Here is a 115,816-nt window from a genome sequence, read left to right as displayed (position 1 = left end):
AGTTGAAGTCACATCCACATTCCTATAGTACCCCACCGTGAATCCCTGGAGTGATATTCGGCTGTTATGGAATGCTAAAACTGCCTGGAGATTTGGCACCTAATAGGTGCAATGATGTAAGCAAGGTCGCAGGTTAGATATCAGATATCGGTGCTGCATCCTCAACATTGAAGCTTTGGCATGGAGTCAACTGCCAAGATCATGCTGCGATCAGATCACCAGGGAGGAATTCAAATTGACAAAGGAGAAGCAGAATCTCCGCATGCTAGGAATAGTGCACTATGCAGCAGAAGCTTTCAGGACAATACACTGGTAAGCTAATTTCCAAAACAGAGAAATGCAGCAGAAGCCATATGCACAATGAGGTTAATTCTGCCCAGAATGCAAAGGAACAAAGAAGCTTCAGGACTTATGTACTGTACTAGGTCTGGGCCAGACCAGGGGGACTCATTAAGACCAGACTTGCATCTTGGGAACAGATCATTTACTCAGGCCATTAAGAGGATGATGCTCGCCCCATACATCACAAGTGACATTAATGCTCTCCGGAGTCGCGTGCTAGTCATCTGGGAAGAAGCAGACCAATGCCTATCTAAGCCACCTTCAAAACTTCACATAAGAAGGCACTGCTGAATGTGCTACAATGGTACACCTTGAAAAAGGGTAAAAGTGGTGCAAGGTACTTAGAACAGACGTGTCAAGCACAAACTGGCTGATATGATGACCATCCTAAATCAAAACATGGAAAACAGGAGAGTTAGGTACAGTAACTGGATAAAATGGAAGCAATTATGATGGTGGGAGCTGTGTGGATATGCATACTCTGTAGGCTGCTTGCTGTCCCGCACTGGGATGGGCTGGGATCTGGGTGGTCCAGAATGTTTCATCTAGAGAGACCAGCAGTGAGTTGAGACTTCCTTACCTTGCACCTCAGTCTTTCCTCATTATCTTAAGCACACGTGAATGAAAAGGGAGGGGTGATGTCTGAGTTCTTTGTTCATGATCAGATAACCGTAAGAGAAAATTCTTTCCCCACAAAAATGCAGACTGTAAGGTAGATCTCCCCCAGATGACAGAAACATGATGGAACATGCCTGTGTCAGAAACAAGATCAGGAAGTGACTTAAATATGTTAGGTCCCAGTGACGCATTATACACAGCCTCAAACCACCTGGCTAAGGTCAAGCTCTCTTTGCTGTAAAGTGGAGCACCATTGGATGTGTAGAAACTGTGCAGTAAAAAGACAAAAGGAATGTATTTCAACTGAAACTGTATTAAAATGTCAGAAGGAGGGAGGGGAAAGATAGGAAATAACTGAAGAACATGCACTGTGAAAGCACAGCTCCAGAATAATGTGCATATGCATGCAGAAAATGAAGGAAAGTTATGAAGGATGAGAACTTAATAAACAAATATGAAAGCGGAATAAAGTAGCAGCAGCCACACAAGACTTAAGGTGGTTATATAATATAACAATGAAAATGTCATAAAAAAGGCATTAAACTGACAGAAGGACAATAGTAGTGCAAAAAATATTGCAGGAGAAACCACTCAGCAGATGGCATAGCAACTTGAGGGGACGCTGAATAAACAAATACTATTAAATTCCCCTGAGATTCTTACACCACATTCATACCTCTGTGTAAACCACCAGGCTAGGAAGGAAGAATTTGAGAGAAACTCCACGTAACAAAAAAATTGAAAGGATACAGATTACATGGAATACAAGGTAAAGCTATCAAACTGGTGCCAAGACCTCTACTAAATTGCTAATAAATTGATATGTGACTTATTTGGAAGGATATGGGATGAGGAAGTCAGACAGAAGGACTAACAGATTGGACAGAGAGATACCTCCAAAGACTTCAATAAGGGATGTGAGGAGCCATAATTATTCTATCAATGTCAGAAATAGCACTGAATAGAGTACTTGAAAATACTGAAATCAGCCATGGATGACATTCAGAGACCTGTGGGCAGAATTTTGATGGGATAAAAGGAAAGATGGTGAGTGTAATAATGGAATTCTTGATTCTCAAAGTATGCCAAAGACTTGTATTTCACTTTCTATACTGTGGGATTGCAGGACAGATATTTTAGCTGTGGCCTATCCACTTGGAGGTTTGATACCTTGTGTGTTCTGCATACCACTGTTGTAATGCATGGTTATTTGTGTTACTGTCACCTTCCTGTCAGCTTCAACCAGTCAGCTTCCTGTCAGCCCTTCTTCTCTGAACTCTCTCATTAACAACAGGACTGCTGCTCTCAGAACTGCTGCTCACTGGATGAATTGTGTTTTGCACCATTCTCTGCAAATCCCAGGAGATTCATTTCTGAGATACTCAACCCACACCCTGCCTGGCATCAACAATCATTCCACGGTCAAAGTCAGATCACCTTTCTTCCCCATTATCACATTTGGTCTGAAAAACAGCTGAACCTCTTAGCCATGTCTGCATGCTTTTATGCATTTAGTTGCTGCCACATGATTGATGATTGGCTGACTAAATATTTGCATTAACAAGCTGGTGTACAGGCCTACCTAATAAAGTGGTCACCGAGTGTATCTTGATATCATCTTCACATGAAACAATATTGATTTATCATTATAAAACGAATTAGGGTGAGCTGTGCATGCATGTACATTAATGTTCCTTGAGTTCTCATTTATCAGCATTTGATGCCAAGTATTGGAGGTAAAAGGTAAGAGGTAAAATTAGTCTTTTCAGCTCTATGCAGTAATAAGGATTTCAACTCTAAAGATGAATACTAGGAAAAAGAGAAATATCAATTAACTATGGGTATTATTCCAACACATTTTACCATTATAGAATGATGGTACTCCCCCAGATGGGCCAAATTAGATGGGCCAAATGGATTCAACACATTTCTAAAGTGTTTCATGTTTTGGAATGTTTTGTATTTATTTCTGTTTAAGTAAAATTAAGTCATGAAACGAAAACCAATATGAAGAGATCCATAAATCTGTCATTTCTGAAGATAAAAAAAAGAAAAAAAGGTAAATCATGGCATGGCACAACACAGGAGTTCATCAGACAGAAAATGTGGAAAGGGTTAAACTGATCAAGTCAGTAATCAGATCTAAGTCCTATTGAGCATGCATTACTGAAGACAGAAAGCCTGACTAACAAATGATAACTGAAAGAGGATGCAGTTAAATCCTGGCATAGTATCACAGCATCAGTGGAAAAACAAAGAGTTTGATGGAGGGATTCAATTATTGCAAGGAAGGGGTTACAATAAAAGACAAAATTTTTCCAATTACTGTATGATTTACTTTAAGCTCATTGTCCCAGTTTGGTCACCTGAACGGTGGGGTTATGTTTAGAAAATCGAAACAAAAACAAGCAAAAGAATATATACCTGGAGGTGACCTTCTGAAATGCCTTAATTTGTTTTATCTGAAATTAAATTTTTTGTGTACACAACAGATAAACATCAATTTGAGGTTGTTGTTTCAATACTTTTGGAGGGCACTCTATATCAAGTGTAATGCATCACATTATATCTTGAAATCTCCTAATTAGTGTAATGAAAATTTTAATGAAAACTCTGCGGACATAGCTTGAAAGGTCACAAACCATGTTTCCTGTTAATTCCTGGCGCATCAAAATGAAGGATATTTATGGCATTAAGGAATACACAATGTCAAGCTGTACATGCTGTAATATATAACTCTTTAGAGTCTGGGAATTTTTGGATAAATCATTTAGAAACGTTGGCTAAATGGAAAAAATGTCACCGAAGCCAGAAGGCAGTGACTTATTATGATAAAACAGAACTATGGTATATAATATGTGTATATCTGCCCATGAAACCACACCATTGCTGAACGAGTTACAAGACGTGTTTATCTCTGTTTACAAGGGCAAAAACTAATTCAGGAATGCTTTTCAGACTGATCTATATTTTGTGTGGTTGAAATTAGTTAGCTAGCATTCCTTATTATTGAAATGATAATATATATTCTGAATACCATTAAACCTTGGAATGTTGATATGACTAAACCTCAGTTCTGGAAAAGGCAAATTAAGAGAACATTTATAGAGAGTCTGTAGTCACACTGATGGCTCTTTAAAGTGTATCTCAATTTATATACGTAATTATTTTTTATACATAAGGACCTTTTAAGAGATGGCTTCAGGGTTTATATTTATTGGGACAACCAGCCTAAGTCTGTCTGTTTAGCTGGGTCTATGCTTTTCATTTCAACTCACCAATTGTCAAATTAACAATCCAACATCCAACAATTATTATACATTCCATTGAGTAATAATTAGCAACATGATAGAATAACAGACCACAGAATAGCAAGGGAATTGGATTATGAACATTAGTGCCTGTTTAAAAAAGCTCTGTACTAGACACACATTGAAAATGAAGCAGAGGAAGTCATCTCCACCCCACGTCCGTCCTTTCGGACTGCTTGTCACCTGGATAGTTTTTGCTGGAGTGAAAATGCCCATCAATTCCCCTTGCTTAGAACAGTTTGACTTTGTAGGATCAACACTGCCTTTATTGTGGTTGTCAAAAGCCCTTATTTTGGATGTGTTAATAGGATCTGAAATTATTTTTATTTTAATTGAATCAGAGCTCTCGATAGGCCTCTCCTTGATGCTTTTATGAAAGGAAGGCGGGGGATTCACAGGATATGTCTCCCTAAGATGACACGCAGTCTACTTCATTTACATTAGCCATGCAGAACTTAGCCACTGCTGGACATGTCAAGGGCTTCCCAAAGGATGTCCACATTCACTGTGGAGACAACCCCGGGGCTGCTGGGCTTCAAGCTCACAAATCATTCTGCATTTTATTGAAGATTACACATGAATCTGTACTCTCTGTTAATTATCATCTACTGTCTATAACATTAACATTTAAACAATGATAAGAAACATGTTATAATTTCTATATTTTGATGGAATACACTGGTTAGGATTGGCTTATGGAACTTTTTAGGAGTGGAACTGCATGCATTGTTTGGGTTAGGTGACACAAAGTGAGTCGAGACGCTTTTGCTCAATATTTACATTGTAAATTGGGATCTGCAATGCAATCTGGAATAAAAGTGGCATTGTGCAGTCAATATGAGTATCGCATGCATTATAGAATTTTATTATGGAGTGTGCACAATGTTTAAGCATATCACTTTGAGAGATACTCTGAGCTAAAATAATTTGAGGGATGGCTGATTGAAATTATTATTGCAGCACTCTGAAACTAAATTTGACAAGGGAAATGAGTAGACTTGTTTTCTGGAAAATGTTCTACGTGACTAAAAAAAATGTCCCTGGTCTGTGTCATGCAGTAAATGAGGTTCATAGACAAAAAAATAATCCATTCAGACTTGAGAGCCTTAAGTATGGAAGTATCCACATTTTCTGCAGCATTCATTTAGATTAATTATGGTCTCTATTGGCAGAAAATGAAAAATGTTTGCTGAAAAACTAGAACCAATTTGAAAGGCTGTGTTTGTGAATGTTTAGAGGTATCTATCCATTGCAATCCACACCTATAGAACATGAATAAGAAGAAAGCAATAAAAATGTAAAATGATGCAGTTTGATTCCCTAAGCCTTAGGGAAATTGCATGGTTTATGGTACGGTAAGAAGACACCTTTGAATAGGACATATGCCACTTTACTGTAGAATGGTAACAGCCAGCATTATTTTGGTTTACTTAATAAATCAATAATCTTTTGTTAGGTTCCAGGAATCTATAATAGGTTCTCAGCCCTGTGCTCAGCATATCCTATCCAGTTGGGATGGGGTGCTGAAGCCCCCTTGCTCATGCCCTGTTTACATTCACCTACGTGTGGTTGAAGTGAACATTTTTCATGAAAAATGCCCATAAGTCAGGAGACACCACAAAAGTGAAACAGCGGTGCCAAGTGCGTACATGCTGCTCATTTCAACCAATGTGCCTAGGGAATTGTAAGGATAGTCTGGAGTGGGCCTTTTCTTTAGAGCCATACGCCACAGAATATTGAAGGGAAAATGGCTGATTTTTAAAAGTCTCTCCCTAGCGTTAATATTTCATAAAGCCTTTCACAGTTTCCAGGAAGGCCGAGAACCTTTTTACGTGCGAGGAGTCACAAACATGCATTGAAAGAAAGGCCTATTATGGTGATCTCTCCCAACAAATTTAAATGCTGTGGAGGGCCATATATTTTTCAAGACCCACCAGATTTAATACGTTTATTCTGAATATATTATTTATAATGTGTTCTGAAAATGATGAGAACAGATCAACAGTAAAAAATATCACCTTTCTCTTGACTAAAGTATCGCTCATTGAACAGTTTAAACAGTAAGTGCCTGATTGAGCAAAGCAGATTATGGTTTGTGAAATAGTAAATGTATGTTGCTATTATTATTGAAGACTAGCTAATTAACAGAGAATTCTGTTCTTTTTCGTAGATGGCAATGACAGTAAGACAATGCCAATAGGAGAATTGAAACAGATGAGAAAATGGACAGATGAGACTGATGAGGCAAAGACTTTAAATTAAAATCCTTGATTTTAATACAAAAGTGCTACAAGGAAGGTACTACCTCATTACAGTAACTAACTAACTGAGGTCAACCTTGCTTAACCTTTTTGTCATTCAAACGTGAAGATGATGATGATGATGATGATGATGATGACACAAGTGCACATGAGGTCTGCAGTGGTATAAACCAGCAGTAACAACATCCAATCATGTCAGATTTGGGTTACTATATTATAAAACCTATTGTGTCTACACCTTTTGGGACAGAAGCTGAAATGCACAGTGCCATGCTGCAGTATAGTCTTTTATTGCACGTGATTTTCTGTTCTACAGTAAATCCTAAAGTTTATCCTGTGAAGAAAATAGCTTTTAAGATTTCAGGCATAGTTCAGTTATTACCAAGTAGACCACATATGTCAGCACAATGTTCTTTCTTGGATTCCAGGGTGCAGTACAGTACATCACAGCCAGATCCTTTTCACCATATTTTATGCATTTGTTAAATTTAATTTCTTTATTATTAAAAGTGCAGTGATTGACATGGTTTGACTGTTCTTATTTTTCCTGCCAGCTGAATTACAATATGCCAGGAACGAGATATTGCCAGCCTGCAGAAGAATATTACTTTCCAGACATATGATCGCTTCTGGCCTCTTATCCTTAATTGAACTCTCACAGTTTTGATGGCTGTGATTCTTTTGCCCTCTGATTGGCAGGGAAGACTGAGAAAAGAGCTGTGTGCTTGTGTGTGTGTACGCGTGTGTCTGTGTGTGAGGAGTGTCTTTGCAGAAAGCAGTGCAGGAGGACCTTTTGGTTTTGCCTGGAGTCCAGTTCATCAAGGATCTAAGGCCATGTTCAGATTACAGTCTGAATAACAGTCTGTTATTTTTGCCTATATGACACAGATATGATTATTTTCTTTTCATATCAGATTTGGGCCATATGTGGTCCAAGACCATGTGGTCATGAGATCACACAAAATGAGGAATTGGAATTGAGCACTAGTGTGAACTGAGTGATATTAACCAGAGCTGCTAGCCTCCCCTACCATCCATATCTTCTGAAAAATAGGAGCAGGCTTAGGGTTTGGCAGAGGATTGTCGAATCCTAGATGCTGTTGTGGTGGAGTGCCTTCAATTTAGAGACTGCCTTCAAAGGGGCAACCAGAAACTTTTTATAAAAAATGGGACAGGTCAAGTACTTCACTTGTTTTGTGAGATATTGCATTTGTTGTTGATTGAAAGGCTTGTTTAGATGTGCCATCAATGTCCATTATGATTCATTGCTGATAATGGTGGTGGTACTCATTAAATGTGGCTTACAAACAAGATCCTACTGGCTCCCCTGTACCACTGAGAATGTGTTTCTCTGGCATGAGGTAGTCTGAGACAAACAATGTTTTATTGTTTTATTAGATCAATGCACAGCAACAAGGCAGACAGCACCATCACTCTGTAGGGAAATTAAGTCTGTACTCATAGTCCCATGAAGATCACCTTCCACTAAATCACATTCCCTTATATGAACTCTCCTTCAGATTAAACAACTGCGTATAAGATCTTATAATTATTACTGAAATAAGCAGTACTGATCATGTTTAACCCTTTCCACTTTGGCCCCCTAGAATGCAATTTCAGCCTATTTTATACTAATCCAATAAAAGTGTTAATATCTCGAAACCTATTTACTGCCCACACATGGTTGAAGACTTAAATTAAACAAGAGGCTTGTACTTTTCAGAAATTTCAGACAGAACAAATTTATGTCAGAGCATGTACATACAGTGTACATAGAAGTTACATAAAAATACAAAAATGTTTTCATAGTTTAGTGTTGAACATCTCAATTTACAAGTCAACAACTCAGAACTACTTTATATTTGTGGACATGCTTATCCTCAATGAGTGTACAAGATATGGTAAAGATATCTACAGGCATTCAAAGTTTTCCTAAAACTGCACCCAGATGTCCTCAAGCGTCTCCAAATCTCTCCAAATACAAAACATCTGCATATCTCTTTGTCCACACACAAAGGATCAGAAAAGCTTACTTTTCTATTAAACCCGATTTAAATACAAAATGTATAGAAAGCATGCCCAAGGTATACATAAAGCTCTCGAAAAAAGGATTATTCACTCTAATGCTTTCTAACATCACATTTAAAATTTAACTATTTCGAAATTAGGTTAACCAGAGCCCCGTTAGCCAGTAAAATTACAAGTTTATTGATAGCAAGTCCAATGCAAATGCTCACTTGACGTTTTACGCATGTCTGAATATTCATTCTGCTATGCAAATGCAACGATATTCCTAAACTATCCACTACCTGAATATGACACATTATACGTTGTTGGAAAGGGTTGGAAACCCTGTACAATAATATCGGCATGTTTTAAATTTGTTTGGAACCTAACAACGCTTTTACACAACAAAAACAAGTAGTTCAAGACGATATTTGTCCCAGGAAAAAAAGAAAATCTCGAAAAGATTGAACAGATTACGAAATAAACTTCAATGTTAGTCGGAAAACAGCCGTATTGTCTGAGTCTGTAAATAGGTAAGGGTTGTAAACCGTTGGCGTGGCTTGGGGAATCCCACTGTTTTTATGTCCTGCATTGCAAATAAGAGGCAGATGAGGATATTAACTGCTGTTCTCGCTAGCGGAGAGCCTTTTTAACAATCTGGCATCAGCATTTTGCGGTTTTATAACGTCACAGTTTTTATTATCTTAGCAATATGAACGCAACAATAATTTGGGACGCTGACAAGTCAACCAAAAGAGGGCAGTGTGGATGGAGTTAAACAGTTAAAGCATATTGCCAGGCCTGCTCTTTTTGATTATTTCTTATATATGAATTGAGTATTAGCAAAAAAAAAATATATCATCTTCTGGAGGGGCCTACTATTTGTCTCTTCAGTTGTGCAAAGAGAGATTGCACTCCCCATGTCCCCTGTTTGGCAGATTCTCTTGACCAAAGCTGTGTTCTGCAAGTAATTATAATGAATTAACTTGTCTGCCATGCTGCAAGGACCAATTACCCAAGTACACACTTGCTTGTCAACAAAGTCCTTTTCATGTGAAAAATATATAGCTTGTTAAAATGTAATGCCATTGGCCTCCGCTGCAGACTTTCAGAGATGATCGATTATTAGCTTTACAGTGGCAGCTGCCTCATAATGTGTATATTTAATGAGCTAGTGGTGTATTATTATTATTATTATTATTTGTTACTCATGCCATACTATTATTCATATCAACAGTATTACTGTTAGCACTGGCCATTTTTCAATAACATCACATGGAACACAGAAGTTTATTTCTGTAGTTTATTTTTCTCTCTTGGTCAGAAGCAAATTTGTTTTTAAAGCCACGAAGCACCAGATCATGACTAGCATGGATATTCCCAGTTTTGTGTATGTTTATGCTAAGAGGCGTAACAGCTTTATCACTTGCAAAGTGTAATCTCAGTACCTGAAGTTTATGTGATTACATCTCGATATATAGGTTGTTCTTCCAGAGTGGCCGCACACTGTGGGTGAATAGAATTATACTAATAAAGTGTTATTTGTGCAGAGAACCGCAGAATGTGAAATTGCATGCTGAGTGAGTTAGCAAAGTTGGTGGCATATAATTTGTTTGACAGAAAAAGTAATAAACACAACATATATTTTCCAAATACTCTCATGTGTCGATATATACTCTTTCATCACAACCTAAGACTAATCAAGGGTCTGATGCTACAACATCCATCTAGTAAAACCTCTCAGAAGGCATTGTTCAATAAATAATATATTTATGCACTCTGGCTATTGCTAATTATATTGATGACCTGTTCCTCCCCTCCTATGTGCGTGGTGTCATAATCCACCTCAATGCAGTCTGGCACGATCAATGCTCCTTCCTCTCCTGAAGTTCACACTTACCTTGTCGAGTACAAATTACCCATTAAGACTCTATCAAGATAGGAGCGCTGAGCTTCAAACAGGAACACAAATTACGGCCAAACAGATCCGGAGTGTCCTAGCACACAGTATCTCTGTGGGGGACCTGACATGGGACAGGAATGAGGTTGGCAGAATTAACTGGTAATGCTCAAATCCCTGTCTGACTGCTGTTTGTCAAGGGGAGCCATGAAAGTTCTCCAGTCAAAAGGGCTGCCTCCAGACTTGAATAGCAATATGGGAAGGTTTTTCACATTTGTACTTTAAAACATGAATGCATACGAATGTTGTCCCCTTTTAGCAACACAATTCAACACATTGTAATTCAAATAATATTTTTGCTCACGTTTTTTGTTGAAGACTTTTTTCATGTACAAAAGTATTCACCCCCCACAGTCAACATCATGATTTTTGCCTTTCTGCCTTTTGCAGCAATTATAGCTCTGAGCCTTCTTGTGTATGCCTGTTTTAGGTTTGCACATTTACATTTTTCCTCATTTCTCCATGCAAGGTTGCTCTAACTCGGCAAAGTTAGACAGAGAAATTATGAACAGCTTTTCAATCAGATTGAAGTCAGTGGGCTTTGACTGGTCCATTTCATAATACCAATTTTGAAGCCACTCCTTTGTAGTTTTTGTTGTTTGCTTTGTCATTGTCCTGTTGGAATACACATGTTCACACTGAACATAGATCTCTTGCGGACTTCTTTTGCATACAGGTTCTCCTCAAAGATTTGCCTGTATTTGGCCTGACCCAATGTGCCCTTCATGGAAACAACCCCCTAGTCCTTCCTGCTGAAAACAAACCCATGCATCCTGGGTAATGCTATGTGGGTTATGGGCTGTGTTTGCTTGCATCAAACATAGCACTTTGCTTTCAGGCCAATGAGCCCAGTCTTCTTCAAGAAGGTCTCAGGTCAGTCACATAGCTTCTGCCAATCTCCAATTGGGAAATGTTGGCATTTCTCTGAAAGAGGCTAAATCTGTGAAATGGTGAAGAGATTTATAATCTCCAGGCAGTTTCAGTCAATGTGCTCAGCAGCTCAATCAGTGTTGCAGCAGGTTTCTTTGTCTGTTTGCTCAGTTTCGTAGGATGTCCCGATCTTGGTAGAGCCTGGGTTGTATCATATTATTTAACTCACTGAGCACTTTATAAACTTTATGCTCTTTAGGAACACTTGTACACCTACTTATTCATGCGATTATTTAATCAGCCAATCATGTGGCGACAGTGTAATGCATAAAATCATGCAGATATGGGTCAGGAGCTTCAGTTAATGTTCACATCAACCAACACAATGGGGAAAAAAGTTAAATGTAAGTGACCGTGGAATGATTGTTGGTGCCAAACAGGGTGGTTTCAGTATCTCAGAAACTGCTAATATCCTGGGATTTTCATGCAAAACTGTCTCTAGAGTTTGCAGAGAATGGTGTGAAAAGCAAAAAATAACATCCAGTGAGCAGCAGTTCTGTGGGCAGAAACATCTTGTTAATGAGAGAGCTCAGAGGAGAATGGCCGGACTGATGAAAGCTAACAGTGACAGCAATGCAAATAACCACACTTTAAAATACAGTGATATACAGAAGAGCATCTCTGAAAACACAATGGATTAAACCTCTAAGTGGATAGACTACAGCAGCAGAAGGCTTAATAAGTCTAAAAAATAAGTTTCATAGATACCTAATAAAGTGCTTGCTGTGTGTATATACTGAATATGCAGTATATTTTTACAATAGGCGTAATGGTATAGGTTAAATGAAGCTAACGTAATACAGAATCTAAATCTGTTCAACTTTGATTTTTCTGTCTGCTGAATGCCCCCATTCTAATGCACTGAAGAGTTCCCATTTATCTAAACGACAGATTTCAAGACAACTGAAAACATTCCGAATTTTTCTCTTTCCTCTGCTAATATTAGCGTACATGTTGAAACTGAGAAATTGATTTATTCTGGTAAAACATTAACGCAAATCAGAAATATATGCCAGTAATATGAGGACATATGATTGACTAAACTCTTATTTTGACACGTCGCAGGTCCTGTCACAGCATCTCTATTGGGTTAAATAATTGTAATTCGATCCAGGTCCTGAGGTCCATCGCATCTTTCCCCAGTTTTTCATGAGCAAGGTCATGAGTACTGACCTTAGCTGAGGCTCGAGTGGACTGCAGTTCTTTGGATGTTCTTCTGGGATCTTTTGTGACTTCCGGGATGAGTTGTTGCGACGCCCTTGGAGAAATGTTGGCAGGCCAGCCTCTCCTGCTAGATTTACCACTGTTACCCATGTTCTCCATTATGACGGTGTAGATAACGGCTCTCACTGTGTTTTGCTGGAGTCCCAGGGCCTTTGAAATGGCTTTGTAACCCTTTCCAGACTAATATAACCAACTTTCCCCCCTTTCTGGAAATATATCTGTGGCATAGTGTGCTTATCGAAACTTTGTGGTGACTACTTTACTCTGATGGTAAGGTTCAATATGAGTGAAGTTCTGATTCAACAGGACTGGTTTCAATCAAGCCTGGCTGTGTTCAATTAGCTTAATCAATTAAATTTGGTTAAATTGGTTGATTGAGTAGCTAAGGAGACACTTACTTTTTAACATGTGTGATATTGGTGTTGGATAGCTTTTAATTTTTAAAATGTGATTTGAGTTTACTCAGTTTCAGTTTGTCTAATATTACATGTTGCCTAAAGATCTAAAACAATTGAGTGTGACAATATGCAATAATACAGGACATCAAGAAGGGCACTGGGAAGAAGAATACTTTTCACGGCACTGTCTATAATATTTCCATACTTCATCTAAACTTGTTTCAGTTGTGATGCTTAATATTGTGATTATTATTATTAATTGTTATTTTATAATTATAGAGAATAATCTGAGCATCTAAACTCTTGAAAGTGAAAAATACATTTGTTTATATTCCAAATTAGTGATAGTATTAATATGTGTACTGAAAAGGCAACTCGTATTAGTAAAACATGGTATACACCTTTATTTAAACCTTTGGTATACACCTTTATGGTATACACCTATTTAATTTTAGCACATTTAGTAACACACTTCATTAAAATTTATGTGCATTTATTTATTTATTTTGGCATGTGAACTCTTTTTCAAATTATAAATATTTTGTCTGGTATAAAAAGCAAGATGACATATTATTTGACATGAACAGGTGAAAAAATGACAAATATGGCAATAAAACATTACTTGCAAACAGAAAAAGATAACCTGACTCTTAAGTGCATTTCACGATTGAACCATCCATTCTCATACTACAGTGGTGCTGAATGACTCACTCCATCACTTTCATTGGTTTACAGAGAAAAGCACAAGGTCTTTTCAGTCCAACAGGTCATTTCTGGGCAGCCTTCATTTTCCACCACACAAGCATCAAACCTGGGTAAGCTTGGGCAATACTCTAGCACACACACAACATAGCACAGGTCACTAGAGCCGGCCCTGCACAGGGATGCAGGAATGACAATGCTGTGTGTACTCCAACCGGACAGGGGCCACATCTGTCCCTTCTTGGACCCCACCGTATGCCCCATTAACAACCCCAAGGCCTGCTGTCAGACTTGAATGAATGGCTTTTAGAACCGTTGTAAACCCTGCACCTCTTGTTTGCTTTAAGACTCCCCGTGGCTGACTTTGGCTGACTTGGAATACGGCTACACCTGACGGATGGGCGTGCTAGAATTGACAGGGCGATAGTGTTGCCTGCATTCCCTGTGCCAGAGGCTCCGGGTGTCACAGGGGCACTGGATATGCTGACTGGCAAGGGATCAGGCCGGCAACTCATCACATCGAGCCTGGTCTCACACAAATTCAATGACAGGTCACCGAATGTTCTGACCACTCAAATTGGCCTCTGTGCTCCGAAATATGAACATCCGCCCCTAGCGGTTGAAGTTAATAGTATGTTTACCAAAACTGAGGCACTCCAACGCTTGCGTTTTTGTTCCTCTTTGCTCAGTTAATATTGTTAATGGTTATATTGCAACCCTAACCCTAACCTGAATCATAACCTCTGTTGCTACACTTGTTTTTGCCCACGGATTATATGTAAATACATCTATTATTTATATTTTATCATCTATTATATTTCTCCTTGCAATTGCAGAATGTCGTTGTGGGGTGGTGCTTATCTTGGATTCGGTATATATGAACTGATTTCCAAAAATCGGTGCAAGATTATGTTGGGGCCACATTCAGCAGAGGCCAGGTGGAGAGGTCACATCCTGCTTTCTTTTTTGGAGCCAGTTGCCAGGCAACGGCACTGGATTAGGCACACATGAGGGTGCCAATAGGTAGGTTGTGAGTCAACACAAGCAGAGGAGTCAGAAGACCCTTGCTTCTGGATCTGATTCAATGCATCTGTAAAGTAGTTCTGCTTGAACTGTTAATGTTGACCCTCTGGTAATGTTACTTTTAGCTAAATTGGATATAAACAATATTGTGGCTTAAAAGCATTTTTGATACATACATTTCTGATTAAAATTTGCAGTAAAAGCTGAGGAGAATAAAATGGGCTCCATGGCCTTGATGTATGAAAGATAAATAAGATAAATTCTCAGAATTCAAACCTAGTGACATAGAAAATGTTAAATATATCCAAAGTGATTGTATAGCAGTTGATTCTTGTTCATAATCATCTGCAGATTGAATGTTTGTTGAACAGAGAAGAGGACGTGATATCACATTAATGCTGGTTAGCAGGTTGTTTTTCCTTCTGAATCTTTTTCAGCAGTGTTTGCTCAGCAGCATGCTGGCATTGGAGCATTAACTAGCCATAAATCTCAGACCATCTGTTTTTTGTTTATTCTCTGGCTGCATATTTGCTAACATTTTGTGACAAGTGTGGCATTTTACATTCGTTCTCTCTGGTCTTATGAAGCAGGTCTGCTCCCAAGAGCATTTCATCATAAAGAAGGAAAGGTTACATACACACTTTGCAGATGAGTCTCAAAATTGTTCGAGGGAAGCCACATGAAACCGTGTATGCCAGATATATTTCTCATGTTGTGGGAGGTCTGCGTTTTAACATGAGTTTCTGAATTTTAATGTAAAGGGATAGAAACATGCCTTAACTTACTAAAATAGTAAGAACAGAATTCAATAAAAGCAGAGAGTGAAACAATATTTGGGATGAATAAATCCTGTCACAGTAGTTGCTTGCTAGTTTACCATGTCTTCTAAGGGTGCAGCTTTGGAACATAATATTGATCTCCATGCCTATCTTGTGTAGGAAACATATTTTGCAGACTCTGAGTCTCAGCCTTGAGGTGTAATCTTGTTTATGTGTGACGTTTTTCAAAATCCAACGATAAATATATTTTGTATTTCCATGTTTTAAATATGTATCTATATGTTTGCTTGTTCCTAGCTGCACTACCTGCTCCCACATGTTGTGTGATGTTTGCTAACTGATTCAGTTCCCGAGAGTCACTTCATAGTCATGTGTGGTAAATAGTGGTAAATAGTGTCCCCTTTAACCCTGGTATTTCAAGTTAATTAGTAAAAGGAGTGCTGTCATAATTTCCTTATGCTTCCTACAGTTTATTTCAGTTCATTGTTTGTCTTTACACAACAGCCCAGTAGCTGTATTCCAGTCAGTGAACAAGGCTACTTAGCTATCCTTATGTTCTACATTACATTACTGTCCATGCCATTTATTGGGCAGTATGTATAATAAGTGTATCCTGAAAAAAGCCCGATCATAATGACAGAGAAGGACACGCATTCTTAGGGAACCTAAAATCTCATCTTGTGGAAAGATTAGCCTGCCTGTGAACAATTGGATGCAATGTCAGCTGTTTTTGCTCAGTCAAATGCATTTGGAACTTGATGCCCACAACATTGTCATTTAAACAAGAGTTTGATACTGTCTGGAGTAGAACACTTTAAAAATATTAAAAATTAAAATGTTCTGAGATGAGATGCCAGTACTAACACATCCAAAGTAACCCCACCGCATATCCAAACTAATCCCCCCACACATCACAAACTGAGGTAATAGTGTGTATTATGTAGACCCTGGGTTTTCAGCAGGGGGTCTATGGACTCCTGGGGGTCCATCCAATGATGTAATTTTGCCACTTGGAGGATGCTCTCATATTTATCTCTGGGCTCATCCCAATATCCTGATTAAAAGTAGATTTATGATGTGTGTTTGTGTGTGCTTGTGTGTATGTATGCAGGTTTGTGTATGTGTGTGTGTGAGGACAGTCCGATTTTTTATAAGGACATGACTATGCAATTTTATACTGCTTACAATTTGTTTCATCTTCAATGACAAGTGTGAGGTGTGCAATACCTAAAATAAGGCTGGGAGATAAAATATATGAAATAAGATTTTGAATCACCCCTCTGTTACTGAGTGACTCCTTCCATGACTTTTCAGTGTGGTTCCGAGAGAAAATGTTATAACAAATACAGCAGAAGAACAGTTTATTTCCACTGGAGTACGTAGCCATTGGCTGTATTTCCCATGAGAGGATAAGGATGTGGTATGTGGAATGGGTTTTATTGGTCACCAAAGCATTGAGCTTTTCACAGTGGGCCAGTAGAATCTGTAAACAGGTCAGTGGCATTTCACATGATATATGACTGCTCCTATAACCTATAATTCTTATGCCAAATGGCAGCGACTTAGTTGTTTGTGCCAAAAATACATTTTAGTTTTTCATCAGGAACTGTGCCACTTTAACTTCACACTTGAATTTGTTTGTTCTGCACTATTGGAGTATACTATTCAAGATGGAGTCAGTTGTAGTGGTCCAAATGCTTCCTCTGTGCTGAGAAGCCCACCAGGGCATAGCACTGCTCCTGTTAGCTCTGCTCTTTCACTGTTAAGCCTGTACACCATGCCAGAATTTCTGTTCAAAATGGATACAATCTACCTCAGCACTTTCCTTTTCCCAGTGGAATATTTTTTTGCTACAGCTTTACAAAGAGACCCAACTAAAACATAATTTCTATTTGTGCTCATTACACAAGTCAAAAATATACATGTCATTTCAAAACTGGGAGAAAATTTATATAAGCTGTTGTTTCAAGGGGCTAACGGTAAATGCCATAATAATATTGCATTGCTTGAAAATAACAATAATAACTTATAGCAATCCTTAAATTGAGTTATAGACATATGCATTTTCAGCTTGGTAATTTGTGTTTTTCAGTTTTAAAAATGTCAACAGAAAAAATAATGTTTTTCAAAAAACCCAGAGCTTAATGTATTTGCCCATTAGAGCTAATGGGAATATATTATGTTCACAACAAATACAATAAATCATAATCTTAAGACATTAACAGATCCATGCAATACATTCTGTGCATCACAAAAAATTCAGCAGAATTAAATGTCTAATAGATTAAATATATCCCCATTTGGTTGTCACGTCTGCAAAAGGGATTATAGCCTAATATAAGGGTACAGTGGGTATTAAGGAGAAATTGGTTGACAAAATATGCCAATACCAGTCATCAGTAAACAATTATTTTTTCTCTCAAGCCACCTGCTATTTACTTTGTGAATATCAATAAGATATACTTTGGAATTCATTTGAACAATTCACCTCTAATGAGGAAGCGATGTTGATTAGCTATAAACTATTTACCCAGTGATCAACTGTTTCATCGTTTTCAAAGAAACTGAAAAACAAATCTGGAGTTGCATTCGCGTGCAAAAACAGGACATTTAAATCATCTCGACTTTGTTTGATCTTCCCGACCATGCCCCATGCCACGTCTTGTGCAGCGGTTATGTTGGAATGGACCATTTAAGGTCCGAGTTTACGAACGCTTAAGAGGGACGCGCTTTCCTTACCCACGCTGAAGGCTGTGATAAAAAAAAACAACATCAGTATTTGTTTGCGCCAGCAATAATATTTTCAAACAGTTACGTTGATTGCAACATCCCGAGTTCAGTTTAAAATATAAAGTTTGCCGAGTTCAATGACGTTTACCTCCCCTTCGGGTTGGCCGCATCCATTGTTTATAGTAAAGTGGGTGTCTGGTTTCTTATTACGAACAGTGAAGGCGAAACGGGAAAAAATAGATACTGTATCCTGAGTCCAGAGGGAGGCACAGAATTATAGTTGAGACAGATACAGTCATTTGACTGTCGCTGAGGATAACTCGCTGATACTGGGATTACTGCAACTTTACATTGAGCTCATCGTACTGTCTGAGCAATCCCTTAAACTGGTTGACTTGCTGCAACGTCCCAACTAGATGAACTGGAATAGCGGGATACCTTACTTCGTAAGTCATATGAAAATGTCATTATTTTAGTAATAGACTGAGATTCTTTGAAGTAGTTGATTGAGAGGCGCGATTGCTGTATACGAAATGTGACATTATCTGCTACCTTTCACTTCAGGAATGTTGTTAATAATTAGTGTATTGATTAATGACTTAAACGTCTGCATTCTGCAATTATTTTCCCAACGCACTTTGAAGAATGGCAGTGAATTATGTTACTCTCCTATATATGTGACGTATTTTACAGGATCTGCAATGTCAATAGTTTTTACCTCCATTTTCAACAGAAGGTATTACTTATATAGTTAGAAGTTAGTTGATTTTAGCTTATTACAGAGGTAACGGGTAACGTGAGACTTATGCTATATGAGCAGACAAACAAAAAAAATCGCTGATATGTCGTTTGTATAACCTATAATCGACATTTTAGTAGAAATAATATAATTTTGAAACAATATCTTATAGCAGTATTTGCCCAGAGAGTATTGTATTTTCATATGTGTATTGTTATCAGTTAGTATTTTACACTTTCACCGCAAGGTGGTGGTAACAGAGAGAATATTTTCTGCCCCGTCAAACGGTTGCTCAGAATAATAATAATAATTAAAATTCGCTGTGGAATTTCACTAGCATAGTCTAATTGCATGCATTTGGCCAAACTTTATATTTCAGTATTGCGTAAACACCGTTGGGATTTGTCTTTGCCATAGGCTTGAACTGTTCTGTTTGAAGTGTTTTATGATCATTGTAAAAAACAAACTTGTTTGCTACAAAGATACAATTTATAGAATACCAAGATGTTCACTGTACCAAGAATATCCTCGATTCCACATCCATTTAATCATTCTTTTAAAATCCATGGTCAGGTCAATCTAGGAAAATCTCCAGGCAGTTTATATTGACTGTTAGGTGAGGGGTCATTCTCCAAGTTGTAAACTGTTATTGTTTAAACAGTAAACCAGAGTTTAGCAGATGTGCATTGTTTGTATCTGTAGTAGCCTATCATTACTAAACTTGAATGTTCTTATACAAATCGCATCTTAACAGTTCTGCTTTCATAATTTAAACACTCCAGTACACTATTATTTTATCATATAATTTGTTGAACACTTACACAAAATGCTCTTGGGTTTGATCATAAAGAGCATCCTTTTGGAGAGTGAGTTTTTGGGATGATGCACCTTCCCTGGTCGCAGAGTGGCATGGAATTAACTAAGACAATAGACAGAATCACTACCTAGGGAAGGAAAACTTCACTTGGGTGCCAGATTACAATTGATTCAGGTAAACTGACAAACTTCTCTTTGATTGTTAGGCTGTATTTGTTTTGAAATCTTGATTTGTCATTACTTTGACACTGACTGTAGCTTTGACAAAGTTTATCATAGTTTCTCCTGTATTTGCAATGCTTTTTTAAAATTATTTGTAGATGTTCTCATGAAGCAATTCCAGTTTCTAGCAGTACGTATTTATTAGGGGATGCTGTGATAGACTTGTTTATTTCATGTTCAGACCACCTGCCATGCTTTAAATGTTGCTCCACAGAGTTAGTGGAAAAAGTGTGACCCTGAACCAGATGGTGAAATTACTTTCCAATCTTAGGAGAAGGGGGTTCACAGTGTTCACCGTTTCATAGGGACCTGATCACGAAACTCCCTGAAGATATTAGAATGGAGAAAAAGGGAAAGTGCTGAATTGCAAAATTATCTCCTAAAATACCTTTAGGCAATGTTACTGGTGTATATTACTGTACCTCGCTGGGATACATTTAGTTGATGAAACTGAGCACTGTCTGTAGAAAACAAAGTGCAGAAAATGTCCGTCCTTCTAGAAATGCACACATTTGAGATGAGGGAACCATTACCAAGATTGATGCCTTTGGTGTTATAGTGAGAATATTTTTAGTAAACACAATGACAGTAAACACAGCTGCACTTACAGAATTGCGGTATTATGCTGACCTGACAGTCATTACAGGGAAAAACAGGAGTTTGTCTTTTTTCTCTTGAATTACCAGATCTTCAAGACATGATATGCAACAGTTTAAAATAGCATGCATTTACTGTATATTGTTGGATATCATGCTTACGGTTTCGATTTCCTTGCAATTGCCCATGAACTACAGAATTATGGCAGTACTCTAGAAAAAAATAAACATCATTTGGAATATAGATGGTCTACAAAAGGATTTGTGGACTGCAATTTGTGTTTTTACAATCATGCTACACAGTATGATGACATGTTTAATAAAGTCACATTTCCAAGTCAACACTACTAATCCAGCCACCAATTGTGGGATTTATTGCCCTGTCTGGGAGCTTCATGGCTTCTGCAATTTACCAACACCTTGATTTGCCAAATAAAATATAAAACATAAGAAGGCTACTTAAACAGAAAGCTACAGAAGGTAACACACAATGTATGTAGTTACCAAGCTATGCGAATTAGGCTTTACATATACTTAAGTTTGGGAAAGTTGCAATGACATTATTTGTATGGTGTTAATTGCTCTTAATATTCATGCAGTCTTATTTTAAATGTGGTTGGTTTGGTTGGAGTAAATACAAATTATTTTAATATTTCATTTGTATGTACTGAATATTGTCAATAGCCTTATACAAAGGGGCAGAAATAATTTGTATTTAGAAATACAAATTATAAAAAATCTTAGAATCTTGAAATTCTAACAGTTCAAATACATTGCATTAAAAGATAAACTTCGGAAGAAAACAGGCATTACTGAGAAGTTGTTGAGTGTTTTGTGAAGGGGTTTCTTGTTTATGTACCTTGATATTGAATTATGTTGATTATTAAAAAGACATTTCGTCTAAAAAATAAATGTGTATGGGTACGAGTTGGTGATATCAAATACTTCAAACCCTCTCCAACATTTGTACAGAAGAAACTATAAACTGATGTATACACTGCAAACTGATGTATACTCCAAGTAGTGTATACATCAGTTTGTATAGGCTGTAATATAGAAACAAAAACTGGCACCAGTAAAAAAAGCACCAGTTGTGATTTTTTTTTTTTTTTTGCTGATATATTTTTCCTGCACACTACTGTCTCAGTTGATAATAGAATCATGATTGTCAAAGTGAGGCAGTCTATGGCAGGTTATTTCAACAGTCTGCCCTGGCCTGCAGGGACACTTTTCTCTACAATCAGGTTTGTGCTTTGGCTATAATTTAGACAGCTTCCTTGCTTCTTCTTTTTTTTGTATAATAAAAAAGTTCTGTTGGTTGTAAATAAGCCTTTTCTTTTTCCCTTCATCCAGTTCTTGAGATATGGCAATGTTACTATGGTTACTTCTTTGCCCCTGGGAGGGAGCTGAAGTGCCCACGATGCACCATGGAGATTGCAGGAGAAAGTGTTTGCAAAATGAAAGTTTATTGCCTGCTGACTTTAAAGGTTCAAATTATTCATGTTTTATGGGGTTCCCATGGTGACTAAAGAAGGCTGCAAAAATGTTTCATTGTGTACTATGCTATACACTCAGTGACCACTTTATTAGGTATTTATTAGACTTACAGTATTGGTCCACTTAGAGGTTTGACAGGTTGTGTGTTCAGAGTGTGATTATTTGTGTTACTGTCACCTTCCTGACAGCTTTGACCAGTCTGGCCCTTCTCCACTGACCTCTCTCATTAACAAGGCGTTTTTTCATGCAGAACTGCTGCTCACTAGATGTTTTCTGGTTTTTCTGTAGAACTCTAGAGTCTGTTGTGCATGAAAATCCCAGGAGATCAGCAAGAGATATTCAAACCACCCTGTCTGGCACCAACAATGGTCAAAGTCACTTAGATCACGTCTTCCCCATGCTGACATTCGGTCTAAAAAACTGCTGAACCTCTTGACCATGCCTGCATGCTTTTATGTATTTAGTTGCTGCCCCATGATTGGCTTGATTAAATATTTGCATGAACAAACTGGTGTACAGGTCTATGCAGTAAGACCTTGCACAATCCTAAAAGTAACAGGAGCACAAGCTTTACCTATATGACTTCAGCGTATAAGTCAGCGTACTACGAGCAGTTTACATGAATTAATCAATCACCTTCAAACACGCATTTCTGCATCTTGTTTATCTCCATCTGAAGTGGCGGAACAGCAGATGCAGATGGGAGACATGATTAACAGTAACATGTTGGAGCCTTGGGTGTGCATCACCATTCAATATTTTTAAGTGGCCTTTCTTCTAAACACAAGCCTATTAACATGTTGACTGACTGTGAAACTGTCTGTTGATTTCAACCATATATCTGGGAGTCTCTGGAGTATGAGCCAAGAGATTAAATGGCATATAGCCTGCATAAAAATATAATAATAGGTCTCTGATAAGAGGTTTAGCTCTACTACTATATTGCATAGATGTTGCTGTGCTATTTTTGTGCTATTAGTTTAGTGATATGGTGTTGCTGTTACAGGACTTATAAGTAAGTCATGGTGTGTCATAGCCTCTATTGGCACTTGCCCCTCTGTGTTTATTTTTAATAACATCACATTTTTTCAGTTACATTTTAGCAACTTAGACTTAACATAATTTGTGAACTTTTTCTGGATCATTTGTTAGATCTGTTTTAGAAATAGCAGGTTCTTGCCACAAAGTGATTCAATGCAAGGTCATGTCTAGCACCCTTTTTAAATATACTCCCAAAGTTCACACGACCTTAATGACCTATGACAGGGAACAGTTTTGACCCCTGCAGAAACTCTTTGGGGAATGCATTCATTGTGCTGTAACTGGACTCTGTCTGTGACCAAAAGAGCAAACCCATAAAACTGCTTTGCCGTTAAGTTGTTAAGATTCCAGCCAGGTGCTCAGCTGACCCCGATCTGCATTGTGCTGGCCTGTGGGAGTGATGGCTTAATATGTGTTTTCCTGGACTGGGGTGAAATTGAGTTGTTGGTAGTTCTCTCAGTGGTCTCTGATGCTGACTCCATCCATCATCACTGCCAGTGCTCCAGGATATGTGCAAATCTGGCACAGGGGGCAGGGCCTCAGAGGGTCTCGAGATTGATTCAGAGAGCCATGAGTCTGCTCCCTGGCCGGCAGAGACTGAGTCCACAGAAACTCCTTAATGAGTGGGACAGGCAGGTGGTCTGCCAGCAGGCTGCACACGTCTCGTTTTGACATGGCTGGCTGTTCTCATGGCAGAACCGGGGGGCCACATCTCGCAAGGCCCACACTTGCTTTGGCCTGCACAGCGGAGGGATAACATGCAGAGTTTTCTTCATCCTCAACGGTGGTCTGAATGGAATGCCAAGGATCAGTTGATTTTAACCCACTTCACTTCAAGCACAGACTTGCATAGCGTTTCCCTGAGCCAGCCCGAGTGGCTGTATGGCACAGGATGGTGTAACATTAATAGGAAACCCTAATGAGAATGTCTGCACATCCTCAAAGGGAACATGGGAATTATTGATGATATACTATTAAGTAAGCAGGTGTTTGAAAGGTGTGGCCATGCCATGCAATAACAGTTTTCCAAATTCTTGATAATGAATGAAAATTTGAGTTCACTGCCTCACAAATAAATACAATTTTGCAAAAAAATAGTCAACAACCTTAATTAATTTGAGTAATAAAATAGTAGATACAGGAATACTCTGTGGTAACATTACATGACTCAATACATCTATGTAAGTCTAAAATGATAGATAGAATGTAACAATTAAAAAATATATATATAGCACAGGAATAAGAAGACCAGTTACGATGTGCTTAACATTCAAAGCTATGGCGATATAGAAATTAGATGCTACTCAACCAATAATAAACAATCAAAAAGGAATGCTTGTAATTCTATTTTCATTTACTCATCTTGCCTAGCTGCTTTTGAGAATACAGAGACTGAATACAAGGGTGGCTTCTTGGTTTTTTTCAGGAAGCTTATTGTTCAAGCTTATTGTGAAGCACGGCATTGTGATGGTGTTTCTAATGTGTTTCTACATACATGCTTTATTGAACAGAACATATGCATCTTTCTTGACCGGCAACTACTAAAATATTTCATGATTTATCATTTACCACTCATAGTTTTGATTAGCATTATGAATTGTCTGAAATGGAATACAGCATCTTATTCCGCTTATAATATATGTGAAGTAGACCATTAGTTGAAAATGTGGCCTTTGCATTTTATCCCGACAGACCACCAACTGATCAATGCAAAAAACTTCAGACACTTCATATTTGAGCGGTCAACCTTTTGCTAACCTCATTTTAGAGGCTGATACTTTGAGTGAAGAAAAAGGCCATATACTGTATGCTGTGCAGTTTAAATGTGTGTGTCTCGGAAGGATAAGTCCATGAGGGATCAATAAGAGTTTTGTTCTCTTGTGGGATGAGTGTAGTTCATTTTAAAACCTGAAATTAATTTTCAAGCAGTCAATCTGAGTCATACATATCCGCAGAATGCAGTCGGCCACAAGGTTCCCTAATGCACTGGGGAGAAGAAAAATGCATTTAAGGAAGGAAATGCTTAAGCCTATACTAAGTACTTGTGCAGAGTGTCTTGGTTGGATTGATTTCTGAAGTAAATCAGATCAAATAGTGTATTTGTATTTTCCTGGAGCAGCGCATATCTACCATTTTAATCTGAATAAGTATTGTGAACTGACTGGTTTGAATGGGACTGCCTCTGTAAAAGTGAACCCTCCATGTGGGCATGGGTCCATGTTTATATCACACACTGCAATGCGTCCACCTATTTCTGTCCTGTCCTGCTGTCCAACGGGTCACAGCTGAGGATCTCAGCACTGCAGCATTAGGCTGAAGGCCGGAAGGAGGAGATAAGGTTTCACGCATGGCCAAGCTGAGATCATACATACAATATTGAAAATATAATCCCAGCAGACTGTTAGCACTTTTTGGGTTCCCCTAAATGCAATTTGCCCATGTGGTGGGACGGCACTCCCCTTCCTTGGCCCAGACCAGGGTTGTTCCAGGTGAACTGTAAGGACTGTAAGCTAGGCCTGTGCCTCTCTTGCTATTACAGCCAGGTAATTCCCTGCAGACTGGGAACACTTTTCAATCGCTGGCCTGAGCCCCTTTGTGGGGTTCCAATCCTATCCACATAATGGTGCCCTAAAACAAACAATTATCCTACTGTTATCCACACTGGGAGCACTGTTTCTCTATGGGTGCTTTGTTGCTGGAGGCAATGAATTTAAAATAACTGTTTACTCCTCTGGGAGGCAAAAGCAGGGTGCAGCATGTTGAACAAGCGGTGTAAATCAAGTTCAGTGTCAGTGAACAATTGTTTCGCTGAGTGCTGGTGATCTTCCAATATTCTTACCACCAGGAGTTTTCCCATCCAGCACAACACATGCTTTTATAACCTACTACAGTATATAAGCCCAGGTCCTCTGAGGCACAATAACAAGTTCGTTCTATTGCCTCTGGCTCTCATTTGCTGACAGACAGAAGCAACTGTGACTTCTTGGCTGTGGCTGGATTGGTGGCCTTTTCCTCTGTCTGTCATTACGCTGACATCTCAAGAGGGTAGGGCAAACTTGTTGTGGGGTCAAGCAAAGCGGCCATGAAATTGAGCTGAAGTGAAAGATACTTTTGTGCTGCGTACACTTCAAGCTGTAATGCATTCAGATACGGTGGATTTTCTCCTTTGTTGAAAGAGGTCCTCTGATATTTGCTGGTCTGCTTTGTGTAAAAGAATTATTTCACGGGTCTGGCTTCCATCACATAGGAACAGTTTGAGGGCAGCCTGCAAACCCTTTTCAACAGAGCAGTTTGTCTAATGGTTCCTTTTGGCAAATTGTATGGGCTAAATGCCATTGGGTGTTAAGTAGCAAAAAATGATTGTGACCGCAGGCAATTACTTGGGGCCACCAAAGCCAAAATGTGCACAGATGTTCTCATGTCGGCTGTGATATCAGGCTTATTGCTCACTGCAAGGACACAGGTTGTGATTGCCTACTTGGCTTGTCACTATAAAGACTTTCTGCTTAAAAAAGACATTAATACTCTCATCTGGTCTTAATTTTTTTTTTTATGGTAGAATCGATTAATTCTTTATTTGGCAATGAAATTAAGGCTATTATCACCCTTATTAAAATTCTGCTTACTTGCTACTATGTCCTCTAGATTCTGTTCTTCTTAGACTTCTCAGCATTTAGAATAAAAATGTAAGTAGAGAAAGTCCTTCACTTTTTTTTGTTGATATTCATACTTTGTGTGGATCTATTGCTCATTTGTATTTCATTATGACCTGTCATATGACATTGCACTTTCTCCATATCAAATGTTTCAGAGAGGTCAATTATAATATATGTATTATGAAGCAGTAATGTGTTACCAGGACTTCATTTGTTACTTTTACAATTGAAACAATCTGTTGCTCTTATTACTATATATCTACTGTACACTGTACATTCAAATTCATATCCTGAAGGGGATTCTCTGAAGGCATGTGACTCACAGAACAGCAGAACACCACCAATGTGAAAGTAACTTGTTTAGCTCGCAGCCATTTGGGGTTAAATGCTTTCAGTCTATGCTGAGCTTGTGTGAGAGAGACACACCTGGAAACCACATGTGTCCCTTCCAGTTAATGCTGGGGGGAGGGGGAGTCTGGTGGGAGAGTTGTACAGTTACTGAACTAAACGGTAGCTGGCTCATTAAAGCATTATTTGTGCTCATAGTTCCCTAGATGAGGACAGAATGAAGGCATGCTCACATGAGCACGCTAGGGGACGATGCAAATTACATATTGACTAGAAATCATGTTTTCATTGTTTTGTTCCTAAACAACTACTGTGAGTTAATTTGCCAGTCTTTTTATTTTATTTTTTATTTTTAAAAGCATACATTTTGAGTGTTGACTGAAGAGATCCCAAAATGGCAAAATGTGACCCTGGTAGATATCTTCCTCCTGTTGTACAGTGTAAACACAATATCCCCCATTAAATGAGCATGGACATCAGCACTGAGGTAGGGTTATGGCATCACAGGACTATTATGAGGAAATGAACTTGACTGCTTCTGAACATAAGAAACAGGAATCATAGTCCCATTCTAAGTGTGTCATTGGTGCCTAAGAACATAAAGGCAATGAAGTGTAACGACATTTTTCAATTGCCTAATGGATTAATGGAATTTTAGAGTTGTGTGCCTCCATTCTCTTTAATGACAAATATATGAAAAGACCTAGCGCAAGTATGTTTACACTAAAGCTGCTCAGTATGGATATAAGCTGTGTGAGGTACCGGCTCATGTATAACATGCGCAAAGTACCATTTCCCTCAAGACTTGTGTTAAGGAACTGAATAGTCCTTGCTATTGCAGCTGTGTCCATCAACCACCCCTTCCTCTGCCACCATTGACTACATTGAGATGTTTTCCTAACCTGATTCAATTACCACTGGGGAAGATGTAAGAGGCCACAATGTTATGGCATGTGGTCTGTTATTTATGGATATCCCAGGTGCTCTTTATGGCTTGTAATACACCCCCCACCCCCCACCCCCACCCCCACCCCCCCAAAGCGAGGAGCAGAGAGCGTAGGTCAGCATTGCGCCTGGAAGTCATTATGTTATCTCATGTCTTAAGTGTGCGCTAACCTTACTGAATCTATATTAAGGATCGTTCAAGGCTTTCCAAATGAGGCCTACTGAATAAATGCTTATTTATTTAAGTGAGACTAAACATATGTGAATGGCAATTTATAGTCTCATGAAACTTTAAATTGAAAATAAATAACTTATTCAAATATTAAAATGAGAGAGAGAGAGAGAGAGAGAGGGCCATTTTATTTTATTTTGAAGAACGTAGGCACTTCAAGGTCCTGGACTTTTTCCTAGTGGGTCCTAGAACAGGCAGTCTCCATGGCATCTTTCATAGAAAGCATACAATTTGTGGTATGTTGTGCTAAGGTCATTCACCAAGCCTTATTTCACTTACCAGTCACTGCCAACCATAGATCTCTGGTGTGTCTTAAAGATGACAGAGTGGTGTTGGCTATAGATATCCCACAATGTACGAAATAGGTAGCAAAGTCAGAGTCTGGAGAGAAGTATTTTGCAGGTTTTGTTATTTGGTTTGTGCAGAAAAACCGATAAGATGTTTACAATGGCGAAGTCCACTGTTGCTTACCTCAGATGCTCCACTCTTTACCCTCAGACTTCAAACCAATCAACATGTTATTACTTTGAGGCACTGGATTGATTTCTTTCCACAGCGAAGAATATAAAAATAAAGTATTTGTTTCCATGGGTTACCACCCAGCGCTTTGTCTAAAAAGCGAAAGACAAACAAGTATCTTCTCAGAATGTGTGGGATGGGTGGCCTCAACGCAACATGATTTCTTGACTTGACTGTAGAGACAATAACACAGCTGCAATAAACAAATCAACTGTCACTTCAATGGGAGATGCACCACTGTGGGGCTCCTGCACCCAATCTGAGGCACTCTTTAAAACAGGGGCTAGTCTGGGACTCCTGCGAAGCAGGAACATCTGCTCCCACTTTGAAACAGTGCCGCATGCACAGGCCTGTGGGCCTACATCAAAAGGAGAAGGAAACCTGCAGTTTGGGCTGAAGGTCAACCTGGCAAGGCTAGCTCTGGTAAGGCTAGCTCTGGCAATGCTGTGAATGTACATTAAAGCAAAACAAATTAAGTAGATACTTATTAGGCTTATTTTTTAGACTTATTGGTCTTCTGCTGCAGTACAATATCCTCTTAGAGGTTTGACGCATTGTGTTCTGCATACCACTGTTGTATTTGCGTTATTTGCGTTACTGTCACCTTCCTGTGAGCTTCAACCTGGCCCTTCTCCTCTGAACTCTCACATTAACAAGGCATTTTTGCCCGCAGAACTGCAGCTCATTGGATGTTTGTTTTTCTCACACCATTCTCTACAAACTCTAGAGACTCCCAGGAGATCAGCAGTTTCTAAGATAGTCAGACCACCTTGTTTGGCATCAATAATCATTCACAAAGTCACTTTGATCACATTTCTTCCCCATTCTGACATTTGGTCTGAAAAACAGCTGAACCTCTTGACCATGTCTACATGCTTTTATGTATTTAGTGGCTGCCACATTGGCAGATTAAATATTTGCAGTAACAAGCTGGGGTACAGGTCTACCTAATAAAGTGCTCAGTGAGTGTATATTTGCATGTGCTGTGTGGGTGGGAGGTGGCAATGGGGCAGGATTCAGATGAAGCTATGGAAGAACAGGAGCCACTGGCCTGTGTAGGCATAAAAGGAATTTCCCTCAGGCCTAATTAAACAACAAAGCCTTCTGCTTCTCACACCTGGTCTTTACCAATGTCTGATTCACAAGAGTGGAGCGTGCATTCTGAAAATGATTATAGACCCCCCACTGTTCCATTGGGATGCCGTATTAGAATTTCTTGAATTAAAAATATGCCTTGTATGGTATCTTTTTTGTGCAGCTAGAAAATTACTTTTAATAACACAGATTAGTCTTGCCCTAGGATCAGATGCATCTGGTCCTTGTTAGCGGTTTTTAGTCTGTGAGTGTGTTGTTATTGTGTGAAAAATTATGATCCACGCAGAGAACCTACACATGATTCATTGAGGTATGTTGAAGGAAAAGGAATTCATACAGCAGTTGCAGGGAACATAAGGTACGGAATTTCAGCTGTGTTGGCCATGACTGGTTTCATTTTTTACTTTTTTCCTCTCTTTTTGGCATGCTGTGCTTGCCATTTGATATGGTGGTATGTCATCTGCCAGGCTTTGTATAGATCATCTATAAGGCACACTGCAGCTTCTCCATAAGACATGATCATTTTGAAATGTATCCACAGAATGGTGTTTGAGAAAGAGAAAGGTGCCATATTACCACTTCTCTTTTTACAGAGTAGCCTTACAGTATGTGGACATGTTTAAACAGCCCTCTTTTACATTGCTGCCTTTGTGGGAAGTGTGCCCTGGAGACTCTAAATTAATTAGGTTCCCTGTTAAATACTCTCTCTATAAAATAAGTGAAAGTTCAGTGTCAAAGTCAGCCTGAATTAATCATTTCAGTTGTGCGAGAGTTCTAATTATCTTTGGGTAATATCTTTAATATATCAAAGCTTTCACCGGTCTTCTCAACTGAGTAGGAAACAACGCAGAACACGGCAAGTGGTGCAGTGGCCGATCTGGAAACTTTTACATGGGGCATCGAAAGGGTAACCGCGTTTTGCTGAGTGTTGGGCATGTGGTGGTGGTGGTGGGGAGGGTTCTGGTGACTTCGGAAGGATACTGTATACTGTATCAGCCACGATGCACATTCGTGAATTAATAAAGGACACATAACACAAGCGTGTCAAACCTCTAAGTGGATAGGCTACAGCAGCAGAAGACCAAAAAGTTAAAAAAAAAAGTCTAATAAATACCTAATAAAGTGCTCACTAACTGTTGTTGTGTATGGTTCGATGATTATAGATAACAGATTTTCTTGTGTTGACATTGCCAAGCTAGGATTGGGCTCCAAACTGGCCAGCTAGATTTTTCATTGTGTTTCTTTGGAGTATACAGAAAGCCCAGAAAGCTTGCAGAGTTTAATTTCCTGCATTTAACTACTTTCTTTGCATTTTACCGCCTGCATTGTCATTCGCAGAAATTGCTACAGTCGGGGAAGGTGGGGTGGCAAGCACAATGAAGGGGCTAGCAGGGCTACCTGAAATGGCTTTCATTACATATGATTACATAGCCAATGTCAATGTCAGGACAAGCCACTTTTTGGCTCACATTTTAAGTTGCTGATGCTATTGCTATATGGGATTTTTCTAACTAGTCAATTTGCAATTACCACAATGAATGCTGAGCACATTTTAACACATCTCCTAATGGCAGCTTGGCGGAACCGCAGGAATGGGCAACTACAGCTGTCAATATTTTACAGGCCCTGATTCATTTGGATTAACACATAATGTATGGTCTTTTGAGCCTTTTGGGTAGACTTTCTTCCTGGTAATGATTTCAATGAAGTGATTAAGAGCTGACTTTGAAAGTAAACTTGTGATACTTGTGGCCCTAAAGGACCCGTGTTTTGGCTCCTTGATGTACAGCCTTAATACTGTAAGCAGAAAAAGCTATTACAGGATTTATCAGATGGGCAGTTCATAGATCTGATAGATGCAGAGTTCTTTTGTGTTTCTGGAGGGAACACTGAGTGCAGCAAAACATCTCATTTCATTTTGTAATGATGAAATAATTCTTATATTTTAGACAATATGCAGTAAAGGCAGTGGAAAAAAATGTTGTGTATTAATTATTCATTTTCTGGTCTTGCAGGCAATTTTTCCACTTTGCTGAGGTACTGTTGCTTTCTTACTATAACATTCAGGTTATAAAGTATATCAATTTACTGAGTTTATCTTTATAAATCATGGAAAAGGGGGGATATGATGAGTATCTCATGAATTAGCACACATGTGACTTACTGGACTACTGAACTATATTTTTTGAGGCTGCAGCTATGTGTAAATTCAAACTGGATGATGTTTCATCTTCTTTAGTTTTTTTTTTTTTCTCAAATACAGATTCCACTGGGAATTATTCTGTTCATATGAGTATAATTATCTTCTAGTATTTCCTTAATTGGTATCCCCCTACTTGAGGAAAACATATTTGCATACTGTATTTGTAATTGCTAGGTTTCAAAGAGAATAGACTTAATTGGATTTATTTGCTCTCCTTCTGGGATGTAAAATGAGGTTAATAAGCTGTCATTTCAAAAGGAAACCTACCTCTGGAACATCTGATAAAGAGTAGAAAGATAAAGGGGTTTGTTTCAGCGGCAGCATGTCTAAGCACTATCAGTCTATAAACACTGGCCAATTATAATTTTTTTTGTTTACATCTATGTGGTCCAGTCTGCATTGTTCACTAAGGTTTTCTTAGGCCACAATTGGTAATATGTTTGGCCTCAGTCCTAAATAGCTGCTGTGAACCTGAAAATTGAGGAAAAAACATGCGTCATGTTCTGGTGCATAGGCCTTTCCTAACATCCATCCATCCATCCATTATCTGAACCCGCTTATCCTGATCAGGGTCGCAGGGGGGCTGGAGCCTATCCCAGCATACATTGGGCGAAAGGCAGGAATACACCCTGGACAGGTCGCCAGTCTATCTCAGGGCACACACACCATTCACTCACACACTCATACCTATGGGCAATTTAGACTCTCCAATCAGCCTAACGTGCATGTCTTTGGACTGTGGGAGGAAACCGGAGTACCCGGAGGAAACCCACGCAGACACGGGGAGAACATGCAAACTCCGCACAGAGAGGCCCCGGCCGACGGGGATTCGAACCCAGGACCTCCTTGCTGTGAGGCGGCAGTGCTACCCACTGCACCATCCGTGCCGCCCTCCTTTCCTAACAGTTAAATTTAAAGAGTAAGGAAACTGGTTAGCAGTCAAGGCCCTCTCTTTCAATAAGCATAATGAAGTGTAACCTGCATTTATTACTAAATATTTTCTGCGTCTTTCAAAAGAGAAAATTAAATTGTGTGTAATAAATGAAAATATGTTCTACGAGGTCTGACTGTAGAGTATTAAAGCCAGCTGGCTTGTGTATTTCTGTGTGTATGTAAACATGTGTCCATTGTAGCAGAGTGTAAGCATGGGCTGCCAGATCTTCAGCTTCATAGTGAATTCTAGGGTATCGCCATCAGTATAAGTTAGCATAAGTATCAGTATTAAAAAAAAACACACACACACACAATGGCCAGCTGCATGTACATGCTTCAAATGATTTTGGAGCTGGAAAAAAGACAGGCTGGCAGAAATAAATCAAGTGTCCGTTCAGTACTCATCCATCGAGAAGGGAAATGTCGTATACTGACTACAGGGTGGAACTCAATTGTCAGAAGGATTGGAGGTGCCCCCCCAAGTGAAACTAGTTTTCTGTTTTGTGCCACTGGTGTGTCTGTCAGCTCAACCCTCAGGACACAAACCCCCAAATCAAATCTGTTCCATTCTGCCGAGGCGTGTTGTCCGTCAGAGATCCAGCTCTCTCTTATTATCTCTGTCTCACTGCATTCTGCTGTTGTGTCTGCCAACCACCTTACTGTTTTCATAGGATAAATTACACCCTTTACGTGTGATTAATTGGTTCCACTGGTGCCGAGTAATTATTTATTATAGCATCCTCTTATCATATCTTCAGTTCAGACTCTATAAAGCAAGTATTTCCTAGATCAAAGAAGAGGTATTTTACATTTTGTCAGTTGTGGTAGTAGAGGCTGTATGGTATTTCTGACATTTAATTGTATAGTAGTTGGATTTGTTCGCTTGTTATTATCTTTGTGCTGAGCATGTGATTTGCAGTTGCATATTTTTGTCACCAAATGTTTTTCTTACTATTCTTTTAACATTTAACCGCCTGTGATTATCAGCCAGTCTCAGCATGCACAGAAAGTCAGTCCCACCACTGTGTGACACCAACATAAGCACAGCTAATTTGTTTCTAATCTATTCACTGTAAGAGAACTTGGAAGTTTAACTGTTCTTTGCATTTCTAACTGCCTTGCTGTTGTCAGTCTGAAAAGGCTGTACAGGAAATGAAAGCAGATACGTATGTTATTTGAAATGCACTGTCTGTTAAACTCATGAAGTTGCAGTTATTTATTTTGTGGAAAACCATGAACCAAGTGCAGGCGGTTTCCAATCCAGTGCTTGCTAATAATTCTATCATTCAGATGAGGATTTGCAAGTTGATATGCTTTGTTTCTTTTCAGAATTATGCATAAATATGTTTACATTGTCATTATTTTCAGAGTTTATTTTTTTATTTAAAAATGATGAGCCTTGATTGTATCTTATCTGAATCTTATGATTTTAAATAAAATCAAAGCTATTGTTTTGTTAGTATTAATTAAAATGAATTAAAGATAAGGGCCTCAAAAACATAATAGCGCTAAGACCATCATAAGACCCCTCACAAGATGCGTTGTTAATGATAATCTGTTTCCTAAATCTCTCTTAAATAATGTTAACAATGGGAGAACTCCTAGAACACACACTGTGTCACTCCTCCTTTCATGCCAGCTGACCCTTTTTGACCCTTTGGTTAAAGAACTAGTGAAGTTAATTACGTATCTTTTCATTTCATGTTGATTTCTTCTTTTTTGAAACTCCCCATAATGTTCAGGGATCTGTAAGTCTGTTTTTTAACTTATAACAATGTTAATTATAGCATTTTTACAAGTTATAAACAAGTCATTTGAACATAAAATGAATGGCAATGAACCATATCCATATGTATGAATGAGTATTGAGCTTTCTTCACTCAGTCACGCAGTGTAATATTCTCTAAATGTATTATTGTATATTAGATTGTTAAACATCTAGATTGCTTTATATGCTTGACAATTAGCCTGATCAACATCTTAAAAATATTTTAGCACCTATATATTTTCAGTACCTAGCAGGAGTCAGGTTTGCATGTCAGTGCATCATAAGTTCCATTGTTATCGAGAAACCGAGGCAAGATATTTCTGTCGCACCCTTCTGTAACCACTGTAAAGTGGAGCCATGCTTGATGTGACATGAATTTCATCAGGTGATGTGAATCTCCACAAAGGGAGAATTTTTCATTTCAACTCATACTTATCAAAGATGAATATCCTGGACTCATAATCCTTTTATCTTAAAATGTGCCTTTTTTTCGACCGCAATATATTGCAGTGGGACTCTCTGTGGTTTTAAAAAGTGAGAAGTTCAACTTTCCCTTGTTGACTGTAGGGTTATTTGGTACAGACTGCATGAATGTGTGTCTGCAGCTGGGAACAGTGATAGTATAATTTTCATAGGGCATCACCAAGCTCACTGTGGTCAAGCGTGTAATTAAACCAGTAAAACTGTCAAATCTTTTCAGCAATAGGCATTATGTTGCTTATCTCTGTTTAGCCAGGTAGAATGAGCCTGAAAGAGCATCATAGCTTCTTTTTCTTTTCTTTTTTTTGATAAGAGGAAGAGCTACAGTTATGGCCCTTCACGTTCACTGAGCACAAGGATATAAAAAAACATGTTTCCCTCCATCATGTGGCTTCCAGACAATAAAGCATTTTTGTGTGCTTTTCAGAATGATCATCTTCTGAATGATGTATTTGTGTGGACTGCAGCTGTTCACTGTTTTGTCATGAAACATGGTTTAGTTATTTTCAGGCAAGTGTCTAAACAAAGAAACAATCACAGGTAATCACTCATTTACAGCGTGGTCTAAAACATTCAAACAAAATTAGTGCTAGCAGTGACCAGCTGTCGCAGTCTTTAAAAACGATATTCAAGTTTCACTCTTTACTTGAAATTTCCTGATTATATCCTGCAAGTGGAGAATCTTGTCTCACTATCAGTTAGTGTGTTTACTTTGAGTTCTACATAGAAAGATAAAACATAAAAAGTAAATGAAAAGCCAGGTAACTGAGGGTTTAACTAGACTGAATTAGAACATTTATTGTGAGTTTGTCTATGTGCGTTCTGCAGATGACAATTTTATTTATTATAACCTGAGCAAATAAAGTTTGCTCTTCTAGCTGCATTTCCACCATTGAAAATATCGGTGATACAGTACATATCATAATATGATATATGATCTAATTATCTTAAGTGTGGCAGTCTTCTTGAAAAGTATATATTTAAGAGCGTACATACATTCAAGTGCACCTTAGATTACAGTAGAATGACCTTAAACTACACCACTGTATTTCTTGGCTGGAGGAGAGGATGTGTAATCCAGTTTTAGTCTTGATTCAAGGAGGGCATGACTTTTACTCAAGCCAGTTTCAAGTTTCAAGTCTGGAGGAGGGAGGTGTAGGGTTTGAACACAATATACAGCTTATAGTGGCAGTTTCAGTGGTAAATGTGTTTTTTGAAAAGGACAAGCCATCAACCTGCACCCTGAGGGCCTTCACAGCATGCTTGAACTGATTATTGGCTTCTGCTGTCTGGCTGTTTCATACAGTATCAATCACTGATCAATTAGATATGGGGTAAAACAGAACAACTGTTAGTGCTACTCTAAAGGACAAGAACACACATCAGAATCAAATACTTACATTGCATGTGTGCTTATTAGAAGCTTTGCGAATGTGATTAGCTACACAGACTTGAGAAATAAGGTATCGATTGTGTGACTTTTTTAACATTGGTTATCAGCATTTTTCTGGTTGCTCCTTTCATCTTCTCCCCATGCATGCTCTTGGTCAGTTTTTCCTACTTAGTGGATGTTAAATCAGTGAGTTCAAAGCTGTATGTGTTTATTTACTGAGCTGCATGTTGGGCTTGAAGCTGAATTGAAGCTGGAGTGGCTCCAGTGACCTTGGCTTTGGTGGGGCAGCACACGGCCTGTAACCTCCCCCCAGGACTGGAGCCGCCAGTGCAGCAGACTGCATGAACCCAGAGCTTTCTCCACAAGGCTGGGAAAGTATTTCCCTGTCTTCTGTCGGTCTCGACCTCTTCATCTGAGCCAGTAGTAAACGTACATCCGTCGTCCATTTGGAGGAGGCTGTGGAGGTAAAAATAAAATGTGAATTGGGAGTCTCTGCAGAATCAGGGCGGAACAGGATAAAATTGCTGGGTGTGCTGTCCCAGATTTCAGTCTAACTCAAGCTGTGGCCGACTGCAGCCTGTAGTTATCCTAAACGCCTCCAACTCCTGCCTGATCTGGCACATAGTGCTTTCATTTGCGAAAGATAAAAGCGCTGTTGTCTTCTCAGCTGATTGGTTGTCGTGTGTATGCGTGCCTGTGCTCTGTAGGGCATGATAAATAATGCATGTGTATATAGTGGTCCTCCCCCTCCCCTTTGTACTACGAAGTCACAGGTGGCATTATCTTTTTAGCAAGAATGCTGTTTGTTTTTAAATCAGATCGGTGGCATAGATCTGAGGCCGTCTGCTGTCGGTTGCTTGATGTATGCTACCTGCCTTGATATGTGTTCTGCTGGAAAGCTGTTTGCTGAACAGATTGTGAGGCAGTGGTCTTGAAACACAGCATTGAGTTTCTGATAGGAATCGTTCTGACTGACTGAGGAAAAAATATTGGTAGGAGATGATGAGTTTACTCAGGCAAAATTCCTATTATTGGTATGAATGTTTACAGACTGATATGGACGTTCTACACATTTTTGATTTGTTATCGCTAGCTGGATTTCTTTTTACAATACATTTTTTGCATAATAACTTGGAAAGTATAGGATATTTAATTTTTTAGGTACATTTACAGAGCCATTCTTTTGAGTATTTTTTGTAATATAATGCCTGATGTAATGATATTTTATTTTATTCTGCATCAGATTTCATGAAAGGTACTGAGAAATCACTTGGGAATCTGAGGCTATTTTAAACCCTGTATATATTAGAAGTAACTACATTCTCAATGTGGCAGAGAGCTGCCAGGTGATTTTATTTTATCTGTGCTTCCTAATGCATTGCTCTTGAACATAGTAAACATGGACTTTTCTGTTAAATTTCTTGGGCGTCTACAAACCGCAAGTATTCTTGTCTGGGAAGATATCTCTGTTGTTATTCCTTAGCAAAGTTTGCCATTTTATTGGTGGGTTGTCTGAGCAGATGAGCATCAGCAAGGCTGGGCTCTCTCATCACACCTTCTCTGGCATGTTTGGACAGATGGCTTTTTACTGTGAGAGTCACACATGTCTGATAAATGTCTTCTTGTACACAAAGCAGAGACCATGAAGATCATGTTTCCTAAAAACCTTACACAGAATACAGACCAATTAAGGGATTTTCTTTCTACTTCTTGCCACATGCTCATATTTAGCAAACGTAGCATGAAACCAATCAGAAAATGTGTTGACTTCACTACAGGGACATGCTGTGAAAGGCACAGCTAGTCGTTGAAATAGTCAAAAGTGGAAATGGACCACAGCAGAGTTGCAGAGCAGTAGAATAGAACTTTTGTGTGATTGTGTGATATTGATTTTACATATTCTTCTCTCTTTTTCACAGTACAAATGCAAAAGCATGTGATTGATTTGTCTTTTACTGAGCTCAAGGTTTTTTTTTTTACCATGCTGCCTCAGGCTAGGAGTCAGGAATGGAAGGATTAGCTGTACTAGACATTTCAGACATTCATTGGGTATGCCATCCATCAATCTTCATTCGCTTGTCAGTTTTCCACTGTCGTACATTCAGCTCAGTTTTTATGTCTAGCCATGAATTTTACCAGTTGTGCAATCCCTCTTGAGGCCATGACACAAAACAAAGGTCATTTTACCACCATGTCTGATTCAATTATACTGCACAAGGTGTCAAAATCACCCATACTGCCTATCTGCAGCACACTGCAAGATTTTTTCTACCTCTGGTAGAAGAGTGAACAGGATGAAAGCCATTCATGAAACATTTCTTCCAATATTGATTGATTTGTATATTAGATGGACACGCAGCAAGCTCTCTTGATTTTGTGGAATCTCTCTCTCCCTTGGTATTTTTCATAGAAATCAACACTCTCGCTGTACTCATGACTCCCCCTTTTGAGTTGTAGGATTGCCTGCATTACCATCCAGGCTAGTTTCTGCCCAATTGAAAAAGGCCCAGTTTAGACTGTATATTTGAGTTGGTCATAACATTGAGTCCAGCTCTTGCTTAGGAATATTATAAACATTACACTGTAGATAAACAAGCAACTAAAACAGGAAGTGTTATACACAAGGTATCATCTTTGGATAAATGTGCAGAATTTTTTTATTCCCCTCCAAATATAAGTAGACTAAATTTTGTAGCAACCATTGTGGAAAAAGGTAATGTCTTCCACATTATTCTAATGTTTGGTGGTACTTTTATGTTAACTCAGTTCATATATACTTTATGCTCCATAATATTTGGACAAAGACATATTTTTTCTTGGCCTCCACTCTTTGCTCTGGCCATCACTCTGATACAAGTGGATCTTGGTCTCATCTGTCCACATAATTGTCCGTCTTTTTTCCACAACTCTGCAGGCTCTTTTAGGTACTTCTTCACAAATTGTAACTTGGCCATCCTGTTTTTGCAGCCAAATAGGGGTTAGCATCTTAAATGGTTGGCATTTATATAGCACCTTTATCCAAAGCGCTGTACAAGTGATGCTTCTCATTCACCCATTCATACTCACACTCACACACTGACGGCGGTTGGCTGCCATGCAAGGTGCCGACCAGCTCATCAGGAGCATTTCAGGGTTGGGAGTCTTGCTCAGGGACACTTCGGCACCGCCCGGGCGGGGGATCGAACCGGCAACCCTCCGACTGCCAGACGACTGCTCTTACTACCTGAGCCATGTCGCATCTTGCATTGTACCATCTGACACATCCATGCCTGCATCCAGAGGAGTGTTTCTGGTCTGTAGGACAGGTGTTTGGGGTTTTTTCTCCACCATGATAGTCATTTTTTGGTAATCCACTGTAGAGCTCTTCCTTGGCCTACTAGGCCATTTGTGATTAGTGAGCTCGCCAGTGCTTTCTTTGTTAATTATATTTCTCCAGGTGATTTTGGTAAGGTTTGGCTTATGTCTCCGACTGTCTTTTCAGCCTCATCATTGCTCCCATGACTTTCATTGGCATACCTGTACCTCCAGTCTCCGGGTTGAAAGATTCCATTAATGGACTTCAAAGGCAATCCCAAGCCTTGAATGAAGACTAGATACTGACAGCTCTCTTTTACCTGCCATAAGGAAGCAAGCAAGCAAAAATACCTGTGAAGCCATTTGTCCCAAACATTATGGTGTCCTGAAAGCTGAGAATGTGCACTTTTGCTATATGTTAATTGCTTGGTTACAATTCTAAAATTGTGGAGTTCAGACTGCAAGAAAAATATATGTATTTGTTCCTAACTTCATATGCGGCAATGCTCTTCAAGATAATAAGTTGATTTGAAAGCAGTCCTGTTTTTCATAGCTGGGCTTTACAGATTTAGTTAAGCTTTGAGGTTGAGCCGGAGCATTTGGGTGATATTTGAGGAATTTAGCACCCGTTAAGATGCACTCTCAGCAGTTTGTTATCGTATATTGCTGTGTCTGTGGGCTATCTACAACCTTTGAATTGAACAGGCAAAATTCACTGAGTGACAGTAGGTAAATTGAAAATGTTTCCATCTCACAGGGACTTAATAAATGCTCTGTGAAGAGAATGCATGGGTGTTGTATCTTCACTGCATGGCACTTCACCAATCTGGTTCTGAGTAACCATTCATTGGTTAGCCCTCACTGCCCTACTGGCACTGTCCATTTTGTCACAATTTTCACATCACCATCTGACATTCCCGCCTGTAGTAGGGTCTCACACCTCAAGATACTTGGTATGAAATGTCTTGATCAGTGCCGAACATCGGTGGTTCTAATCCCAGTGTAGCCACAATAAGATCCTTGAGCAAGGCCCTGAACCCTGCATTGCTCCAGGGGAGGATTGTCTCCTGCTTAGTGTAATCAACTGTATGTCGCTCTGGATAAGAGCGTCTGCCGAATGCCAATAATGTAATGTCTCCCAGCGAATGTATTATCCAATAAATGGGGAGTCATAATGGCAAGTATGACAAAAGCATAAATAATAAGTGAAAGGAACTGAACAGAAGCAGCAGCGAGGAAGGTGTCTGAGGGTGGCTGAGGCCTGTGTACATGGAGAAACTCTAAGCTGTGGCAGGAGTTTGGCTTTCTGTTTGTCATATGCACTGCTGAGTCATAGGACAACCAAACAAAGAACCAGAGCTAGTGAGAAAGTGCTCATGGGTTTTAGCTTGACAGTAATATGAATTAATTAATTTAGCAACTCAAAAGTTTATGCACTTTATAGAGCATTTTGTTACAGAGTTTATGCTTTCACTGTTCGTGCCCAATGTATGTTTGCCTGTTTTGGAACTGTTGGAACTATTTCCTATGACCTTGCAGCCTGTCCTCAAGGAAACTGTAGCATGGCTTGTTATAGCGACACTAATATATGGGTCCTTCAGTGTGAAGAACTTGAGTTGCTTCAGGACTGAGAAGGAAAAAGGTGTCAGCACAATATAAAAACAGATTTAATGTGTATCGTTGTGCTATGCTATAAAATGAATTGGCTCATATGTATAGCTTTTGGAATCATAAAATCACTTGGAGTACTTGGAATATCTTTTCTTGCTTTAGACCCCTGAATGCTATCTAAAAATACCCTTCATTGCGCATAAAAGCTGTCTCAGCCTATTAAAATTGAACTATCCTTTTAAGTGTTGAAAAAAATGATTTTTTTTTTTTACATTGCAGAATTCATCCAAAAGAAAAACAAAACAAGATAAAGTGCATTTTCTATTAACAGTACAGCATTATTAAAATGTATTTAAAATCATTTTTTATGTTTTTGCTAGTATCAGAAACATAAAAATTGTGAGAAAAATGCAACTACAACATCTTGTTCTAAGTATCCTCCCTCTTTACCACGATGACTTACTCAAAGTGTGGCATGTTCACACAAAGTTGTGACTAATGTGTACTTTGAGTGTCTAATGTGTTCTCCCATAATGCATCTCAACATGACATGGTCATTTCAATTAGTGGTCAAGAAGAAATCTATAGTAAAGCGGAATTCCCAAATGTGTGGCATGAATCAGGGGCCTCTTCATGTCAGATTTTAAATGGATACAGCCCTCCAGAATTTTTTTTCAGTTAGACAGCTGAATCATAATGACTGGTAAACTGAGATCCTGAAAGTAAAAACACTGCTACAGAAAGTAAAACTTGAAGGACAGACTTGACTGACAGATGTTGGCAACAGAGAGCAGGTGCTTTATATTACCAGGTCAGAAGTGCCTTACATTCCATTTCAGAAATCCTCATGCTCCCTCATTGAACCAGGCCTCTCTAATTTTTAAGGGCCGTAAAACGGATTAAGAATAAAATAAACCATACATTTCTGGACAGGACAAGAAAAGAAACTTGAGTTTACAATGTCACTTAAAAACGGGGCCCCATAAAATATAAAACACATATGCTCTCTTCCTGGCATTTGCAAAATGTGAGACAAAACGCAGATCTTCCATTGGGTCAGATATGTAGGGTCAGGGGGCAGTGGGTGAAAAGATCAAGGGTCACCCTGTGAAATGTGATGGTTCCAGCAGCTGCCTGAGGGGCTCCATCTTGACTTTCCCTCTCTCTGTTTGTGAGGTCTCCTCTGCAGATGCCCTGTGCCCTGCCCCAAGCCCTGAGGAGAAGTGAGCAGTGCCCCAGTGCCCATGGCTCCACCTGCGGGGAGCTCCCGAGCCCGCTGCATGCTCTCCCTGCAGGGCATGCTGGTCCTGCTGGCCGGGAGCTGGGCCGGCAGAGAGCCCTCCTGGGCCCCTGAGTCACCGTGCCACCGGGCGGAGCACCCCATCATCTCCCACTCAGGTACAGGCTGCTCATCCACTGCTGTTTTCCCAGGGGAGACTTCACACCATTAGCTGTTCAAATGTTTTAAGGTGTGATGTTACATCAAACTTTGAATGTTTTTCAACTATTGGTAACATATACAGTGCACTAGAATCGTGCCTATTTATGTACCTTTTGGAAATATGTGTTTATTACCTTTGAACAATCAGTATACACAATGCCTGATTGTGTCTAATACCATCTGTGTACACACTGAATTTACCCTGGTGTATTTTGGACACAGTCACAGAAGAGTGAAGGGTTCTGGTAATTGGCAGAATTCACTGGGAGAGTCTTTGTGAGGAGTAATTGAGTGGAAGGTCACATGGTCCACAGCTAAGGGAGCGATTCTGTGTTTGTCTTCCCGGTCGAAGTTGGTACCGCATGGTGTCTGTTGAGCATAATGAGCCCTGCTGGAGTGACAGCTCATCTAACACAATTTTATTTTTCAGCCATGCGTGGGTGACTTGTTGCCCACAGATGGCCTGCCTCTGAGTGCTTGTATTCCTTAATTCCTGTCCCTACCCTCAACACCACTCAATTAAATAGCATTACCATGGCTGCCCCACAACCATCTCCACAAGGGCCTTTTCCTCAAAAACACATTAAGAGCTAAACAAGCAAGAGGAGAAAGATGAGGAGGGGTAGGGATAGTGGTCAACATGATGGCAGCTGTTATAGAATTATATTTAAAATATATATGTAACATTTTTGGCAAAAAAATTGTCAATAACATAGAATAACAATGCATGTCATGCCTGTATGCCTTATGTCTTTTGAATGTACTTTAAACATGCTGAAATTAATTAAATTTGATACAAAGCAATGCTGTTACACAGAACTTCTAAAGATCTCAAGCTTTATCTCATAACTATACTATCTGAAAATTGTACTCTGTAATTTAAAGCTTTCCATTTCCACCATCACACAGCTGTCACCATGGAAATATGAAGGGTAGTGGTAGCAGCAGAGGACTGGAAATAACTGCTCAAGCCTTCTTGGATCATCTGAGTGCTTAAAACTGATCAGATCCTGAGAACAGAAGTCAGCTTTAGAGCTCTGGAGAGCACAATGTGTATCTTCTGTGTAATACATTGAGGCAAAACATGCTGAAACATAATACTTTGTTCAGCTCTCCGCCATGAAGTTATCACACTGCAAATGGGTGGCATCTTTTTTGCAATTTCAGTGATTGGGTTTCATAAATCTGAAAATAAATCTTTGGTTAGGTGCATTTTATTTATGTTTATGGAATTACATACAGAGGCATCTCCTGAGATGTTTGAAAATGTATTTCAATTTATGTTTTAAATGTGTACTTTCTTTTTGCACAACTCCCAACATACATACATTTAGTTTTGCACAATTCCCTACATACATCCAGTGGGACCCAGTGCATACACAATACAAAATCAGCAAGTCAACCCTTACAAATACAGCTCCAAATCCTGTGTGAGTTTGATATGTTTGATTGAACATAATCTTACATTTGTAAGCAGAAGGCAGAGTGCATGCTTATAGGTGAGACCAGTGTCATTTGTCTAGACTGGGCAGAGAGCCTCAGACATGCCTAGTCCTAACATGTCCCAATCAGTTCCATTATGCAAGTCAGGATACCTATTCACTGCAAATATTTTTTATGTTCCACGTTAAATGGTAAATGGTTGGCGTTTATATAGCGCCTTTATCGAAAGTGCTGTACAATTGATGCTTCTCTTTCAGCCATTCGAACACACACTCACTGGCAGTCGGAGGGTTGCCGGTTCGATTCCCCGCCCAGGGTGTGTCGACGTGTTCCATAGCAGGACACCTGCTAGCTAGCTGGTTGGTTGGTGCCTGGCAAGGCAGCCAATCGCTGTTTGTGTGTGAATGTGTGTATATGAATGGATGAATGAGACCATTTACCATTTACCATTGACCATTTACCATTTAGTTTGAAACATTTAGACAGTTCCTGTAGCCTTCTCCCTCTTGGAGGAAATTAACCATCTTCATTCCTTGAAGACAACTGTTTAGAGGAACCCATGGTTGTTAACACCAGACAGAACAGCCATGGCAGTTGGATACATTAAAAGACATGGCATTAATTCAGAATAAAAAGTTCAGCCCTGGAATTATACTCAGCTGACTCATTGAAGGAGTAAATTATCTGGTACTGGGCCTTAGTAATCTTTTTAAAATGAAACAAAGAATAATCCAAAATGATTCCCAGACCTTTGCAAAGGGCCCTTTTACTTTCTTTATAATTTCTAAAAAAAACAATCTTGCTTTAAAATTTGCAGAAAGGTCTCATATTTAACACTCATGTACCATTTAGAGTTCAGGTTTGCTTTCGATCACGTACTGATTCATTGCAACAGACATTTAAACCAGGGGTGCCCACATTTTTGCACCCCACTGTATAAAAATTTCATGTTACATGTTGGTGGTTCCTTCCTGCATATGTTGAAACATATGATGGATAATACTAGAACACACCTGCTTTAATATAAAACACCTGCTAAAATAACCTGCATTATTTTAAGAAATAATATAATTAAATTAATAGTGGTTTGTCAAATGTGAAAGACTAACAATTCAACTGGCCATTTGGCACCAAGGGTCCGTATCAAACTTTTTTGAGCCCAGCACTATGGTAGCCTCACGTGATACATAGAACAGCTGCCCTGGCATGAACACTGTAGACCATATACTATTCTTTAGAATTGAGATCTTATCATTGCAGACAAAGATTCTTTACACATATGAAGACTTTTGATGTAGTCACTGAGATTTTGTCTTGCAATTCTTCAGACAGGATAATTGCTCCATATAGCCTAGTTAAAATGATCTTATGAGCCACATAGTTTTTTATGGCATTTGTTCATTTGGATTACATTTTAAAGATGGAAACCAAAATTGTCTCTTGGGGCCTGTGTTTCAATGGAAATATGTGAGTTCAATGAATTAACAGGCCACATTTTTTATTCATGCATAATTTTGTTTTATTCCATAATAAAGTTATTCAAATGCATGAATGAACATATTCTGCAGACACAATTGCAGTGCATTATCCCCCCCTCCTTTCCCACAGTTGGCTGCATACATTTTTATGAGTACTTTAATTGTTTTTCATGTGATTTTACATGAAATTATATTGATTAAGTTTATACTTTAATCCCTATTTATTAGCCACTTTACAATCTATTCTGATGTGTGCATGTTTGATTCAGTCCTTAGCTGTGAAAGCATGGAGGATCATTTTGCTTGTTCTGACTCTGCACATGATACGGGCAAATTTCATCAGTGAAATTAAGAATTTACAAAGTCTGCACAATGGAAATCTACTGCAGTTGTGAATCCCCATGAAAACTGAAGCAGTATGAAGCCTTTCTTATACTTGGAAATGCCATGCCTAAAAACCAGCTCTCTGCTCTTTCCCCTCTGAAGTTATGTTGTGGCACGCATCTCTGGCTTCCACACATGTGTCTGTATAGGTTCAAAAGCTTGGAAGGTCTAAACAGTCCATTTTTATTTCTGCTGGGAGGACTATAAAGATGTTAAAAATAATCTTGGGGAGTGTAAGCTGTTGTTATGTTGGAGGCACACTGTGGTGGATTTCCACAAGTGTAGAAGGTTATATATGCTCAATTGCTTACAGTTATGTCCTGTGCTGCTTTATTGTGTGGTGGAGTTTTGGCTACCCAGAAAGGGTATGCCATATAAAAGAGTTACTCCAAACCTGTGCAGTTGTATTTACTCCATCGGGCAGCTGCTGCCTTGGTTTTGTATTGATGTTGGTTTCAAGTACACACGCTATAAATCCCATCAGAGCTCAACAGGGGTGTATTGTATAACATTTGCAAATTTCCTGATGAGCAAGATTCTAACCTACTGTATACCACAGGCACGACCTATAGGCCCCTCTGTTAGACTGCGGAATACTGGCACAAAAAGTCTGTTTAATATAAATCAAGCTCAAACATTTTGCATATTTGTGGATATACAGAAATGTTGTACAGAAAATGTATTTGAACTAACCACACAGGAGAAGATAATAATAAAAATAGATTATCTCGATACTGTTGTTGTTGAAGTGGAACTGTTCCCACAGATGTGTTATGCTAATGAGTGAACCTACCGTAGAAATGCGCAGATGAGCCAAAACATTATGCCTAATATGCTGTTGGTTCTTTGCGTGCTGCCAAAACAGCTCTGACCCGCCGAGGCATGGACTCAACAAGACCATCTAATACGTATATCCTTGACCATGCGCTGTTATGAGATAAACAGCATAATTCCCTTCATCAGTTAGTGGTCATAATGCTTTGACTCATCAGTGTATATTAAAACTGGATTCGAGTGTGCTGCTATATGAACTGAATTGGCATTTGCAACTTGTTCCAAAGCTGTTAGGGTGACAGACATCGCAAATGACGTGTCACTTGCTCAGGGTGTGGAATTTGTCATTAGCAAGGCCATAATGGCCAGTTTCGTAGGAACTTGGAAGTTGTGTTCAGGATGTGCTCATTTCTTGAAACCCAAAATTTTAGAAGGAAATTGATTTGAATTATGCTTTCAGAAATCAATAGGGCAAGGCCTTGATTACATTGATGTGGATATTTCAATCTGGAAATATGATGCAAGTTAAACTGTAGAACTATGATAAATCTAAAGTAAATAAAAGACTTGACACAACAGCTTCTGTGACTTGTGGTTAGTTAATTACAAAGAATATAGGGGAAAAAGACACCAACAAACTGGGATGTTAGATGCAGCTGCTGGCATTACTGACTGGCAAGAGAAGACAATGACATTTTAATTGGCCACGTGGGTGAAGTTGTCGTTTCTTTAAACAGAGTCAAATGTTTTCTATTTTCCACTGGCAATACTTTAAGGAGATGATATTCAACAGATCAAAATGTTATCAGCTCTGTGCTTGCTCTGTGTACCACATAATTATCACTGGGCCTTGTTATAAATGCACTGAAGATGTCACAATGTGTTTATATTAATCTTCCTCAGAGGCTGAAGGAGGGCATTAGGTCACCTTACTTTATGGTTTATCCACTCAAATGTTTTCAATCAACATGTCAGATGTACATTTTTACGGTACTTATTTGTGACCCAGGAGCGGTTTGTCCTGAATGATTTGTTAGCAGCCTTGGGTCATTCAGCCACCATAATTATGGTTCCTGTCTGAAAAAAAGGATACTTTACTGCCTGAAGTAGCATGAAAGAAAAATAAAATAAAAAATGCTAAACATGACCACCACATAACTTTTGAACTTGGTCTGCTAGTTAGGCAATGTGGTTAGGTATTTATATCTTACCATTCACCAAATAGGCTGCAGTTTTCACCCATCCAGATCCATGCCTAAATAAAATCAGGAGGGTGTTTGAGTGACATTGGTCAGCAGGGATTTGACCAGCAAAGATTGGCAGGAGTTACTCCCCCGATACTCACCACATCTTTACAATTTTGTGTAAATGTAGCTGTTCATTCTCTTTCTCTGTCTCTTCATGTCAGTATACTGCAGTATGCAATCACACATATCCCATGTTCCAAGTTTCTCAAAGCTGAAGGAATATTTCACATCCTCAGATCCAATTGTTACACCACCACCCCTCACCCACAAAATTGAAAATATGTATGTGTTGCATTATAAACTCATTATTGCAACCGCATTGTTGGAGCACTCGACCAGAACAATCCCAAGAGCAAGTGAAGAAATTGGAATTTGGAGTATGATTCTATTTTGGGCAGTGAGGTTCTCTGTTTTGGCGGGGCCCCAGCACTATGGTGAAAGCTAAAGGCTTACGGCCAGCAGCAAGCCCTAACCCTCAGTCGCAGCATGTGATTGAGATAGTGATGGGAGAATGAGCTTTCATCAACCACATAAAGGAAGCTGCTACAATGAGCAGGGGTGGAACTTAAGAATTGATAATTCATCACAGGCATTAGTTAAATTAAGTGAGCAAATGGAGAAGGAAAAAAAGGGAGCATATGGGAGCTCCACTTATTTTTGTTGTGATGAAATAAGTTGTGGCTTGAGATAGATTGTTCTCTGTTCTGAGGATTCAGATGCCCATTGGATATAGTTAGTCTAAATTGTATACTGAATTGAATACGTGTTGATAAACAGTACTATGTTTATAGATTAATGCATAGATCCTGGTCCTAAGCTGACCTTAGTGAGCTAATATTAGCCAGTGATATAGGTAGCCAGTGGATGGAGACCGGAAGTGGAGTGACAGGGCTGAGCCTGGGGAGGTGGTAGATCAGGTGAGCAGCAGTGATCTGGATGTGTTTCATTAGCATAGCTGTGATAAGGCAGGCTATGAGAGAATACTGTATGACACTTGACATCAAGAGAAAGAGGAGTGGACTAAAGGCCGGAAACTGGGGGACACCTATTGAAAGATTAAGATGTGTCAAAACTGTGCCCCCACATGTAACCAGTGGGGAGAGACTATCAAGGTGGGCAGCAGACCAGAGTTTTGCCACAGATCCTTTACACAGTCAGGGACGAGAGTAGGGGGCAGTGGTCAACTGTGTTAAATTCTACAGTCAGGTTGAGGAGGAATAGAAAGGAGGAGATAGATGCTGCCTTCGCTGAGTGACTGCAAGGACTCTGTCTCTGTTAAGTGGCCACCCCCGGAGGGAAAGCAGCGAGCTGTAGGACTAGATGAAGTAGCCGTGTGAAGACTGACTGGCAGTTCCATAGGCCCCCTGCAACAAAGGAGGGTAGAGGAGATTGGAAAGGGCTCTGTGCAGAGTAGAACCATTATGGCGGGCGCGCCAGACCGGAGGAAAGAATCACATAGAATGTTATAAGCTGCATGCGGTCCTATGGTCCTATCAGTAGCCTTGTTGTACTCCTTTGATGGTCTTCCATAGATAGACTTGCTTGTCATTCCAAGCTTTTGCCGAGTCTTCATTCACCCGAGGCTGCTTCTACAGCTGCTGTCTGCTTGAGACACTGCTCTCAATGATTTATCAGCTAGGCATCAGCCAAAATAAACCTAGCTAATTAGCAGTTGAAGGCCGTTAGCCACATCACTGATCACTCCACGAAAGTAGTCCAACCAAGTGCTATGATTACTTGCTCCTATTCAAAAACTTGTTGCAATGAACATAAAAGTTAGTTATGTCTATGCCAACTAAAACACTGACACCAATTATAAAACAGACACTTCGCCCCCTCAACAATGACAAATGCTGCTCATGTATGCCTGAAAATAATATTCGGTTTGATACACTGTTTGAATTTGACTAATGAATGTCGTCTTTAATTGGCTGCCTTAGCCAAAACACACCTAGGTAATTAACATTTGGATATGCCTTGCCTTGTCACTAATCACTCCACCAAAGCAGTCCAAACAAACACTATGATTAACTACTGCTGCTCTTAAAACAACACAAAAACTGTTTATATCTATAGATCAGCTAAAACCCTGACATCAATTAAAAAGCAGGCACTTAGCCCAAATGCAGCTCATGCAATAATGCACTGTTCGATATACTGTTCGGTTCCATTCATTACCCAACAGAAATGTATCCAAAATGATGATCTTCTGCTTACATGAAAGTCATGTGAATCGCAAACAACCAAAATAAAAACAGGCTGGGCCAATACATCACTACTCTTATGAATGACTACACAGGCTTAATATGAGAAAAATAAATCCCATTTCTATCTTCTTATTTCCTGAAAACTTGCAATCTCATATAAAGTGAAGGGCTTCCTACTGGGATTGGGAAGATTTATGGAGGTAGGCTTGGTAGCTGAAGTTGTGTATCCTTAAGGGAGCTGCTGCTACATTTGTATGCTCTGAATACTTTCCTCCACATGAAAAACGACCCCATCACTCTTATTGGAAGGCAAATCCTAAGTTCGTTTCCTAGCATCACTGAGGCCAGAACTGTTCACTGAACTGAAAACTCTGCAGCAATATAGCGCATGATGACATTTGCTGTGACTTGTTATTTTGACTACTATTCAATGAGCTTCCAGCATTCTGAGGCCACATTGTAGTGATTGTTTCAGTTTCCTTTATAAAAATTAAAGGACCTTATAGAAATATAGCACCTGTGTTAATGTTTTCATACTCATGCAAAAGATATTGTTGTGTGTGGACGGTAGTATTATCATCAGCCAAAGCTTGTAGTCAAAGACAAAGTGATCAGGTGAAATCAGCGGTTTTGATTTTGATTTCCCCGGGTGAGATGGATTATGGTTCCTGTCAATACTTGTTCTGACAGGTGAAGCGTGGTGGCAGATGAATCTGACACCTCTCTATTTCCACTCTACCACTGCAGAGATAATAAATGTTCTTGAAATCACAAGTTGCCTGTGAACTATGTCACCCATCATGTTGATAAAAAATAAAAACATATGACATGATAGAGGTGGTCTAAACGTATTAATTTATTCAAAAGAGACACAATCTTGTTTCTGTATAAAGTCTATTCTGAAAAAGATGTAGTGTGGGAGGCAGGGCGGTTAGAGAACAAACATAGCTGTGGTCATCCTCAGCACGTCTCAGATTTCAAAGGGGAAAGAGACAGTTGAACATCGTTTTGTGACACCCGAGGTCTGTCGGCCGCGCCAGGGGTTAAGGGGTGTGGCGCCAAAGCGAAGGAAGAGGCCAGGGTATCCGTCTGCGAACCTCAGCCGTGGCCACGCGGGAGGCGCTTCTCCCTGGAAAGAGAGGACACAAGTCTGACAGCTGAAGCGCAGTCCGTGTGTTCTGTGTCAAATATATTATGATCACCTTTCACAGCTGCTCAGCCTCTGATTTACCCCTCTTTTCCTCCTCTCCTCACCGCAGAGATCGAGCCGTGGATACACAGGTTCAGGGCAGAAGGCACAGTCGATTACTCACAGCTGACCTTTGACCCGGGCCAGAACGAACTGATTGTGGGAGCCAGGTAACTTCATCATCTCTTTATAAATATGTATTTGAATGTTGAGGAGCCAGATTTGGCCACAGGGTTTGGTTGTATTTTATGATCGTGTCTGACACCCAAATGAAATGTCGTCCCTTGAGATTCCGGTAAGATTTGCAGAAAATTGTGGCATGTGGAAGCTGTATTAATTTACTAACGGGCATGGGGGAGATTTAAAGAAGAGCATGTCTCTGTATTGTGAGGTGACTGTACCCGTAAATGTTTACTCAGCCTTTAGGGCCCAAAAACATAAACCTGCATAAAAAACATTGTAAACATTGTCAATTATTTTCACCTTTGGACTGGATATTGGACCGCATTTTCAGGCAGTTAGTTACATTCTTAATTATACTTTGTGCTAAGGCATTTCTATTTTGTTGGATAAAAGTTATATATTATAACAGTTTGTACTATAACTGTAGTTCATTACAAAGTCATTCAACTCAAATTATTAATTTGGTTACTGCAATTTGAAAAAGGCATCTTGTGAGACCCATTCATCCTCGTCACTATTCCCTATAGCAGACAGGTATTTATTTAAAAAGCATACTTTTTGTATAATCAGTGTTGGTCACCTTATGGGACACTCATTTTTTGAACCTACTATTTTGGCTTGCATTCCTTTTGAAGTACAATGACATAGATTTTATACACATAAGGCTAGGCTATTTTCAAAGAAATATGTTTCTAGCACATCTGAAGGCTATAACCTAGTCTGTAACTGGATGCGTGTGAAATGTGAGTTAAATTGGGCACTGCTGTCATCAGTTAAGCAGGGAAGAAAAACAGGAAATTGGAAGAAGAAAGAATAAAAGATCAAAACTGAAACAAAAAATATCCCTTTAGGCTTTCGGCTCTTAAGTTGAAAAAGCTGGAAACTACTATGAATGGACAATTAGCATAACCATAGTGAATCATGGCCCTTTACTCAGGCAAGTGTCGGAAAGGAGATAAACAATATTTGGTGGCATGGTGAAGAAAAACGGCAGCATTGCAGCGCTTCAGAATTCCACGCTTGACGTAACATTCTATTAGATAGTACGGAGCTGACATTAATCAGGAGGGGAAAGAACCCATTCCACTCTTTTCCTCTTTCAGAAGCTCACCCGACCAAAAAATACAGTGCTTCCCCTTCTGATCAATGCACCATGCCTGTTTCATGGTGGCACATCCTCAACAAGCAGAAAAGCTTTCAGCACAGGAAAACATTTGCAATTTGTCATTTTTAAATTCCAGTGAATCTGTCTGCATCTCGTTTCATTTCACTGAAACTGTACATTTAGACTAAATGTGAGTTTTTACTAACGTAAGTACACAGAATATGTTTTGGTTTGTGAAATGTCTTGGGTTAGAGAACGACTCACAAGCCTGAAGTTTTTGTTTTCTTTTATATGTGAGACCCAAAACTATATCTGGAACTCACATGTTTACATTCTTCTACACCATATCATCAACAGTGACAAACCGTTAACCATTAGGATGGGGCATAAAGTGTAACGATCACTGTGGTTGGATTCAGAGGTGAACCAAGCCCATAAGCTTCAGTAACGTGAAATTGACTGAAACTTTTCTTGTTTTAAATGGCATTGTAATTATACAGTCCTCCCATATGGTATTGTAATTTAGATGTTATGATATTCATGGTTCCTCATCATGAGTGACTTGACTGAGCCAAAAAGTCTATGTAAGCTTTTTGGACATAGAAAACTGAAATTCACTTTATATGAACTGTAGTTGTTTTCTAATGCACATCATGTTCTGCTGATCTCTCTTGACATGCAGGCAGCACAGCGACATAGTCTTTTAGCTGCCTGCAGCTATAGTTATGAAATTGTTATTAACTTTCATTGTCTGTCACTTCATTTTTAATTTAGATGAGCCATTCTGTGCTTCTGTGATTCTCTGCAGAGGACCTTTGAGAGGACGATGAGCTCCCTGTTTGTTAGGGATCATGAGCGTTCACTCAGCCTCTAATGGCCTCAATACAGCTTGTCAATACAGCTGCCGTCTGCAAAGGGCACATAGGATGGCCAGAGAGACTAGCAGCAGGAGAAGCATCTGAAGCTGTGGGAATTGGCTAATGCATTTTAAATGGAAGTTAGGGTAGGTAACAGGAAGCATGGGAGATACTGCTGAGGCTGAAAGAAAAGAATGGAATGGAAAGGTTTGACATAAGATGGGAAACACGTACATCTGCAGTGTATAAGTGTGTCTGTGTGTATGTACGTGCTGTATGTGTATATATAAAAGGAAGTTGTGTGTGTCTTTATATGTGTGTGTGTGTGTGTGTTTGTGTGTTCATGGTACAGTTCTCTGCAGACAATAGAGTCACCACTGTGCGGATCCATTGGCGTGGCTTACAATTCAAAAGCTGAAACGTGTTATGAAATGATAGAGGAGGGAAGTTGTCGTTATGGGAGCTATCAATAGCAGTGCATTAGATGCTATTTTATTGCTGTTGTCATACATTTTTATCAGACAGTAGCCCTATGAGTTCCCCGCGGTCGACCGTCTCCTGTTCCACCTCAACTGGAGATCAATGCGGTTCAATATGTACTAAGTCACTAGCCTGACCTACTTGTGTTAGTGGTCTGGAAGTAGTGTCAATGGGCAGAGCAGTGATCCTTCCTGCTCAGTCAATTGTGTAGATTTAGGAATGTCCCCCTAGGGCGGTGGTTTGCCTCCACTACAGTTCTGTGGAATCTACTCTGGTCTCTCTCTGTTCTCCCTGGCTGGCCCCATGGAGTTGTGCAGAGGGAGGCACTGATGGGATTATCAGGGCTTTTGGGTAGAAGGCTTGAGTGGACAGCATGCACATCTTCATACACTTCAGAAATACACTCCATTCTGTTTCATTATTCAAGAATCAATGCTGGCCACTTGCTGTTCATTCCAAGTTTAGCTTTTAATTTCCATTATAAAACAAATACACAGAGGCACAACATGATATTAGCAATGTATCCCTGTGGTACTGTTGTACTTCTCTGTTTTTTCAGCTTGGACAGTTTAGACTCACTGATGAAATGTATCAGTTTAGTGGAGTTGGATCTAATCTTACAGAGAATTATGTTCTCCCACTGGTAATTGCAGATTAATTGCTTTTTAATGCAAAAAGCCTCATTCAACTTTTACACTGATATTTCAGACATGCGTAGGCTATGCAAATTATTTGTGCCATGGGAACAAAGACAAAGTCTGTTATCAAATCCTCATATTGTATCATATTGTATCATTATGTATTTAACAAATTAATAATCAGGTAATTGGTCAGTAGTGCATAAAAGCCTATTAGGATTTACAGAAATGTCTGCCAATATCCTCTAAATCAAAGAATGTGGCCTGCCTAGGTGCTATATGAAATGCCTGCTCAGATGCTATGAAATTTAGGTTACTGCTTTGGAAAATACTGTAATGATATCGACAGGCTATAATAGGTTTAAAGAGAGTTTTTAGTCACGATGCAATGAATAAGATGCTATTGATTTATGTCAGTACAGTAAGTAGGCTCTAGTCATAGTATGCTGTTCTGTTACTTTAAATCTCACTAATCTTCAGTATGATTGCCTGTAGTTATCATATGTGTTTCTATTGATCCTCCTGACACTGTGTGGCAGCACCTACGACCTTTTGATGTTAAAAGGTGTTGCATTAATTAATAACTACTTGCTGCATTTCCTAATAATGCCTTAATTTGATTGCCTGCAGGTGCAGGTATTGTTTGGTTGACTAGTATTATTATGCGCTGACTGTTGTACTTTATTTTACACTGTGTGTTTTGGTGGTCAGGGATGTTGGTTTGGCAGAAATGTGTGATATTCTTTTTCAAACAGAAATAGAGATTTTAGTGCCTATCATTCATGACAAACAGTGTTCGAGTTCTCCGGAGATTACTACACCTTGGTAGTAATACTGCTTTGTTGAAAATCTGTGCTCTTTTTTATTGTCAAAAACCCTTTTTCTTTCAGAAATCACCTCTTCAGGCTACATTTGGAGGACCTCTCTTTAATCCAGGTCTGTAACTTCTCCTTAATACTCTCCGCCCATCTCTCTTTCTCCCTGTCATTGTATTTCTTCTCCCTTACTTCCTCTCCCTCATCTCCTCTATCTTCTCTGTCTCTCTCCCGCTCTTTCAGCACACGAGTACCATGTCAGCCAGTGAACTGCCGTATGAACAGGGCAAGGAGAGAGCTTACCTTTAATTGACAGTACTTACACGTAACTGAATGAACCTGTTTTGAATGGTTTTTCACTCTGAGTAAGCATGCCGGTTCAAACCAGTCACCCATGGTTCATCGTCTCCATTAAGCTGGGTAGGAAATAAAAATGCTGTTGAATGTTAAGATGAATACAAGTACCTTATCTTTTTAAAGCTTGGCATTTGAAATTCTTGTCAGCCATATATGCCATTCTTGTGGTTCAAAGCTTGTTTTACTCCCATACTCATTTTATGACTTGCTGTTGTATTTACAGCTTGTTTTTGGCGCACCTGCTGAATAGATTTGGCTTTTATTTGCTTGCTCTCTCTCTGTTTCTGTGTCTCTCTCTCTCGGTTTATTTGTGGGGCTCTTCAAAGCTGTAAGCATCCAGGGACAGTAATAATGTACTCCTATTTGAGTGATCGGCATCTAAATAGTGTCTGGCAACACAGCATATAATACATACCTATATACAGTACATATAAACAACTATACTTAACAATATTTATAATAAAACCATTTTGATGTTGTGATTGTTGTGAGTGAAGCCAACAAAAATGTTGTCCCTACAACAGTGTTATGTTTCTTGCAGCTATTTTTCTTCTGTGGTTTCTTTCTTAAAGTAAAATATTAATTCAGAACAATAGGCAATAATTTTTCGTTTTTTGTTTTTCTCACTATTTCTGGATCTGAAAAAAGGGAAAAATCTACTTGCATTACAGCATATAAGAAACTGCAAAGGCAGAGACATGCATCAGTGTAGGTTTTACGTCAACATCCGCAGGCTTAAATAAACACTAGAGAAGCTACTCGGTATGATATATGTTGAAAAGAGAGAGATAGTGTGTATGTAAATATTTGTATTACACGAAAAATGTACTCATTTCTAAGCTTCCATTAGGGAAAGAAAGATTGGAGATTTGCAAAAGCTCTCTAGTCGCTCACTCTAAGGAAGGAGTCAGGGAGAAGGCCATGAGCCTCATGTCCTCTATTATGATTAATCAGTAGCATTAAGGAGCAGGCGTCGGTCTGAGACCAAAGTACTCCTCCACTTGCCTAACTGTGGTACTGGACAACCATGGCGTGAGATGGACCACTGTCCCACCCTTACCAGCTGTGTGTGTGGCCTGACAACATGTTTGAAAATGTGGAGCAATCCAAGGCAGTGTGTGTATCAACCAACGAGCAATAGGCATCAATCACCACATAAGGGACAAGCGACTAGTTGGTAAGCCATCCTTGGGGTACCTGCAGTTAAGCGCATGTTTCTTGCCAAGCATACTGTAAATACACATTGACTGACTGGGTGAGGATTGCCTTGCACTTAGCTGGAATGTTTGCAGTCTTAGAGGATTTAGTGCTACCTTTCTGTCAGCGGCTGACAGTTTTTCAGTGCAGTAATCAGATGCTGAGGTTGATTAAACCCAACCCTGCTAGGGTTTACCAACACCCATCAATAAGATCCTAACACCTTCATGACCCTATCTATTGCCCCTGATTTAAATTGGAGCCACAATTTGTGACCCTTGATTGACCGCTATGCTGCCCAAACCTCTGCCAGCAACACTTACCTTTGAGCCAGTAACCGCTTTACACACCGCAGGCCACCCAGTACTACAGTAAATCTCTGCTTGGAGGATGAGCATATCTTTCACTGAAACTTTGTATTCTATTGGTGGCTGTGGGTAAACCTGAATTCTGTCGTATCTGAGGAACTGTGGCCATTGTAAAACCTGCCCTTACCTGGTGGTTTAAAGCCAGTTGTGCCCTGCTAAGGGAGAGTCCAGACCCCCTTCTGGGCCCCCACCCTCCCACCATCAACTTTGGTTCTGCTTGGATGCAATTTTCCTTTTGGTTTATAAAAAAATATACATACTTTTTTCATCCTTCAACCCTACCACACTCCAACCCCCCATTCTCTCTCTTTCTCCCCCTCACTGGGGTTTGGTGGTAGTTAATTCATTGCTTTAGCTGGTTTAGCTTTAGTGTTAATAAATATTGTTGTTTCATTACTCTCTGCACAACCAGCAAATTTAATGAAATTTGACATTTTCAACATCATCCAGTTAACTGCAAACTTACAGTATGTACATTGTGTTTTTCCATAAACAATGATAAAACAATGTTTTACCAGCATGCATATTGTACAAATTATATGTTTGTTTACATTGCTTGGTGAAAAACTGCAATTTCTAACCCATTGAGTGAGTAGCCAGATGTTGATGTTTGAGTGAGATTTGTAGCCCTGTGAAAGGCAGAGGAATCCTTTGATGGCTGTGTGTAATCAGCAGGCCGCCTGCTTGCATGCTTAGAGGCGAGAGGAGGGGGCGCGGTGAAAGGCCAGGGGGCACGGCTGCAGCCTTTTGTTGTGGTCTGCTGAGAGCATGCTCGCGTGGCCTCTACATTACTCACCAGACGGGCGTGCCACTCCCCCCTCTAATCCCCCCTCCTCCCCGCTGACCTCCTTAGCTCTGATGCCGGCACAAACCCCGGCTCATTCGCCCCTCGCCAAACTCAGCAACTTCAGGGCTAAAGTCCATTTTATAGATTTTCTTTCTTGGGAGACAGATGACGTTTGCAGGGCCCTATTGAATTCTGTTAGTAATACTTTGGTGCATAACTGAATGGTGGAGAGATTCTGGAACAGGTCCCGAAAAACTCCCTGCAGAGTTTCTTCTGATTGTTTCAAACAGTGTTTCGTCACGTCTTCATCTGATTAAATGCAAGGTTGAGATTGAAGGCTAGAATCAATGACTGGAAAGGAAACTTTTTTTTCGAGTTACCTCTTCCATGTAGCTCTGCCATACAAAATAAATCCTACTTAACCTCCAAGCTCAGTGTAATTGCTCAACCCCAATACATTACAACAGCAAATGGTCTGCAAGTACAAATCAGACAGTACGTACGGTACAGAAAGAGTACAGAAAACACAACTGCCAAAGGTGAACATTGTTCATTTAGCTTACTGATAGGTGCCTTATATAGTCAGTAGAAAATATAAATCTTTACAATAAACATTATATGCTCAGTGGAATACACACTAATGTACTATCTTAACCAGATATATGACCCACTGATGTCCACTATTATCTCTAGTTAAACATATACAGGACATATTGAAACATATACAAACATATTCAGTTGTCCTCAGAATCAAGAATTCTCATCCTAAGAGGTTTTCAGGAGTGTGAGAGGTTTTTATGTGTGTTCTGACAACTGAGGACAGGAGACTCAAACTGGCATCCATAACGTTGAGAGAAAAAAGAATCTGTAGTGCATGAAATCACAGTTATAGCCCATCTATTGTACATAAACAGACCAGAAGAGCTTTTATGGTCAAATAAAGAAAAGTGATATGTGGTAAATACTTATCAACAGCAGTGAGTTGCATCTCAGCCGAAAAGTAAACTTCTGAACTGCTGAAAATTAAGTTGTGATTAAAATGGCAATAAAATAATTCCTTGCAACAGCACTATGTGTGGCAGATGCCCTTAGTTGATTAGACACTATGTCACATATATAGTTTGCCTGAAATCAATGGCAGTCTGAGAGCTCATATCATAATCTGCTCACTCTCTTTTTATACGTCTATGGATGCCATTTGCTTCTCTGTAATGAAAACAAAAACGGTGATGCTGCGGCAATTGTGGTGGAGCTGCTTCATAAAATTACCAAGAGGAGCAGACTAGATAGATCGAACACAACAGTGTGTGCTTGTTTTGATTGTACATTGGGGGGGGGGGGGGGGCAGGTCTGTGAGGTTTATGTTTGCAATATGAACTTTGAATCGACTGGCCTCACAAAGTAATAACCTTAACCCGATTTTTAAAATGATGCTCTACTTGTCGCTCCACAATACAGACAAACCTTTGCCATAATTTATCTTGAGATTTTCTTACATTTGATAAATCAACTACTGCATTCCCATTTATGTGTGATTCTGCTATGAAAAATGCTGTACAGGGATTGCTTCATTTAATAGAATGAGAAATAGTGGCATAACTTGTCAGAAAAATGTAACAAATAATAAAAAAATAAAAAAACTAAGTGAAAAGTTGATTGTGAGGTTGAATCTACTGGGGTTAAACTGTGAGCTGGCAGAGTGCCTCACTGCATGGGTGATGGAGAGCTACAGAGGCGGGCAGTCCTCCTCGTTGCCTCCACAATGCCTGTGAAATGCCAGCGGTATCAGCTGTCCTCCATTATGAGACATCAGACACATGCCCGTAAAAAAACTAATCAGACAGCGGCTGGTCTGCATAGCTCCATCCAAATGGCACGTTGCCTTTGTCTGTCTCTTTTTACACCGCCCAGAAGCCATGGCCTGCACATCCAGAAGAGGCAAACTCAGATATCCGTCCACGTGCGTCAGTGTGCTAAACCCACCTGGCAGAACTGATTAAGGTGACAGCAGACAGAGCAGCCCTCTCCTCCCTCTTTACTCCCCTCTCCTCTCATATTACCTGCTCGGCAGAGTGTGCTATGAGGCGCTAAGGGGAATTACGCTCAACAAGGTTGCGTGTGGCCGGGAACATTGGGCTGGTCCGTTGTGTTGTCTGTTTTTTGTCCGAGCGGCGATAGAAATCTGCCTCGCTCAGCTGAATGCACTGTGAGCCATCCAGAGCACCAGGCCGTTCCAGAAGTCCTGAGCCAACAGCTGTAGAGTCACGGAAGCATTGATTAACTGTACCGGTAAATTTGCAATATGTACACACTGCACTGTGTTACCGTTCTGATGAATGAATTGTTCTTTCAAGCTCAATTTAGAATGCCATCATAGTCTTGAGTACTACTAGAAAGCAGCAGCTAGACAATGATGAACCGTCACCATGGGATAATAAGTGAATATCTCCAAGTGAGGGTAACTTACAGCTACACAAGCTCAATGCCATAGCTCAAAACCAGGCCAAATTTGAACTGTTTCAGAGTTGATGGCTCGAATTAGGTTCAAATGAAATTAAACCGTCCAGGGTTATGCCATCTCTTCTTTTTAAACTCAATAGCTGGAATCATCATACGCACAGAGCGGTATCACACTGCAAAAGTTAAATGAAATGATTTATCGCTGCTCTATTATCCAATGAAATGAGAGCCAGGGCCAGTCTGAAGTGCTGAAAAGCAATTTTCTCCCTGGCAGTTACAGACTGCCCCCGGTGATGCCGTGCGGGGCAGATCTCATTGTGAAACAGAATCAGGCCCTTCCAGACAGAGGGCCTGTGGCCTGGCGGGACACAGACAAATTGCCGTGGCGTCTCTCCAGTGTTGCCTGTTGGGCCCGGCGGTTTCCACTGTGAGCCCCGTGGCCCCCTGAGGAGAGGTAAACGGCCTCCCGCTGGGAGGGGCAGCAGCTCACCTCTCACACGGCCCAGCCCACGTCACAGCGAGGGCGTACGTGTCCCCCAGGGCACGCCGGCCCCTCTCACTGATACAGCGCACACTGCCTCCAGCCTCAGCTCTCCATCTCCTCCCACTGAGAGACCAGTTATCATGGGGAAGTCTGTGTTTAGCATCTGACTCAGAAATAATGTCTCTCAGCACAGTTGGAGATTTTGGATTGTGCTTATTTGCACAATGGACACTCAACATGCAGGGCTGAAACAGAATCGTATCCCAGATGAACGATATTATCATCCCAGTTGCCTGGAAGCCAGTATGGCATTAAGCATCAGTATGTCTATGGTTGGCATTTGAGTATTTGTGAGATGTTTGAATGATTTTTGTATTAGATATCCTTTATTGGAAATGTGTTGGCATAGGACTCCTTATTTCCATGCAATTATTCATGTTATGATGAAAGCGCAACTCCATAATAAAGGTTTTATAATGTCATTATGCTGCAGTAAATCAACCATTTTAAACCTATTAATTTCAATTTTCACATAGTATTAATTTAAAAAGGATATTAAAGTCAGTTATTTTTCAGTTATGCATATGCCATGAAGAAGAAGACCTTAATTTAAAAAGCCAGCATCTCACCCTGATGCTGTATGTCATTAGCTTCTCTCTCTCTCTGTTACAGCTCGTAGTGAAACAATTACTTTGAGCTAATCAGCTGCCAGCAGAACACTTCCACCAATTCCAACTGTCTGCTAATTGAATTGTGTTGAATAACTTGGTCATTTAAATGCATGGAATCATGAGTATTAGTCAACATAACAACACAGTAAACAATAACTTTGACATTGCCATTGCACAACCTCATCAGATAAGGCTGTGTGTCCCAGATTGTGGTAATGTGTTAATATTCGGTTAATAACCACTCCATTGGTTTGCCCCATGAAAGCAAGTAGAAATGTTTCTCTTGCTCTTTTAATTAGAGGGCAGGACATGCTTAGCTTGAAAGAAATTGCTTGGAAATTTGGCTTTTTGCCTAAATGAAATTAATAAATTAAGCTTGATGCCATGTCCAACTGTTGCCCAGACTTGTTTTGTTACACTGTTTTTGGCGGACATTGCGTACACATTTTGCTGTGTATAATATATCTTGTGACAATGGTTCAGGCTGTAAATTGGACAAAATTTGTGGTAGAAGCCTGTTTGAAACATTTGCATTTTAATTGACTGTTTAAAGTGATCTTGCTCTGAGAGGCACTCAATAATTGTAGGATTAAGGGGGATTATTAAGGCAGTTCACTGCCGTGGTCAGTATTTATGTTTATTAATCACTTATATGTATTTGAGGGAGGAATAACAATAAGTTGCCTTTTCATCTGAAAGGTGAATAGGTTAACTTCAGGTTCATATTACATTGGGCCCATTGCCATGTAGCATTTGCAATGTTGGAAACTGCATTGTGTATGCTCTAGATTTTGTACCATGTATTTGTGTTACATTCAACATATTATAAAAGTGGTATGCTCTACATATCTTTAGTTGCTTATAGCATGTCTATAACCCTGCAATAATTATGCTTTGAATATACTGTAGTATTTAGTATTTAATAACATTATTGGCCTGATTGAATAGAAATGTCCATAGCATAGTCCGCACTTGTACTGTTCTAGTGAGCAGTGGCTGGTATATGCAGCAAAGATAAAAGCTGAAGTTAGATAAATTGTGAGTGGATTGGTAAAGGGCGCAGTGAAGGGAGTTTCTGTGTAGCCTACTCTGTTGGCTGTGAATGGCCTGACCTGGCCATGACAATAGATGCACAGTTGTTCCAGAAGGCATGCGCTGGCAGTGGCCCAGTGCTGCCTGTCCGTGTTCCTCCTCCACCCATTACTGGGATTTCAGGCATTCTGGGGTAGTGGAATGTCTGGCAGACAAAACACTGTCACGCTTGTATTGGTTTAAAAATGTCCCTTGTTTTCCCCCATGTAAAACTAGAGCATTGTTTCAGAAGTATTCAACAAACAAAACTTTTCTGTTTCATTGGATTCCCAGAAAATATCTGATGGGTCCTTTTACATTTCCATGAAGTCTAAAAATAAGCGGCATTGTGTTTTGCATAAATCAGGAAGCTATCTGAAGAATAATTTCTAATTTTCTCTGCAAACTTTTGAGACTGTTGTGTGTGAAAATCCCAGGAGATCAGCAGTTTCTCAGATACTCAAACCACCCTGTCTGGTACCAATAATCATTTCACAGTCAAAGTCACTTAGATACATTTTTTTCCCCCATTAACTGAAGCTCCAGACCTGTATCTGCATAATTTTATACTGATTAGATAATCACATGAAGACAGTAAGTAGGTGTACAGGTGTTCCTAATAAAGTGTATCTTAATGCCTCTAAATCATTCAGCTACATTGCTCCAATTACCATCCTGCCTTCCAATTCAGCAGCAGCCCTTGGGTTTTTCTTATTTAGGACTGAAAGTTTTCCTTACCTGTAACCTCATGAACAAGGATAACTTTGTGATGTTGGAACATATTGAGTACATTGCCCAATATTCTCCACTTCCAATAATCCTCCTTGGTAGAATATCAGTCAATGAAATGAACATCCTTCCATGAGCAAAGGGATTTTCTCCACTACAACCGCCTACATTTGTGAAGCATTAGACTAAATATACAGCTAGTTTTTCTGGAATAAAAAATAAATAATAAATGTTACTCCACTCCACTGCATTCTAAACTGACTGGTGGTATTTTGTTACCTCTTTTGTATTTGTTATTATTGATCCTTCCAATTAAAGTTCAGAAGAATTTAACCTGGAATCCTGGTGAACATTAGAGCAGTCATTAATAAATCAGTATCTCTCAGGTATCATAAAAAATCTAAAATAATGGGAGAAATTTATATAATATTATATTATAGCACTTTCCATTTTGGAATAAAAAAATTAAATAATCGATTTAAACCTGCACTACTCCACAGTGGTAAAAAAACCAACATTCATATTATTTTCATCTTCATCTTCTTCTTATATATATGAGATTTTGTTCAGCGATGAAGGCTTATTGTGTTCCCTGGTTCACCAGTCAGAACACATCCTCAGGATGAAATGGTGTCCTCCATTGTTTCAGGAGGCCTCGTGTCATCATTGTATGAGAAGCTTATATCTTCAAGCTGCAAGCCTCTAGTTGTCATGTGCATATGAGACAGAGCTACCAGGTTCAGGTTCACACATTCAAGCTTATGTGAGAATGTGTTTTCCTCCACTATCCAATTAATAACTCCATTTTATTTTATTTTTTCATAAATATCACTCATGAAGTTTTAATGATAAACATGTAATAGCTGTGACGTGGGTATAGTTAGAACATTTCTTTATGTGTTTTGGGAATGGTAGTTTCCCCTCTCTGGGACTTTGGTGTGCCTCCAGTGACTCATCTCCTTGCTGTAAGTCCCCCTAGGTGTCCTGCTTTACTGTTGCTAAGAGATGATGATGAATCCGTTTTTTTACTACTAATAAAAATGATTACTCATGACTGTGCTTACAGCAGCCAAGAAAGCATTTGTTTAGGGCTGTTTGGATGAGAGGCATCCTCTGTAGTTGTAATTTTATTGAGATAAATTTATTTTAACCTTGAGAAGGATCTACAGCCTGAATTTATGGGTATAAGGGAACTACAGTAACCTCCTGGTCAATAGCTATTTCTCCTATAAAACAAATTTAAAATCTCAGCTCTATCCAAGCAATCCGTGTAAACTCCCCTGTTAGTGACTGTCATGTTTGTGTATTAATTTCTATATTTTTAATGCATGCATTGTTGTTGTTGTTGTTGTTGTTGTTGTTGTTCTTGTTGTTCTTGTTGTTCTTGTTGTTCTTGTTGTTGTTGTTGTTGTTCTTCTTCTTCTTCTTCTTCTTCTTCTTGTTGTTCTTCTTCTTCTTCTTCTTCTTCTTCTGTTGAATATAAACCTAAACAACACACATAAAAGAAGATTGTACCTGCAGTTCTGAAATAGATAGTACACATCTATCTGGCTGTTGAGTACCTTGACATAAAACACTTACTGCAGAGTGGTTCCGGGTCTTATTTCTTTCAGAAAATGGTATAATGTCTAAGTGGAGCCACTGCATTTGTAATATCAATAAAAGCATGCAATAAGAGCATAGCTACTGGAATAGAATGACTGATGCATGTATGGATGCATCTAAAGGAACACTCGTGCTGGGGAATCTTCTGGTAAACCAGTATGCTGTTTGCACAGTGTAATTTGTGCAGACTTGTGTACAGTCACACCCTTACTCACAAAGGGCAGCACCGGTGCACCCTGGGTCTCTCCAGCCATGGTGAGCAGGCTGTTTGATTTAAAGGACGCCCACCCCTAAAATAGCTGAGTGTGGTCTGGAATTTGAGCTGGCAGGCTCACAGAGGCCAGGCCCAGCTCCAGCCGCCACTCCCTCCCCCAGTGTCTGGACCCCCGTACGGGTGAGATGGGACACGGCGCGTTCCACTCCCCTCCTCCTCCTCCCTGCGATACGCACAGAACACCGTAGGGCGGCCTATAGCGTAGTGGTTAAGGTAAATGACTGGGACACGCAAGGTCGGTGGTTCGATTCCCGGTGTAGCCACAATAACATCCGCACAGCCGTTGGGCCCTTGAGCAAGGCCCTTAACCCTGCATTGCTCCAGGGGAGGATTGTCTCCTGCTTAGTCTAATCAACTGTATGTCGCTCTGGGTAAGAGCGTCTGCCAAATGCCAATAATGTAATGTAATGTAATGTAACACCTTCCCTGTGAGGAACCTCCGACAGTCCTGAGAGACTGTGTGACCGTGCCCACCTGCCCACTGTCTGAGCAGCAGGGTGATGACAATAAGGGGGATTATACTCCAGCACCACTCAGCAGAAGGGTCACAGAGGCCCTCTGTACTTTGCAGCATCCTACACCCTGGCTCCCAGCTCTCATTTGTTTCGCAGATTTTTGGAGATAGACGGATGAATTGTGTTATCACTCACTCAATTTCAGCAGCCTTTGTAATGGACCTTGAATAGAAGGCCTTTGTCCCATCACGCTTCATCAACCGGCTATGTAAATCTTCAGATGAAATTTATTTCTTCCTGTCCACCTGAAGGCAATCATGGCTGGGCTGGTTTGGAGTGGAAAACTTAGATAAAATTCTATCTTGCAAGGCAGTAGTACAGTAAAAGAATTTCTTTGAAGGCAAGCATAGCAGCAGTCGAATATCATTTTGTGCAGGTGTCATGGGAGTTAAGATATATTGACTATTTCTTTTTTTATTTCCTGCATAAAATGGTCTTGGAAACCATCTACAAACATATGAAATGAGAGTGTGGTTCTGTTTCAGTTGCAAAGAGGAGGCAATGTAGTTTGGAGGTTGTGAGCTGGTATCACTGCTTTCTTGGTTGGAAATATTTCAATAGTCTTTTTAATAATGGTTTGTCGGCTTGAAATGGGTGGGCGAGTGGTTACTAATACTTGGCAGAAACGGTGGTGTACTTCTCCACAGCTTGGATAGCACTACATAAATAAATAAATCACCCGATCAATAAAGCGACCAAGAGGTCAGGCGAAAGAAAGGCAGAGAAATCGTAGCACATGCAGATATCCCCCTTGGAGGGCAAGCGTTGCGTTTTGGTTCTTCATTCCTTAGTAGTGCTGAAATGTGAAAAGCATTCTCTTGTTCCTCCCACATAAATCACACTGACAATCGCATTGCCACTGCAATCCTTCTCATTCCTGGGCTCACTGAAAGCGTTTCTGTTTCCCTCTCCAAAGTGACAGTGAACAGAATGCATCACATTATCAGTTTAAATCCGTCTCCCTACCTCTGCCCACTTCATTCATCAGCAGTGACAATCGATAAAGCACAACTAGATGCAGGGTAAATGACATTAATATATGTTTTTTTTTTTTTTCGTTTGTCTGTTTAGAGATACCTGAGTCACACTGATGGGTGTGAAAGATCCAGAAACATTTTTGTTGCCAATTGAGATAATTTATTATGTAATGAATGAATTCAGGTGGATGATATACATTCCATATGGTTACTTTCAAACTTCAGCTATTCATCTCCTAGGGGAAAAGGGGATGAAGAGTTCTGGATGAAATGGAATACAAAATTAGATTATAATTGCTTGATCCATTACTGCTTTCAAGTCCGTCAAGTAAATATAACCTGTTCTAAGACTCCGTGGCATTTCTTCAGAATGTGCCGGTGTTTTATAATGGATTGGTTGTGCAATATGAACCTACTGTAGGTTAATAATCACAGTTTCGGGTGAACTTCCATAAGACCTGCTTTATTGGCTTGAATTTCTACATGTTCTACACAGCATTGTGACAGTGCTCAGTATCAATCCACTCTAATAAACAACATTTACTTGCTGTTGACCCCCAGAACAAACTCCAAAATCAATAGAGATCTATTAATGGTCCCATAAATTCTTAAAGCAGAGCCATTAAAATAGATATATAGTGGTATTATTTTCCTCACTAAGTGAACAGTGTCAAGCACACAAATTACTGTTCACACATATTTGTGCTACAGGTATTGGTTTAGTTAAATAGGTTTTATTTTTTTTATAACCACCATCGATTAAGCACATAATAGCCAAAGAATTCATTTATAAGAATTCTGTTAAAGAGCTGCGTTATCTAATTGCAACTGACAACGCATTAATGTCTTATCACAAATATATCAGGCGGTGTAATTGTTTTTTGCCCTGTCTGATTATATTTTGCTTTCTCCAACAGGGGGCAGAGTGGCAGTGTGATGAGTTCACCAAGGGAGCCTGCTTCAGCCGGGGAAAGTCAGAAGTGAGTAAAACGGGGGGCTTCTTCAAAAGCCCTGGTGCTGGACGAGTGCCCTAGCCTGTGGTGCCGCAAGATAAATCTGCTCCGCTCTGAAAAGGCTGTCTCTTTTCATTCATTCTTTAATTATTCCTGTTTAGGTCATCTGTAGGAGAACCTCCTGACCTTTTCATCAATGCTTCTCATGTTCTGAGCAGAAGCAAGAAAACTGGGTGGCCACCACAAAAGCCCTGGGGCTGGCCTGTAACGTCCACGTAGCATTTGCCTCTGATATGTATGCCATCAGGTCTGAAAAGCCAAGCTTTTATTGTTTCAATTGTTTAATTAAGCCTTTTTGGGGGCTTAAAGTCGTCAATTTTTTGGTCTCCTTTGAATCTGGGAATGCTTGTCCTCGGGAGGAGTGAAGACTGGACTCAGGGTTTTGTTCTCCAAACCGTTAAAGGCTCCAGGATGTGCAGCCCTGTCACAAAAAGAATGGTTGCATAAACCTTCATTATGCCCCGAAGCACCGCTTTTACGATACTAGAGTGTCTGACTTCAAAAGGAGACAGCAATTAAAAAGCACCCATGAGCACGCTATGACACAACAGTCTTCAAGGGCCGTTTTTCTCAGAAAAGCAGCCAAATGAAACCCCCACAAATTAGGGTTCTCTTTTGTCAGCGCACTGTTTCTGACTGGAGCGTAGCTCTGAGGCTGTAAGGAAAACTCTATGGTTACACATGGACTGAGGGCAGCAGGGAGTTTATAGTCAACCACCGTGGTGCCGATAAACAACCACAGCACCTTCTCACTCTGACTGGCCATTTCTGAATAGTGAGATTTACAAAGTGAAGCCTTCCCTCCCATGCCAGGTCCTGTGCGGTTGGCTTCTCACTCTGACTGGCCGTATCTGAACAATGAGATTCAGAAAGTGAAGCCCCCACCGTGGGCATGTCCCATGCCAGGTCCTGTGCTGCTGGCTATGCTGGGTGCAGCAGGGCATGTGTGGGAATGTGTGGGTCCCAGCAGCTTGCTCTGTGCTGATCTGTGTTTGTGATGGCTGACTGGCTGAGAACAGTGCAGGATCCAGCCGCACTGCTGAGCTGGCGGGACTGGAGGCGCCTCTGGCTTTGCCCGTCCCCTTGTATTCCAGCAGCGCTTTGGGAAGGGGCTGGTCCCTTCATGTGCACTGGGGTATGCGGAGCTGGGCTCACTGGCAGGGAGTCTGCCTTTCAGAACCGCCATTTTACCGCCAAGCCCAACCCTGAGATGAACCCTGGCTGTGCAGTTGGTTTCGCGGGACCGGGCCCCTGTGTTTTCATCCCTGTGTGCGGTGTGGTAATAGCCTCATAATGAGTATGGATGCACTGGCCAACACATAATCATCAGTTAGAATTACAGAGTGCGCTATCTCGTCCCGGGAGTTGTTTATTTTCACTTGTGCATAAGACTTTTTCTTGCCATACATCAACTTTCTGAGGTTTTTCTTTTCCCCAAAGCATGACTTTATGTGAAATATCAGAGTGAATGGATAGTACACTGAAGTGCCAATGGAATAGCAATCTCTCGTTCATTATTTGCTGAAATGCAATATGTCAGCAGGGCTGATGCTGGTATCAGTGATAAAAAATCTGAGCATTTAACTGCCAGGTGTTTCTCTTTCACATGTATGTGTTTGAGAGAGAGAGTTGAGAGGTGAAGTGGTCTAGGTGAGACTGAATTGGTCCCTTTAGATTAGTCTGAAGAAGATGAATTTCTTTATGAGTTAACTGGCAACTAAATCCTGGTGTCCCTTTGCCAATTTCACTTGAAAATTTAACATTTTTACATATTAATTAAAATTTCCACATGTGAAAAGAAAATGGGTCACATTGAGTCATTTGATCTTTTAAAAATATGGACTACAATTTTCACATGTGAAAACAATCATGTAACTTCAAAGAGCAATGGTTACCTTTTTCTCTCTGTTATATGTGGGTTGTGGGTTCACATGTGGTGTTTGAACATGTGATTTTTGGTACACCTGATTTTTATAGGGAGTAAAGCTGGCCTCTCAGCTCAGAAACCCCACTAAATCAACACTAGTAAGCATGAATTGAGAAATTAGCTCACATATTCCATGTGTAGAGCTTTATGTAGATCTGGATTGAATGACTTCGGCGAAATGATGAAAAAGTCTTGTTACTTAGCATACATGTGTTTCACAGTATGACCAATGTCTCTTGTTACTCAAGCCAGGACAACAACTCTCATCTGCCCAGCTGCAGTCTGTGCCCCATATGCTGGAGAGCTAATAATGTCGTAGGACACATTACAGAGGATTTACACTCCAACTGTGTGTTCCAGTCTATTTCTAGGATTGATTGGTTTCTTAGGTCACAGTCGGGACATTTTGGTGCTGCTAATGGGCAGTTTTTATGATACAATTATAGTTATGTGACACAGAGTGAATCTTTCACCTGGAATCCAGTTAAAATTCCAACCTGAATTCAAGCCAAAGCGAAGCTTTACCTAAAAGGAATTGAAATGAGCAAATACTTTACCAAATACCAAGAGATACACTCTAAAACACCCAGTGTTCATTTAAATCTAACAGAGTATATATGATTCCAACAGGGACCATACAGTATGTACACTGTAAGAGTTGATTGAACACTGAACATTTTACTGTGTGCAGGCAGTATCAACATGTTCTCACAGTTTCCTAAAACAAGGTTATACAGTATTGTAGTTTCAAAGAATAGCACAACTTTATGAAATAATATGCTTTACTTTTTCAATAATTTGATAATGTAGATCTTTATTTTGCCTGACATGTCCCGACTCTGCTCTTGTATTTAGACAAAGTTGTTTGGCACAGTTGAGTCTAACACTTTCACACCTCCTCTTCTCTTTTCTCTTCCTCTTCTTATTCTATTTTTCTCCCTACAGGAAGAGTGCCAGAATTATATCCGCGTCCTTCTTGTTAATGGAGACAGGCTATTCACCTGTGGAACCAACGCTTTCACTCCCATTTGCACCAATCGCACGGTAAATGAAAATCCATTTGAATTGCTTGCCTCCCTACGCCTGAAGTAGTGATAAGGGCCATTAGATGTTGCAAGTGTAGAACAGTTGTTTTTTTAATGGTGCATAGAAGGAGGGCCAAACATTTTTATATTGCACAGCTTGCTATGGTGTTGTCTCAGTTTGTTTTATAAATTTGGTCCTGTCTCCTGGAAAAGAACAATATTAATGGTTTGTTTTCTATATGCCGTATTTCATGTGGGTCTTCTATGTAATTTAATGGACATAAAATGAAGTGAGTTATTTTGCACTCCCATTAAAGCCAATTATTCAGGCCTGCAGTGGCAATGCGTAGTGAAAAAGATGATTTTCCACAGTTGCATTAAATGAGTCGTTATGATTGATAGAATCATATTTATGTGTCCAGTATTTAAACCAGACTAATACTGTGGTGATGACAGAGTGCTCATTTGCCCACTGTCCTCTCGGCTTCAATGATCATGGTGAAATATCGTCCCAAATAAAAACCCCAAGGACTGACTATCACATTTACGGCGCACTGCCACTGAGTCACATGACATCAATAACAGGAAGGGAGAAAACGGATAGCCTCTATAAAAGTGGAGTAAATAATGTAGCCTTGTGTATCTTAATGTTATGGGTGATAAAACGGCATCCTTAAAGAAAAGGGCATCAAAGTAGTAAAGCTGCTCACTGTGTGTCATGCTAGCAGGTGCTTTCCTCGTCTGAATTGCTGTCTTTCAGCGTCCTGTTTTAATATGCCGGATAGGTGCTGTGCCCATGTCCGTGAAGACTGTCGTTTGCCCCTGGCAGCTCCATCAATACCGGCCTTTCATTTCTCACAGCCCCTTTCAATGGCCACACAGAATACCATGTCCCGTGTGGTACCAAAAAATGAGGACCGAATCCCCCCCCCCCCCCCCGCCAGCTATCCATTTCAACTTTGGATGGCTTCACCTTTATTGAACTGAAAATCCTTGGCAGAGATGAAAGGCTGGTCATACCCGACAGATTGTCCACATCTATGCTCAGACTCTGAGGGAGTGGTCATGCAGTATCTAACTGAGAATGAAGAATATGCATGCTCTACTCGACGTGGGCCTGCCCCATAGACACTGCAGTCAGAGGTTCTCCTGTGGAAATTACCCATGCTTCCTGCTATGGCCAACAGATGGTCATCCATCAATCAAAGGAGTGACGTTTATTTGATTAGCCACTTATGAGCCGTTCAACCTTTGAATTTCAACAGGGAAAATCGGGAAGCGTACGCTACGTGAATACAGGTGCAGCCACTTAAAGCAGCCATATTAATGGAGATGTAATAGTTGAGGCAAGCAGCATCTTGAATTATTCAGTGTTTTCCTAAATTAAAGATCTTTTTTATTGAGAACAAGTGGACTGTCACTGGGCCAGAGGACATTGGGTCATGCTGTTAAATATGTTTAAGCATGAGGAGCAGAGCTGGGCCTCACTTTCAAACGCTGAAGTAAAGAATATTATTCAAATACGTCTCTGCAAACCAGGAATGCATTCGTACTGGTTTAATAATGGCTAATCCAGAACTCCAGATGGGTATTAGTGGACCAGCCAGCAGAGTGCTTCAGAGCTAGATCCACTGAGAAGTATTTCAGTACTTTTTTTATTTCAAGTACATTTTGCAATGACAGCCTCATTTTCTTTTGTAACATTATGATTCTGTAATTTTTCTGTAATTTTTTTATTGTGCACTTTAGCTCAAAGTTACATTGCACAAATGTTATAGCATTTCTGGGTGATGGTACAATTCCATAAACATTCAGCTCTAACTGGAATTTTCCTTACCCGGCCATCCATTCCTAACAAAGCAAATCATGTGGAAATGGTCTGCACTGCAAGGTGTGTTCTGTCTGGTTGCCATTGTGCTCCAATAGGGGATTTTACCATGACAAACAGAGAATGAGACAACATAATTGGGCAATTTGTATATTCCACATTAACTGCAGAGAGCACACAGCATGTGTTATAGTGAAGTAACTCTCAATTGCTTTTTTAGATTTTGACTACTGCTCTTCGGGTCAATGTATTGCACTTTCTATTTATGTGTTACAACTTCAAGCAATTGAACTGAGCGTGATCATGCTCACCCATTTTCAGATGTGAGAAAAAGCATGACAAAAACACTCAACACTTAACTGTGGATGCAAACAAACTGCCTTGCCTGCGTCTCGTGTAATGGCGTGCATGGATCGTTTCAGCTGACCAACCTGACAGAGGTCCATGAGCAGATAAGCGGAATGGCTCGCTGTCCTTACAACCCCCTGCACAATTCCACCGCCCTCATCACCTCCAACGGTGAACTGTACGCTGCCACAGCCATGGACTTTTCTGGAAGGGACCCGGCCATCTACCGCAGCCTCGGGGGGCTGCCACCCCTCCGCACCGCCCAGTACAACTCCAAGTGGCTCAACGGTGAGGCTGGGGCTCTAGTGTGCGGGGATGTGAGGGGGGAGGTCTCCGTTCTGGTCCCCTTGCACCAAAACGTGAACATGCACAGATAGAAACATTGAGATTTTTCAGCCTGCTTTGTGTTTTTGTCATATGTTTTTCATGAGGAGAACAGAACATGTCTGGAGTACTGTTCTTGACTGTTGAACATCAAGGTAGTTTAATAGGTAATGCGGAACAGACCCAATCTACGTTTTGAGAACAAAGGGAATCATAAGTGACACTGAAGGTCACTTTGTAAAAAATATAACCAATAGCACATGCCAATAACCGAAGCTACAGTGAACCAGAAGACAATACTGTAGCTATGATATTGTTAACAATTAAACCACAGCCAGTGAGACCCTTAACTTATTTCCACCCCGGTGCTATTTTTATCTCACAGTATAACTTTCAATCTTGGACCATCATTATCATAGAAATGTGGGTCACTAAAATAAAAAGTTTGTATCTCTCAGCAGGAGATGCTCTGGATAATCAACAGGATTAATGCCTGAAGTTCCCATTACATTTTGTAAAATGAGTAAAAACTGGAAACTGGTCCGGGGTGGGGGGGGGTATTGTTGTCATTTCAATCATTTAATAAGACGAGTGTTTGCTGGATTCACAGATTTAAGTATTATGCCTAACTTTTCACACTACTTTTATCAACTTTTTTCTCTTGGACTGGGGTCCAGCAGTCATGTTGATGGCCATGGTGATTGGCCATGTTTTGAGATGGCTGTAATGTGTGGCTTTTTTCTGCCTACTGCAACCATACAAGACGGCATCTACCTCCCATTTAAAGACTTACAGACAGGCCAAATAATATTAGTCCCTCTGTATTCATATTGTCTGCTGGTGTGATCCATATGAAAAAACGCAATGGCTGATTGCATTTCTGAGTGGTACTTGCTCCCAGTACCCACAAAATATTGGTATTGCTGTGATAGATAAGGCTCTGTCTTGGTTACCCACACAGCAAGCAGCCACTGGCCAGAGCCATGCTGATTGATGAGAGAGACATTTTGTCAGCCTATTTGGTTTGTTTGTTTTGTACTGTAGCAGTGTAAAAGCAATTCCACTGTAGATGCACCCACTGGGCACTTGAATGTGCTGCATTGTGGTTTGCTGACTTTTATTTGATCCTATTTACTGAAAAAAAAACGTGGTTTCATCATCTGCTGTTTTCTCTGGTTGTGACAGACAGGGCTTTGTCACTTTCAGAGCAGACTGAGAAGCAAGCCAATCTCTCACCTCAGGGTGATGATCTCACACCCCTGCTGGCACTTGTGCGAAAAAAGAGGATGACTTCAAGAAAGAGTCATGTCATGTGCTGTTTTGTCAGGGAAGGATTTCATCTGATTTGCATAAAAATTAATTGGGAAATAAATGAAAGTTGCAAATATCACAAGTACTGCAGCCTTTTGCAAAGAAGGTTTAATAAGGGATTTTATAGCAAATGTTTTTTTCTCCACACTGTGTCAAAGTGCAAAGGAGCATCACCTGGTATTGCTCTTCCATTTAAGATAGAATTACATGTCCTATCAGTAAGTTTGAACCTCCTAAAATACGTCCAGTACCACTCACTTAACTACTAACATACTGTTGTTAAAAGCCTACAAAGATCATCAGTTTCATTTTAATGTGCCAATTATTATTTATAAAAAACTATCCTCTCCACTTTCAAGTTAATTCTCATCATGTAGGACCACCTACTTCTTACCTGTTAACATATAAATCAATACAGTGCTATGTTAATTGCCACTGGTTGGTGTTCCTTCAACAGACATTGTGTACTGTCGGCCATTATTCAGAGTCATATTTATTTTATTTCCTAATGCAGAACCTAACTTCGTCTCATCCTACGACATTGGGAATTTCACCTACTTCTTCTTCCGGGAGAATGCGGTGGAACACGACTGCGGGAAAACCATCTTCTCGCGAGCGGCCCGCGTCTGCAAGAACGACATCGGGGGGCGCTTCCTCCTGGAAGACACCTGGACCACCTTCATGAAGGCCCGCCTCAACTGCTCCCGGCCGGGGGAGATCCCCTTCGACTACAGCGAGCTGCAGGACACCTTTTTCCTACCAGAGCTGGAGCTGCTCTATGGAATCTTCACCACCAACATGTGAGTCTTGCGCTACCAAAGATGAAGAAGGGTTTTTCATAGTATACAGCAGGGATACTGAATCTTACCCAGAGAGGGCCGGTGTAGGTGCAGGCTTATGTTCCAACCAAGCACACCTGATTATACTAATCAACCATTAGAGTCTTGGTTAAGGACCTTCATTAGTTGAATCAGGTGTGTAAATGCTTAGTGGAAACAAAAGCCTGCAGGCACACCGACCCTTTCTTAAGATTGAGTATCCCCACCATGTTCTTCTGGTAGCCTATTTAAGGTAATCGCTGTTTAAAAGAACTAAAACACTTTTTCCTCTTGATGTTTTTTATTTGTTGAGTAATACCAAGTGTTCCATTTTTACAGTTAATACACTCAAAACTCAGCCAGACTCTGTTTGCGGGGGTAGAGATGTGATTTCAAGCACATGTGCCTTGAGGATTGAGGGGAAAGAAAGTAATTTACTGAGTGTAAATGAAAGTAACGAACTTCTCCGCACGCAACGTTTAACTTGGAAGTGCGTTTTAATATTAAATCGAAAAAGGAAAAGCTGAGAATGTGGCTCCTAATTATGGGAGAAATAAAGGGAATGAGCTGGAGTTTAGCGTAGCAGCACATCTGCTCACTGTTTCTCCCCAACGTCTTTCTCACAGGAACAGCATCGCTGCCTCAGCAGTTTGCGCTTTCAATCTGAGCGCCATCACCCAAGTGTTCAGCGGACCTTTCAAGTACCAGGAGAACTCACGATCCGCCTGGCTGCCTTATCCCAACCCCAACCCAGACTTTCAGGTAAACATCACATGCCACAACAGAACAAAGTTTTCCTCCCTTTTTGGCAAGATTCATTTGGGTCCGCAAGTGACAAGGAAGTTGCTGCCACTGCTGTGCATATCTGTGTTTTAAAGTTTCCAATCTTAAAGTATTCGATTGAGCGACTTACCCCTATGGGATTTCTAACAGGAAGCTGGTGAATGAAATAGTTATCAACTAGAGGGAGATTGAAGTGTCTTACATGAGGATACATTCCATGATCTCAGCACAGCAGGCATGCACAGCAGTGATGACATGTAGTAATATATCCCAAATTACTTCCACTCTAAAGTTACCAGCTAAAGAGAGATAGCAAGAAGGTTAATCCCCTGCCGTTTAAAATGATTTAACTCAATCTGCAAACAGACAGCGCTTGACTCTATTTTACGTATGTTCCATATCTGTGTTGCTCTGCTTGCACAAGTACAGCCAGGTATTCAACCGGCAGACATGAAACTCGGGAATTAATCGGCTGCAAAAAGAAAATGCCTGCAGTGCAAGGAAGCCAACCACAATCCATCCTTGGATTTATGGATTTTGCAGTTTTTTGAATTGCTCACATTTTTTTTTTCAAAAGGCAAAATGGTTTGGACCACAGATTCCCATTAAGCATGCAGACTCATACTTTATCTCGGTTGAAGTGACATCTTCATCAAGATTTTTTCAGTGTTATGGGATTAGATTTATGAGGCAAAGATGGGCTGTTCTCTCGATGTAAAAATGTTTTGCCATAAATTCAGCATTTCAAAAAGTCAAATGTGGATATGACTGGCCTCTCAAAGTTTTACTGAGATCATTTTACATAAATTCTCACAGTCAGTTATGCAGTTAATCTTCCATGTTTTTAAATAATATGAACAAACTTTCCTGTTTGCACCGATGTTAGTATAATTTATAAAATGAATTCACTCGAATTGTCATTGCACAACACAGAAACTTATTTACGATATATCCTGAGACATTCAAGCTTTATTTACACATTTTATTTAGCCTAAGGCACATAGATCCTGTTTATACTTGTGTGAGGGAAAGCTTTCACTGTTCATCAAAGTGATATAAGATTTTTGCTGACTTGTACTTGTCTAACTTTTGCCATGAACATGTTAGGGAGATTGCCATGGGGAACTTGAGGTGAGTGAGACAGTCAAACACATTAGTTCCTGTTGCAGTGTGGCATATGTTACAGGAACCCACTCACGCTCAGGCCACCCTGCAGCCTGTGTGAGATCTCACCTCGGCTACACATGAGAAATAAGCCATAAATCACCCAAATGGTGCCCGGCCCTGCCGCCCCCGACAGCCACTGACCCACTGACTAACCACTGCGCCCCTCAGCTTTGCCGAAGACATCAACAGGAAGTTTCTCTTATTTATTTGCACCCTTTCTTAAGTGAGGGGTGCGGCACTGGTTCAGTCTTAAGCGCTGAGAAATGTCCCGGAATTCAGAGTCATCGCTTGAGGAGGGAGTTGGGATTGATTTATTTGGAGCGCTCGAGTCGAGGGATGTGTCACAGCTAAGGCTTGTAAGAGAGCTCACAGCATTGCTACGGCTCATTGTCAGGATCCGTGTATTTCACATCCTGCCGAAAGTAAAAGTGTCTTGTTTCATTGTATATATTGTGTATGTTTTACTCCTAATAGAACACAATTCACATTTTCACATCGTCTTCAATTTGAGCAGATGTGTGGCCTAATGCCATTGTTCATTTAAACGTATCTCTAAAGTAACAGAGGCAATATAAGGAGCATGAATATTGATTGACCCTTTTGCGTAGGTAATTGTAAATGTTAACCTAAAGCAAACTGACCAAACATAAGAATAAAAAGTCTTAACGACAACTTTCATTAAAAAATTATGTCTCTTTTGAAGAATATGCATGAAGACAAAGGTCTGATAACCGGAGGCTCTGTTCTATAATTTTCCATTTTTAAATTGTGTTTATGTAATCTCATGGGAAAAGAACAACAAAGCTCTGGTATGTTATTGAAACGCTACTGTCATTTTTTTTGTTTGTTTTTGTACATATTAAATAAAAGCAATTTAACATTCTGTAGGGAAAAGTTCTATACACAAAGTGTAGTTATATTATTTTTTTATGCTTTTCTTTTAAAACACATCTTATAGTATAGCTGACTGTATTTGACTAGATAGTTGATTATGATGCCCTTACAGAAGCTCTTCTCTCTTCACTCTTATTATGATCATTATCAAGCATGTGCTAAATGAATATAATGAGTGTTGTGTAATCTTAGCCTCTTCCTTTCTCTGTTATGTCAGTGTGGCACGATAGACTATGGCTCATACGTCAACCTGACCGAGAGGAACCTGCAGGATGCCCAGAAGTTCATCCTGATGCACGAGGTGGTGCAGCCTGTGGTCCCAGTCCCATACTTCATGGAGGACAACGTGCGTTTCTCTCACGTGGCGGTGGACGTGGTGCAAGGCAAAGACATGCTCTTCCATATCATTTACCTGGCCACAGGTACGTCACGGGGACTTCAGTGTGACCTCTTCTCAGGTTGGGGTGGGGAGTGCTCGCTGGCTTTTTGTTGCTCTGGAAAAGAGCCCTTTTAACGCAGGCCTGTATCGTCCGGCACTCAATTCAGTCATCAAGTTGGACATTCCTCGTAAATCCCCCGAGTAAAACAATTACATAGTTGAAGTGAAATGTATTTCTATGGAAAATTCTGACTGGTTCAGCAGCCTTTGGTCTGTATTTATATGCTCTGCTGCTCAATGGCTCTACAAAAGCCTGATGCTGCCAAACAGTGTAAAGTGGATAGATAGAAAAGTAAATAGAAAAAATCATACTGAGTACTGCGAGAAAGCAAATCTCACCATCTACCTGCTTAAAACAAATGAACATAGTGCTGAGCTTATTAAAGCCTTGTTAAAGTTCAAATGTTTGCTGGCTCGGATTTGCTGGTCAGCACAGCTTGTTGTGCCGATCAGCAGAGTGTTCCACAATCTCATGTGAGTAGCATTTCAGAAAATTCATTAAAGTGGGATAAAATGTGCCCTGATATTCACCGGTCTTCCACCGCATGTATATTTCTTAAATGTGAAACATTGCCCAGGAGGCCTAAGAAGGCATTAATATACAGGCCACGGTTAAACTTCAAACATTCATTTCTCAACAAAGGGACATGTGCTAACCACATGCACAGGGGAACTTGGTTAGCTCCATTTCTCTGAAATCCACCAAAGTGGTAAAAAGCGTGATTCTTCACCAACTTTATTAAGTTAGCGCCTTAAATAAAAATGTTCAGTTTAGATAATTGCTCAATTAAAAAAATGATGGAAAGACATGAGGAAAACATTAAGCAGTATATAGGGAGGGAGAGGCAGAAAGCTGAGAGAGGCTTTAGTACATTATATTCTGCACACAGCAGCAGCAGAATAGGAAATTAAAGGTAATGCTTTGTGCAGCCTCCTTATGCCAACTAGGTATGTCTGTGTCCCAATATTATTTTGGGCTGAGACACCTGTTTCAGATCAGTGGCCTGAGATTCTCAGTCATGCTGAAATAACAATGTCCTCATTGTGTGTCCAGCCATATAATCAATGTGCCTTATAATTGCAAACATTTGCGGTAGATTCCAGGGTGCTAACTAGACCCTAGTAAAAGAGCCATTAAGTGTTGCCTAGGTCATTAAAGTTTGTTAGCCGACAAAGCAGAGTGGAAGCAATTAGCGCTCAGATTTATACTGCTTATTTAAAGCATTTGATGGAATTTGGGTCTGTACCCTTGAACATATCAGTGCCTTGTAGGCACTCACAGGGCCAAGTCTGACCTCAGTGTCTGTGGCCTTAAACTGCTAGAAACAGAAGGGTACTGCTGGACAGGACCCCAGTTTATCTCAGGTCTGCTGTTCCGGTCAATTTCACTAAAGCTGGTTATAGAGCACAGTGGTTAACATTTTAAAAGTTTTAAACGACTAACAGAGACATACAAATTACCTCTGGCTGCTGGGAACAATAAGCACGACACTTTCAATTGTATGCAAACTGTAATTAAATTATGTATAGACAGAAATGAGACTCAAATATTTTCCAGCTAAACTCATTTCCTTTGATATGATTGTGCTGCTTGTGTAACGCTTAAACCCTTCCCATTGTCAGAATGCAACAATGAATGTCCCGAGTCTAGTCAGCATTAGTCCTTAATGTTGACTCTAATTAAATGCCAGTGTTTCTACACTTTCTTCTTTGCACAATTTTTCAAGCTTACAAATCACTGAAATCGTTTGTCCTGGAAAACATAACACTTGAATTTGTTTCTAATCCAAAGTTAAGGACAAATGTCGATTGAATCCATTGTTTAATCTTCGTTCATTTTCCCAAAGCCTCTTAAAAGTCTTTGTATCAGAAGACACGAGCAATGCAGTCAGAAAGGCATTACTTTCTTTGTTTTAGAACTTTTAGAATTCTTTGAATGTGACAGCTAAATAAATAGCCTATTAATTGAGAAGCAATCTTTTTGATCTATAATAGATTACCTGTAGAGCTAGGTTTGTGTATTGAATGGTCAGCGGCAGATCAATGATGTGGCCTGTTTGAGGCAGTGACTGTCTGATCTGTCTGAAGATCCTCAGTCTCCCAGACGGCTGTGCTCCTGACATCGAGGCCCGTTTTAATCACGCCGTCCCATCAGAGATCCTCTTTCCTCCGCAGATTACGGGACCATACGCAAAGTGCTGTCCCCGTTGAACCAGTCGGCGGGCAGCTGCCTTCTGGATGAAATAGAGCTGTTCCCCCCCAGGAAGAGGCAGCCAATCAGGAGCCTGCTGATTCAGCACAGCCGTAGCGTGCTGTTCGTGGGTGTTCGGGACCAGGTGATCAAGATCCCGCTCATGCGCTGCAACTTCCACAAAACACGCCAGTGAGTACCCCCGCCCCCGCCATGTCTGGATTTCTCATTTTGTCTTCAGGATGTATCTGTAATTTCTGTTTTTATACCAGTTGAATTGTTATTCTGTTATTCTACTGCATATAACTTTCATGATTGGAATTTGTATCTTCATCCTATATAACCTTTATCATACCTTTCATACCTTTATCTAATGATAAGCTACCGTAGCTGTTCCGATATAAAAAATACATGCATTGGACCTTTATCGAATAAACAGAAGCATAATGACATTACTAAAGGTAAAACAATGTTTTTAGTCCGAGATGCACTTGCTTTACTGAATAGCTGACTGTACTGTAGATTACATTACATTACATTAATGGCATTTGGCAGACGCTCTTATCCAGAGCGACGTACAGTTGATTATACTAAGCAGTTGACAATCCTCCCCTGGAGCAATGCAGGGTTAAGGGCCTTGCTCAAGGGCCCAACAGCTGTGCGGATCTTATTGTGGCTACATCAGGGATTGAACCACCGACCTTGCGGGCCCCAGTCATGTACCTTAACCACAACGCTACAGGCCGCCCCATAAACAGCAAAGTTCAATAAGCAAGGTAGAAACCAATAATAAAAAGAATTGTAATGTTGAGTCTCAAGGTCACCTTAAAATAAACCGTTTTTCAGTTTTATATAGCTATCCTGGAGGAATTTGGTTGTGGGCATTTGTAAGGAACGTCTTATTTGTCACATAACTTGCAGCCACACGGCAATGTGAGCTCCTCCCAGTTTAAACAAAGTTTATTTACTCTGTGTCCCTGGAGCTAGACAATAAAAAGCACTCTCCACCCTCTCTTTGCTCATCGATAAAGGACAATGCTCTCTGATTGCATATAAATGAGAATTGCTGAGCTTGTAAAACACAGGCTGAATTTAGTTTTATTAGCTGACTCCAGAATACAAGTAGTCGGCTGGTGTCTGGGGGGGGGGGGTGAGTGGGTCAAGCACTCCGATATCTAATACAAAGGCAACAACAGTGTGGAAATAGTTTTTTTTAAAAGGAATCCTTTAGCCCTCCCCAAAGGTTACAGCCCTGCCTTTGTCCCCACCCTGTGGGTTATCAGAGTCCATGGCTTTCCGCTGTATGGGGACCTTTCTGTCTCAGATTCTCCCTAATCACCATGCACCATATGAAGCCCTGCCATGGAATATCGCTCTCTTTTTATCTGAGTCGTTCGAGTGTAATGCTTCTGTTCTGGGTACTTACAACAAAGGCTTCCCAGAAGGGTGTGAGAAAAATGGCTTTCTTCCTCAATATCCCGCTGTAGTGTCATTATCATCTGCCATTGGCTCAAGTCTGTTTTTTGTCTTTCAGTTGTGCCAAAGTTGGCTTATTTGCATTACAGTGGAGGAGAATTATGCTTACTTGGCTGAAATAAATGGCTACAAAAGAGATGTTTGTAAAACAGGGAAATGTTTTTAATTAGACAGTTAAGTCAAATGTCTGGTGTTAGGTAGCATTAGTCGACTGTTCGGGTCGTTTCATGGTATTACTGAAAGCGAGTTATTGTGCTCAGTAATTTCACCACTTGCTGGTTTTGGCAGGGCCTGTGTGGGAGCCAGGGACCCCTACTGTGGCTGGGACCTAGTGCTGAAGAAGTGCACCACCCTCGAGGAGAGCCTCAGCATGAGCCAATGGGAGCAGAGCATCACAGAATGTCCGGTGAGTTCCCCACACACCACAGATTGACTGTACAGCATACTGTAGCGTATTTCTCATTTCTTCTGGATCTTGTTTTGTATATACCTTTACCGGCACTGTATTTCAGTTCTGAAAGTCATGTGCATCAAAATGTCCAGGAAACCAGATTTTAATCGGTCTATTAACATGTGAGTAGTGGAATTTTGTCTAGTTGTATTCATAACAACATTGACTGTGCAGCAGGAAGGGCAGAATTATAATAACAGGTATTGAATGAAAGGACCTCAGTAAAAACAATAGCTTTATATGATGGGTTTTCGATTTTCAGAAAAATCTGTTTCATGTGGTTCTACATGATATATTCTTGATCAGAGACCTAGCCACTCTAGATGGCATTACACTGACACTTCACTGAAGAAGAAACTCCAGCCGTAGGCATTCTGAGTGTGTTTGGGCATTCAATCAACCTGTGCCCTCTATGCCCTTAACTTGGGTTTACAAATGGGTGCTAGAATTAATTTTTTATCTCCGTAAACACAGTCTGGCAAGTTAATTTTGTTGATCAATGAGCTCAGAAGATTATTTGTCATGAAAACCACTAACACTAATCCTGACCTGAATATATCCAGACTGCTACAGACCAGGGAAAAACAATTCATGAACAACAGGTGATAATACCTGCGTTTGATGATGGAACAAATACAATAAAGCAAGGCTCAGCTGTGGAGCTTTCAGCCCAGCAAGTTTTTATAGTCCTGAGACTCTCTGAAAACCTGAATCGGTTCAATCAATCATTAGAATCAGGTAGTAGATTGCCTGTGTATTTTACTAGTTATGGATGTGATGCTTTAACTTGTGGAAGAACCTATGTACTTGTAAGTCGCTTTGGATTAAAAGCATCTGTCAAATGACTAAAATGTACATGCCTCATGGAAAGTTTTAGGGAATTTAGAAAATAGGACATTTTTAGGATACGTTCAACCTCCTAGCAAGTTGCAGATAGGTTGAAACAGAGGCTGAAAACTCTGTGTGATGGGTTTTTTAATCAAAGATCATGTTCACAGACCAAACATTTCCCTGGAGTCACCGGAGGAAACTATTTCTGACTGTAACCAGCTGGAATGTCAATGTTGACCAACAGTGTTGTCAGAACAGTATTGTACTCAGAAGCGGTTCTGCTGTTTGCACTTTTTTTGAGTTTCTCTTCTCAGATGTCTTTCTCCTTCAATCCTGAGGTGAACTTCAGATTTCCCTCAGAAAGCACTTTGTACAAAGATCCAGGCATGGAACGTACTGTATTTACAGGGTCTATTTATGCGTCACACGTTACCTTCCTTCATGGTAGTGCCTCATGTCTTTAGGTCAGACTAGTCCTTACTTTACTACATTTTCAAATGGAAATTAATTGCACTGCCTGCCACAAGAGCAGAAAAAGCCATTGTATGGTGCATGTCATGTATAACCAGTTGTGGTTTTCATCGGTAAAATACTGTATAATAATAGTTCTGGCATACAGTTTTACTCCAATATTACACATGTGTGAGGTTTGAGAAAGAAAACGGAGTATGTATAAGCTTCTATGGAAATGTTTACCGTAATACGCTCTACTCACTGCTGCCATGTAAATATATTAAGGTTTGAGGGGAGAGAGTAGCTCAGACAACATACAGCCATTTGGAACGGGTCTTGGCTTTGACTTTTTGCTGTGCGGAGGATTTCAAGCTTGACACCTGACACCGTTATGTTTGGATGATGTATTTTCAATGACAGGAACTTGTAGAAAGGCAGCAAAAAGAGCCTATGTCAGTTTTATTAGGTGAATATGAGTAGTTATGAATGCATTCAATAGCAAAGTATCCACAGTGAAGAAATGAGCAGAGTAAGCCTGTCATGTATAAAACTAAAATTTACTGAAACACACATTCATGAATCCTGAGAAAAAGCATTGCTTTGAGAAACACTGTAGTTTTCTTAAAATAGCTGTACCAATGATAAATGGGTAAGATAAGCATTTGGATACAATTTCATTGTGTTTCTAAATGAGGAAAATTGTTCTCTTGAAACTTAAACAATAGATACAGTAAGAATGTACTATGGTTTCTACCTCAGTAAGCATAAACAATTTTTCAACCACCTTGTATAATGTGAAAGTGAAGTGCACAGGACCGTATGGCAAACTGGCAATGAATGCAACTGGAGGGATAAATCCACCTATTGAATTATTTCTTTGTCATTTTTTTTCTGAACAATACACCATTGTATTCCACCCTCTTTTTAAGGTGCAACACTTATTTGGTCAGATGAAAGTGTTGACAGTAGGAAATATTAAGCCTTTGAGACCTCTGTAATATCCACATTCACACTTCTCCAACAACTCTCCTGTGAAAATGTGCTTTCGCACAAATGCAGTTACAAACAGAAGTGTTTATTCCATATGACAGGTGTAGCTTCCAAAGCAGTGAGAATTGTTGGGGGGGCATCATTGCAATAACACCTGAAGAAGAAGAAGGAGCTAACAATGTGGTTGAGTATTATTGTACAGCATGTACAGTATGGTATTGGTAAATTAGTCACCTGAAATATGTATTGTACGACCACTTGTGGTTAAACCATGACACATTTGGCTTGGTGCAATTAAAATTATGTTTGTTCCCCCAATGCAAGCATTCTCACTTGTGACTGTGATCACACTGTCCTTCTGGAAGGAAAGCCACTTCTCTGTCATATCTATTCCCATGGCATCATTTATTTAGTTTAAGTGCTGTTTCAGTATGATTCTTGGTTTTCTTTTGCAGAGAATAATGTCTCCTTAATGCATTGTTCTGGAACTCCTCTTTTACTCAATGCTGGGGCAAAAAATAGCCGTGAATTCTCCTCAGGGTGTCACTACTCCCATGACACTGCATGAGTGATGAATTACATTAAAGGGGAAATTTGTCCGCACTGCTCAAGTATTTTTAAAAGTTAAAATATCTGAGGCTAGAAGGATAGTATTATACTGTGCACTTGATTTTGTGGGCCTCCTGTTTGTAACCCACTGTGATCAATGAGGCGTGTGTTGCACACATGAAATTCGATTCACCACCAAAAGTTTAAGTTTCCCCATCTGGATGAAACTCGAAAATGCTGCACATTTAACCTTTCATGAAATTCCTTTTGAAAAACTGAATGACTTTACTAAATGATCCTTCCGTTTCAGGATTGTACCCTGTACGTAGCCTATTAATAAATTAATAAAACTCAATTTGAGATTTCAGTTATCACTGTGTAATCAAACCTTGCAAAACTTACTCGGCTTGGAAACACAGTCACTGAGCCCTGCCACTGACTCCAGTGTTTCTGAACGCTTTTCTGAACAGACGAGGAACGTGACGGTGAATGGGAGGTTCGGCCCGTGGTCGGGGTGGAAGACGTGCGGTCACAGCGACGGGGGCAGTGTGGGCTCCTGTCTGTGCAGGACTCGTGCTTGTGACAGCCCCAGCCCCCAGTGTGACGGACAGCAGTGCCAGGGCCCGAGCGTGGAGGTCACCAACTGCTCCAGGTGCTCCACCTTAGCACTGAATCCATGCCTATGAATGTCCAACTGTTTTGGAGTATATGGTGCTTCTATTAGCGTTTGTGTTCTGTAGTTTGGATATATCAAGCTGCTGGAAGTCCCTTGTGATTACATTATGTTGTTTTATGTAATTTTGTTCTCTCTGTATGTAGCCATATTTAAAATTAAATTTCAAGTTATACTATTATACATTAATTCGTTATAAATTTGTAATATATGTCATAATACAAATTCATAGCTAATCATGAATTAAACATTAATTCACAAATTAGTAATGCATTTTTAATGGAGTCTTTTTAAACAATACAAAAATGTCACAAAGATCCCTGTAAAAAGAGCTGGATTAGAAGCTGTGTGGTTATGGGCTCACAGGAGTGTTGTTGTCTTCAGAAACGGCGCCTGGACTCCCTGGACGTCCTGGTCCCCCTGCAGCACCAGCTGCGGCATCGGGTTCCAGGTCCGGCAGCGCACCTGCAGCAACCCCACCCCCCGCCACGGGGGCCGAGTGTGCGTGGGCCAGAACCGCGAGGAGAGGTACGCTCCAGCCACGTTCAAGGGCCCGCTGCTATTTGCATGTCAGCTTATTTCACTCAGAACTACTGTTGCCCGCTTAAAGGAAACCGAGGTGAGGATGTCTCATTTGAGTGAGCTGTATGCCAACACGTTTTTTATGATGTGTGGAGGCATTGTTATTTCTGAAATAAGGTGCTCTAAATATGTTTTGCAGTTCCTTAGCAACAGACTTCTACTGCTGAGAAATTGAGTCTTAAAATGGAAAGAGAAATAATACAATTTTAGCAGAATAATAAATATACGGTGGAAGAGTTTTCAGATATGGTCAGTATGTGAATGTTTGCAGGTTTAAGTTGGACTTGATCCCCGTTCAGCATTTTAACACATTATTATTGATTTATTTGTTTGTTTTATTTGACATTAGTTGTTGATGCTGAAAATACAGAGGTCTGACATTCAAAATGATAAATACAACAAATTCAGTACTGCATTTAATTTTGACATTTTGTTGCAGAAGCACTCTGCCAGACCTTATAATTATATTATTTTTGAATGTGCTAGAAGAGTGCTGTATTGATGTTTTAAAGAGGATGGCTCATAGACAGTGTAGTGTTTATAATTATGAATGAGCTTGGCATCTCCAGTGTAGCCCATTGTAGCATCCTCTAGAGTGAATCATACACTCAGTGATCACTTTATAAGGTAGACCTGTACACCAGCTTGTTAATGCAAATATTTAATCAACCAATAATGTGCAGCAACTCAATGCATAAAAGCATACAGATCTGGCCAGGAGGTACAGCTGTGGTTCAGACCAAATGTCAGTATGGGGAATAAATGTCATCTTTGACCTTGGAATTATTGTAGGTGCCAGAGAGTATCTCAGAAACTTTCTCATTTCGTATCTGCTCGTCCCATCACAGGGGTTTCTATAGACACAAATGCACAGAGCCGTGATGAAACGGGATTTCCATTTTGCCCATATACAATAGATTTATCTCTTCATTATAAAAGACAGAGTTTTCTGTCAAAGAAGTTGAGCCATTGTCGAATCCCAGAACCCAATGGCCCAATGTGTCTCAAATCTAAGAGCCAGGAATAATCACTGAAGCCAGTCAGGTGGAAGCTGGCTTTGGCACTTCACCAGTGTAGTTTTCACACCGCTGTGTCCGTTAATAAGATACCCTGAGTTTCCCAGTGGTGGGTAATAACTGTGAAATCATACCTGGAGTTTGCAGGAGTGTCAGGATTCATCACGTTAAGGACAGCTGCATTCGTGGAGGAAAGATGCTTAGTCAATTTCCCATAGGAGCAGTCGGTCAAAAGTACATTCCCTTTTCTTTTTTATGCAATCTCTTTTCTACAAAAGGAAACTGGCTGATTGCTTTCAAATGTGCTTAATGTCAAAACTGGACTCTGGCGTCACATTTCATGCACACAGAAAATGTCTTTTTGGACGGCATTCGGCTCGCGTGCACAGGAGTTGCACGATTACGCAGTTCTGTCCCCCAAAAAGGGAGCGGATCCTGTGGCTCCGGTGCCAGATGGCTGTGGCTGCAGCCGTGAGCCTCCACTGGCAGCCTGACAGCGCTGTGTTTCCTGGCAGAAAGACCACGCTCTGCAATACCCCTGAGGCCCGATCCCCCCCGCCCCAGTCAGGGTCTCCCAGAGTCCACAGCGTGCAAGCTGCGTGTCGTATCTCTCACCCAACCACGCTGCCAGACACTCCACACATTTGTTTCCAATAGCTTTCAGGGCCGAGAGCGATTTTATTGGAAAGCAAATGTTGTTAGAACAGTTGAAGCACTGTATGGGACTACATTTGGCTGAAATTTGAGAGAAAAGTTCATGTTTTCCTTTTTTTTGGTTAATTGTAGGGCATAAAAGTATGCTTTCTATCTGCTACTCTCAAGCTTTTTATTTTTTGATCTTTTAGATTTTAGATTCAAGGCCTAATTTTCCATAGTATTTGTTGTAGTGGTTAGAATTTCAATGAATGAAATAATCTGCATGTTTTAATGAGCAGGGGGTGAGATTTTAGAAGTGATGGATGACTCCTCTACAGGGATCTGGGTTATTTACTGTCATGAGCACTCACAATTTATTGTGGAGAGGAATGCGATAAAATGTTTAAATTGTGTTTATTTGAAGTCTTTATTGTGTGATAGTCATTAAGAGAAAACCCCTTTGTCCTTAAATACTGTGTAAAAGGCAGCCTTTTCTTTTCTTTTGCTGGGGAAAAATCTTGAATATGAACTGGACTGGAACTGAAACTGAAGTTATTACTGATGCATCATGTCATTTATTCATGTTTTATCAAGATATTAAATCCAGTGCCATTTATTAGTCCTGGGGAGAGTACAAAGATGTGTGGAGACAGCAGACTTCTTTTCATTTTGATATTTCCGCTCAGAAATATCTTCATTAAATGCCAATTGGTTGGTTTTATGGAGTATCATGCATGTTTATACACGGTTTAAAGGCATCTATGCTTAGAAGACTGTTCCTTTTACACTTCTTATTGAGCCAGTCCTGAAAATTGCACTCATTTAAAGGAGCAATTTGTTTCATGGGCTTACATTGTTTCTGTTGTGGCCATCTGAAGCTCTGATGATATATTCAATTTATATTACATTTTCCATTTAAGTACCATTTTACGCTTTTTGTTAATGCCATATGAACTGATTCTGACATAAAGGATAAACACGTCATTCATGAATATACAAAGGCTTGGATTTAATCAACAGTTGTTCTTAATACCAACTTAGAAAGTGTAGCTTTTTTAAAGAACAAACCAAACAAACTGCTCATGAAGAAACAATTTTGAACTGATATTGATCGGACAAAAAGACGAACGTTGATTGGACTTAATAACAAATGTTAATTGAATCCCAGCCAATGTTTGTTTCTCTTTAACATATCTGCCTCATAACGTAATGGCTTGCAGGCACTCTAAATAAAAATGGTGAGGAATAATCAAGAGGACATGGCAAATGACGATATGCAGCCACAGAATTCTAATAGGAGTAATATGCTATGGATGAAATAAGAAAGCACTTTTTACCACTGTCAGATGGTCTATTTATTTAAGCACCAGCTCATTGATTTAAGAGGCTCTATTCGCTCGTTTTAATCTGTTGTGTAGTCTTGCTTTGCTGTTTCAGTAACTGTAATCCTTTGAAGTTATTTTGTTTTGTAAAGCCAAAACTCGTGGGTCAATTATGAGTAACTCTTCAAAGTTTCATTACACTCTATTTTTAATTTGCGCCAGGGGTCTGTCTGTTTCTAGGCGACCGCTGATTTGCTGTAAGTTAAATGGCAAGGAGTGCGGAGGACTTTGTGTCAGTCTCCCCTGCATATCCTCCGCTGTCCCCCTGTATGGCCCCTCTGCCACTGAACTCTGGCGTGTGACTACAGCAGACAGAGCAGAGAGTGCCATTACTGCACATGCTGAAATACATTTGCCAATAGCCTTCAATTAAACAGCTCAGTTTAACACATTCTAATTAGCGGACTGCGCTCCTTCACAGCATCATCAGGGCCCCAGGTTGTAACAGGTATTTCGGAAAATGATGACCGCTGCTGTTTAATTGGGACTGCCTTTATTGGGGCTGTTTGGCAGTCAAAGTCATGCTCTTGCATAGAGATGTTTTCTGGTGACCTGGTTTTCTCAACAGTTGATTTATTTCCCTAATGGGGATGCTAACATTCCAAGACATGTTGGAATTTAGCATTACATGGTTAAGCTGTACTTAGTTATCCCATATAGTATTTGGCATGCACTAGGGGAATGAAGATTGGAATGCAATGAATGGACACTCACTCACACACACGCCCACACACACACACACGCACGCATGCACACACACACGCTAGTGTGAGTATAAGACCCTGCATTACCTTCTCCTCACAGATACTGCAATGAGCACCTGCCCTGTCCACCGCACGTGTACTGGTCAAGCTGGTCACCATGGGAACGCTGCACAGTGCCCTGTGGGGGAGGCCTCCAGACCCGTCGCCGCACCTGTGAGAATGGGAACGAGTGCCCCGGCTGCAGCCTGGTAGGTCCTCTCCTCACGCTGTGACACGGGTCACAGCGAGCCCCTGTGGCTGGACTCAGCAGTGCCAGGCCAAAACAGCTCCCTGAACTTTACTCCAGAGATCAAACCCTGCTCCACAGCCCGCTACATTAATCCTACATTTCCTGGACTATGAATAGTTACAGTCAGTAGCTGCAGCTATTCGTAGTCCTGGATCGTAAAAGTGCCGTGTTAGAAAATGTACAAAAATATTGGGCTCTTGTATTTTTCTTTTGGTTTCTGAACATACCAGCTGTGAAAACATAACAGTGGTCCCTGGGTGGAATGAGGAAAAGAGAGGGAAAGAACTTCAACCATGCTGCCCTCAGCTTGGATTACAGGGGAGTGGTGCTGCTTGTTATTTTAAAGCTATTTCCACTCTCTCTGTCATTAGCTTTCCAAAACGAAAAGAGAATCACATGACCACAGTATCCTTTATCATTACAAAATGGGAGCAGGTGAGAAATACCTGGGCAGGGCGGGGAGTACGTGGAGTATGGAGGGGGAGGGGGCAAACACAATCAACTGGAAAACTGGGAAAACAACGGAGGCGTGCAGCTTTGGAAAACCTCTGCGTCATTAGCGCTTTTATGATCAGGAAGGACGTGACCAGGCTGGTCAATAGCTATGACAGGCTGTGAATGGGCAAGGGGAACTGGCAGCTGGAGCGGCTGAAGGACCATGCTGCTGTTTCATCTCTGATGCTGGGCAGTATGTTTTTCACACGCCACAGTATTACACAACTGCTCAGGACAGCCTCGGAATGGCATGCCATATTCAGAAACGCGGTGTGTGTCAGTGTATCTAGTGTGCGTCTAAGCATCTTTTGCCATACCATTTCCCTGCTACTGCAGAGAATCTCTATTTTTATCAGCCTCCTGTGCGCACACAGGAGATGAGAGTCACGGAAGCAACAAATTAAACAGAGAGACCGGGTGGGAGGTCAATGCCTTACACATTTTTTCTCAATCCTGTTCTATAACTGAGATACTTGCGCACGCATGGTTTCTTTACCAAAATAGCATGGATTTAAACTGAGGTTGTCAGCCAAATCTGGGTCTAATTTCATTTTGGTCATTTTTCCTGGGAAACTGTCAAATGGTCTGTCTGATCAACTGCTGGTTTGGAATGTTGATGTCCCCACAAAGATGAACATCTCAGGGAATAATGACAAAAGAGACGAAAATCACAGGAAATATATCTAAAGGCTTTCTTGGCTACATCTTCCTTCCAGCAAATAAATTGTATTTTTGATTTATTTATTTTTTTAATCCAAAATCTTTTGAAATTAATTTAAGAACACAGCACCATCTGTTCATGTTGTTTTTTTATTTTGGGAGATGCACGTTAATTAGAAGAGATTAGATTAGAAGAGAAAATTCTGTCCCTGAAGTGCGTGAGTGAGTTTTACCGTCCTGTTGGTGGTGGTGCACATCTACGCTAGCTTCCCTTCAGAACCTACACCAGGAGGCTCAGCTTGTGTGAAGGTGACTGCCTGCGTCTCAGACATGGCTTGTTTTGGTTGCACACAATCTTACCGTTACCATCTGTGGCTTCCTCCTGGTGTTTGTCTGATATATATTGGCAGCAGATCGTTAACATCTGTCTGTGAATGCATAGAGGGATTGCCAGGGAAATGGTATGATCTGAATATCGTCATTGTGCCAAGGCATTTTTCAAAATGATTTCTATTTGTTTACAGCTTAGTGAATGTTTATTTATCTCTATCACAGATTTCTATTATTGAATACACATCTTTTGGCACACTTTTCCCCCTTTAAAAAGCATTATTTGAATCCATAAATGTTTATTGAAATTATATTGCTGCTGTATGAGTAAAAAGTAGTAATGTATTTGCGTCTTGAAGTCTTCCGCTATGTTAACTGTAGGCTACAATAACATGACATCTTTGGAAAATGCTGACTCATAATGAATTGATTATACATATTTGTGTTATTACAGTTATTTACTACTGAAATCAAATCATAACTGCTCAACCCAGGAATATTTTACATTCATGGACATTGAACATCTTCACTGAAGATATATTTAATACATGACTCAATTAATACACCAGACTGTACTACAATACATGTCCATGTACTGTACATTAACTCAGGAGCCTGTATTTGTGAAGTCACAAGCCCTCATTTACATTCAGTACAGGGCTGGGACTGTGAAGATTGCATCAATGAATGCTGTATTAAAATTAACACTCTACTTTTTATCACCTTGGTAGGGGCCTTACCCATCACATGTAGCCATTACATTACCATGTTTGCATTAGACTAACATAACATATCTTTTTCCATCACCTTCTGCCTGCTTATAATCGGATTTTTCTGTGTTCGAAGCAGTGTCTTTGCCCTTCCTCTGTCTATACCGTGTCTCCGTCACAGTTTTGCATTCTCATCAGTTTGGTTTGGGCAGCACTTTAAATATATGCACACAAGTCACCTTTCAATGTCCCATGTGGCCAAACTTGTGTTCCAGTATGTGTTTTATGCTTTCCAATGCTTTAAATAAAAGTGCAGTGTGAAAGAAATATATACTGCAACTGGATTTAAAGATTCTAAAGCACTGCAAATATTATGATTTACCAGAAATGAATTAGAATATCAAATAGAGAAATCAATGCACTGGGATGGTAGATAATGTCATTTTAAATGATGAATGGAGGCTAATAAAGTATGTATATTATGATACTGTTCACTTGTTTGTTAGGATATCTGTGTAGAATGTGGCCACCCCTACAGTATGCCAGGTTTAGGGTGAAATACTGCTGGGGAATTTGGGAAAATATTTGGAGGGCATGTCTACTAGAAGGCCATTAACAATGTGTTGATTTTTTTTCAGTTGTACTGATGTTTATAGTATTTATGCGATCCCAGGTGACCTACTCTCCAATACTAAAAAAAGAAAAATTAAGCAAAACCTCGCTCTGTAATTGATTTCTCTTAATGCTCCCATTTGTACTCAAGTCAATGAGATGCACTGCGGTGCCACCGCTATGTGTACAGTTGTTAGACTGTATACCAAGCGCCTCCTGTAGTTCTCCCATACACAGAGATCTGTTGACTCAGTCCCTCTGTTCCCAATGAAATAAATCTTGCAGGCAATGTAATGATGTTAAGAAGCCCCAGAGACCTAGCGGCCAATTCCTCATCAGCTGCCGGACAAGCGGAGGCCGCAGACCAACAACCGTCCGCTGTGCGGGCCTGCCCCTCGAGAACCGCCTCGCCCAGATTTATAACGCAAGGACAGGAAGGCGCCCTCTCAAGCTACAGTAATCCTGACCCCCCCCCCAAAAAAACGCCAGAAAAATAAGCGAGTGAGGACGGGGAATGGGAGATGTAAAAGCGAGGTTCGGGGGAAACGGCTGAGGGCCTTCGCAGCCATGCAGCTGGCACACATATGAAACGGGCTTTGATGTTCCGGAAAGGTCCGATGGCTCCCACTGCACCGCATGCTGCATCGGGTTCCCTCGGTCCCAGCCGAACCGCGACCCTCACCGTTGGTCTACGGTGCGGTGCAGCCACTTCAAGAGGTGACTGGGTCAGGCCGAGCAGAACCGCAGACAAATGTCCCATTTGGCATCGATCATGGGAAAGAATAGCCCCAGCGAGCTGTGCTGTCGCTGGATAGAGCGCTTAATTTAATCCAATTTTATGTTCCACATGGCACTCGTCACAACTCAGTGACTTCTGCAGAGGTACGCCTTTTTGCTAATTTGGCAGAAATAGAGCTGTAACAGCTTGGCGTTGTGGGGTGGAAAAATGCCGATGCTTTTTTTTTTTAATCCTGATATCCTTATAACTTTTATCAGATTGTGGAGCACAAAAGCCCCTGGAAAAATATATCAATATATTTCAATATTCAACATTACGATTAGAAATGAATTTTCGAGGCTGATGTGTTACTTATTTGACAGAAAGCATTGGTCTTTTCCTCTAGAAATGACAAAACAAAACATTGTTGATTCGCTGTTTTTGGTTCTGTGCAGTTCGGTTCCACCAGAGGCTGAGGTGCGAGAAAACATTTTGCAGGACTGCCCTGATATTTGAAGTTGTGAAATATTAATGAACAGAGATGATTACGAAGTTATGTGGTGTGAAAGCAAGCAACTTATGACAAGGCTCATTTATCTTCCAAAAAAAATGTTGTGTCATTTGGAAGAAAAATCTCCTGGTGTCTTTAACCTTGGGCTTTTACTCAGGTTACTGTAGCTTTAGGGCGCATAGGCTGAATGTTCAAATCTGCACCCCGTGACAACTTGACGGATGAACAAAGACGACTTTTATCTTATTTTGTCAAGGTCTGGCAGTCACTCAAGGTCTGCTCTGCATAAATAAATGTACAGGGGAGAAACCACAATATCACCTTCTCAACCTAATGAACGTATAATTTACCTTCCACTTGTTCCCTTCCGTTGGGTTTGTATCTATTAAATTGTCAGAGAAAAAAATAATAAAGGCATTATCCCTCAGGCAGGTTGTAATATTTTATGACTCGATAAATAATCACAGACTGTGAAACAATGTACAGTATAGAGGATCCCTGACTCAGTAAAAAACTAAATATATAAAATTTATATACACTATAGTACATTACATTATATCATGTACGTATTATATTGTGTATATATACTGTATATACATACGTAGTACATACGAAAGAGAGAGAGAGAGAGAAAGAAATCGAGAGATAAAAAAATTTAAGGAGTGAGGGCAGAGCAGGGGGGAAAGTTGAGTGAGGGAAAATATTTGGAGATATTAAAATGGACAGAAATTAAAAGCATAGAAACAGCACAGCAATGGTCCCTGTTATGAGGATGGCATACCTGTTAGCCAGTGTGACAGAGACAGAGTGAGTGCCTTTCATTTTCACCACACCAATGAGCTTGTTTGCAGCTTGTCAGAAATTTCAACTGGGCGTCAGATCGAAATATAATTTTGAGGTGTGCATATCAATGGCATTTTTCTCATTATTGTTGAGCCCTATCCCCGTCCTGTGTTTTAAATTAAACTTGATCAATGACCTTTTCTGCTACTTGCCATGTTCAGCAAAGACTATAATGGAAATATTTCACTTGCGCTAGCAAAATGGAAACCTGAAACCTGATGATGTAGCGGAGCTTGACACCGGGGTCGTTCTCAATTTGAACGTCTCCTTTCATTGGGTAATCATGGGCTCTGTGTTTCTTTGCCATTAAGGAGTACCAATCCTGTAACTCCCTCCCCTGCCCGGACCTGAAGAAAACCACACCCTGGACACCCTGGACTCCAGTCAACATCTCTGACAATGGCGGCCATTATGAGCAGCGTTTCAGATACACCTGCAAGGCCCGAGTGCCTGACCCTGGCCTGCTGGAGGTGGGCCGGCAAAGGATCGAGATGCGCTACTGCTCCAGTGATGGGTCCACAGGCTGCTCCACTGATGGTGAGCATGCTCTCTCTCTCCCTCTTACCTCAAATCTCAGTTTAATGGCCATTATTCCATAAACATACCATTGAAAAAATACATATCGACAACCTTTAATACATATCACAGGTTCAGTCAAGTCCATATCTTCCCTCCCTGTTTGCATCCTGCAACAGGATTCAAACAAAATAGCAAACAATGAAACGACAACCGAGCTCTGCTTCCTCAGTGTGCTCTCCTTCAAAGAACCAGTGTATAATGACCAGGCTCCTTCTTGAAAATGTAGGAAACTCTAAACTTGTTATCATAGGTCATTATATGACTGTAGGTGTTTCTCTATCCGCCTCATGGTTTCAGTGATCACAGCCCCAATTCCCCAGCTCTGGTTTTGCTTTCTTGCTTCTTTGGCAAGGATATTGCCACTGAGTGTTTGCCACTGGCGGAAGTGTGGTGTAATGGTTAAGGGGTTAAGGTTGCAGGTTTGATTCGAAGATATACCTTGCTATTGCACCCTTTAGCAAGTTACTGAACCCTTATTTCAGAAAATATTCAGCTGTGAAACTGGATGCAATATAAAAATATAAAAAATATAAAAAAGTTCAGTTTCATATGATCCACAGGAGTAGGTTTGGTATAGTGAGTGCATTTCATTACAATTAGCAGCTGTGTTTTTTGTTGTTGTTTTGTCTGGCTCTACCGAGGGGTTTCTCTGTATCTAGTGCCTGTTTCTGTGAGGAGCCTTTATCTGGTACTGTAGGACTGTGGCTTTCTTGGGCCCAGACTTTGGCTGCTTGTACTGTGTCAATATGGAGCACAAGTAGGAACATTTCCAACTTCAGCTCAACCCTCGTTGTTAGGGGATATTCTGTCTGTGTACAATGTACTTTTATAGCATTTCAAATGAGGGCACTGGGTTGGATTTTTATCTTAGATTTTGTAATTATAACTTAACAAGAGGCCCATATTTTCACTCCCATAAAGAAGTACTGGCTGCTACTGAAGATTTTCAGCCAGATCTTTATTGGGGAGTTGCATTTTAACAGCCTTTTTAATGGCACAGTTGGCTCCATGTGCGTTGTGTACTTATAGCCAAATCAAAAATATTTTTCCACAACATACAGTATGTTTGTCTTTTTGAGTCTCAAGCTAGCGCTTTTGCCTGTTGTGCTTTTATTCTGTTGTGCTTCATGCTCTCCTATGCCCTCACTTTGACCTTTCACAGATGTTTTCCAACTCCACCATCTACCACTCATAGTTTGTTCAAGTGGTCATTCCTAATTTCTGGAAGTTTCTCAGGTCACTGCCAGATGACCTGATCATAAGGTGATTGATGTCCTAATAAGCTTTCATCATAGCCATTATTTAAAAAAAACTTGCTGAGCAGGCCTCGTTTTCTTCCTTCTGCTCACACACACTGACATCTAACTGAACCCTTTTGAGTTCAATTATTTCAAACACTTGTGTAAACACGTCACTAATTGACACTCTCATGGTAGAGTCCCTACAGCATCAGAAAAACCAACAATGTAACAGCATATGGAGAAGGAACAGCCATTTTGTTTTGTTTTAAAGATGCTGGTGGCTCAAAGGAAAGTGTCTCTCATGTCAGCCCCTCCCTCATGATTACCTCCCACCCACATAGTTTGATCACACTAATGTGAACTAATGTGATTTTCAAAACATTTCCACGCATGGTGGCTAGCTCCTGTTCCTTCAGATTGCTATCATTTACAGAGTCTACTTTCATCGTGCTTTGATGTTAATGCCTTTGTAGTTTGATGCCACAAAAAAAGTGGCAAACTTAGTTTAGAGTTAAAATGTGTGATAGATAGACCTCAAACAAGTTGTTTTGTTCTTGGTTTGTTTTTGCTTATACTACAGGACTGAATGTAACAAAAACAATGCACGTGTTGTTAAAGGCAATAGCAAGGCTTCAATTTGAAGACAACCTCTTTAACAATTTTTTTACTGAAACTGCAGTGCCAACTCAAAGCATTTGATGAATTAGAAAGCATTCAGTGTTTTCATTTTAACTCAAAGCAGTCTCCCGCCAGTCTTTTGCTGTGGTGAATTTAATGGCTAAGCAAACAGATGGCAGAGTGTTGCGTGAATGGGTTGAGTTTTGCATTGCACCTACAATACTGCACCCCTAAAGATGACAAGGACAGGGGACGTTGAGTTAAGGACTGTGATCAGCAAAAGACTCAGCTCCCTCAACATACCTCATTAAGAAGTGGAGGTTAGACTCAATTTGAACCTTTGTTTAAATCAGGTTGAGATCATGACAGGCAGAGTTTCATGGATTGCTTCCCATATGTGCCACTCTGTTTTACTCTCCCCCTGTCCCTGGAACAAGTGCCCCTGGACAGGGGTTAACTCATATCAGCATTAAAGGGCACAGTAACATAATTACCTTCACATTGAAGGTGTATATTAATGTCACTGATATTGTAACCTATGACTTTGCAGAAAATGAGCACGTGGGATTCATTGCCATTTGATAAAGATTTAGGGTGCCATTTTTTATTGATTTTGAATCTAACATTAGCTGAAGATGGTAAATGAACAGGATACCACACTGCTTAAATAGTGACTGGGGAACACCTGCTACACTATTGGTTATGCTGAAGACAAGAGGATGGTTCTGGGGATAGAAGTACATTTGCTCTTTATTTTAGCTCATGATTACATGCAGGTTCAAGTTGTTTTCTTCACATTTTCTGTGGAAGAACTTGCATGTAATAGTGATAATTGTGCTTGGATTAATCTTGGCTAAAGGTTAGTGCTGAATGCAAGGTCTTACAAAAATAGCATGATGCTAAATATACATATGGAAAGAACTTTGGAAGTATAGCATGGTTGTAGAGTTACTATGAAGTAGAAGTAATTATAATATTTGCTGAAGATATGATACCTATTTTTTTTGGCATAGTATTATACTTTTATGCAATCCTTAAGAGAAGTTTATATAAAATATGGTTATAAATGGTAATATATAGTATACAGATGTACTGTATTCATTAATTTATGGTACAATTGATTTCCAGTGAATTGAATTAAATTGAAATTCTTCAACGGGAGCTTTGTTTTCCTGGTCAGGGATCCAGTATTTCTGTTGCATCACTTTCAAGACAGAAATAAATGGAGAAACAGACTTTAGCTTGTGAAAAGTGAGGAGGAATGATTGTCAAGGAGATGTGGCAGTACATTGCATGGAAATACCTTCTTAATTCTTGGAAAACTAAAACATTTTAAAATGGCAGAGATCATGGTTTTGCCATAGAATCCTTTTTGAGATGGCAAAATAATCATTTCTATAAAATGTATCAGTATTCTGTATTTAGCATTTAAATCCCCAGTATTGAGCAATAATGTTTAGAGCTGTCACTAAATCTGCTGGCTGAAAAGATAACTTCCAACTGAATTATATTTTATCACACAGTTCAAATGTTTGCGCTTTTTCCAGTTATGTCAATAGCTCTTTTGAAAAGTTAGGATCACAGGTATGAAGGCAGGCTGACATTTCCGAGTGATTTTTCATTTGAAGTCACAGCTTTTAGGATTGGCCAATGTAAACCTGCTCCATGCAGATAAGGTGCGATACTGATCATTTTTCGCCATGAACAATAATGAAAATGTCTTATTTTCAATTGACTTGGTTATTTATTCCATGGGTGATTGATCTTTTGTGGTTTATTATGTTCATTGAGGGAAGCTATTCTTTAAATAGTTTCATTCAAATATGGCCCCCACATCATTAAAAATTCCTCAGTTCTCATCTGCATGTTGCTAACACCCTCTTACATCTCCTTACTTCAAATGATATTCACAAATGAATAAGCGTAATTATATTCAGTTTGTTACTTTCGCCCTACATGTTGAATGTGCTGTTTGCTTGATTTGTTGAAAATGCAATTATTTTGAAATATCTTTATCTTTATTATTCTAGCATAGTTTCAATGTGTCTCATTGTTTTCCCTGCCAGTAATGTACTCTGGGAGTTATTCTGTGTTGTTTATTAAGAATTCTGCATATTAGTAAAATATTAATTTAATTTAATAATTTTTCAGTGCTTTCCCCAACATATAGTGGGCAACATTTATATTCATTGGCAAAAATGTTTAGTTGAAAAGTTAAACTTGCACGTAGAATTAAGTATTGCTTACTTTTATTTTATACCTACCAGATATTCCAAGATAATCTACAATAATAAATGTTGTCATTTTCTATGGGGCATTATTAAGGTGCAGTACAAAGTATTGATTTAATGTTGGTATGTACTTTATTGAGCTCTGTGGGGTCATTTGTCCTCTGCATTTGACCCATCCTAGTTACTAGTTAGCAGTGGACAGCTACCATGCGGATCTGGTGGTGAAATTAGTATCTCTTTGGCTTTACAAAATGTGTGCTTCCAACAAAGGAGAGGAAAACAAATGTCATGCATGAAATTATGTGAAATCAAGCCTCCATTCCCTAGTTATTCTGGATTCAGCTATATCAATAACAGAGAAAGCCAAATCATATTACTAATGAGGCTGTGTGAGGAATTGCAGTTTTCTCTGGCCAAGAATGGCAGCTTTGTTTTTCTAAAGAGAAACAAATCTGTGAACCATTTGATCTGTTATTGGATCAGACCGGGCTGAGCAAGGACAAGCAGGAGTAGCCCTTACCCCTCCACCCCCGTTTTCTCAATAATGGGCCTGAGCCACTGGGCAACATGTCCAAACTAGTAGGACCATTTACAACCCCTTTCATGCTTTGGCCTCTGGGCTACAAGAAGCAGCCATCCATGGTAGTGAGACTTCTCATCAGAAATGATTTTACAGTTATAGAGATGATTTCTTTGTGAATTCAGGATATTGAAGAGGCACTAGGGGGCAGAAATCTGAAATGAGCCCCTTAATTCTCTAGTGGTAAAGGATGTATTGATCTCTAAAGCCTTCAGTTTTTCTTGTGTCTTGCTCACACTTCCTCTTGATTGTCCTCATTCATTAATTAGCAAAGCGCCGTCCAGATAATCTCAAATCTGTCAGGGAGAAGATGTTCATTGTGCTCTCGCTAACTTTTAATAAGCATTTTTGTCGACTTCTAGGTGTAGCATTTGACAGTTTGAGACAGCTCTGGGAATTGCTCTGAGGGTGTTTGCAGTAATCCACAAGTGCTATTTATTTTCCATATTATGGACAGCATAATATTCTGCAGTTTAACTGGTCTGCATGTCCATGTGATGAAAACTGCCAGATAAGAACTGCAGCAGGAGAACAAGACAGAGGGGACCTTATAATCAAGGCTTGTAGGTTTTTGTCAACTGCTGTGTTCTCATTTCTTGTAGACTGTCCTAAATTGGTCCATTAATTTACAGTAGACAGCCTAATTATATTAATGTTCATATTTGCCTTCCAGTCACCCTGTGCTGCGTTAGCATGATAGGAAAAGCTTCAGATTAATTACAGAAATGGCAGTTGGCAGTTTTATACATTTAGCCACAGGGTAAAACTGTTTTACACCTTGGTCTTGAGCCATTCACTGGCGGCAACCTGCACTCAACTTTGAGCTGTGAGAGGATTACAAAACACCCCATGGCCTTTGAGATTGGTTGGAGTCCCATGGCCTTTGAGATTGGTAGGAGTCCTGATGACAAGAACGGGTCTCTGTTGAGAGGCTGACAAACCACTGCCTGTTCTGAATCAATAAGGAGAGAGCTTAGTTCCCTGGGACTGTCATCAAGCCACTTCACAGAGAAAGTTGGCTCTCTGTTGTCTCTGTAATTTGTTGAAAATGCTCTTAATCCCCCAATCCCCCATCACCCATTCACCCTATTTCCTCAACGCCCTCTCTCTCTCACTCACTCTGTCTCATTCTGCCTGCCTCTCTCTCTCACTCTACCTCTCTCTCCGCCTGCCTCTCTCTCTCTGTCTCTCTCTCTCTCTGTCATGTTGAACATAGTCATGCGTTCACAAAGAGATCACATCACAAATGGATAAACAAGCTGTGCCCTTCTACAGACTCAAACATGAATATAGAGGTACAGTATATTTAAAAACATTACAGGAACATCTATGAAGCTCACCCATACTTGTAGCATTGGTTTCGATATGTGTCCAGTCCAATCTCACTCTGCTAGGTATTCCACATGCCAAGGTAAAGGTATTCATCTCAGTGAGTTTGGCAGGACCAGTTTGCCAGGTGTAATTTTCTTCTTCATCAAACAGATTATGCAAGACTACCATTGAGCTCAAATTCCAAGCTTAGTATAGTCTTTTTAAGTGGTAAAACAGAAGTTGTAGTAATCACAAAAAACTGTGTTTTAAGTGAAATGTTTGCATTGGCTGGAAGCCTCTAAAGACAAGAAATGAAATTGATCAGCCCTAACTTTGTTTTACATTTACATGCTTTAAGCTGTATATGAGCACTTTAAAGTAAATATTTATAGGAAGGAATAGATATAATAATCACATATTTTGTACACAAATACAAACATAGATCCTATAAATGCAATGCAAATAGCAAATCCCCCCTCCCCTCCCCACACACACACACACACACACACATCTTGCTACAGTACGTAGCTTGTTGGTCAATATCTCAGTGAGTGATATCACTAAAGGCTGTATTGGATTTTCTGATTAATATCCTGCCCGCAGAGAGGCAGACCCAGCTTCATGAATCAGAGCTGTCGGGGAATCAGTTTCATTATTAGAAAGGTACAAATGGCCCAACGAATGTGATGGTATTACGACCTAATTAACCCTGCGTCTTACACTCCTGTGTCCTGCGCTGCGGGTCCTCAGGTGACCTCCTCCGCTCTGGCAGGATCTCCGCGCACACGGTCAACGGGGGCTGGTCAGCCTGGAGCTCCTGGTCCCAGTGCAGCCGGGACTGCAGCAGAGGAATCCGCAGCCGCAAGCGCACCTGCAACAACCCAGAGCCCAAATACGGGGGCATCCCCTGCCTGGGGCCCGCTCTGGAGTACCAGGAGTGCAACATCACCCCCTGCCCAGGTGAACTTCCGCCCAGCACCTGTCTGATTTGTGCGCTGTGCTCGTCTTCGTGTATGAGGGCACGTGAGTGCATGCATGTACGCTTCTGGTGTTTCCTTGTGTCTCTGTGTTTGCGTGTATTCCTAAAATATGTATTTATACATCCTTCTGCGTGGGTTGTGGAGTGATGTCTTTATTAATTTCAAAGTCATGATTCACGTTGGCTCTCTTATGGTAGTTTGAATAATTGTGCCATTTTATCGCCTTTATGTTTTTCCATCGGTCCACAGTGAAAATTCACACTTTATTTTCTTAAATACTTGAGGGACAAAGTTTTTCAAAACACAATCATTGCTTTCCCTGTTGAACGAGCACACATCATTAATTGGAAAAGAAATTCCATTACCCTTATAAATTGGAGCAATGTTGGAGACAAAATAAAAGAGTCACTCCAGTAGGAGGAATTTATAGGCAGAACTTCAGGCGAATCCCAATAGCATCGTTGTATGTAATTACATCTGAGGATAATAAAGCCCTAAGTGATGGGAAGCTGCATTTTGTAGTCAGATGCCTGAGACGATGTGCTTAATCCATTTTCATACTCGGAAGAGAGCTCTCTAATTATCCTTTGTGAGGTCTCTTCCTGATACGGGAGGACGTTTGCTGTCTAAGAGGAAATATGCTCCTTAAGTATAAAAGAACACCTGGAGAAAGGTATGGCAAAACGAGACAATGAGGAATTTGTTTCAAATTGTTATTAATGACTCGGCTATCACAGAAGCACCGCAATTCACAAATGCTGTAATTTTACAGTTCCTCAACTGCAGCAACCATCAATCAGCATATCTGCTGACAGCCTCTAACGCTCACAGTTTCTTCAACCAATAGTTAGCCATGTTTGTACAGCTGCCAATTTTGGTGAGCACATCCATAAATCTCTCTAATTTTTAACTTAAATAAAAATAACAAAAGTCAAGGAACCCCTCACTCTGCTTTGACTACCTTCTTGTAGTCCTGAGGCTTGATGTCCTTGAGAACAGAGAGGAAATTATGTGATCAAACAGGGACGGTAATCCAGACTGACCATATTTTGTAAGAGTGGCACATGGTAGACTAAGACACTAAATACATATGCATGTGCAATTAAAAAGGAGCTTTATTCACTCTGAGCTACTGTATATGAAATCTGACTGCATGTCTATATGCTGCCTAGACTCTACATTCAGCCTATTCAATGGAACCAATGGAACCAAAGTAAGATAAATCTTAAGCCCATACTGATAAATAGTGTTCTTAATTTATATTCATATTTGAAATTCATTAAAAGATTATTAGAATAACAAATTTAGCACCAGTGTGAAAATGTGTTTTTCTCCTGAACATTTGGTAGAAGGCCTACATATACTGTTAGCTCCGTAATTTTAAATACATTTGTTATTTTGGTGAGGGAAAAAAAGTTTTAGAGCTGATATTTCACTCGTTTTAAAACTGATTAATCTCTGGTTGTTGCTGGAGCACCTTTCTGAGATGAGATTATCGGTCATATGCTGGCAGAAATTGACTGATCTGTCACCTCGCAACGGAGAAATTACAGAGCGATGACAAAAAGCGTTGGGCAGTTCTATTATACCTTCTCTGCCTGTAATACCTTTTAAAAAACAATTTTGAAATGGTCCTGAAAAGGGATTATTTCACTTATAATAAGGTGAGGGACGTTTTATTCAGAATTTACTGGGGCTTCCATTTCAGCATTACATGTGTCTGGGGGCATTTTAAAGCATTGGAATGAAAGAGCTCCAATATATCACTGTCACCGTTTTCCAAAGCAGAATTAAAACCAACTTGAAAAGCAGCATAGATTTTGAAGAATTTTGTAGAATAGTGTTATGTGACTGTTATAATAACCTACTGTATATGTGCACATTATGTTCCAAAAGATTGTTAAGGGCATTGCAGGCTTGTTCAGTAAAATATGAAGAATTTACAGTCATACTTCAGATGTGTGTATTCTAAGATGATATATTTGTTATTTCTCTCTGCTTCTGGCCAGCACTTGGCTGTATTTCTTAAGCTGGAGTTCAGTTGGCATAATGTTATTTGAAATGCTTTGTAAAAGGCTGTTACCCCCTGTTTCCCTGCCCCCACCGCTGAAGGTTCTGTGTTTGGCATTGTTTAAAAAGCACCCTTAATGGTTGGTTTACCTTCATTACTTAGCATGGCTGTAGGGGCCTGTGTGCCAGGGAGAAACAGACCTGAAAGCTGTCATCATGTGCAGTAGCCACCCCACCCCCTTCCTCTACACCAGGAAAGAACCCAGACACTCCTACCCAACCCACATTGCCTAGTCTGTTAAATAAATGAAAGCAGACATTAAAATAAACCAAAATTCAAATCAGGAACACAGCTAAATTTTTTCTTCATGTACAGTGCAGTCTGTAAGTATTCGGACACATTTTTTGTTGTTTTGCTCCTGCAAACAAACAGTTGGAATAATGCAATCACTGCTTGGTTCAAAACCCTCAAATTAAAGCTAAAAGTGTATGTATTTTATTTTATTTCAACTGTTTGTTTGCTGGAGTGCAGAGCAAAAACAAAAGAAATGTGTCTCTGTCCAAATACTGTGCATTGTCATAACAGGGCTTCCACTCTTATACAGCCTGATGAGTTTCCTATTACTTGAGTTGTAACAACAGGACTTGCATGAGTAATTACTCTTTTATGGTGTTTATGCTGCCAGATCGGGGTCATAATTCATTTTTGTTCAAAGTCAATGTTTCACGGACCTCAAACCCCTTTTATTCTAATCAGGCATGTAGTGTGGAGTTATTCATATGCAAAGTCAGCAAAACATTTTTAAACAAAGGAAGTGCCTGATTAAGTATAATGAGGAAATGCCAAAGATACATCAGGCCTTAAACTGGAACTGTTATTACAGCAGCCGGCTGCTTTCCCTCCCGGCTGACGTCTCCTTCACTCCCACAGTGGACGGGAGCTGGTCCTGCTGGTCTCCCTGGTCTAAGTGCTCAGTGACGTGTGGAGGAGGCCATTACATGAGAACACGTACCTGCAGCAACCCTCCCCCGGCCTACGGAGGGGACATCTGCCTGGGCCTGCACACAGAGGAGGCGCTGTGCAACACCCAGCCCTGCCCAGGTATACACAACCAAAATGGCTGCTTTGTCCTGCACAACTATTGTATTGTATGTGCATGTGTATGCATATATGTGCAATATGTGTGCACTGTGTTCACATACATGTACCTACTTCACAGCTATACTGCATGTGTATTGTAGTGTATACACAATCATCTTTTGCCCCTTTGCCCCTGTTCTGCACATTTCAACTACTTTATTTGTATAGACACATACACTACAGTGAACACGCAGTATAATTGTGAAGTAGCTACATGTATGTTCTGTGAACATAGTGCACACATACGTATAAGCATAAACATACACGTGTGCACACACACACACACTCATATACGTCTGAAGTCTGCTTTCCGTTAGTGCCGGATTGCTTCTTCTGTATGATGTGCGCTAAATGGAAATGCCAGAGGTTTATTGGAAAACATGCCGTGCAGCTGATTGCTGCGTGTTTGAAGATAATAAATGTTAGTTAAATGAAGGCAGATGAAGCAGGTGAATGTCAGTCATTTCAGTACATCAGTGTACTAAATGAGAGAGCACGAGGTTGAGTTACACAGGCCTGAGTACAGTATTTAATTATTAACTGTGTGTCCTTGGCACTGACCTCAATCACCTGTAAGGTACACACTCAGCCCTGCGTGTAATAAAATTGATTGATTAGTTTTGTTAACCATCGCTGATATTGAAAGTCACATTAAACACATCATTAAGTGCACTGCAGTGGCTCGTTCATCAGGCAGACGGTGGGTGTCCTCGGTACGTGTCCAGTGTGCTGACCTGACATTACCCTGTCTCCCGTTCCCCTGAGCAGAGAGTTGGTCCGGCTGGTCGGAGTGGTCCCCGTGCGAGCCCGCCGGCACGCAGACGCGGTTCCGGCACTGTGACGTCCTCTTCCCCACCGGGAACCAGTGCTCCGGGAACAGCACCGAGACCAGGGCCTGCGTCTTCCACTCCAACTTCATCCCTGGTCAGTGAAAGTGATGAGCTCCATGAACTCCCACACATGCTGGGCGTACTCCACTTACCAACACGCAGTAATGCCAAATGCCAATAGTTCCATTTCATCTTTCCGGGGTTAATTGTTTTCTCTCCTCGTTTCTGTCTAAACAGCCGAATGAAACAAATGCATTGTGCTGACCAATGTTTTCACTATAGTAACTATGCAATAACAATGTAACTTTATGAGATCATCATTCTGAAACATTAACATGAATAATGAGTTCATGTTATCTGAAAGAGGAAAATCCATATTTTTTAGGACCCTGATAATGAAAAATAAACAAACTTTAATAATGTAATCTGAGCTGCATCTGAATTCTCAGTACACCTTACAGATAAATGTTAATATTACACACCTCTGTATCTGGTAATATCATTCATTCTGTGATATTACATATTAAGGCTTATTAGAAAAGCCTTTACTCTAAAAGTACTTTAATCTTTTTGTAATTAGGCTTTGGCTACTTATCACAGAGCACAACAGGTGATGTTTTAATCATGACGATATTCGGATTTTATGACTTAGCCTCCATTTGTCTGTACCTTTCAAGTCTTTTACAGCTTTCATTCATTACCGTAATGACTATCTCTTCTGTTTTTTTTTAGAAACATCCATTGCACGCTCGAGTAGAGAAGAAAAACGGTGTGGAGGTAATGTATTTTATTTAGTGCAATATCCTCATAAAAAATATATTACAAAGGTGTTTATGCCATTTTATATTTGCTATGCATGCTAGGTTTCTTAAAATATAATGAAGATTTCTCACTTAACTAAAATTAAACAGATATTCTCAGTGTGAACATGACTTGGTAACATTTATTTTGGCTGTAAGTCATTTTTTGCCCCTGTCCTGCAGATTTCAACTTGTTCCACATGATTGCAGTCGGTCTTAGCAGCTCGATTCTGGGCTGCCTTATCACTTTATTGGTGTATACATACTGCCAGAGGTACCAGCAACAGTCCCATGATGCAACAGTCATTCACCCCATATCTGCTGCCCCACTCAACACGAGCATCACCAACCACATAAACAAGCTGGACAAGTATGACTCTGTGGAAGCCATCAAGGTCAGCCCCCTCCTTACCTTTGCGACATGGCTTTAACAGATACAGGGACTGCTTCTGGAGCCTGGTCTCACTGATCGAATATGGGCCAGTACTGTGGTGCACTGCACTTTGGGTTTCAATGTCAGTCATACACTGCTTTCTCATAAGTCAATTAGGAACTGCATTCAAGTATACGCACAGTGCCCTCTCTTTACAATGTGACCCTCTATAACTGCTATTAATGTGTGCTCCCTTTTTCCATTCCTCTCCTGTTTGCAGCAGAATATGCATTCTGCTTATGAATCTTGGCATCCGTGTCCTAAGGTGAAAGCACTGCAGCGGATAACTTAGGGCGCTCTCTATTATGCATAGTACCGTGTATGACTACGCCACGCCACCTCCAAACAGAACGGAATCATATTTGTTAAAGGAGTGTATTTCTCTCATTATTTCTTCAGCCAATGTGTGTTCAGTTCTAGGCAAGCTTTTTTATGAGTGCAATTTCACCATAATGGGAATGAAATGAAGTTGTTCATTTTATGCACTGTTAAGCATCTGTAACCTAAACCAGTTTAAATTATGGATATTGGCTTTATTTAAATGAACAATATTCTGTTCTTGACTTTTATGACAAAAAATGAAGAAATTAGTTTTGAGTTCTTGAGATTTTAAAATGAATTTTATTCTGTTTGTAAACTGGTCCAGTTCTTCAGCTCAGTAATTATAGGTATTTATTTTTTCTACCTGCTTGGACCAAAATAGATTGTCACAGGTACGTGTGGAATGCGCCTTGCCTTGTGGACAGCTTTCTGCTGTCCGGAGGGGAGGGAGAGGGGGTGTTGAGAACGCCTTTTAGAGAGTGTGTCAGCCTCCCCCAGATCAGCATTTGTGATTGAGGACATGTCAAAGTGAAACCACCTACCATTGCAGAGCATGGTCTCAATTTGACTTGCAGATGATGCATCGACTATGTGTCTGAGGCCAGACGTATAAAGGCCGCTTACTCTAGCTGAGTTCCAGGAGGCCAATTTAGCATCTCCCCGGTCCGTGACTGGTGCTCAGAAATATGCACCAGAGAGAAGGTTTGCATCTACTTTGGCCCCAGTGCGCTTGCAAACCTCCTGAGGGTGCTTCTCCCCGTTCCTCTTCACAGCCCGATGTTTCCGTACTGTTGCCTTTGGATGACCACAGCATGCGCCAACCTTTGTCCTCTAACATTGGAATGTCGAGGGGCCTGGAGGTTTTCTACTAACTCTGACCAACAACATTCCACCTCCTGACCTATCCGACCTCTTCCGAATTCCATCACTTCCTGTGACCCTCTTGTTTGTGTCAGGTCTGCGCAGATGAGTTCTATTTCCAGAAAAGCACCATCCTTTCCATGCCATCCTCATAGGGCCGATTGTAAACTTGTGAGAAGGCAGTGTATTTTTGTTATCATTTGATTTGCTTTCAATACAGCGCCATTAAAACTCCATTTGACTCCAGTGCACAAATATATTGATATTATTTGAGCTTTTTTGGCTTTTAATTTGCTGTTGCATTTTTGGTCTTTGGTCTTGACATAGGCAGTTTCAGTAATTAGACTAAGTATTGCATGTGTCTTGTCCTCATGCCTTCTTTGCTTAATAATGAGTGCTGCTACACTGGTCCACCTGCTTTTGCCATTTGCCATAAAAGTGAAGGAATTAATGTGACATTACACTGCATCCAGTTATACGGCTATTCGCACTGTAGGTAAAATGAATGTATGTCACAAACAACTGCTATAATGGAGAATAGGCTGACAATTACAGATGAGTTTATACTATCACATTCTTTATTAAGCATTTGATTGTCACTCTTTACTGTATATTAAGATGCAATTGAGTAGTTTTGAGTGAATGAATTTTAAAGACATCAGCCACTTTGTTTTTCAAAGAACTTCAAGATATTCCCCCAAAAATATCCTCCTAACATCAGGCAATTCAGTGTTGTCCCCTGTACAGGACATGAGTCTGTGGTCTTAGGGCCAGGTTACAGTTCGCCGATGTATGTTTGTTGCCCCCAGCGATGATCACATTTGATGGTCGGTCGTGACAACGTTTAGTTTAGACTAGAGCGATGGATGGATCCATGTTATCGCTATCATCGTTGTGGCCATTGCTGAGGCATAAACTGTATTGGACCTTGCCACCTTCGTTCTGTAATTATCTTTAGCAAGGTGTCATACTTTTTATTAGAAACAGCTTTCAAAATCAAAGTTGAGCATGTTTGTGACAACGTACTGTAGCATTATCCACCGTTCCACCATACATCTATAAAATATAAATATATAATATATAATATTATATCATAATACTATACTATAATAATACTATATAATATTCTTAATATAATATGCATAAATATATTTATACAACATACATGCATGATTTGGTCCCCCAAGACACATAAGTATGTCAAAAAATGTATATACCTAAACTATTTTTCGGGTGGGTCTCAGGAGGATGTAATGTTGCTGAAGAAAAAGTTAAGTAAATCTCCGAGCCCTTTGTAGCTCTTCTAGTTAATCCTGTAAAATGTTGCATTAAATGTGTGTACAATAATAGTTATACAAAAGAAGGCAGATCTCACAGGCAGTAATAGTGATTCACCTCCAAGTAAACATATTTTAAATAGCAAAAAAGGTAATGTGTTTCAAACAAACGAAAGGTAATGTCTTTAATTGAGAAACATTGATCTTCTAATCAGAAGGATTTGCCCTAGGTAACCCTACCCAACAGGGGAAAATGATACACTGCACAATTATTTCAGTGAAGCAATTGTTTGTATGTTCATAAAACCACCTTTGAACTTTTTTTTTTTTCTCACTCACCAATTGAGTATTGCCACAATCTACAAAAGTAATAACGGAAAGCTATAACATACATTAACAGTATATTCATGCTTAGTAGATCAAGTATAATACAGGCATATAGGTTGTATGCCTTGCTTCATAAGTAACCAGTATGTCGATGCTGGGCTACAGTATTAGACTATGGGATGTCTACTGAAATTGTGAGCTCATTAATATTCAAAACATCAGAAAACGCAGTGTAATAGAACATCTGTAAGTCATTTCCAGACTGCAGTTAAACATGATTAAGGGGAAATTATCTGCTAAATGGGTAAAATAGCACTCTCTAAAACCTTATCTTCCTAATATATAATCATAGTTATGTAAACGAAAAAAATATTTTGTTAAACTGCACATCCCTATAAAATTAAAATTCATATTGTAAAACATCACTTCTCAAATAATTTTGTTTAATTCCAGATTTGGACTTGTAGCCCTTATCTCAGACCACAATTAATTTCAGTACTTATGAGTATGAAGCTCAGTTGAATATAGCTTTGCCTTTTAATATAAACTCTTTTTATAGTTTTACTTCCCCTAAAATTGGTGGTTTTGGTAGAGAACGGGGAAAATGAATCTCTGGGATATACAAGAGCAGGCCCACTGAGATGTCTTTGTTTTTGTTTATTTGCTGAACAATTTTGGCAGGGTTGTGTCAAAATTGTTAAGCAATTAATCAGAATTCAGTCGTTGTAGCTGCTGAATTTCAGTTACAGAATGCAATGGAGCAGTACAATAGCAACAGGTTAAGTCACACACAGTTAGATGTTGATATATGGTAGATATATACCAGAGTGAAGTGGCATATTGGAAAATAAGATCACGTCATCTTAACACATGATTTTTACATGAATTTTCATATGTTGTGATTAATGAGGGGTGTCCTGGAAGTATATGATAACCCACATTTAGTTTTTACTAAAATCCTTTGTGCAAAAAATGATTGAGTGGAAAAATCAGTAATTATGTTTCAATTGTTTTTCACACACACATACAAAAAAATTATTCTGGAACCCATTTGTGTGGATTATCATATTTTCATTCGGACCCTTCAGTTATTTTATTTACTTGGTGAAATTTCATCTTATGAAATAAATCATCCGATAAAATATTCAGCAGTTTCTGACGGTCTCTTTTTTATTTTATTTGCAGGCTTTCAATAAAAATAACTTGATTCTGGAAGAACGAAATAAGTACTTCAATCCCCACCTGGCTGGGAAGACCTACACGAATGCCTATTTCACAGATCTCAACACCTATGATGACTATTAACATGCCAGATGTGTTGCACTGCCTGTGTTCTTCACCTGGGATGGACAGAAGGATAATTGAATCTCTTAATTAAAGACCTCTCTTCCTTTGCTTTGTGGTTCGTAATGAGATTTGCAACATTCTGTGTGGAACCTTCCGGTTCTCTCCGGTTCATCATCTGCTGCCGACCTACAAAAAGCCATACAATGAACCCAGATAAAGGACACCATGCCTCTTTAGGTGCCGGATATTTCTTTGAAAATCCATTTTCAAGGACTCAATTCTCAGCTTCTGTGTGGGGAGGAGACGGACTGGAAACCGATTAACTGAGGTGAAAAGGCAGGGGTAAAAAAATCGAAGAGGAGTTTAAAATGCCTCTTTGAGTCCTGCGAACAATTTGGGGGGGGAAACAGCCTTTTGGGAGATACCACAAGACTGATTTGCATGACTTTATCAATTGTTTATCTGTTGCTTCATTTATTTGCATGGTTGATTGCATTCCAAAAAAAGTCCTGGACCTTGAGTTTTGTGGGCTGCTTTGTCTGCTGTGCTGCAGAAGCAGGTCCTGAGCCCAGCTGTGCACCACCATGCAGTGCCCACCTCACGCACCACCTGGAGAAAGGGCCTGCTCCTCACACAATCAAGATGTAGATATTTACAACAATGTTTCTTATTGTATGGGCCCCCTTGTTAGTCGAACCAATTTAGCAGTTGTCACATTATCAATGTAAAACGGATTTGTTGTACAGTAAATTCATTTTGAACTGTATGTCTCTGTACATTTTGTGGCTCTCTAAGTGTCAGATTACTGTTTTAACCTACTTTTTTTGCAGCTTTTATTGCCATCAATGGAAAGATTTTTTATCTTTTTTTTCTATACAAAGTCATACATGTTATCATCACAGATGAGTCACAGACAAGATAAACATTTTTTAATTGATTTTAATTAAGAAGCATTTGATTCCTTTTTTACAACAGTCAGGAGAGCATATAAAGTCCTTTACATTACGTCTACATTTTTTATGCATTCAATTTTTTAAGAAAGTTGTGTTCACTTTATTATACTTACATGCCTCAGACAGTCGCTGCAGTCTCCCCTACCTAGATACAAGTTTATTAAGCCATTCATCAGCTTCTCAGTGCTTTGTATCCGGGTGGAAGAGTCCGGTAATCTTTTGTGAGCGTTCAACATGAATTTGGTGATGAATGGGTGTACTTTGAAGGAAGGATATGTGAAGGATACCAAGTGAGGTCCTTTGTCAAACATATTTTTATAACGTGGATAGGCACAGCGGTGCTGCTCTCTATCAACCTTCAACCTGATGGGCCATCTGTGTAAAAGGGTAAATGAGACTGTGATTAATCAACCTCATTTCTCCACTGCGAAGGATTGCTGATTTTGCTGAATTCTGTGATGAGTTTCAGCTGAGAATCAGTCAGAGTTCCTTGGGCATCTTTATTTTTTATATTAATTTTTTCCAGGCTCGGTCCGTGTGTGCGTGCGCGCGCAAGAGTTTGTGTGTTTGTGTGTGTGTTGGCATGCATTCGTATAAAACCTCTTGTATCAAATATGTTCTGTAAATACATAAGATTAATAAATGTTACTCATGCTATGACATCATCTATAACACTTCATTGTAATTCAATTCTGTGCTGCTTTATGAATATTAGGTGTAACGAAAGATAATTACATTTCATGCATTTCCATAGACCACATTTTTTTATATGATGTGGTCTTCATAGGTTATTTTAAGCAAAATACAACGATGTAAAAAATGGATACTGGTATCAATAGAGTGTTATGAATACATGCTGAATTGCTCTCACTCGTAACCACTATTGGTGCAGCATTTTATTGAACTGTATCTTCTCATGCTGTTAGAGAGGCATAAAAGCTTTTTCAGAATATTTCCTCAGCCTATCTGCTTAGATAAGAAGTTGTGCTGCAATTTGTTCATTTCTTTGAGCACAAAGAAGTGGTTTCTGCAGCAGTGTACGCACGTGCGGTTTTTGTGCAGTCTGAGGCAATGGAATGAGTCTTCAGTGCTGGGTATACTTTGGAGACATATAGCTCAGAGATGTTCATCTCAAGGCTATCTCTGCCTTGGCTGGTTACTACTGAAAAATGTCAAGTGCTGTTATGTTGACCAGATAAAAACCATAATATTTCCCTAGCTTAAGACTTGTGATTTGGCTGACGTTTCGCTTATATGCTCTGGTTACCATGGAAATACTTTTAGCTATTAGTTTTGTGGAAGATTAACTTTATCAGCATTCTGTTGCTCTCCTTCTGGGATGTTCACAGCAAGCAGTTTCTAACCTGACAGGAAGTTACAGCTGACGACATTGACGAGCCAGAATGAAATGGTGTGAGCAACACCTGTGGAGGGTTTGCCAGCAATGGAGCCAGTAAATTATTCTCTGTGCATTCATCACATTCACTGTCTGCTAAAGCGAAATTCAGCTCCACTGCTGTAAAGTTCTCCTTGGGTGTTGGACACCGTTTCATTATTTTGTCCTGAGCCCCTATGTGGTCATCTTCCATCCAAACAATGACTGTGTAGTCATTGCCTGACAGCTGAACTGGGGTTGTTGCAAATCGGT

General features: G+C 40.1%; 1 protein-coding gene across 2 annotated transcripts; it reads left to right on the top strand.

The window, feature by feature from the left end:
• Nucleotides 1–18,520: 18,520 nt before the first annotated feature.
• Nucleotides 18,521–114,842, top strand: sema5a (sema domain, seven thrombospondin repeats (type 1 and type 1-like), transmembrane domain (TM) and short cytoplasmic domain, (semaphorin) 5A). Of its 2 annotated transcripts, XR_009708538.1 has the most exons (23): nucleotides 18,521–18,731; nucleotides 42,850–43,071; nucleotides 51,907–52,006; nucleotides 55,990–56,035; nucleotides 68,327–68,389; nucleotides 71,295–71,393; nucleotides 73,625–73,838; nucleotides 75,700–75,985; nucleotides 76,630–76,765; nucleotides 79,065–79,269; nucleotides 81,462–81,669; nucleotides 83,242–83,359; nucleotides 86,698–86,879; nucleotides 87,285–87,428; nucleotides 91,321–91,468; nucleotides 96,700–96,925; nucleotides 103,699–103,908; nucleotides 106,870–107,040; nucleotides 107,848–108,003; nucleotides 108,642–108,686; nucleotides 108,893–109,104; nucleotides 110,237–110,419; nucleotides 113,114–113,228. XR_009708538.1 is itself a non-coding variant. In XM_061238701.1 (22 exons), exons 2-22 carry the CDS (start codon nucleotides 42,918–42,920, stop codon nucleotides 113,231–113,233), a joined length of 3,243 nt encoding a protein of 1,080 aa, XP_061094685.1. In that variant the 5' UTR covers nucleotides 18,521–18,731; nucleotides 42,850–42,917; the 3' UTR covers nucleotides 113,234–114,842. The 2 variants fall into 2 exon arrangements, 1 of the variants encoding a protein (XP_061094685.1); XM_061238701.1 differs by lacking the exon at nucleotides 110,237–110,419 and having other exon boundaries at nucleotides 113,114–114,842.
• The last annotated feature ends 974 nt before the right edge of the window (nucleotides 114,843–115,816 follow it).

Source organism: Conger conger, chromosome 4 (genome assembly GCF_963514075.1).
Source record: "Conger conger chromosome 4, fConCon1.1, whole genome shotgun sequence".
NCBI classification, from domain to species: Eukaryota; Metazoa; Chordata; class Actinopteri; order Anguilliformes; family Congridae; genus Conger; species Conger conger.
This window is presented reverse-complemented; position numbering and strand designations above follow the sequence as displayed.

What these genes read in the sequence shown, in the direction of transcription:
- sema5a (XM_061238701.1), top strand. Translation starts at nt 42,918, where the DNA reads ATGGCTCCACCTGCGGGGAGCTCCCGAGCCCGCTGCATGCTCTCCCTG. An exon ending in GGAATCTTCACCACCAACAT is followed by an intron (nt 75,986 to 76,629) that starts GTGAGTCTTGCG and finishes TCTTTCTCACAG; the next exon opens with GAACAGCATCGCTGCCTCAG. An exon ending in AACTTCCACAAAACACGCCA is followed by an intron (nt 81,670 to 83,241) that starts GTGAGTACCCCC and finishes TGGTTTTGGCAG; the next exon opens with GGCCTGTGTGGGAGCCAGGG.